This window comes from Wyeomyia smithii, chromosome 3 (assembly GCF_029784165.1).
Source record: "Wyeomyia smithii strain HCP4-BCI-WySm-NY-G18 chromosome 3, ASM2978416v1, whole genome shotgun sequence".
Taxonomy (NCBI): domain Eukaryota; kingdom Metazoa; phylum Arthropoda; class Insecta; order Diptera; family Culicidae; genus Wyeomyia; species Wyeomyia smithii.
In genome coordinates, this window is record NC_073696.1 from 252,870,290 (window position 1) to 252,986,528 (window position 116,239).

The 116,239-nt window shown below is 38.4% G+C and overlaps 4 protein-coding genes across 4 annotated transcripts; all 4 read left to right on the forward strand.

Moving 5' to 3' along the window:
- Positions 1–4,590: 4,590 nt before the first annotated feature.
- On the forward strand, positions 4,591–69,210 carry LOC129732940 (cryptochrome-1-like). The gene is made up of 8 exons (XM_055694413.1): positions 4,591–5,317; positions 5,469–6,036; positions 20,274–20,556; positions 21,761–22,012; positions 22,072–22,969; positions 31,132–32,484; positions 32,538–33,040; positions 69,073–69,210. Coding segments are annotated over exons 2-6 (2,634 nt in total). The 5' UTR covers positions 4,591–5,317; positions 5,469–6,035; the 3' UTR covers positions 32,332–32,484; positions 32,538–33,040; positions 69,073–69,210.
- LOC129729197 (protein takeout-like) lies at positions 59,323–69,857 on the forward strand. Its single transcript, XM_055687688.1, has 4 exons — positions 59,323–59,401; positions 69,073–69,304; positions 69,357–69,493; positions 69,556–69,857. Exons 1-4 carry the CDS (start codon positions 59,323–59,325, stop codon positions 69,855–69,857), a joined length of 750 nt encoding a protein of 249 aa, XP_055543663.1.
- A 453-nt stretch (positions 69,858–70,310) lies between these two features.
- LOC129731337 (protein cereblon-like) lies at positions 70,311–71,352 on the forward strand. The gene is made up of 4 exons (XM_055691237.1): positions 70,311–70,497; positions 70,711–70,913; positions 70,980–71,157; positions 71,211–71,352. The coding sequence occupies exons 1-4, from the start codon at positions 70,383–70,385 to the stop codon at positions 71,255–71,257; spliced, it is 543 nt and encodes a 180-aa protein (XP_055547212.1). The 5' UTR covers positions 70,311–70,382; the 3' UTR covers positions 71,258–71,352.
- On the forward strand, positions 71,285–71,871 carry LOC129731338 (RNA guanine-N7 methyltransferase activating subunit). The gene has a single exon (XM_055691238.1). The coding sequence runs from the start codon at positions 71,285–71,287 to the stop codon at positions 71,642–71,644; it is 360 nt and encodes a 119-aa protein (XP_055547213.1). The 3' UTR covers positions 71,645–71,871.
- The last annotated feature ends 44,368 nt before the right edge of the window (positions 71,872–116,239 follow it).

Here is a 116,239-nt window from a genome sequence, read left to right on the forward strand (position 1 = left end):
AGCTTTGCCTTGGTCAAAGCCCAAAAAGTTTTAATAGGGCGAATTTCAGGACAGTTTGGAGGATTCATCTCCTTTGGGACACATGTGACATTATTTGTTTTATACCACCCTAGTGCATCCTTAGAGTAATGGCAGGAAGCAAGATCGGGCCAAAAGATTGGAGGATTGTTATGCTGCTTAACCATGGGTAACAACCTTTTCTGCAAACACTCTTTCACGTAAATTTTACCATTCATTATGTTATTCGTAATGAATGGACGAGATATTTTCCCACATTCACAAATGGCCTGCCAAACCATTACCTTCTTGCCGAATTTTTCGGTGTAAATGGCTTTCACTGGTCCAGGGACATCCTTTCCCTTCGGTGATGTATAAAATTGCGGTCCTGGCAGAGTCTTATAGTCCAGTTTTATGTAGGTTTCGTCATCCATGATAACACACCCCATTTTTTTCGGTCAGAAGTTTGTCATAAAGCTTCCGAGCTCTCGGTTTCACAGATTCAGCTTGTTTTGGATTTCGTTTTGGTTGCTTCTGCTTCCGACGGGTCTGCAGACCCATTCTTCCCTTGCCACGCATAACGTTACAAGCTTTCTCGCCACATCTCGGACTCGGTTTGAACTGCTCCGACACTTATACCTTCTTCTCTGGCTAATTTTCTTATACAAAGACCACTCACGGTGCCCCATTTGTGCACAATTCGCTTTCTTTGCTCGGGAGAAAGGCCACGCATTTTCAAAATTTCGCACTAAATGTTAGAAAAAATGACAGCATCTGTTTCTTTTGGATGTAAACAACAGGACGCAGCCAACGTTTGGTTGAATACTGCACGTTATTTGAAATGACGGTTGATCGTAAGTGTATTTATAATTATCGGAACGGTCTATACTTGTATTATTGTCGGCGGTTACTAGAGATCCCAAGTAAACGAGTTCATCTATCACTTCGATTTCATCGCCGTCAATGATCACCGTCCGTGGGAGGCGAATGTTGGTTTCTATCGTGCTTCTCCCTTTCAAATACTTGGTTTTCGACGCATTAGTTCCTAGTCCAACTCCGCTAGCCTCCTGGCGTAGATTGCCTTCGTTGACGCAGAGTTTGTCGTAATAACGTTGAGGTCGTCTGCAAGTTGTCTAATGATTTGTCTACCATTGCTGAAAATCGTGCCTCTAGTATCGCTGCCCGCTCATCGGATTACACCTTCAAGAGCAATTTCGAACAACGTGCAGGATAGTCCTTCACCTTGTCTCAATCTCTGCACGCTTCGAAGGGATTCGAGAGTGTTTCCGATACGCACACGTAACACATCATCAATCGATCCAAGGTAGCTTTGATAAGTCGTGTCAGTTTATCTGGAAAAACGTAACAATAACAATATCGCACGGTAGCCTGGGAGGTTAATGCGGTCTGGATCAACTAGATTAGTTGAGAGAATTCGCTATCGATATTGTTTTTTTTTTTTTTTTTTATTCTGGCTTATTTTCCGTCGGTCTAGTTCCGCCACTGGCCAATCACCGACGCCCAGCGAGACGACTCCACACCCAGGACCCTAACTCACGACCCGTTTATTAACGGACCGGCGCCAACGGCTTTACTTCCTCATGCGATGGAAGGCGTGATTCCAGACATTTTTCGCCTCAGAAAATCTCCCGGTGTCGGCTAGGATTGAATCTAGACCAGTTGGGTTGGTTGTGAGTGGATCACGCCACCTCACAACCATCGACACCTATGTCGGCGGTGGGATTCGAACCCAGGCGTCGAGCGTGGTTGGCGGAGACGTTACCAACCACACTAGGCCCCCGCTCTTATCGATATTGTTTTCGGCACATTTTGCATGTTGTAGGATAAGTACAACGATACACCGTGCCCCAGTGCTGAGTCGAAAAAATTTCCAGCTCGAAAAGATCCTCGACCTGATCTGGAATCGAACCCGACATTAAAACCGTGTGGGAGAGCTAGCCGACCGACATCGCTAACCACAGAGTCACGGGGACCACGAACGGAAAAAACGTAGTTGTGCATTATTTTCCATAGCTGATCGACTGTATCATACGCCGCCTTGAAGTCCACGAAGACGTTATGTGTGGAGAAGGAAGATTGGTACTGCCCTGTGAATTCTTTTGGTACTGCCCTGTGAATTCTTTTGCTAGAGAGAAAGACGGCGGAGCAGAATTTCGGAGAGGACTTCGTAGGCGGCGTTGATCAACGTTACACCACAGACAAACAGACGTGCCTCTTGGAAGAAAAATCCTGAAAAATCTTCGTCCTCCTATTCGAAACTTTACACTCATGCGCCTCCATGTGAGCTTATTGCCTACTACTACTTATTTTCGGAAAATGGTTTTTGTCACTGTTCATGGGTGTGCGCGCTTGCTCAAATCAACACCAGCAGCATCACTGACGGTTTTTGTCTTTGATAAAGAATGTGCACGCTTGCTTATAGCGACACAAGCGGCATTATTGCCCACTAAGCAAAATTTCGAAATTATCGTTATTTTTCTGGTCGACGAAATCGTCATCGAGTGGCACGTCTGTTTGTCTGTGGTTACACCATGGTAGTTACTACATTGTTGCCGATCACACTTTCCATAGATGGGGCATACAACTCCTTCCATCCTCCTGTAGTCTGTTTTTCTCCTGAGAATCGATTACCAAGATATCGGAAACTTGGACCCCTTCCACCTACCTCCGTTGCTCCCCTATTGAGGTGTTCATCGAAAAACTGCTTCCATCTGTCGACCACCTAGCGTTCGTTTGTGTTTAGGTTTCCCTTCTCGTCCTTGAGTATAGCTTGACTCGGTCTGTAGCGCTTACAGGATTGGTTTACCTTCTCGTAAAACTAGCGCGTGTCATTAGTCCGAAACAGTTACTCCAGCTCTTCACGATCTCTGCCCTCCTGCTGGCGATTCTTTATCCTCAGAATCGTGGTCAACTCATTTCGACCTCGTCGATATTTGGCCGCGTTCTCTCTTGTGACGACGCTTGATAGCTGTTCCAAGCTAGTTTTTTCCTCGTCATCGCTTGCTGGCATTTCTCGTCAAACCAGTAATTTTATTTGCTCTTGAGGTGACCTAGTGCCGCGGTTGTGTCCTTGTTAATTTGTTTGTTTTCAAGGCTCAGGCACAGAGACCAGAAATTCATGATCATATAAAAAAATTTGAAAGTCGTGTGTAGAAATTTGAATCAAGTACGTTAAAACACTAACAACATATGTATTGTAGTGCCCCAGTTGCGCTGCATAAATGGTCCCGTATCGATATTTTATCGATATAAGTGCTAGGTTAATCAGTGACAAAATACATAGAATCAAACATATTGTCACCTATTTTTAAGACTGAACACCTTAATAAGCAAAAAAAAATATGCGTTTTTTTGGTTGGTGACCAATTTCTGTAAATTTGAGCAAAATTGAAGCTATAGAATTTTTTTTTGTCTAAAAATCGTTGTATGTATTCTACCATATCTCCGGAACGGCTTGATCGATATTCACCAAAATTGACAAACAGGTTACTTATACATTAGAGGCAATCAAAAGCGTGTGAGAAATGGAACACAGCCACTGAAAGGGAAGTAGGGGCTGAGTTCCGAACTAGTCCATGTATAATTTCAACTTTTCATACAAAAAATACACGCCTCTAAATGATCAAAAGCAACTTGTTTTGATCATAACAAGTAGAAAAAATACCGAAAGTGTAGAAAAAATGATGCAATGGTCCGTTTTTCGATGCCTTGGGCCGTGCTGAATGTCTCGAGTTGTATTTCCTTGATTGTTCGTGTTCGATTGTTGTTAGTGTCATTGTTCAGGTAGGTTACTAGGGCAACGCTACCGAGTCTCGTGGTGGGGCTGCCATTTTGGCAAAAGCGTTCGAGACAACACGTTTCTCAATTCAGCCATCCGCTCTGGGTCAGACGCTGTTGTGAGCCGCCCCCAAACTGGAAAACAAACGATCAGAAACACTGGGATTTCTTTCGAGGCGGTAAGCCTTTCTCCCCATTCCCTGTTAGCATACGATCGAGGTCCCACCACGGGTTAGTTACCACGATCTTCGCTTGGTTATTCGTATCCCGGCTGGTACCAAGAAGAGGTAGGAATAGGAGCTGCTGGACAGGATGCTACAGACCACAATTGGATCTAATTTATACCTGCAAGTACACGAAGTACTGATAGTACGCCCTGCCCAGCCATTTACCAACCGAAATAGCTATGTTGGGAGATATTGGGTCATATTAGGTTGTTTTTCCAGAACAGTTTCAAGCTAATCCAGATTCCGAAAATACAGTTACTGAAAAAAAAATGATACTCGGGAAATTTCGGCTTCCGAAAAAAATGTTTTGATTCCAGATGACTTAGAAATACCTGAAACGCCGAGATCAGGTGTCATCTGACTTTTTTTTTGAAAAAATCGGCTCTCTGGAACTTAGTTTTTTTTTCAATTGCGGAAGGCGGAATTCAGACTGATTTTTCGGATTTCAAAAGAGTCAAACTTTCATTGCTTTGCGCCACCCCATTTTTTCATTGAGCTGAAATTTTTCATAGGATGTTTTTGTTTTTGAAGGCTCTTGAAAGCATAGCTGATATTCCGGAAGGAAAACTGTTGAAAACTGAGCAAAGAGATAAAAATGACCAAAAACAATAAAAAAGATGAAAATGTAATAAGGTAACAGGAAAACAATACAAGAAAGAATCGAAAACTGTTTCTGAATTAACTAATTTATTTGCGAATCCTAAAGGATACTTTGGAATCTTTGAAAAAAGCTTCAACAAAATGGTGTTGAATCCTCGGTATGAAGTGATAACGCAAAACTAGTTCGATTACGAACCAGACCATCAACATCTTCATGTCCATATCCGGATGTTCTATCACACTGATCAACAAAGGTGCACTCCAAAACCTCAAACAGAAAAAAGGGCCTGTAAAAAAAAACAATACGACGACCAAACCGGCGAATTCTAATTAAACCTTAACTGCGGTGCAGATAATAGCATGCTCGCGTAATACCTAAACGTAGCTTTCCACTCGAATCTTACACACTGTGCAGAGTAGAATACTCTACGAGTACATACACACACACACTGCGAACGCCCTATGGGCGGCAACGTGTTGTGCCACGAGATCTCGAGCTCGACAGCGCCCTATCGGGAAGCCGTACCGAGTGCCCACTAATCTATTATACGTACGGGGGTGGTAGAAGCATGGCCAACCGACGCCGGGTTTCGAGCTGATCGATCCGAAGGGCTTCAGCATTCGTTGTTCATAGCTCGCAGAGGTAACAGGAATCGTTACCGATAGTGTAAAATCTTATCGTGACTATGTGTTATGTAAGTAACACTTTTGTGTTTGTCAAATTATTATAAGTCATTTAGTAACCAGAATTACTTTGATATTACTTGCTCATTATATTCTCGCGCTACGCATAGCACATTTCTAATCGATCTTTTTCTTCCACCAATCTCTCTTGTACCCGGAAAGGTAAACCCATCAACATTAGCAGTGACCTCCACTACAACTTGGATGGATTATAAACTACAGATTCTCGATCCGAAGAACTCACACGCAAACTGCAGTTTAATTTCATAGTGTCAAGCTTAAGTCAGTGAGTCAGTGAATAGTGCATCGGTACTAGACCATACCGGTTTGTTAAAGTGTAAGTGTAGTACTGTTCTAAGCTAACGTAACGAAGAAGAACTCTGACCGTCAAAAGTGCACTTGTAGCAGGAAAAAAGTGCAATTTATAAGCGTAAGCTTGTTTGATGTTTCGGTGTAAAACGTTCCCGGGTGTGCGTTGCTAGTTAGTGCCATAAATGCGCCGCAATAACACAATAGTGGTGATGATTATGAAACTGGCGTTATTTCAATAGTGGAAACAGATTGCGGCAGATAGGGGACGGATTTTATTGCCAGAAGTGAATTATTGAGCACGAATAACTAATGTGACGTGTTTTGGAGGATTATTCAACTAATTTAGTGCTCCCCAAAATGGATGTGTAACTTTGTGAAAAACGTTTAAAAAATTGATAAGCTGTAAAACCAAGCACAAGTAAGTCCCAAAACAAATGTAATTACTTTTTGCAGTTCAAATTAAGGAGTAGTTGTTTGTCATGAGATCAAAAGGAATAGTATTTGAGAGCTTTTAACTGGTTTACCTTACAATTGAATAATTCTTGTACTTGTATCCCAGAAATGCTTAGTTTATCCTTATTCTACGTAGATTCTGGTAAAAAGACCAAAAGTTCACTGTAATTATGAGCAGTAATTTGATGCAGTTTTTTTTGTATATTTTGCGTATCTTTCAATATTCTTTGCGGAATTGAGTTTATTTCTCTTACTCTGATAAGAAGTGAAGCAAATTGTGACGGTTTATCAGAAACAGAAAACCTGTATCTACAGGTATGAGTGGTACGACACGGTGTCCCTGGTGGAAGAATTAATTGGAAAAAAATCATGATTCGAAAGCTTGAGGTGCCCCCAATAAAATGTCACCAAAACTGAAATGTTCTATCAGCGGATCTGAACATTTTCTTTCAGACATTTTTTTTTGTGACTGAAAGGCTAGTAAAATGGGTATCAGTCATATTTTTCAGGATTATGAAGAGGTATCAAGGTTTGTTTTTACAATACTAGAACAATGTTTTGCATAATCTCGGATTTTTTGAAAACGGTTAAGTTGAGTAAACTCTTTTACTACCTACCGGTGCATTTTTAACACGCCAAATGGAAGCTCTTCAGCTGCTTTATAAAACGTATTCAGGACCAAGTTTAGTTGACAAGAGAAAAAAGCTTTAGAAATCACCATGTAATTAATGAATAAACAAACCCTCAATGTTTCTGTACGGTCGGAGAACCTTGATAACTATTCATAGTCAAATTTATTCACTTATGTTCGAGCGTCTTGATAGAAAAATTTTCACTACACTTTTCACTTTTTTTTCACTTTCACTATTTAATTCTATCACTTTTCACTTTTCACTTGCAAATACGTATTTCGGCACTGACATAGTGCCTTCGTCAGTGCTTATTTGGACTGTCCAAATAAGCACTGACGAAGGCACTATGTCAGTGCCGAAATACGTATTTGCAAGTGAAAAGTGATAGAATTAAATAGTAAAAGTGGAAAAAAAAGTGAAAAGTGTAGTATTCATAGTTCTAAAACATATCATTAATTCCCATTTCACTAGGTTTTCAATTACGAAAAAAATGTTTAAAAAAAAATCTAGGCACGCCGATAGAACATTTTAATTTTAGTGACATATTAATCTTAGGAATTTGTGATGATGAGTATTAATATTTTTTTTCGAATAAGTTTCTTGTACCAGAGACATCGTGACGGATGATGATGTTGTTCGTAGAATTCTCAACTAACGTTATAAGTACAGATTTGAATTACCAATGAGCATCTGCATAAACAATTGTTGAAGTGAATACCTATGTGCTTCTAGTCACATTAGAGCAGATTCAGAAAATTTAGAAGATAGTAACTTGGCTAAAGTTTTCGCATCCGCACAATTTTGTCACGCATTCTCTTGTTTTTTTTTTAAGAAAGTTGGAAATTAGGGAAAGAAGATGACGAAAAAATTATAAAATTTTTACAGAAATTTCAATTTCTATATGATTAGAATGTTTAATGTAAATAAATCATGTGTAGTAGAAAGATAAGTCTCATTTTTTTTCTGGCTTTCGATTTATTACAGTTTTACATTTGTTTATAATTATTTTTTGCTATTTTCCTCACCAATCCTCAATTGGAAGTTTTTTTGCTCTAAAAATAAATTCATAAATTATTTCCTGGATAAGGTAGAGATCAATAAGTCTTCCAATACCAATCCATTCCGCCGCACTAATATTTCAACCGCAACCTACCACTTTGACGCTTCATAGAATGTCATTATTTGTTTTATAAATTTTTGTTAACCAGTAAATAGGTAATAAATAATAGTGGCCTTAAATTACTGCTCCATCATTTGCTAACCTCACGATTGAATCACGAATGCTTCAAGCTTACTGAACTTAGAAAACTATATTCCATAAGCAACTTACCTCGCTTGTTGCAGAATGTATATGCTGCTGAGTTGAATTTTGAAAATAAAAAAAAATTTAGCGGGTATTTATACTTTTCGCACAACATTTGGCATCCATTAGTTATTTTGGTCTTCCAGATAAACTTTCAAATACAATTATAACATTCTGCGGTGCTCTGGGGTAATTTATGTTAGCAAAGATTTACTTTCGATCCAGTTAGGCGTGTTATTAAAACATTTAAAGAAAGTTAAAAAAATGAAAAATGTTCTGAAAAAGTGCGATTGAAATTTAAGTCCGAACTCTAACATAAGAATGGCTCAACATAAGAATCGAAAGGAAAATTCGGTTATCTTCAATTCGGTTGTTCAGCTATACCAGTATCTGAAAGAGCTGCGTTTTTTGAGCAAAACGTGATTTTTAAAAAATTTACATCATTGTCCTTCAGTTTTGAAATCAAGAATTAGGTCTCTAAAGTTATACACGGTTTTCTGATTTGTATATATCTTCTATACAGCTGCATAGGCGTAGCCAGGGGGAGGGGTCAGGGGGGGGGCCGTTGCCCCCCCCCTAAATGTTGACATTGGTGCAGAATTTTGTTTTCAATAATTCTAATAGCACAAAACGACATCTTTAGCCCATAGAAACATCTGTGTAAAGTAACAGCCAGATCATAAAAAATTGATTGAAATACTTGCCCTATGTTGCGTGGAATTGCACAGGTTTTTCAGTTGATCCACCAAGGATATTGCAGCGGCAAAAGTACCGGGCAAATCCGCCTGCATCAACTAGCTTGGAGTATTGGAACCGAGCTGTGACAATTCCTTACCTTGATTCTCTTGTAACCTCACTGAAAACACCGTTCGATGAAGATAGTGCACCTGCCTACGCGTTGTCCCTGCTGCATCCCGCTAACGTAATACACAGTAGAACTTGGAAGAGTTGGATCTTATAGACCTGCTAGCTAGCACTTTCTCTACCATGGAAACATGCACGATTGAACGCTCGTTCAGCACATTACGTCGGGTGAAAACCTGGCTGAGGTCAACAATATTTGAACAGCGGTTGAGTGCTCTCTGCTTGGTGAGTGTTCATCGGCAGATGGTCAACAACAATCGTGAAAAGACACATGAACCGCTTCCGGAACGTTTGATGTTTGATGTCCGAAGATTTTATTGAGAATCTTGTCTGTGTCTTCAATCTTCACGTCCTTGGGAAGCTTTGACAGGATGTAGTTGAGATAGTGGCTGTGCGAATGGGTGTCCAGCTTTCGGAGAAGTAAACGTACCTTCGCCGTATCATTCAGCTGGCCTGCATCGTTCTCGAAGAGGTCCTGGTAGCGGTTGAACAATAACGTCCGAACGTAACTCCGTTTTCTTCGTCGAAGACAAACTCGATGATGTTCGAAGAGAGGGACTCCAAAATCTGCTCCGGGGTTTGATACTGACGCTGCTGCTTCTGGACCGCTATCCGCTGAAAAATTTGGGCCATCTTGTGAATCATATCTTGAATTCCCGGTTGCGGCTGCTGATCAACTTTATCTTCTGCCATGTTCGTGGATTCTTGAGATCCTCGTCGCCAAAATAATATGTCCAAAGGTTTAAAACACACTAAAGTCGCTTTTTACGCGGGGGATACGTGCCGCGTAAAAAAACGCGTAAATTCCGGAATCCGCGTAAAAAACGCGTAAATTTCGAAATCCGTGTAAAAAAACCGCGTAAATTCCGGAATACATATACAAAAGCCGCTTTAAAAAAAAACCTGCGTTAAAAAAACGGCGTAAAAGCGACCTTAGTGTACCATTTTTTTACTTCTAAAATTTTGAAGAGCTTGCCCCCCCCTATTTGAAATTCTGGCTACGCCCATGTATAGCTGAAAGAGTGTAATTTTCTGAGCAAAACGAGATTTATAAAAAAAATATTTATCGTTGTCCTTCGATTTTTAAATGAAGAATGAAAAACTGCTCGGAATGTGTTAAATGACTATGTACCATGTATCATGGGTGAACTGTCATTTTACACATTCCGATCAGTTTTTCATTCTTCATTTAAAAATCGAAGGATAACGATAAACATTTTCTAAAAGTCACGTTTTGCTCAGAAAACGCATCTTTATTGAATAATATATGAGCCGTTGCGAACCAGAGTGGTCTATGTGCCATCGAGCAAATTGTTCAGGAGAAGCAATTTTCGAAAAATCTCTGAATAAAATTCTGTTCAACGGATTTTTTCTAACAAAATGTTTTAATATAAAGGTTATGAAGTGGTTTAACATTGGGATACATAAAATTAACAGTTTCTTTGCGAAATCGGTGATTTTATCTCACCGATGTACATAGACCACTCTGACTATATATTCACTGGAATCCTCGAATCGTTTCGGAACAGAGTGGTCTATGTACACAAACCTGGTAAATGACAAAGAAAATGACGGTAAATCGAAAAAAATGGCTAGTGTCACATGTTATATGATACATATTGCATGTCACATGTAAGATGTCACGTGTTACATTACATGTAACACAAGATATTACAAATTACATAATATTTTACATGTTAGATTTTTCGTGTTACATTACGTGTAACATGTTATATATAACGTGTGACATATACAAAACAAGTGGCATGTTCCTTATCACATGTAATATGCTACATGTTACGTGTTACATGATAGTATTACATCGATTTATGTACAAAGACCACTCTGTTCCGAAACAAAACGGCCATTCTGTTTCGGACGAATTTTCAACACGGAATAAATCAGCTTTAAAATTCGATTTTCCGAAATTTTCTTAATCTCCCAACTTCAGCTTCTTGAGTAGATGCGGTTTATGCAATAAACTTATTTTCGAAAAAAAATGGCCTTTAGACCACTCTGTTCCGCAACGGCTCATATAAAAACTGGTATAGGACCCAATTAAAACTGCTTGAGGTGTCTTGAATAACAGGTCACCCATATACCATCTCTAATTGAACAGATTCCGAGCGATTTTTATCTTTCATTTGAAAATCGAGGGACAATGTTGAATAATTTTGAAAAAATATCAGGTTTTGCTCACAAAACTACACTCTTTTAGCTGATATATACAAATCAGAAATCAGAAAAAGGCTTCTGGCATATTGACTTCATTCAACTTTAATGCCATATACGCTCGCACCCTACGCCAACTCCACTCATTAGGTTTTGTACAACACCTGGTTGCAGCTTTTTCTAGTCTAGTGTCTAGTCTAGTATACACTAACACAGCCAGTACTTGAAAGGATCCTGGAAAATGATATCCACCATTTTTTTAAAAAATGATTTCCATACATTTTTCTTGTCAACGGCCAGGCCTACTGTGTAGCGTAATATAATATATGTAATATAATCTAAGATCGGGGACAATCCGTACCAACCGATCCGTATGTAAGAAGTAGGGGAAAGTAGGTAAAGACGGACACCCTAAGGTTTGATCTAAATAATTACTTAGGTATTGCTATTTAGATCGCAGTAGCAGCGTTGTTAAACTCGCTCGCAAAAAGCATGCGATACTCCAAGTGGCGTTCTCGCCGCTACCAAAATCTCACACTAGAGATACTCCTGTCGTACTGTTTCTCGTTCTCTTTTACTTTTTTCTTTTCACACTACCGAGCGTTGATGCTTGCGAGTTTTCTCACACACACTCTCGCTCGTGTACTTTCCCACTCGCGAGTACCTCCCTTTCTCGCGAGCACAACCAGCGGAGGTGATTGTTAAGACCGTCAAGACGCATTATGACGATACGGAGTGACAAGGCACGACGAAGCGGGGTGGCAAAAAGAATATTTCGACGAGTAGGCAGGGATGCCACATATACAGATTTATCAGTACTTATACAGATTTTTTGTGTATTTTTCATACAGATATCTATATATACAAATTACAGATTTTCTAGAAATAGTACAGAACTATACAGTTTTTTTTGGTTTTCATGAAGTCGCGAAATAAATTTTTCGATATAGTTGAAAATCGAAAATGAACTCAAATGCTATTGAGCGTGTTGGAGTTCTCATTATATTTCTATGTTACGCGTAAACGTGTGCATAAATGAGTCAATGAACAAACTATGTTGCGTTTTTTTCTTCTAAGGGATATGTTGAGTAAATATGCAGATTTTTATACAGATTGAAATATCACCAAGGAGATTTCCTGAGATTCGAAATACAGATAAAAATGTGGCATTACTGCGAGTAGGTGTTCCGATACCCTACACGTTCAAGCATGCGATTCTATATAGATTCATCACCCCACTTTCGGCTGTCGGTGCACGATGCAAAACTGCTTGGCATCAGTTCAGCGATTGACAAACCGCATGCGTGAGTCGGTGAACGAAGCATTTTCGTTTTCGGGCACATTTTTTCAAGCACTCCTAGTCAAGTACTCTTATTCGAGTACTCGCGTACTCGGCGTGAGTAAAAAGATAGAAGAGAATTTGCGAGCGGTTGTATGCTGGCTGCTGCTCTGGCAAGTGCGTGAATAATAAAGAGTGTCTCGAAGGTGTGTGTGCGAACGACTGGAGAAGCGTAGCACACATCTGATTCTCAAGCAGAGAGGAGTGGATATGTTATGCTTCTCGCTCGTTTAGCAACGCTGCGCAGTAGTCATACAAATTGAAACTTAAGGTCATTTGTTTTCATAATCATTTTTGGTATTATAGAACTTCCTCCAAGTTTTATGTGTTTTGGGTCTTAAAAAAATAAGACTACAAATTGCTGTTTTTTTGACATGGTTGGGAAAGACGGACACTTGGGGTGGGTAAGATGGACACTACAAAGGTAAAGGTGGACACTCACAAAAAAGATGTAGTACGTTAAGTATTCTTTTGATTTATGTGTTAAGTGCTGGCCATACATTACTCTACGTTATTAGTGTCCATCTATACATCATGTGAACAGTTTGAGAGGATGGGTTTCGATGAAGGCGAAAATTCTCCGCCTATATGGCCTGTTCTAACTGCTCAGTGATTAATATCTGCTGGTTTCTCTCGCGGGTGTACTTTGTGAACATCTGTAGTACACAACAGATGCTACATGTGAAAATTTTTGGAAAATCCGTGTGTCCATCTTTCCCTACCTTAGTGTGTCCGTCTTGCCCGACCTGGTTGTAAATTTTTCAAACGATCGTAGCTCTTCATCGGAACATCGAAAATCTGCTGGATTTTCACTAGAAAATCGAGGAAAGACTAATTAATCACTATACTATTGTGAACAAATGAAAACACGTAAGTTTCACGAGTTTTTCACTGTTTTCCGTGAAATAAAAATCACATCAAATTGCGCGTTCACGAAAATATTCTTTGTTTTACTTACAAATTTGACAGTTTGCTTGCTAAAAACCGATAATGCAACTCAAAAGCATTAACACACTATAAAGAAGGTATTCGCATCACTCAACTATCATAATACATTCTAGTTTGTGAAATATTAAAAGTGTCCATCTTACCCGCAGTGTCCGTCTTTACCTACTTTCCCCTAATATACCTTATTCGTTGGGAGTGGTAAAGCTAAGAAAGTACACTCCTTTGTTGACCAATCTGCTGGGATGGAACATAGGTATTTCCTCCTTATGTTCGGGTTTCAAAACCAAGGATATAGCGCCTTTACTCGCTTCAACTGTTACGGTTAGAACCTGAGTAGGTACTAACTCTAGTCCTAGCATTTTAAGCTTATGGTTATAGTGCCATTACTCGCTCTCTGAAAGGAATATGGATTAGTAAATAATAATGAAGGTAATGTTTTGGCAGGAAAAGACTAAACATCTAAGATACAAACAAAGTTTGATCGATTAATTATAACCATTTTCCAGATCGAATAGTTATTTGTGTTTAAAAATAACTTACTTATTGTTTTTAGGAAAATGCAAATATGTATATGGAACAAAACAGAGCTCGAAGGTTATTTACAAAATGCCAAAATCAAGATTTAGTTGTCATGGACTTTCTCAAGCCGACCAACTAATAGAATAAAATGAAACTGTTTATGTGCAGGAACAAACGTCCAAAAGCCAGGAAAATCATAGAATAAGAGCCAAAAATCGAGTAAAATGTGCGTAAGAACTTTCAATAGATATTTGCTAATCTCACGCACCGAATGATGAATTCAAAACCATATTGAAAAACTATACTATTCAAAAGCTGAGCGGCATGTTAAGCTTTAAGGTTTCGGCCAATTTTGTCTTGTAAGTGTTAACGTGTTCAAAAATTTACGGTGCCCTATAGATTTTTTACAAAAAGCTGCAGATTTTTATACTGAAAATCTACCCTGCTCACAAGCGCAAAATAAATCGTCGAATGCTAGAGAGAATGAAGATGTTTTCTTCCGGTTTTTTTTTCTTCCTTTAAAATCAAAGAAAAAACTCACAAGAAAATGTCAAACAGTCACGCGCACGACAAACGAAAGTTACTCAAATTCTTTTGCCCAAGCAAACTCTAAAGCTGAGGTACACTAAAGTTTTCACACCTGGTTGCAGCTTTTTCTGTACGAAAACCTACTTTTTCTTCATGTCTTCCTTAGATTTGACCTCCTTGGGATGCTTTTGTAGTGCCTGTTTCATAGCCCAAGATTCTCGATAGGCCTTAGTTCCGGTACGTTGAGGGGGTTTATGTTCTAGGGTACGAAAGTGACCCTGTTGGCTCGTAACAATCCAGCACATTGTTTGAATAGTGGTACGAAGCTATAAGTAGGTAGCTACACTTCGCCTGCCACATGTGCAGATAGCTTGCCAAATCGAGTATTTTTTGGTATACTTTGAAAGTTTCTGCTTCATTACCTCTTCCGGAACATCAAACTTGTGCTGGGTAATGAAGAACAGTAGCCCCAAAAGCAGCCGGAAGTTCGCCTTGGCGTAAGTCCCATCATCCATGATGAGACAATAAGGCTCCGTCAGTATCTCGGTGTACAGTTTCCGGGTTCGTGACTTTCCCACCGTATTCGCCGTTCGTCACGATTTAGAGCTTCCTGCGCTTTGTACGTATGCAGTTCCGCTCGGTCCTTGGCTCTTTGAACGAAAGACTTAGACAGATTCTACACTTTAGCCACGTCCTTGCCGAAGCATTGGAATTCCGCGTAAACACCTTCACAACACGCTTGTGATTTTGATCACTAATAGAACATCCATTCTGTCCGCATTACTACTTCCGTTCGATGCTCAGAGATCTGAAGTAACGTTTAATCACACGACTCACCGTTGGCTGCTTGATTTCGAGTTGTTTCCCGGTGTTCCGATGAGAGTGTGAACCATTTTTCAACTGCTTGTGCAAAAAAAAATTCGTAAAACTAACAGCGATAAAAATACAGTGTAAACAATACACTCTAAGCTACTCATACCCAAATTTTCAAGACAAAATATCCAATGGTAATTTTTTTACAGCGTTTTTCCCGTGATGCAGTTTGATGTGTAACTTTTTTCATAAAATTTTTTGAAGAATTCAATATGTTTTATAATGTGTTGCCTGGTATTTTAAGTGGATGCTTCGCTGCATAGGTTGTAAAATGCTAAGGCTAAGGATTTTTTTATGATGAAAGAGAGGAAATATACAGGGGGTAGACAAAATGATGGAGACTCGTAAAATTTCGCCAATTTTTAAATGCCTAGGACTTCACGAAAAATGGATCAATTTTTAAGAAACAGGTTTCATTTTACTGCAAAACTATCCAAGTTTTCTAGTATAACTTAAGAACTTGACGTAACCAACGGTCTTTGGAAATGTTTCGGATTTTGGGAGTGTGTGTTGCAATGCGTGGAACTTTTTCTGAGATTTTGTTTATTTCAAATTTATATTTTGTCAATAAATTAGAATTCATTACGAATTCATTTGTACTACTTAAAAGTTGAAAATTCGGCAAGTAACCGTCGAGATATGAATTAAATAAGTATGCGTGTTGTTTTGACATTGTTTTTACCTGTTGCGTTCAATTTCTTTTGGCCTCGCAGCAACCTCGCAGGACTCAAAGAAATTTCGTGGGTGTATAGGCCTTACTAAACCAAACAACTTTACGATCTTTTTTATGAAAATTTATCACACCTAACATTTGAAAAGGTTTGAACTCTTCCTCATAAATTAATATATTTAAATAATGACGAGAGATAGAGCAAGGTTGTCAACGGATAACTTTCGGAAATTTTCGATCAATCAAAAATATTAAAAGAATTTAATTTAAGATCCTACACTAAAAAAATATAACTTCAAAATAAAAAGTAATTTTATAAACATCGGTTATCTCAGATTCTTTTCTAATGAAGTTTTTTAGGTTGACAATTTTGTCGCGTTCTTAACAGACCGCAGTGAGCACATAAAAGTTCTGATACTATGGTACTTTGTACCCAACAGCAAAAAAAAAAAAAACGTGAAAAAAACCCATACTTAAATAATTCATATCTCGATGTTTTCTTGATGGATTTTCGATCTTTTGGTACCAATGAACTCTGAATGAATCCTAGTTTATTGGCAACACTTAAATCTAAAAGTTATGGCTATTTAAAAATTGACAAAATTTTGCCTGTCTCAATCATTTTGTCTACCCCCTGTACATAAACATACACGAAATTTTTTTTTGTCACTATCCTTAAAAAAATATACAAAAATCGTTTACTTTCCGCGCCTACTTCGTTATCAAACAATTACAACATGTTCTATACATCATGATGTTGTGAGATCATTGATAGCGAGGAAACTGCAAATTTTTCTATACTGTATCATGTCTACATGAAACCAGTTCAAGTCAGTTCAAGTTCATATCAAGCCCGAAAGTTCAAGTTCATATCAAGCCCGAAACCTAAACCCATATTACACAGTCCGTAAGCCCAAATAAAAATCTAAATTCAGATCCTGCTTCAGATCCAGACCCATTTAAAATTTGAATCTAAGCTTCACTCAAAGTAAAGTTCCGAATGTAAATCCGCAGTTCAAAGTAAAGTTCCAAGTATAAATCCGCCGATTATGTAGACATAACAGTTTGTGGCACGATATCAAATCGTTCACAAGCTGCGCTCTGTTTGGAGCTCAGATTCAGTTTTCGGAAGAAGTTGTGAGAAGTTAAATAGTTACTTCGGACAAAAAAAAAACAATTTGGGTGATCCATCTAGACTAGGTTTTTACGAAGGGTACAATTGCCCTATGGGTTTGTAGTAAAGCTACGAGCAAACAAGGGGACTACGAAAAATTATGCATTGGATTGGATTTATTCGGCAATAGTTTGTACGAATCACATATACTGTAGCCTGTATCGTAGCCTGAATTTAGGCGGCCTTACCAGGATTTTTCAGGATACTTAAAGCTCAAGCTAAACTCAGATGTTACAGCAGCTAGGATGACAACGAAAGCAAACTATGATGTTTTCTTCAAAGTGGTTTAATCAAGCCGATATGTTTGTGTTTTACACCGAGGAATATAAAATATGTAAAAATACTGGAGCAGCGATGTTTGGCTCTGGAATCACTGAATGCGTAAAAATCTGTTTAGCAAAGAAATACAGATTTGCTAAAATCTGCATATTTTCTGATAATCAAGCTCTTAATATCTTTTACATGTAAATCGAAGCTACACACCAAAATTTCTCTTTATGGTTCAGCAAAGTACATTGCTGAAAGTGTATCAGCAAACCACTTGTTTACTGAATCACAGCATTTTTTTCAAAAGTTTACCGTAATTCAGTTATACAATTTACTGAATTTCGTTCCGTAATTTTATTTTTGCTGTAAGCCAGTATTTCATTGATAAATTTACTGAAAACCAGTAAACGATTAAGTGATTTGCGAAAATACAGCAAAGCTATTTGAGCCGTTGAGAGCAAAAGTGGTACATGTGCCATTAGGTAAATTTTTCAGGAGACGCGATAAACGAAAACACTCAAATAGTAAATTATTTTCAACAATTTTTTCCAACATAACTGCACTAAATCATTGCTGGAAAGGTTTCAAAAGACGGAACATGAAAACATAACGAGTTTTGGTTGAGAAACTTACACAAACTTCAATGGAAAAACATGTACCACTTTTGTTCTTTGGGAAAAATAATGACAACCAGAAAACGTTGAGAGTAAAAGTGGTACATGCCCAGTGTGAGCATGAATAATGCATTATAGCTCTCTAATCTGAAGACATAGAACATTCATGTCTTCAGCAGAGTTGTCCAAGTGATTGAGTACTATTGAATGATGATCTGTTTGTTAAGGAATTCTGTCTCTTCGTGGCGCTAGTGTTTATGTATTTGGTAACAGCATACGATTTGATACTGAAATAAATGAAACACTAGTGCCACGTAGTGAGAAATTTCCAAAGCAGACAGATCTTCATCTGAAAGTACTCAATCACTTGACCAACTTTGCTGAAGACATGATTGTTTTATATCCTAAGATCCTCGACAGACTGGACATGTACCACTTTTGCTCTCAACGAAATGGTGATTATGTTATTTACCAAAAATTGTTTTGGCTATAACTTTGGTTGAAGTTGTCAGATCTCGGTTTTTCTTGGACATTTTAGTACATTACTGCGTTCTGCATCAATTTATGCAAAAAACCCAAAAAGTGCAAAAATGGCACATGTACCACTTTTGCTCACAACGGCTCATTTGCTGAACAGAAAACAGTAAATGAATGTTTGCTGGAATCCAGCGAAAGAATTGATATGTCAAAAAATTTTACGTCAAGCTGTCTTTAGTAAAACGCGCCAAATCGCTGTGCAGCTAGTACGCGATCATCGCTAAGATCCTGATAGCGGATATGGGACCATAGCTAAGTCACTGTTGGTCTAGATGAACCTAAAAGTTGAAATGATAATCATACATCTCTAGTTCAACAGTAATTTGGCTATGATCCGATGGGCGGATGGAAGCTGGAGCCTGAGGGAAACATGGTTCTCTTGAACTAACTGGTTAACCAGCAAATTGATTTATGCTTTGCTGAATGTACAGCAAATTGTCATAGCTGGCAACCAGCAAATTGTATTTTGTTTTACTGAACCATGCAGCAAACGATTTGTCACTTTTATGCAATTGAGCATTACTGAATAATCAGCAGATTTTATATTACTGAACAGATTGATGGAATCACAGCACACCAAAAATCAGCAAAATTTTGCTGGTTTCCAGCAATGAAAACTTGGTGAGTAGTGTGGGAATGCATTCTTCTATTAGGACGATTGGTTAGTACAAAATAACTCTTCATTCTGGTATTGAAGGAAATAAAAAAAACCAGCAGTTCAGCAAGAGAAGGTTCGAATCATAATTTATTGATCCGGAACTATTTTGTGGAGTTCAGGAGTATGCTCTGAGGACTGAACTAAAAACTTGTGAAATTTCTATGGTAGAGTCAAACTAGAATGCCAAACAAGCCAAAAGATTTATTACACTGAGTGCAATAAAAGCCCAATTTGACAGGATATCCGACTAACACCAAATCAAATATGGGTCGCACAAGAATACTCCTAATTAATAGATGTAGTTGTGTTTTGGCTCACCAAATAGAGGAAAAAATTTAACAAGCAGCTAAAAGTTTTAAAAAAATTTTCAGGACATCTCTAAAGATAAAAATTACTTTAAGTTTTCTTCCCTAATCCTTTTCTATTGGGGTAGCATTTTGACGAATTTTCAAATATTTTGTTTTATATATAAGTTATTCATGTCGTTGCTATGCATCTTGTTTCTCCGTCAAAGTTATATTTAAAAATTATAGTCTGAACCAATCTTGCGTACATAGGAATTTAACCGAGATGGATGCAGGTGCTGTGCAGTCCAAATTCAGTTCGAATAGTAATTATTTTCATCCATTAATTATTTATAAATATATCCTCCATTGTTGATATGATAGTTACTGCAAAGAGTTACATTTTACATCAATAAGGATTTTTCACAAAAACTAGCGTACAAAAAAAAAAAAGATTTATTTGAAAAATTTTATTCACATTGTTGAGCAAATCATCTTAAAAAATAAAAATTCTATCGAAATAATCCTAAAAACTAAGCTAAAGGTTTCCTTAGGGATAACATTGAAAATATGAACTGAGAAATATTACATTGAATTCCCGAATTGCCTCATTATTTTTTGAAAAAAGGGGTTACATAAAAATACTACATTTTTCATGTAAGTGATTATAAATATACAAAAATCGTTATTAGTTCATATCCTTGCAAAAACTTTCCCTGTAGATCATATTAAACTCTTGATAGAAATATAACCTCATTATTATTTTTGTATATCATTATTATATTTTATCTTATGCTCCGTATTCCTTTCCTTTTTGCAGTGGGTATGACCCAACAGCAAAACCTGACCCATCAGCTCAAGTCGGGAAACGGTGTGTCAAACAGTAGTGGAATCAATGCGGCGACGACGGCTATGAAGCAGCAGCATAAACCACATCAGCAGCGCCAGCAGAAACATACTGTCCACTGGTTTCGGAAAGGACTCCGTTTGCACGATAATCCGGCCCTACGGGAGGGCCTGAAAGATGCCACTACCTTTCGGTGTGTTTTCGTTATCGATCCCTGGTTTGCCGGTAGCTCCAACGTCGGTATTAACAAGTGGAGGTAAGTTTTTGCAATGTTTCCAGCTAGTGTTGCGTAATAGTAGAAACTTTCTACTTGCTAAGCCGCGCTAATGTTAGTCAATAAAATAACTGCACTATCCGGCTAATTATTTTCTACAAGTGGATTACGTATACCTACGAAATCCGCATTACGCTGTTGTATCTATCTGATTGAATGCATCTGTATCGTGGCATTCTGGCGTTTAAATTGCTAAGTTGCTTAATGTACGACCCTCCCACGTTGCAGCAACTGCGTTTGCCTCCAGGTGGAAGCTCCTATTTCCATACAATTTTTTATTCCTATAGCATCACTCACTTCCTAACACTGTGGTTCCGATGAGTGAAAACATTTGTACATTAGTACCTACCCACACACTGTTAGCAGCACGATGTAGCAGAAGTTTGTCTACTGCATGCGCTCATTGAATTGCGCTCACGTGGCGGCCAATGTGCGCCGCCGATGAACGACACTGGCGCGGCAGCGAGATACGTTTTTCCTTTCCCCATTCCACTGCGGGAATTCCATGCTGTGTATCCCGGACCTACGACTACCTACGAATATTGTTTACCGTGCATGTGAATGCATTCTGTTGAGTATATAATGTACGTCAGTGAAGAGACACTTAATTAGACTTGAGCTTAGTAGATTTTTTATGTTACTTTGATACATAGATGTGCCCAGGATTTTCGGTTTAGGGGAGTTATCCAACAGAATTCTGAACCTCTTGTACCGATTAAAAAAAGTTATATTTTTTTTATTTGTTCCGATTTGTAATATTTATTCTAAACAGTATTGTCAACTTGGGTGATTTTTTATTGGTTTGGTAGATTTATCAAAGATAAATCAGTTTCTGATTGAAATTGGTTGACTATACAAAACGCAAATATGTCAAATCAAAGAATGTGCCAGTGAACAGTTGGTTGCGAAATTTGTGTCGAAAAAACAGAAAAGGTCAAATTCCGAAACGAAATGCAGCACCGAGACTTTGCTCTGCATTAATTTATTTTTTCAATTTTTTACTGTCAGCACCCATTGAATTTCTATGTTTTGTACCCAGTATAACTGGATTGGGTTTGATTCTTCTAATCCAATATGGTTATCTAATCTAATGATGTTTTAATCCTAAAACTCTCATCAACATAATTTTTTACCATCCTATCCAAGAACCAGGCTATGCGTCACTAACAACAAAATATCTCTTCAGATTCCTGCTCCAATGTTTGGAAGATCTGGATCGCAATCTGCGGAAGCTAAACTCCCGACTGTTTGTGATCCGTGGTCAGCCGGCCGATGCGCTTCCAAAGCTGTTCAAAGAATGGGGAACCACGTGCCTGACATTCGAGGAGGATCCGGAACCGTTCGGCAAGGTGCGAGATCACAACATCTCGGAAATGTGCAAGGAGCTTGGCATCGAAGTCATCTCAGCCGTCTCTCATACATTGTACAAATTGGAACGGTGAGTTTCACGTTTTTTCTTATGAATTTCATCCTAACGATTTTTTCCGGTCGTTTTAGAATAATCGAGAAAAACGGAGGCCGAGCCCCTCTTACCTATCACCAGTTTCAGGCAATATTTGCCTCAATGGATCCACCACCCCAGCCAGAGCAGGCCATTACGGTGGATACGATCGGAAATGGTTCGACGCCACAGTGCGATGACCATGACGATAAGTATGGAGTTCCAACGCTGGAAGAGTTGGGTTTCGAGACCGAAGGACTTAAGCCATCGATATGGGTTGGAGGTGAAACGGAAGCTCTCGCCCGACTGGAACGGCATCTGGAGCGTAAAGCTTGGGTGGCCTCATTTGGGCGGCCAAAAATGACACCCCAATCACTGCTGGCTAGTCAGACAGGGCTATCACCATACCTTCGGTTCGGCTGCCTAAGCACAAGGCTATTCTACTATCAGCTTACAGATCTGTATAAAAAGATAAAGAAAGCATGTCCGCCGCTTTCACTGCACGGTCAGCTGCTGTGGCGGGAGTTTTTCTACTGTGCCGCAACAAAGAATCCTAATTTCGACAAGATGGCAGGAAATCCGATTTGTGTGCAAATTCCGTGGGACCGCAATGCAGAAGCACTAGCGAAATGGGCCAGTGGGCAAACGGGTTTCCCCTGGATCGATGCTATTATGACACAGCTGCGTGAGGAGGGTTGGATCCATCACCTGGCACGGCACGCGGTTGCCTGCTTTCTGACACGTGGCGATTTGTGGATTTCCTGGGAAGAGGGAATGAAAGTGTTCGAGGAGTTGCTGCTCGATGCTGACTGGTCGGTGAACGCCGGCATGTGGATGTGGTTGTCCTGTTCGTCGTTCTTTCAGCAATTTTTCCACTGCTACTGTCCGGTGAAGTTCGGCCGGAAGGCGGATCCGAACGGCGACTACATACGGCGGTATCTGCCGGTTTTGAAGGTAAGCGATTTTGCTTGAGATTCTGGTTAATTATTGAAGTTTTTACATAAGCGCTCTTTTTACGTAGAAAACCTATAAATTATAGGTTATGATCTGTCATAATAATTTCAATTCATAACAGAGTAAACTGCAATAAAAAAATTGAGCAAAAAATTTTTGAATGTAAATAGATTTCACCAAGGATGTATAAATTAACTCTATACTAAATTTGTATCACCAATCTCCAATGTTGACGAAAACTTGAAACTTTCAAAAGTTTTTGTGCCGACTTCTAGGAAATATTTTTAATATTATATTTTTGCTCATTTTTTTACGATTCTATAAACATGGGGTGTGCATGGGCGTGCCAGGTCTTTTTTTTCTATAAATTTGCAGGAATTTGGCAATTTACTCTTCCGATGTTATGCCGGTCACGATTATTTGGTGAACGTCGAAGATAACATGAAATAAAAAAATCGTTTCAAAAATGTTTATCACTATCAACAACAGCATCGCATGTTTTCTTTGATTGCACACAGATAGAAATCGCAATCATAGACCAGCAGCGCTCTGCTCCATCTGTTCTATACGGTACTGTTGCCTTTACCAGCATGTTTTCTTTCAAGACGTCAGTTTTTATTACGTTCTAACAACAGGTTACCAAATTGTTTATGAAAGAGGGCTGCTTCAAACTTTTTGAAAAACGTTTACCTTCGAGACATCATATTAGTCTATGTTCATGGAAGCAAACATTAATTGACCTGTTGGGCCCCTATCAATTTTTTGATATTGATTGATTTTTGATTGTCTGATATAGAGAATATTATAGTATTTGGTTGGCAGAGCCGGATTTACTATTGTGGGTATATATGTATATTTCGAACCACCTGAAATGGCAAGATAAAAAAAACCACGCATCGCTACGGGGAGGAAAAGAGAAGCATTTCTTTCTGACACTAGCTTATGCAGTGAAAATTTATATAATATTCTGCCTGAGCAAGAAGCCGGCGAAATTGAAATGTTCGAAAGTAAAACTATTCAAAGTGAAATTTCTTTAAAAAAGGAGAAAGTTCCACCTATTGTGGTAACTATTGCTTCTGAATTTACAATTTTTAAAAGAGAACTTTCTACGTTTCTCTCCGACGTCAAAGTTACTTATCAAATTGGCCGAACAGGCGAATGCCGCTTACTGGCCCAAACATTGAAAGATTGGAATTGTCTTATCCAGTATTTAAATGAAAAGATGTATATTTTTTTTACATATGACACTAGAGGCGCCAAGCCGTTCAAGGTCGTATTGAAAGGTCTCACCAACGATCAAACCGTTGATGAGATCAAACTTACTTTAACAGAATTACTTGGCATAGCCACTACCCAAGTAATTCTAATGAAACAAAAATCACGAGGCGAAAACAGTCAGAGAGCTGGAATTTCCCTTGTTAATTAGTTAATTCATTTTAACCGCACTGAAGTTCACAATTTGAAAGTTTTTGACAAAGCACATGCTATTTATAATGTGCGAGTGAAACGGGAATTGTATCGAAAGTTTGGTGGAGGTGAAAAGCATATCACCCAATGCCGTATTTGCCAACGTTATAGCCATGGTTGAAAATTCTGTAACATAGACCAAAAAAGCCTTATTTGTGGAGACTCTTCTCACAAAAAGGACACATGTCCTGTGAAGGAGAGTAAAAATTTTCGCTGTGCGAATTGTAACGGCAACCATATGTCGAATTTTTATCAATGCCCAGTCCGTTTAGCAATTGTTAAGGCAGGCAAGGTAAACAAAATTCAATTTCCCAATCAAAACAAACTTCAAAGCAAAATTCTCCAAGCGTACCAGTACCGCCCACTTCTTCTACCCCTTTGCATACTCGTTTAACATATGCACAGGTTGCAGGTAGTGCTGGGACTTTTTACCGGATATATTCGTGATCCGGTAATCCGAAGGTCGGATCACGGATGCGTAAACAAATACTATTCGGATGTCCGGATATACGGATACGGATATTCGAATAGTCGGATATCCGGATATACTATCCGGATTTTTTTGAAAAATGGCTTTTTGCACAATCCCCCATCCCCTCGTCATTAATTATTTACATAAATCTCATTAAACTATGTTCGGATACAATATCCGTATATCCGGATATCCGACTATCCGAAAATCCGGATATCCTGTCGGATATTATCCGAATATCCGGTTGATCCGGATTTTGGATATTTGTCGGATATCCGGATGGTCCCAGCACTAGTTGCAGGTAGTTCGAACATTCTACCACCTAATGTTGGTAGTTCGAAAATGACCATTAATATGGCAGGTAAACAAAACACGGTAGATAAAAGTGATCCCCGTGGCTCTGTGGTTAGCGATGTCGGTCGGTTAGCTCTCCCACACGGTTGTGATATCGGGTTCGATTCCCGATCAGGTCAAGGAACTTTTCGAGCTGGAAATTTTCTCGACTCAGAAATGGGGCACGGTGTATCGTTGTACTTATCCTACAACATGCAAAATGTGCCGAAAACAATATCGATAACGAATTCTCTAAACAAATCTAGTTGATCGAGACCGCATTAGCCCCCAGGCTAGCGTGCGATATTGTTAAAAGTACACCTATTACCCCAGCTAATATTGTTATATTTATTTCCAAATATTGGCCTTTTTTGAAACGTAGTGACGTCTGTTTGCAGCCGAAAATCGGCTTTCGTGCAAATGTTTCTAGACAAGTGTTTGATCCGTTTTTGGAACGATTTCTTGACATATTTCTTGCATAATTTGATAACGGAGAGTCCAATCCAGCGTTTTGGATAAAGAATATGTTTGGAAAAGTTGCTAAAGGTCAACTAAAATCCAGCTATTTATTTAAAAAAAGTTTCGTATGTATGTTCCAGCATAACTCTCAAATCACTGTACCGATTTCAACCAAACTTGGCGTACATGTTCTTTGTACAGAGGAAGCGGTCATGTGGAAGAAGAATGAGCAACCCCCAAAGGAGGAGGGGGTCTTAATTGGTTAGAAAATCAAGTTTTTTCATGCATTATGGGAACTTTTTGAATGAATAAGATAGTTTTTAGACCTTTGGTCATGTCTGGAGACCGGAAATTGATTTCCAGAGACCGGAACATGATGTCAAAAAGAGAAAGGGGCAGCTATCAAAGAGGGAGGGGGTCTTAATTTATAAGAAAGTCAGATCTTTTAGTGCCCTATATGCATGCCCGGTGCAAATTTTTAAATCGTACATGGCGGATTACATTTTCTGGAAAGGTTACTAGAATAAAGAAGAAGGCTTGGACGTTATATTGAAACGTTGTTTTGAAATCAATTCCGCGATTTCTGCTTTCTGTCAAGCTGTGTAAAACTGAGTAAAATAGTTAAATAATGTCAATATTACTAGAAGGAGAACTATGTTCAGAAAATGACAACGGGCGTCCAACGCTATTTTTAAATTCAAGAAGAAAAATATTCAAATATTCCCTGATATTAGGTTCATAGGTCAGAGCTGACTCCCCAAAACCGAAAAGTGAAAGCTGTCTTTTTGCAATGGAAGTTTTTCAAAACTTGAGGAAAATGTGGAGATAGTCCCCGTATCTCCAAATTGTTAATTAATTCACGATTGTTTGATTGATATTGTTTACACAAAAAAGTGGAAGAGAAGACAGCAAGCAATAATTTCAACTATCAGAGATGAGCTTAGGCTATTGATTCTGTAATTTCAGTGTAATTTGAGTTTATTGTAAGTTAATCGATACCGTCGAAGATGCTGATAAGGTAACCCATTTTTCCACGGAATTTTTGAACTCACTCGACCCAGCTGGAATGCCTCCGCATCGATTGTCAATCAACGAAAAAGTTTATAGCAAGTTTATAACTAAAATAGAAATATTATTTGAAATGATTGGTTGGAAAAAATATATGGAAATATAGAGAATTATAGAAGAAGCAAAAATTTCCACACGAGCAAGGCCGGGTACATTCAGCTAGTAGTTCTAATAAAATAAGATGTTTTATATTAAATAAAATAAGATGATTTTTTTTCAAAATTTTACCTATATGTGATGAATAGTTCTAAAATAAATAAGATACCTAGTTTATGTTATGTTTATGTTCCAAATTTTACAGCAATTGAAGCTCCGTCATTATAAAAATGTGTGAAAAATTGCGAATAAATTTAAAAATTTAAAAATAACATAAAACTATACTAAAACTATTCATCACATATAGGTAAACTTTTTAGATATATTTTTATATTTCAAATGCTCTATTTTTCGCCTTTCCAAAACAGCCAAAATATAAAAAATCGGTTGAAAAATATTCGTTTTAAACATAAAAATGTGAGCTAATGTAAAAAACAGGCTTTTGAACATTACTTATAATCTTCGGGGTTTTTGCAAAACTTCAAGTAAACGGGCAAGTAACATTTGACTAAAGCTACAACCCACAACCCACCACACAAGTCACATAAAAAGTTCTTGCATTTTTTCATCATTTGTAGCACCGTGAAATAATTGTGCGACAGAAACCAAAAATTCGGGTTTTCTTAAAAAAATATATAACTTAGTCAAATATCAACCAATTTTCACAAAACTACTTGCATTTGATTCGGAATTGAATATACTTTTGAAATTATAGTATATCTGTGGTGTGTTTCTCGCAAAAGTAGACGGTAAATTTAAAATTAAATTGGAAATTTTCGTGAAAAAGTCTAAAGAAAAAGATTTAAACTCAAATAACTCAGCATGTTTCATTGATATTAGTAAAAACCTGTATATATTTTGAAAGCTCTATTTGTCTCTTTCTTAAACTGCTAAAATATTGAAAATCGGTTTATAAATGACTGAGTTAAAAAAAAATTATATGCGCTGAGGTTCAAAAAACCATATTTTGACCATAACTTTAGATTTCGGGGGTGTTTGGAAAATTTCTAGTATGAGCGAATGTTACACTCAACAAGCCCTACAACCTACACTAGGTCACTTCAGAAGTTCTTGATTTTTTTTTCATTTGTAAAATCTTCAACTTCTAATTCCTTTGAAAAATGTCCGCAGACGCCAATATCAACGTTCTCGTGACCCTGTTTTTAAAACTATTTATAAAGATTTACAGAAAGAGATTAAACATAGATTTACTCTTCTGAGAAATCAAAATTTTGAGACTAAAGTTGAAAAATTGAAACCAAAGGGGCTGTCGAAGCTTCTTAAAAAACCTTCGAAGCCTATTCCAGTTTTTAAAGATGGTGAACGTTTTCTTGTATCCAATGAACAAAAGGCTCAAAGACTTGCTCAGCGGTTTGAGAGTGTTCATAATTCAAATTTGAATTTTGCGAGTCCGATTGAAAATGAAGTCACATGTCAATTTTATTTAATTTCTTCCCAGAATTTTTTACCTACAGAAATAATTGAAACTAACTTGAATGAGATTAAATCAATTATTAAAAATTTCAAAAATATGAAAACACCTGGTGACGATGGAATCATCAACATATTAATCAAACATCTCCCTGAGAGCACAATGGAATTTTTAGTAAACTTTTTCAATAGTTGCTTCAAAATTGCATATTTTCCCAAATTATGGAAAAATGCAAAAATAACTCCAATTTTTAAGCCGGATAAGAATTCAGCTGAGGTTTCAAGTAATCGACCAATCAGTTTGCTTCCTTCAATAAGTAAACTGTTTGAGAGAATAATTCTTAACAGAATGATATCACACATCAACGCATTCCACTACTCATCAATTGCTCAGAGTTACTAATATGATACGAGCTAACAAATCTGAAGGTTCTTCTACTGGAGCTGCTCTTTTAGACATAGAAAAAGCATTCGACAGTGTTTGGCATAACGGTTTGATTGCGAAATTGCAAACTTTTAATTTTTCAATTTTCTTAATCTAAATTTTTTTTCTGTGTGGACTCATCACTGCGACCAGACCTTAGATCTATTGTGATATTGTCCAGGTTTTGTCTGTACTCCGCACTTCATATTATTAGCAGTAACACTATTGAAGTAAGAGATACGCTTATCATTCATATCAGTGCTTGTGTGTAATTACCTTTCCGTTTCAAGCTTACTGCTCTACTATACCGAGCCTCTGTCCATCCTAACAATATCGCCTGGTTACAACTCCCTGGAGAGAACTTTCATATGTTACTCACACCAGTTTTATTATAACAGGGACTTACTTTTGTTAGGAGGAGAGTCAACAGGGTTACTGTAGAATCCAGATGGAAGGGAGGGTATGTGGTGGGAGGCTGAGATTAAACTCATTCTTAAAAGTCCTTTGACAACCAAATGGCCTGATTCTACTAAGTTTCGAACCCACGACCACCCGCTTACCAAAACGGACTCTGTAACCTTGCGGCTACGGAGCTCCCCCAATCAAATCAAAATCTTAAAAAATTATCTTACTGATCGAACTCTGCAAGTTGTCTATCAGAATTCAAAATCTGATAGATTTCCTGTCAGAGCAGGTGTGCCTTAAGGTTCAGTCTTGGGTCTAGTCCTGTACAACATATTCTCTTCAGATCTTCCTGATTTGCCTCCAGGATACACAAAGTCATTGCTCTGCGATGACAAGCATTTCCGTAAAAAGAAAAGTCTTCGTGTCATATGCAGTCGATTGCAGAAAAGTTTACATATTTTTTCTTCGTACTTGTAAAAGTGGAAAATCTCTCCCAATGCTTCTAAAACTCAAATGATAATCTTTCCCCATAAGACTAGGGCTTCTTTCCTCAAGCCAAACAATAATCACGTTGTCAAGGGACCGTTCCTAAACCACGTGGTCATATTTTGATCACTTTTTATACCCCCCGTACCCCCCCGTGGTCTTCGTGGTCTTTTGGCCACCCCCCCCCCCCCTTGCGACTTTAACCACGTGGCCTTTTAATTAAAAAATTTTTACATTCTTATAATTGAACTTTCAGTCCATTCTATATTTCTTAAATGCAAAAGCTTCATTTTTGACTTGGTGGCAACAATAAATTATAAGCCAGGAAAAAAGACCACGTGGTCATTTCGTTAAGCCCCCCACCCCCGTGCGTGGGCTTTCGTGGTCTTTTGACAACCCCCCCCCCCCCCCGTCCCCCTCTTTATGACCACGTGGTTTAGGAACGGCCCCCAAGATGAATGGGGTTATTTTAAGTTGGTCTGACAAGGTTAAGTACTTGGGACTAATTTACGATAAAAAACTTATTTTCAAAGAGCTCATTGAAAGTATACAAGCAAAGTGTACCAAATATAAGAGATGTTTATATCCTCTCATTAATAGAAATTCCAAACTTTGTTCAAAGAATAAACTTTTGATTTACAAACAAATTTTTAGACCAGCAATGCTTTACGCTGTACCAATCTGGTCAAGTTCTTGTTTAACAAGGAAGAAAACGCTACAAAGGATTCAGAATAAAATTCTGAAAATGATTTTGAAGTGTCCTCCTTGGTTTGGTACACTTGAATTACATAGACTTACTGGTGTTGAAACATTAGAAGCTATGTCAAATAAAATTATTTACAATTTTCGACAAAAATCGTTGCAATCCTCAATTGCTATGATAAGCACTTTTTATAGCCAATAAGTTAGTAATTGAGTTAGTTGTAAGTTTACTTTCCTTTTTTGACAAGTAGGTTTAAATCCCTTCGAATAATGAGTCCTAATTGCGGAAACAAACAAATCCTAACAATTAAAATTACAATTTTTCTAACAGTGTTGAGAAATCACCATTTGTGATTGGATACACATACTCATTATTTACTAATATTTATCATAAATACCTAAACTACTAACAACCCCCCCTTCCCCCCTTAAAAAAATTCTTTTATTTTGATGAAACATTACCGGTGAAGAAACCCGTTGGGTTCGGGTTGGAGTCTGGTTCGGGTTGAAAATTTTTTAAAGGTGTCTGGTACGGGTCGGGTTCGGGTTTGGTGGAAAAAAAATTCAGCAAATTGGTTAAAAAAACGACCCCCAAAAAAAACTCAAGTGCGGGTCGGGTTCGGGTTTCACAAAAATTAAATTCACGGGTTCGGGTTTGATCGGAAAATAAAGTTTCGGGTTCGGGTTTCAACCGAAAAAAAATCGGGAACGGGTTTGAAAAAGTTCTACCCTCTTCGGTTTAAAATTAACTTAGCTGTAGTAAACCAACAAATTTTTATGCTCAATATATAATTCTAATCCTTCTGATTTATATTTCAGAACTTCCCAACACGCTACATTCATGAGCCATGGAATGCACCGGAAAGCGTGCAGCGTGCGGCCAAGTGCATAATCGGTAAAGATTACCCACTGCCCATGGTTAATCACGCGATCGCCAGCCGGGCTAACATGGAACGCATCAAGCAAGTTTATCAGCAGCTGGCCAAATATCGCATCCCGAGCAGTGGCTTTGATAACGAGTGCCCCGAAAAGGGTGGATCCGCAATAGCCGGTGTAATGACCGCTGCCAAGATGCAACATATGAACGTTAGTAGCCTGAACGATAGCCCCAGTCCGACCACTATAATGACCAATGTGAACAGCTCCGGAAACTACATGTGCCGCAGCAATCCTTCAGCACAAAGTGATTCCAATGCAAAAATCATCACCTATCACCAGAGCAGACCTTCAATCAGCGGAGAACCGCACCTTCAACAGCAATCGACAACGCATACCCAGCAGCGACAACAACAGCAGCACCCACATCAGCAGCAGCAACAACAACAACAGCAACAGCATCAACACTCCGCGGGTCAGCAAACTCAGTCCGATCAATACAGTAATCTGCTGTCAACACAACGAGGTTCCGCATACGTTACGATCAAACCGGAAAACTCTAACATGGGAGTCAGTAACGACGAGCTGATGAATGCGCATTTTAACACACTGCAAGATCAGCTTAACACGAGCATGATCCCGTTAGGCACTAGCGCTAAGCTCGAATCGAACAACAGCTTCGAGTATGAGCGCAATCAGGAAAATTTATACAGCAACCAGTTCAAAGTGGAATATACGGACAATTTCGATTCCGGCTACGGTATGCGCAATGCAAATTTCTACAACCGCGATCGCGATGACAGCGCAGTAGATCATCATTTTTTACAACAGCAGCAGCAGAACCGTCAAGACCGAGAACACGATCAATCGATTCAACTGATTAAAATCTCTCCCGACCACTATCAAAAACAGCAACCAGAAGATCAGCAGATTCTGGCGCCCAAAATGCAGCAATTTGGCGATAACCACTATGATTCATCAATGCCAGACGTGGAAATGCATCGGCTTCATCATTCCAGTCACCATCACCAGCAGCAGCGCAGTACGATGGCAGACAATCACCGCCGGCAGCACGCGGAACAACAACAGCCTATGCAGCAATCGCCTCCAATCAACGAGGAAAAACTAACGACCGCTGATTGAGATAACACTGACCGGTGCCGATAAGGGAAGGACGCCCTGCTGTGGTGGAGTGGAGAATGTATAAGTGCTTTTATTATCGTTCAATCCAGGTTGGCGGTTGCGGTAGCCGCCCCACTGTTGAATGAAAAACTTGACAGTGTAATTGATTCGACGGTGAGAAATATAGCAGTTTTTAGATCATTCGTTATAAAGAATCTCGCTTTCAGTTGGGCACAAAAAAACTTCCGAACCTCCATCTGAACAATAATATTCTATTGATGATTACATAACATGAGACGTCCTTCAAGAGATAAGCATTCGGAGTGAGGTTCGCAAAGCGCAGCCGTGCGCATGGGAGGGTAAACACATAGTAACAACTACCGATATGAAAAAATGTAATATTATTATATCCTAGATTAGACACACTTCCAGATTTCATTCATAGATTTTTAGTTTATTCTGTCGTTGGAAAAATCAATTCAACATAAATTTCTAGCAGGCAAAAGCCCCGCGCACGGCCATGCCTCCACTAGAATATGATAATCGATACCAAAAAAAAAACAACTGAAACTGGGGACATAGTATTAACGAACGACGCCTCATCACTGTTTGCCTAAACAATTATCCGATCATCGTGACACAGGTTTTCCCTATTTGCAGATTGTGTAATATCTCCAAAAGAATTGAACTTCGCTTGCTTCAAATAGTACCCGAAACGTATTAGCGACAGGTAAGCAAAAAAAACTAAATTAATCCACCTAGCGGTCAGACCCAGCCTTTCTCATTCAATTTTTTATTTGTAAAAATAGATTTACATGAACGCTTCAATCCAATAAATGTATATTCACTCTTTAGGTTCTAAAATATTGATGTTGTAATCTTTACATATAAAAATGCAGTCCGGTCTGTCTGTCTGTCTGATCCATATAGGCCCGAAAACTACCGAACCGATCGACGTGAAAATTTGTATGTAGGGGTTTTTGGTGCCGATAAAGGTTAATATGATAGTTTGAGACCGCTCCCTCTTCTGGAAGGGAGGGGTCCCATACAAATGAAACATAAATTTCTGCACAACTCAAGAACAAACCAAGCAAATGAAACCGAATTTGGCATGTGGATGTTTTAAGGGGTAACTAATATGTCCATAATAGTTGGATGAAACACAAATTTGTGCACATCTCGAGAACTAATCAACCAAATGGAACAAAATTTGGCAGGTAAATGTTTTTAGTGGTAACAAATATGTACATAATGGTTTGAAACCCGACTCCCTCTTTTATAAGGGAGGGATCCCATGAAAATGAAACACAAATTTCGCACAGCTCAAGAACCAATCAAGAAAATACAACCAAATTTGGTATGTGAATGTTTTTAGAGGTAACAAATATGTCCATAATGGTTTGACGCCCCTCCCTCTTCTGGAAGTACATGTTTCTTCACAAATTTCTGCACATCTCGCGAACTAATCAACTAAATGGAACCATATTGGCAGGTGAATGTTTTTAGTGGTAACAAATATGTTCCATAATCGACCTCAGACAACATTTTGGATTGTTAGATGGCAACTTCCGGTTTCTGGAAAACAGCCGAAAATGGTCGATTTCCACCCAATATAAAAATATTCGGATCTGGGATAATACACAGGAGCTAAAATCGACCACAGATAGAATTTTAAATTCTAAGATGACGACTTCCGGTTTCTGAAAACAGCCGAAAATGACCAAATACCACCCAATATGAGTTTTTCTTTAACCAGTATACCGTTCAAAATCCAGAAATTGTCTCCAAATGCCATTATGAAATCCAAAATGGCGACTTCCGGTGTCGGAAAAACAGCTGCAAATGACCAAATACCACCCAATATGGGTATTTCCGGAACCGTAATGATGCACTGGAGCCCCAAATCGACTTCAGACTAGGGGTGTGCGAAACTGGCTTTTCTGGTGTCGAAACGAAACGAAACGAAATTAACCCTTAATTTCGATTTCGCCAAATTAGTCGAAACGAAATCAAGGTGGATTTCGAGTTCTCGAGACGAAACGAAATTGGTCTCTAAATTTCGCGAAATTTCGAAAAATAAAATAAATGTTTCTGAAACATAGCATTACAATGATTTGTAACGTTGGAGCGTACGCTAACGAAGTACCCTTCAACAGCTGATCGCAAGGTGCTTACCTGGTCGACGAAGAGTAACGTAGGTATTCAGTCTACTATATAAAAATGGAATTCCGTAACGCTTGATCTCATTGATATTATTCCCTTTGTCTCTGAGGTGTACAGTAACTACGTAAAACATGCACAATTATGACTTTTTGTGCTGAACATTTGAGGAAAAATTATTAGTATCTGATCACTAAAACTTGAGATATTATTCACAAAACTACGTGAAACATGCAAAGTTATGACTTTTTGCGCTAAATTTGCCTCTAAATCAAAATTTAAAGCGATGAAATATGATTATTTTTTTATTAAAATGTTTATCATTGATCAGAAAAGACATTTGAAGAAAAATGATCAGTATCTGATCACTAAAGCTAGAGATATTATTCACAAAACTACGTAAAACATGCAAAATTATGACTTTTTGAGCCGAATTTGCCTCTAAACCAAAGTTCAAAGCGATGACATATGATTTTTTTTTATGAAAATGTTTGTCAATGTTCATTAAAGACATTTGAAGAAAAATTATTAGTATCTGATCACTAAAACTTGAGATTTTATTTACAAAACTACGAAAACATGCAAAATTATGACTTTTTGTACCGAATTTGCCTCTAAATAAAAATTTAAAGCGATGACATGTGTTTTTTTTTTATTGAAATGTTTGTCATTGTGCAGAAAAGACATTTGAGAAAAAATTATTAGTATCTGATCACTATAACTTGAGATATTATTCACAAAACTACGTAAAACATGCAAAATTATGAGTTTTTGTGCCGAGTTTGCCTCTAATTCAAAATTTAAAGCGATGACATATGATTCTTTTTTCATTAAAATGTTTGTCATTGTTCAGAAAAGACATTTGAAGAAAAATGATTAGTATCTTCTTCTGATCACTAAAACTTGAGATATTATTCTTAAAACTACGTAAAACATGCAAAATTATGACTTTTTGTACCGAATTTGCCTCTAAATCAAAATTTTAAGCGATGACATGTGTTTTTTTAATTGAAATGTTTATCATTGTGCAGAAAAGACATTTGAGGAAAAATTATTAGTATCTGATCACTAAAACTTGAGATATTATTCACAAAACTACGTAAAATATGCAAAATTATGACTTTTTGTGCCGAATTTGCCTCTAAATCAAAATTTAAAGCGATGACATATGATTCTTTTTTGTTAAAATGTTTGTCAATGTTCAGAAAAGACATTCGAAGAAAAATTATTAGTATCTGATCACTAAAACTTGAGATACTATTCACAAAACTACGTAAAATATGCAAAATTATGACTTTTTATGCTCAATTCGTCTCTAAATCAATTCACGGTGATATGTGATTCTTTTTTCATTGAAATGTTAGTTGATGTCCATGAAAGACATTTAAGGAAAAATATTAGATATCTGATTACTCCAATTTGAGATATTATTCACAAAACTACGTAAAACATGCATAATTATGACTTTTTATACTCAAATCGTCTCTAAATCAAAATTCAAAGCGATGACATATGACTCTTTACTCATCAAAGTTTTCGGTGATGTTCTGGAAAGACATTTGAGGAAAAATAATAGGTATCTGATTACTAAAACTTGAGTTATTATTCACAAAACTACGTGAAACTTGCAAACTCATGACTTGCCTCTAAATCAAAATTCAAAGCTATGATCTGTGATTTTTTCACAATGAAATGTTTGTTAAGGTTAGGGAAGTTATTTGAGGAAATCACGTGAAAAATGGAAAACCATGTTTTTTTAAATTTGTTTATGTCAGAATTCAAAGCGATATCATGTGATTTTTTTTAAATAAAATGTTCGTTGTTCCTACAACTTTTGCAAATATTTTCCTGCAAAAAAACTCATTTTTTGATTCAGTGCGAGTCGAGCATAATAATTTAATATGTCTGATATTTTCGTAGTTTTGTGGATAGTAACACAATACTGGATTCGATTAACTTTTTCACTTTCATTTTACTTTTATTCAAACTATATCTTGGGAGATTGATTGGAAGAAAGACTACATTTCATTAGTTTAAACATCGATTAAGGGGCGACTTTAGCATTAAAACTCATGCTTTTTTAAATTCTACATAGTTTTGTGAGTTAAAGCACAATTGTGAGTTTCCAGAAAACCTTCACTTCTTCTCAGACGTGTTCCTTGGACACTAATAAACTTTTTTCATTTTGAAAAAAAAAACACATGTCATCTCTTTAGATTTCATTGTAGAGGAAACCTAAGCATGGCTGGTCATGCTCATGTGCAATTCTTCTCACGTTAATTTCTTTCTTTCAAAAGAGACACGAAAAGAGGTTTTACTGTAAACGATTGTGGAGTTGCCCGAATTTCACCCAATATAGGTATAATCGGAACTGGGATGGACCCACTCATTTTCCAAAATGGCGACTTTCGGTTCCAGGAAAATAGTCTAAAGTGGTATTTGACCAACAATTTCAATACTTCCGAAAGTGGAACTCCATACGCCATTTCGAGATTCTGAATGATGACGTAAAGTTTACGTTCTGTGCGTTCTTAGAATATTGGCAGTCCCTCTACAATTATGGGTCAATACACATGTTGCCTAAATGTTGAAAAATGAATTTAAAATCGGAAAAATTATCAACAATGAATGTTTTATTTTCCCTTTCTGTATTCTGATGTATACTTTCGATCGACAATTAGTTTCACTGCAGCTGATGCGTGTAAATCGGTTAATAAGAAAAATAGTACTTGCATAGCAAAAGACACAATTATGGGTCACTTTTGCCTTTCAAGATCATTGAGTTTATAAAACCACCAAATCCATCACAAAAGTTATTTTATTGTTGTAAAAGCTGGATAATAAGTTATTTTATTAGATCGTGATGTATTTTCATGCAAAAGTGATAAAAATAGCCGAAATATGGACTGACCCACAATTGTGCACCGCAAAACGTAACATTACTACAATTACGGGTGATTCACTTATTGTAACCGAGCAAAATTATTGTTTTTAGTAACATTTTCAACATTAAATCATTTTAATCGTATGAATAGGGTTACAATTGAGTTATAAAAAACACCACTGCCAATGAAAATTGTTCAGTTTTATGAGAATAGACGTATTTGTGTAAAAAAAACCCATAATTGTAGCTGACCCATAATTGTGGAGGCACTGCATACGATGCGAAATATTTTTGAAGTATGTTGTGCTAATGCATCAATGAAATATAAAAAAATGATTCTCAATTTTTAAACTTTTGATCCCGAGCATCGCCGGGAACGTTCAACTAGTTATCGATAAACCGACAATGACGAGAAAATCAAAAATGTTAAAAACTAAAATCTTGATGCATTCATTTATACAGATTATATTGCAGGTAATAGTAGCGCGATAGATACAAATGATATAAAGGTCAAACTCGAAATGTCTTTGTAAATAATAATTTAATGAACTTCTGAACTGATTCTTTTGGTTTGAATGCAACTATGTTTAAAATAGTAATCCTTCTTTCATAGCACTTTCATCATTCAAAATCCAAGTTTTGTCCTAGAGCTCGAACTGGAAAAAATGAGAGATGGTAGGTAGGTTTTCAACCATTCCTGTGAGTTTTGGTGTCCCTAGCAAAGATAACTTTTCCAAAGAGTTGTTCCCTATGCAAACGTAAAAGCGACGAATCCGATAAGCAATTCCTCGGCGGCCTTCTGATGCATTTCTGCATTCTCTAAAAGCAGCAAAATTCACAGGAATGGTTGAAAAGCTGTAAAACCTTTGGAGGGCAACTTTTTTTTCGCTTTTGTCGACCAGTGTTATTGAATTTTTTTTAACACCGTTTAGTCAGACTAGACTAAGTGACATTTTTATCAAATCGAGGAAAATAAAATTTAAGTTAACTATTCTGTAAACTTTGAAGTTTTCAATATTTTTGCACATTTTTTAATATAACTTAAAATTACTTTTTAACTGAGCAGTTCCACAAAAAATGTCTCAGTTTCAATATTTTTTGTCATTTTAGATTTGGCCTAAACTTTGCATAAACGTTTCTATAGGCTGAGAAGCTAGTTAAAATGCTATTTTGGGAGGGTTATTGTGATTATAAATATTTTCAGAGCCAAAAGTTTTTTGATCAGTGTGACGTCTCTGGAAAAGTTTTAGACAGTAATTTTATCTTTCCGATAAAAAAAACTCTGAAAAATTGATTTTTTAATGTAAAAGAAACATTAAAATTAACATAAAAAAGCTTATTTTTCAAAAATCTTTTTTTGTGTAAAAATTACAAAAAAAAATACCGAAGCGATGAAGAAATCAAAGAAAAATTAAATTTAGGAAAAATTTACAACATGTTTATTTTTGGAAGGACAATATTATTATCTATAACTTTGCCAAAGGCACTATGCCAATCAAACCAACTGTTTCGATTATAAAAATATTTTAATTACCCACAGAGTGTCCAATTGGAGATTAAAATTATTTTTTCAGCTAAATCGGTTTGTTTGACTGGCATAACTAGTGTCTCTGGTAAGGTTGTAGAAAATAATTTTGTCCTAAAAAAATATGCCCTGTGAGTTTCTGCGACACCCAAAATAATAAAATGCATTCGGGACCATTCCTAAACTACGTGGTCATATTTTGATCCCTTTCATACCCCCCTTCTCCTCCGTGGTCTTTCGTGGTCTTTTGTTTTGTGATCTTATTCTGCAAATATATGTACAATAAAGTATGAAAAATTTATGAAAAAAATGAAGGTTCAAGAAAACTGATTATTAGATATTGCGCAAATTGTAAATAGAATTTTCAGTAATATCATTTTCTCAAAACCAAAATAACAAACAGATAATGGTTGTTTAATTATTGATAATATTTCATTGTCTTCAACAAATATAATAATTTCCTTACCTGAAAGTAATTTAAAATACGCTTTTCTGTTGAGTATATTCAAAATGATTTTTAATTTGTTGTTGAGTATCAAAATAAATAAAATTTGTTTAAGCAAATTGATCATCTACGATAAATTTTTCGCTTATAGTTATGGTAAATTGTATACTCATCTAGAAATCATCTAGAAAAATATTTAGTTGATAATAAGTGAAACCTTTTAATTTAATTTTAATTTAATTTATTTCCGATATATTTTTTACACTTGAATCGCTAGAACAAGTTTGCACTTCCAGTGAGCATCTGCTCTTTTAAGGAAGTGTGATACGATGTTGTTAACTATAAGTTGAAGCTGGTGATGATACTTGTCGACAATTGTGGGGTGGTGCTGGTGGTTCGCGCGTTGATGGCGTTGCTCTGGTTACGGCGTACGGCAGATGCATTGGTGAGTAGTGTTTTGTGGTATTCGGGTGTAATCCAGAATTGGGCTAGATACTGTGGTATTTTCGTTTTCATGATAGCTCGCAAACGACGCTTGAAGATATATGTTGTGGGGGCATTTTTACATGATGGGGGGAGGTCGTTAAACAGTTTGCTACCAGTGTACGACATTTTTCGCGACCGTATTCCGTGTTGAATCGTGGCAAATACAGGTGACCAGTTTGTCTGCTTGAGCGGTTTTCGTGCATTTTTCTTGTGACAAGGACGGTTGAAGTGATGTTATTTCGCAAGTGGATCAACATTTGATACTCCTGGGGTACACGGATTGGTAGGGTTGAGTCCCTGGGATCTTCGTATAGTAGATGAGTGGGATACAGATGAGGTTTCCGGAACACGGCTTTCAAGCTTCTGTTTTGTATCACCTGTAGCTCTCTCAAAGAAGATTTGCAAGCCAGTCCCCACGTTGCAACTAGGTACTGGAGCCGAGAATGGATTAGTGAGAAGTATAGTGTTTTCATAGTCGCCAAAGGCAAAAATGATGAAACCTTCCTTAATATACCACAGAGTGATGTTAGCTTTCGCTTGAGAGACTCAAGATGGGCCTTCCAGTTCATTCTATTGTCTAGCGTTAGGCCGAGAAATGGGTATTCAAATACTTCTTCGATGACACGATTGGCGATTTCAATTGGCTCGCGAGCCGGGAGTTCTCTGCGGGACGAGTGAATGAGCATATACTTGGTTTTCGATAGATTCATTGACATCAAATTAGTTTGAAGCTGGATAGCAGTGCATTCTGTTTCTTGATAGAAGACTGACGTGTCGTCAGCAAAGAGACGTAACTTTCCATGCAGCTCTAACTTGGCCAGGTCATTAATAAACAGCAGAAAAAGAATTGGCCCCAAGTTACTACCTTGGGGCACACCAGTCGACACGGCCCCATAGTGATCAACGGGTAATCATCTTTTAGGCACCTGACGATAGCATTACTTAAACCTGGGACGTAGGGGAGTGATGCGATAAAAAGCCCGAGAAAAAGAAATTGAATCCACCAACGCATCGTGCTTTGTGATGTGGTAAAAGTTTGTAGGTAATCTCTAAACTGCCGCTCATAGCAAGTCCGTCCCATTTGCGTTTTGGTGCTGACGAGAAAACAGCAATTGAAAATCGTAACGCTTTAGGTGAAATTTTGCACTCAAATGCTTTTTCAATCAATACCATCAACAGAATTTAGTACTGCAATGACAATCTAACACTTTTGCATCATAAAACTTGCATGAACACCGAAATTTGATTAAAATTTGTTGAAAATCATAAGCTGGGACTCACATGCGATTACTTTTACGGTACGTAGCCAGAATGATAGCAAGTCAGTCCCATAGCCAGCTACGACCGGTGATGAAAAACAAACTACTGCAAATCGATGGCGGTGCTATACCGTGCGTTTGGAATGAATCTATCGCTGGTCAATTCATAAATGACCTTCTTTCGTGCTTTATTAAAAAAGTTTTTTGTGAGAAGCATAACACAATATACCTACCAACTGCGCCGCTCAAAATTAAATTAGATTTTGTTTTTACATACTGATAAATTCAAAGTCAGTTTAGGTGTAGGAACTTGTTCTAAATTTTCCTGAGAGCGGACACACGTTCGTGACGGCGGACAGCTTTCACGTAGCAGTGGAAACAAATATGAAAGAATACCTATAGCTTAGGAAAATGTTTGCTCCGTTAAAAAACAGCTAAGTAGCGTACCGAAGTATTTAATATGACTGACAAATTCTTCAAAACGAAATTCACGACAATAATTGAACAATTCTTAAGCACGTCGTTACATGAAATACGGATAAAATACGAAAAGTAGTATTTACTCAAGAATGCTTCAACTAACAATACAGTGACACACCTAAAGCGTTCACTGTCAACAAACAACAGCTGAAAGAAGCTACTGGTGGAAACTTTGTCTTGAAGAAAACATTGTACTATCAGCTAGAGCCACACGATGTAGAACGCGTAAAATTTAATCAAACCTCCTATCGAATATCACTTGGTACATCCAATTCTAAACCTGAAGACCATTAGTTTTGGTAAATATCACATTTTTCATAATCATTTTGGCTGTGGGGTTAAATTGCGAAGATTTTTTCAATGGGACCGACTAGCGATCACTTTTGCTATGGGACAAACCAACTTGCTATTTTTTTCATAGTTCCTCAGAACAAAGTATTCAAAAATATTTGTTTTATCGAAAGTAGATATAAAAAGGAATTGATTCCATAAATAAACTCAAAATTGATAAAAATGCAATTGGGACGGACTTGCCATGAGCGGCAGTAAAGCTCAAACTAACTCTAACGTTTCAATATAGGTACTTTGAAAGAGATCCTATAGACAGCTATGACAACCTATCGTAAAGCTTTGTACGAAAAACGGTACAACTATATGTAAGTTTTTTGAAAAAAACAATGTCAGAGTTTTTGAAGAAAAAAAAATGTACTATTTTTATAAAATGTTTTTAATAAACTTGTAGATCCCCTTAGGAAGGCCAAGTTCAAAGGCCGAAACGTCGGACATAAAACCTAGTAGCGTTTTGATACACCCCTAAGACTGAAAAAGCCGTATTTCCCTTGAAATAAATTACAAAGTTTTTGAATGTCGAACAAAATATAAACATCTTTCTTTCTTCCTTCAGTTCACGAACATCCAGCTCTTATATATTGTTTTTAAGACCAAAACGTTGATTTTTTTACCGGTCGTTGAGTATTGAAATATACTTTCAGGAAAAATAACATAAATCCCGACGCATTGCAAAATAGAACTATTATTCTAAAGAAGTAAATGCCATATAAGGCAAAGCATGTTTAAAACAAAAAAAAAATTTTTTCGTTCGGATAAATTTGAAATATGTTTCAAAAATTTGATTACAGTTAATTGCTGACAACTCTCAAACTTTCCGTGACACTTATTAATTAGTCGTGTCAAATAAATATATTAATTAAAAAATTGCGAAAGCTTCGACTTGACTTAGTGGCAATAATAAATTATAAGTCAGAAAAAGACTACGTGGTTTATTCGTTAACCCGCACGCGGGGGGATTTTTCGTGGTCTTTTGATAAGCCACCCCCCGTCTCCCTATATATGACTACGTGTTTGGGAACGGCCCCTTTGAAACAAACCAAAAATTATTTTTCTTTCAACCAATCAACAGTTAGAATGGAATGTTGTAATGCAACAAACAAATAGTTTTCTCTTTACTCAATCAAGTTATTCGAAATCATCCTCGTTCTCTTATTTCTCGTTCTTTCTAACCTTTCTTTTCTTCTACCTTGTATATTCGTCAAGTGCAAAGTCAGAATCACTTCTATGCCATAATCTGAACTTGTTTTTGACATTGTAAAATTGTGTGTCCCCTAAACAAGAGTAACATTTCTCAATTATGTGTTCAACGATAGCGAACCATTTACTTTTTATTCATTCATTGATCAAGTATACTCTTTTGATAACACGTTTAAAATATTTTTGATAAGGTACCTGGCAATTTTGAAACTTATGCTGACTTTGAAGTCAGAGTGTTTTGAAACAATACTAAAAATTCAGGCAATTACAACTTTTTCTGCTTAACACATCGATCACTCTGTCTGCACACTATAAGGCATGATATCTGGTCAGCCTAGTGATAGCAATGAACTATCTGATAAAACACATTTAAATACACTACGGTGTGCGAAGAGGAGTCCTCTAACACAGAGAAATCCGAAAAAACGCTTGAAAATTTTTACAAGTCGAGTAGCATAGAACATTTGGCCTGTAAGATAGAGCTTCAGAGCTTTAGTTTTGACAGAAATTGCTATGCCCTCCTAAACGAAAGACAAAAAGTGACCTCTTTAATCTTGTGCGCTGCAAATATAACCACATTTTGATGTACGTAAAAGATGCGTAAAATTTATTCCTACAAACAAATTACTAGATACCTTGTAGCGCATTTGGACGGCTTCATATTCCTCGAATTTGACTTCAGTGATGACATGAATTTTATGCTCTGCGTGAATAAAAAATACCTCCCGCATGATGTTACGGTTTTGTCTTTAAAAACAAAAATTACCGGCTGAGAGTTTATTCTTCTATAACTGACTTAGTATACCAGATATCTGTTGAGATATATTCAATTTAATTTATAGTCGCAATGAGCACAAACCAAAATAATGTAATAATGTGCATCGGAAATTTGGTCCGAAATTTCGCGAAATTTCGTAATCGTCGAAATTGGAACTTTAATTTCGCGAAATTTTAGGCGGAATTTAGCGAAATTCAACGAGATTTTTCGGCAATTTCGCGAAACCGAAATTTCGCGAAATTTCGGGAAATTTCGAGTTTTGCGAAATTATACGAAATCATTCGAAATCTCGCACAGCCTTACTTCAGACAACATTTTGAATTGTAAGATGGCAACTTCCGGTTTCTGGAAAACAGCCTGAAATGGACGATCCCCATTAAATATTAGTATTACTGGAACCAGAAATACCATTCAATATGAATGTTTTCGGAACCAGAATTACGCCCAGATGACAGAAATTGATTTCACAGGCAATTTTAAAGTCCAAAATGACGACTTTCGGCTTCTGAAAACAGTCCAAAGTGACCAAATACCACCCAATATGAGTTTTTCTTTAACCAGTATCCTAAATACCATTTTGAAATCCAAGATGGCGACTACCGGTTTGTGAAAAACAGCCTAAAATAAACAAATACTATCCAATATGAGTATCTCTGGACCCAGAATGATGCAATGAGCTAACAATTGACCTCAGGCACCATTTTGAATTGCTAAATGGCAACTTACAGGCAACAGTCGGAAATGACCGAATAATACTCAATATGGATAATTCCGTAAACGTGATGATGCATAGAAACCAAACATTGACCCTGGACACTATTTTGAATTTGAAGACGACGACTTTTAGTTTCTGGAAAACAACAAAAAATACCTCCCAATATGGGTATTTCCGGTGTCAGATTGATGCCAGAAAGTCTGCTGATAATGACAGAATACCACCCAATATGAATATATTCAGAATTAAGGCGATGTACAGAAGCCAAAAGACGAGGATGTTGTCATTTCGATAAAACCAATCATTTCAAACGATTTGTTATTTGACTTTGATCATATCCTATGGCCGATTCGTCGTGCATTTAGAGACTTCAAACAAACCGCAAGGAATCAATGAACTTGGAACGTTCAAATAGTACGACACCACATTTAAATTATGTTGAGGCCACATTTATCGATCAAAGCAGGTATAGTTTTTGAATTTCTCTTCCTTTCATAACTTTTGAGCCACATATCAAATTGTTATGAAGTTTGTTATTTGTAAGTTTGAGAGATGACTCGTTCGTAGACACTAGTAATGTTCAAATAAGTCATGTAATCTTTGAGATAATAGACTTTCGTTGTTTTATTAACAATTTAATACATAACGGTTGCTTCAGTTCGATTATAATCAAATGAAATGGGAACGTGTAGGGCAGCCAAACTTTGAAACCACATGTTCAATCATAATTCATCAGTTAATCCTTAACTAGCCCGCTCATCTGATAATAATAATCAATTCGGTTGTGTAGTTTCTGAGATAATGAAGTTTCGTGATTTTCACAAGTCGGCACATTACAAATGAAGTTACAGTTCGATTACAGTAAAATTCAATAGGGCTTTCTGAGGCAGCTAGACTCATTAATTGACACTAATTTTGTGGAAATCGGGTCGGCCATCTCTGAGAAAAGTGAGTGAGTCCAAGTAGTCTTCGGCATATGTTCCTTTGCATAGCTGGATTTCACATTTTTAAACATAACAGGCAAAGTAATAGTCCGATTGCAAAACAAATCAATAGGGTCTTATGGGGCAATTAGACCTTCCATTTGACACTGATTTTATGAAAATCGGTACAGCCATCTCTGAGAAACATGAGTGAGATTAAACAGTCTTCAGAACACGTTTCTTTTCATAACTTCTGAACCACAAGTTCAATCTTTATGAAATTCAAAACTTAAGGGTTTTCTAGGTAGCCCGTTCTTTTGAGACTAATTTTGTTCTAATCGGTTGTGTAGTTTCTGAGATATTGATGTTTCATGATTTTCACATTTTTAAACATAACCTCTAAACTAAAACATCCATTAGCCATGTCACGAAAGTTTTTAACAAGTTTGAAACATTGATGGTCAGAAGAAGTACATCACGTCACGGTAAAAAGAAAATTATTCGATGAGTGTCCTAGTGCCTCAAAAACAAATTCAACAATTTAAAGAAAAAGTCTACCTCATTCATCTTCGATTCCCGAATTCTGAAGATGATCTCTGAATGCTATAATGGGATGTTTCAGTCTCAGGTGTGTCAAGTGATGCTTCTTTTATATCCGCGTCGTTTTCATCCATCCATCAGCGATTCGGGGAATTAGACTTCCTGCTGATGACTTGCAGGAACCCATTTCTAAAGAACTTTCTTAACTATTTTTGTTTATGTCCAATGAGTTTCAGATTGACTATCGAACAAGAGGTCGTAAATAAAACAAGGCACACTGAATAATTTTCCAGATCAATTTTTATATTTCAAAATGTTATTCACGTGCTGTCACACAGCTTTATACCCCCACTTTCCTACGTCACACATCTTCACGAAATGTGTGACGTACTTCATGGTTGCCTCCCAAGAGAATCAAACTTTAGTCTGAAGTGATGACACGTGCCGAAATAAGCCAGTTGGAGGTTATCCCGTATTTCGTTTAATTGTTTTTTTTTTTCTATCATTAAAACCCTTTCGTGCGTCACACGTTTAAGCGGGAAGAATGAGTGTGGTCAAGTTTAAGCACTTAATTGCCGAATCAGTTGGTAACAGCTTGAACCGGAGATGGTAGTATGAACTCGCACACGATTTTTTTTTATCTTGATATTAACGCTCAATGTGCCCAAGTGCCGTTGAACTTGAACGTCTCGCAGCTGTTCTGTCTAATCTACATTCAAAAATATGTTTGGAAGGTCTGGATGCGTCTGGGTGTAGTTTTGAACGTTCATTTACAACTGATTTGTTGAAATTAAAGTTTTCATTGAGCAGGCATTGAGTTATGTGTTTAATAAATAAAAGCATCATAAGCATTAGCATGATTACCTGCCTTTAGTTACAACTTGATTATTTCCAAGTTTATTCAAATATTGAAAAGATTTGAAGCATATAAAAATGATTCTTATGTTCCAAATGATAGAATTAAAAATTGAAAAAGCTCGTTTATATTTCTTCGTCGATTTGTGTGTTTAAGATTTTTATCTAGAATACATTTTTGCAAAACGTTCAAAATTTTCCAATTTGTTGTTGCTGACCGTTATCTGTATCCCTAAAATTGCCAATCAGATCGAACCGTCAAAGAAAAAGTTGTAGTCCACTGAATATATTCTGAGAAGAAAAAACACAGAAATTGCGAGAAGTTACGAGAAAATGTGAAAGGTGTTGTCTATTTTGCTATCATCATTCTTTAGGTAAAGTTAGGGAGCTTATACATAAGAGAGTAGCCATGACACTCACCATTAAAGCAACTGTCAACATCAAAACGGATAACGGTAATGCAAAATTATTGCATTGGAATTGCCTTAACGTTGAGGTATAATGTTTCTTAAGCTCAAGTTTCTTAAGCTAGTTACTCAAACGCCCATTACGCAAAGGCGAAGCAGGCGGTCACTTTGGCACTTAATGCATAAGCGAAAAAATTGAAAAAAAAAACAGAACTCGAATAATAATAATTAAAAATCGTTTGAAAATGAAAAAAACAATTCATTGAAAAACGATCCTAACGACGTAACGCGTCCGAAAATAAACGTCTTGATTGAAAATCTTCTCCGTGAGCGATTGTCAACTTCTCTACGCCTGCTTAACAGTGCCTAGTTCGCCATACCTATTTGATTGAGGAGCTCATCTGTTGGTCGTAGATCTTCGAACAAGGGCCGGCGTCACACTATTTTCCCGAGTGGGTAGTAAGAAATAGGGAAGGTTCATTGGTGGCTGGGTTGACTGGAACAATCGCCATGGCGGACGAAAACATGCGTGTAGGCACGTTTTGGGTTCTTGCTTCATTTAATTTATTAATTTTCGTGACAAAATTGTTGGAGTAGATCTTACGCTTCAGTTGTCCAAAAGATCTGGATGGGGTGCAGCTAAGGGACGCCCCATCTCCTCCAACGATCGCTTCGAGTAGTGTGCCGACAGCAGGTCCAGCCAGTACACCGCGTTTCATGGTATTTCTTGATGAACGACGCAACTTCCGGTCGGCACTTCGTACTATAAATTTACCCGTCTACCACCAGTCTGGAGCGAAAGGAGAGCGAAAAGAGCGGCTTTGACACCCCCTTCATTGTCCCCCTGATTGTCAGCCACAGCAGCACCTTTTTGGGGAACTTGGTGTGTCAAATGGACTTCACCGCGGAGCTCACTCTTTCGTGGAGAAATTAAAATACGAAGTGCCCTGCCAGTCGTTGCCATCCATGTTCAGAAGGTAATTTTCACAGTTTGGCCGGTTCGCTTAGAGTCAGGAGCCGTTCGAAACCGGGCTTTCTCTCGATGCTTTGATCGTTGTCCAAAAGTGACGAGATATTGTAAATTCCGAAACGGGCACGATATTCGTTTTTGACGCGGCGGGGTACCGTTCTTTGAACGCGCACACTTCTGAATTAAGTAGCTCCACTGTTTTCGCCATCACGTTTAGAGTTCGGGTTAAATTTTTTCTGCTGACTCATGGGTTACTATGATTACATGGGTAGTTTCGTTAGTGCGTGTAAAAGTAAACCCATGAAAAAGCGACAATTTTTGTGCATTTTTTTTGAAGCAAACGTTAAGGCTCAACAGTTTTGTCTCCTGTAGTTTCTGAGATATTGATGTTTCATGATTTTCACATTTTTAAACATAACCTCTAAACTAAAAATCCGATTACAATAAAATTCAATAGGGTCTTATGGGGCAACAAGACCTTTCATTTGCAATTAATTTCATGAAAATCGGTCCAGCCATCTCTGAGAAAAGTGAGTGAGAATGAAAATCTGCACATACACACACACACACATACACACACACACACACATACAGAAAATGCTCAGCTCGTCGAGCTGAGTCGAGTGACATATGCCATTCGGCCCTTTGGAGCACTTTTATATTTTCGGTTTTGCAAGTGATTGCTATACCTTTCTAGGAGAAAGGCAAAAAAACGTATTCAAATATTTAAATTACCACTAGTGATAATTCGGTGACTGAAGCGGGGCGAGAGCCGTTGTGAAGTTTTGAAAAACCAATAAGGTGACATCCATTAGCCATGTCACGAAAGTTTTTAACAAGTTTGAAACATTGATGGTCAGAAGAAGTACATCACGTCACGGTAAAAAGAAAATTATTCGATGAGTGTCCTAGTGCCTCAAAAACAAATTCAACAAAATAAAGAAAAAGTCTACCTCATTCATCTTCGATTCCCGAATTCTGAAGATGATCTCTGAATGCTATAATGGGATGTTTCAGTCTCAGGTGTGTCAAGTGATGCTTCTTTTATATCCGCGTCGTTTTCATCCATCCATCAGCGATTCGGGGAATTAGACTTCCTGCTGATGACTTGCAGGAACCCATTTCTAAAGAACTTTCTTAACTGTTTTTGTTTATGTCTTATGAGTTTCAGATTGACTATCGAACAAGAGGTCGTAAATAAAACAAGGCACACTGAATAATTTTCCAGATCAATTTTTATATTTCAAAATGTTATTCACGTGCTGTCACACAGCTTCATACCCCCACTTTCCTACGTCTCACATCTTCACGAAATGTGTGACGTACTTCATGGTTGCCTCCCAAGAGAATCAAACTTTAGTCTGAAGTGATGACACGTGCCGAAATAAGCCAGTTGGAGGTTATCCCGTATTTCGTTTAATTGTTTTTTTTTTCTATCATTAAAACCCTTCTTGCGTCACACGTTTAAGCGGGAAGAATGAGTGTGGTCAAGTTTAAGCACTTAATTGCCGAATCAGTTGGTAACAGCTTGAACCGGAGATGGTAGTATGAACTCGCACACGATTTTTTTATCTTGATATTAAAGCTCTCAATGTGCCCAAGTGCCGTTGAACTTGAACGTCTCGCAGCTGTTCTGTCTAATCTACATTCAAAAATATGTTTGGAAGGTCTGGATGCGTCTGGGTGTAGTTTTGAACGTTCATTTACAACTGATTTGTTGAAATTAAAGTTTTCATTGAGCAGGCATTGAGTTATGTGTTTAATAAATAAAAGCATCATAAGCATTAGCATGATTACCTGCCTTTAGTTACAACTTGATTATTTCCAAGTTTATTCAAATATTGAAAAGATTTGAAGCATATAAAAATGATTCTTATGTTCCAAATGATAGAATTAAAAATTGAAAAAGCTCGTTTATATTTCTTCGTCGATTTGTGTGTTTAAGATTTTTATCTAGAATACATTTTTGCAAAACGTTCAAAATTTTCCAATTTGTTGTTGCTGACCGTTATCTGTATCCCTAAAATTGCCAATCAGATCGAACCGTCAAAGAAAAAGTTGTAGTCCACTGAATATATTCTGAGAAGAAAAAACACAGAAATTGCGAGAAGTTACGAGAAAATGTGAAAGGTGTTGTCTATTTTGCTATCATCATTCTTTAGGTAAAGTTAGGGAGCTTATACATAAGAGAGTAGCCATGACACTCACCATTAAAGCAACTGTCAACATCAAAACGGATAACGGTAATGCAAAATTATTGCATTGGAATTGCCTTAACGTTGAGGTATAATGTTACTTAAGCTTAAGTTTCTTAAGCTAGTTACTCAAACGCCCATTACGCAAAGGCGAAGCAGGCGGTCACTTTGGCACTTAATGCATAAGCGAAAAAATTGAAAAAAAAAACAGAACTCGAATAATAATAATAATTAAAAATCGTTTGAAAATGAAAAAAACAATTCATTGAAAAACGATCCTAACGACCTAACGCGTCCGAAAATAAACGTCTTGATTGAAAATCTTCTCCGTGAGCGATTGTCAACTTCTCTACGCCTGCTTAACAGTGCCTAGTTCGCCATACCTATTTGATTGAGGAGCTCATCTGTTGGTCGTAGATCTTCGAACCAGGGCCGGCGTCACACTATTTTCCCGAGTGGGTAGTAAGGAAGAGGGAAGGTTCATGGGTGGCTGGGTTGACTGGAACAATCGCCATGGCGGACGAAAACATGCGTGTAGGCACGTTTTGAGTTCTTGCTTCATTTAATTTATTAATTTTCGTGACAAAATTGTTGGAGTAGATCTTACGCTTCAGTTGTCCAAAAGATCTGGATGGGGTGCAGCTAAGGGACGCACCATCTCCTCCAACGATCGCTTCGTGTAGTGTGCCGACAGCAGGTCCAGCCAGTACACCGCGTTTCATGGTATTTCTTGATGAACGACGCAACTTCCGGTCGGCACTTCGTACTATAAATTTACCCGTCTACCACCAGTCTGGAGCGAAAGGAGAGCGAAAAGAGCGGCTTTGACACCCCCTTCATTGTCCCCATGATTGTCAGCCACAGCAGCACCTTTTTGGGGAACTTGGTGTGTCAAATGGACTTCACCGCGGAGCTCACTCTTTCGTGGAGAAATTAAAATACGAAGTGCCCTGCCAGTCGTTGCCATCCATGTTCAGAAGGTAATTTTCACAGTTTGGCCGGTTCGCTCAGAGTCAGGAGCCGTTCGCAACCGGGCTTTCTCTCGATGCTTTGATCGTTGTCCAAAAGTGACGAGATATTGTAAATGCCGAAACGGGCACGATATTCGTTTTTGACGCGGCGGGGTACCGTTCTTTGAACGCGCACACTTCTGAATTAAGTAGTTCCACTGTTTTCGCCATCACGTTTAGAGTTCGGGTTAAATTTTTTCTGCTGACTCATGTAAAAGTGTAAAAGTAAACCCATGAAAAATCGACAATTTTTGTGCATTTTTTTTAAGCAAACGTTAAGGCTCAACAGTTTTGTCTCCTCGATAAAAGTCTCCATTCTGAATTTGAGCTTAATCGGACTTCTAGTAAGGCTTCACTTACAGCAGTTAGTCCTACTTTTTTGACCAATAAAAAAAAGGCTCAAGAGTAGCTCTTGAAGTTTTTGAAATCGAAATCGTTTAGAAATGCATGTAATCTGTAGCGTTATAAACTCTCGCTCAACGATATATAGCAAAAAGCAGTCGCTCGCACATGCACGCGGCAATTTTAAATTTCGGACATAGAAAACATCACATTTGTTTAGTTTTGTCCGATTATTCCGTATGGGTGAGTACCCACAGAGATATTTTCCGAGTGAGTACTAGTACCCACTCCGTCCTTTTTCTCTCTTCGTTTAACAGCCACTGTTCTACCACAGACTAACAGACGTAACACTGGAACCTAGCTTCATTGCCGTAAAAAACGATCATTTCAAATCTCTAATCGAAAAACAGTCATCGCGCGATAACGCTGTTTGAGGCGCTGTCATGCAATTTCATATACATATTTTATAGTTCCCAAATTGACACCTGCACGTACGCTGGCGCTGACGTCGAAAAACAAGTCGGAGCGAACACGGCAGCAGGTGGTGCTAGTGTTACTAGCGTAAAGTACTGCAATCATTCGAACGATGATTTTATTGAAAATTTGTTCAAAGTCTGTTAGTCTGTGGTTCAACCATCCTTCTCCTCTGGATACTCGAGTACCGTCACCAGGGGATCATAGCTGTCGCGTAAGCTTAAGAAGAGTTAAGCTACCGAGTCCAAGCTTAGGAAAAGGACTGGAGAGCGACACTATACTGACGACTTTTCTCTCTTTTCACTCTACAGCCTCATGCATGAGCTATTCATGAGAGCTCACATACAGCTACAGCTCACACAAGCAACGAAACTGTCTTGTGTTGCGCACGACAGCTCATTCTTGCGCATGTATTTTGTTCGTTCGGACATTACAGCCTAGTTTGCTCATTTTGAGGATGTTCTGTTGCTGTTGACAGCCTGCTGATCGGCTACGGCTGTCATCGACTCGCATTTTTCGTTTCTCCTTTTCCACAGGCCGGTGGCATATTGAATACTAAGCAAAACGTTTCCATTGTTGATATTATTCCCCATGTAAGAAAAAACGTGCTTCGCACCATCTCACTTTCATTCTTTCATCGGCCTCACTGTCGTGAATCATAATCACCTGACATCCCGCTCAGATTCGTGCTGAAGGATGTCGGAATATTATCGGCTGTCATTTGCAACAGCTTCGAAGATCCAGGAGATGAAAAATAACAGCCCGTTTGGAGTTAGGCGTCGTACACAAATTACGTAACGCTAAAAACTTAGATTTCAGACCCCCTCCCCCCTATGTAACGATAAGTAACGTTCGATATGACTCCCCCCCTAAAATTACGTAACGCTGGACATCCTGCCCCCCCCCCCCCATCCAAATTTGCAATTTTGAGCAAATTAACAGTTACTAACAGTCTCAACTACCCCCCCCCCCTCCCTCCTATGTAACAATATGTAACGCAGACTTGCCCCCCCTCCCCCCCCTTCATGCGTTACGTAATTTGTGTACGACGCCTTACATGTGTGCTGTCGTCAGTTGATGTCGCACTGTGGTCCAGAAATGAAAAAAGGGGGTCAAAAGTCATTTTCTCATAAACGTTACATTTTAGAGCAATACTGTCTTCGGAAAAGTTTTAGAAGAAAAAAAGATCCTTCTTTGGACATTAACAGATCCGTGATTATCCCCCTACAAGTTGAATAAACAGAATACTTTCTCTAAAAATCAATATTTTTTATCGCCGTCTTTGGCAAAGTTTTCCAAAATAACCTAACAAAAAACTTTGCTGAAGACACTAGGTAGCTATTTCTTAATAATACTGAGCTATCTGATTATGTTCAATGATGTTAAAAAAAAGTTTTTGTCGTTATAATTCATATTTTATACTACTATACCATCAACATCAGACCTTTATTTTTTATATGTTACAGCAGCCTTTTTTATGATAATAAGGTTTCTATCAATTTCTCCTATTCCTCCTGCTAAAAAATTTACTTTTGACAAGTAATTTTCGATTTTTGCTGTTTCCCAACACATTCCACGGCAAGATTACCACCAATTGGATTGTCCATGTGCTCTGCACACACGGCAGTTAAAATTCTTGCAGAAATTTGCAAAAACTCATAAAATCATGGAACAAAACAACTTTAATGTAAGATCATTTATGTCATTTTGATCAATAGCGAATCTTTGTTGCGGAAAACAGCTTTGCATTTTCTCGTTTTGATGCATCTTTTGAACACAGAAAAAGCTACCTAGTGTCTTCAGCAAAGTTTTTTGTTATGTTGTTTTGGAAAACTTTGCCAAATACGGCGATAAAAAATATTGATTTTTAGAGAAAATATTCTGTTTAGCTCACTTGTAGGGGGGTTAATCACGGATCTGTTATTGTCTAAAGTAGGATCTTTTTTTACTCTGAAACTTTCCCGCAGACAGTATTGCTCTAAAATGTAACGTTTACGAGAAAATGACTTTTGACCACCTTTTTTCATTTCTGGACCACAGTGATGTCGGATCGTTTACTGAACGTGTGGGGAGCGGAGAGAGCTGTGCAATACAATGAGAGCCGGATCAGTTGAAAATTTGCTGTCATTGTCTTACAGTCATTTTCATAATACTGACCGAGTCACCTTTTATTTTCACTTCTGCTGTCTTGAACTAACAAACAAAAGCAACAAAAGTTAGCTTGAATGGAGATTCCTTCCGTAGTCGTGTCAACTGCTTCCTTAGCATCGTTTCACTTGAAACGGATTTTCAAACAAAGGTTTCTTGTAGAGCAATCCACATTTCAGTTGCCGTTCGCTTCGACCGAATAAATGCAAGGATTTCATTCGTTGTAAATCCAATGAATGACTTGGCCATTCTGTCGGTTTGATTCCATTTCATGAGAGCATTGCCTGCCGCCGAGGCTGGTTCTGTCAGCAAAGATGAAACTTCAATTTCATTCAATTGAACCTTGATTTGGAAACACCAGTCGGTCCTGTCAACAGCTCATAATTTCTAGGATAACTGCAGACTTTCACTCAGACAAACGTCAACGTACAAGGAACAGTTTATTTAAAACGTCTTCTCGTCTTCTCCATGAGCGCTTATCAATTTCTTAAGAACCGATTGACAGCGCCTACTTCTTCGATAAAAACTTTAAATGCTTGATAAAAACTTTAAAATGATGAGCGAGGGACGCCAAACCAGTTTTCGCCTGCAACCTGATTACACTTGGTATTGCTTATATAAAATTTGTTCGTGTTGAAAAGAAACAAATTATTATGATTTCTCTAATAGTAGAAGGGTGATATCTAACATTGGACTTCGATAGGTTTAAATTTTATCAGAAAAAGCAGCAGACGGATTTAGAGCGATTTTCGAGCGCAGTCAATTTAGGAAACCTTTTACAACACTCACCCCAATTACAGAAGACCTGAAAGGAATAGCTATAGAATATGATGGTACTTGAACACGTTGATTTCATTCAAAATTCGAAAAATTGGCATGGATATTGTCTACACTAGTAGGAATACCCAACTCAAAACAGTATTGGTTTACATGATTGGTTCACAAAATTGCTTGTTGCCACTGCGATATGGTTTACATTAGGCAAACCAAAAGAAACCTGGGAACCCGTTTCAAAAATCATTTGGCAGAGGTTACTAAAGCAGGCAAAGTATCCAAAAATGATTCACCATACCTTTTCAAATCAAAAGTGGCTGAACATATCTCTCCAAAAATGATTCACCATACCTTTTCAAATCAAAAGTGGCTGAACATATCTAAAGGGACATCCACTAACTTCGGATAACATTAACCTACTTTGCCCTATTAATAATTTATGGATATTGGGCTAAGTGAAAGTTTGGAAATTTATGAACAGTATCCATCCAAGCTGCTTTATAAAGACGCTGGCCGGTAACAATTTTTCATGGCTTCTCAAACTCCAGTGACAGTGGCCAGAAAAATATTACCCACTTCAATTAAATGATTTTGGGGTGCTAAAAAGTGCGATTGCTGTGTCACATGGTATGCCCCAACCTTCATCACTATTTGGCGAGTTGATGTTCTTGCTACGTTGTACATTTATCCCAGTTAGACAACCCACTTCGTATGAAGTTTATCACCTCACCGGGACCTTCCCTCCAAATATCGGCAGGTTTTACTTGTCTTGCCGAAAATAAGCAATTCGCGTTGTATTAATACTCGGCATTCATAGAGTAGGTGTTCCGATGTTTCGCTTTAGATGCCACAAAGGCGATATTTATCATTATCAAGGTTGTCTACCTCCTTGAGATGAGACTTGCTCGGACAGTGTCCTGTGATTAGACCTGTGAATGTCCTCAAGTCTTTCTCATTGAGCCTAAGAAGAACGAAGCTCTTCTCGCTATTTGGCTCTATGCATTTTTTCGACTGTCGTAACATGCTTGCGATATCTCAGTTTGCTTTGATGGTTTGCTTTCTCCCATTCATCGAGTTCACCTTTCAAAGCGCTCGGCGCGACTCCATAAAAAGGTTCTGGGCCGACAAAGTTAGTGGTCTCAGGTTTTTTTTTCAATTTTCTCATTCCTTTCGATTCCACAGTGACCAGGAACCCAGTATAAATTGAACTGGTTTTTCTTGGCCAGCTGTCGGAGCGATATATTCCCACACTAGTTAGAAGGGCAAAAAGGAGAATTCAGGGTTATAAGTGTTGCCTGACTATCGCAAAAAATGCATGTTTGCGTGTCGTTGATTTCTTCCCATTCACGTATTCGCGCATTAACCAAGCAGCAAAATTTTTTTCGATTATGAATTTTATGCATTACAGCAACAAATTCTTACGCGAAATTAAGTTGCAGTTACATCTCAGTTTCTTATACAATGACAAAAAAAGCGCAGGAGGTGAAGCCAATTGCGACATTTTCGTTGTTTCAAAACAAGTTACAATAATGAAACCGCAATGTGTATGAACTAATGCATGGAATTTAATAACAACATGGTAAATGCTACATGGTAAAATTTCAGCTACGAAGATGCATCGTAGCAGCAACTAGGGCGCACTTCATGATGTTGTGGTAAGTTTGTAAAATGGCATATGGTCAGAATGGAAGAGATTGTCTGTATAGCGATTTATCTTTGATTATTTCCAGAAATTTGAGGATTCAACTCCAGTTATCAATTTCTATTCACTTTTCTCGTTTGTACTATTTACGTCATTTGCTGTAGAAACACTTGCAAGTTCATGACTCAGTTTTAAATATTGCTTCCCTTATCATGATAATGGTCATTACCAGTTTTAATTTTGCTTCTTCAATTCATCAGTACCTCAGCGTGATGATGAAATTCAAAGCAATTTATTACATTTTGTTTTAGAGACCCACACTTTTCGGACGACTTCTAGTCCAAGTACCCAAAAGTTACAACGCAGTAAATAACCTCATCTCAAAAACAAATATAAGGCGAACGACCGAGCAAAAGTTGCTGTTACATGGCTTCAGAACATGACAGCAACTTTTGGAAGTATTTTTATGTGTTTGTTTTTTGTATCTCGCAAGCATCACGTTGGCAACCTATATGCTTCACCCACTAGATCTATTCAGTGAAGGATAGGTTTTCCAATGCCGTTTACACGTTTTAACAACAAATCCAACATCGCGAATTACGTTGTTGGTGTGAAGATTTTTGAAGCAGCGATGCAACTTTAGTTGTTGCTTGTTTCTTTACAATTTCATCGTAGTAACAAAAAATGTTTCTTGAAACCTCGGAATTTCATTAGTGAAACAAATGATTACAACTTATTTTTTATTATGTTTCAATTGTTGCTTGGGTATATTATCGAGTATATTTCCGCCTGGAATACTGTTGGCCATCGGCCAATGAAGAAAAAAATATCAATTTCTTTCCCTGTGAAACCTACTCCCGCGCCATTGTTCATTTCAGAACTGTCTGTGTAGAGGCAAGGTGAGTCGTCAATTATGGGCCCACCTTTCTCGTTCTGTCTCTTGTATTCTGTAGAGAATTTCAAAGATTGATTTCTTTTCCTCCCAATTCTCGTTGCTTTTTATTAGATTAATTATTGCGATTACTCGAAAATGGAAGAGTGTTAAGGAAAAGTTTTTTGAGTGTTTAAGTTATTCCTACTTCAGGAATGACCTAAATACAGCCGAGTTAATAGCTTTGGTTATAAAGTCATATACGGTTCGTTTTTTTCAGTAGATGGCAATTTATCATTATAAGCGCTGACGTACGTTACTGTCAGTGCCTACGTGAGTATTCTGACCGGTCGATTGTCCCGGTTACCGTAATATTCCACACAAACCGCTTATTACAACCATGCAGTTTAATGATTTCTTAACGAAAATAAATCACGTGAGACCGACTTTCATCTCTTTTCGCTTTGAACATTTATATTTATTGTTTAATTTTAAAACGACTAAATATACCACTTTCGATGTCTGATGGCTTGTTTAGCTGCACTTCGTTAAATGATATGCAAACACTGGAACGCAATATCGTTCCCAACCATTCCGGATTCGTATTCCAGAATATGAATATGAATAACATACATATAAATACCGACTTCCCATGGGGAGCTAATCAGTGGGGTCATTTGACAGGTTTCGTTAATTTATTTCCACGCTGTGGATTCACAGCGTTTATGAACGAGTAACTAACTGGCTATTGGCCGCAGTTGACGCGCCGGTGCTTAGAACGCGTTGTTATGGCTTGGCGAGATATTAACCTCTTGCTTCCTATACGGAGAGGTGTGCAATTGCTGTGTCCACAGCAGTATAGAACACGTTAAAACAATAACGAGATTTATCATTAGATTGAACACCTTCGTCGAAGTGCTATTAATTTGTGGGAAACTTCAACTTATCACGATTTGTTTTTTTTTTCCACAAAATGTTCGCGCAGCTTCAGGTGACGAACCCTATCAACTGGTAAGGCGCACTATGCGTCTCCATCGACGTCAAACTTGGGAAAGAATAAAGTGTGGCTCACAAACGCGTTGATTCGTTGAATTGCGACGGGATTTTCCGCTAATGGTTCCGAGAACTCGTTGTCAGTTGGGAAGAGCAGCTGCTGCAATCTTGCAGCTCAACAAAACTGGCCTTACCTGCATATGATCTTAGATTAATTGCTGCCATTACGATTGCTGCTACTGGTTCAGTCGAGAGGTTCTCCTTGGGTCGTTGGCGCGCGGAGAAGGAGGAAGAAGGTGAGAATGTCGGTTATAGTTTTGCGCACTTCCTCGCGAGAGAGCGAACACGCTGTTTTGCTTGTTTATTTATGTTTATTTTTTGCCGCCGACTGATGTTTATATATAAATTCAAACAGATTAGCACAAAGCTTCATTCTTCGGTCGACAAGCCGTCGGTGTTTACCGTAAACGGTGTAGAAAAGTTCTGTATCCGTCCCGTGTCTTTGTGCTTTGTTCGTGCGGCGTATTCGCAACGTCGTCACTCGTACGTCGTGTTTCTCGTTTCTGGGTTTATTTTACGGATTTCAAAATGACAGCCACCTCTGTCTTCGCTGGAGTGATACTGGTTACGCTGATGGTGGCGTCCACCAGCAATGGCGCCGAATTTCGTACGTATCGTGACTACTGTAACAGGGCAATAGTAAAGGCTTTTCAATCAAAGTAGGCTCAACACAGAAAGCAGGATAGTGATATATTATAGGGGAAAAAAGGTGAAATTTATTAAAGTGAAAAAACTGAGCATATTGAGTCGAACTTAAAGTGACGAAAAGAATTTCTGCCAGCGATTGGGATGAGCTTATGTGTGAGTTCAATGCATCAACGATGAACTCCATTAAATGCGTTTTCAGTGCGAATATCAAATTCGGTTTATTCGTTTGTTCAGTGGAGTTTTTATACCTAACGCTTCCTGCAAAAATCTGCACACATTTTAAAAATCCTGCGCAAATACGAGGAGACTTGAGCAGAAAAGGCTTGAGTAGATAAATTTTCGCTATACTACATTACATTACAAAACTGTAGAAGTGGATTTTGGGACTCAGTTTGAGCTGTCCAAATATTACAGTTTAAGCATTGTGATCGTATAGTGATGAGTGATGCATGTTAGCGTTGACCACAGTAGAAGTAAAATATTCACCAAAGACATAAATAACACCTGTAAAACATGGGTGTACATTCTTCTGTTCTATACTATGATTCTCAGTATTTAGTGCGAAACTGAGCAAACTGAGCTCTAGTGAAAATAGTCATAGGATGTAAACTTAATCTTACTTCATCTGAATAAAAAAGTAAAACGAATGTTAGCAGTTTGCAGAGTACCGGGATTGTTTATTTTTGATAATTTAATTTAATGCTTCTACAATATTGAATAATCATGAAAAATCTTACGACGCTGTATTATGTGAGGAGAGAGAGTCGACAATTAAAAAAAAAATCTTACGTAATTTGTGGATGACGCCTCAGGAGAAATCTGAGACTTTTATCACATAATAACTCAGTTAATCGATTTGGGAAAAATAATACAAAAGAAACAGTGAATGCTTTCGTTGTATTACACGAGAAATACGCACATTTGTTTAAAATTTCAAGTAATTAGATGTGGTTTCCGAGTGGTTGCAGACAATTTTACGAAGCAAAAACGTTGAAAATGTGTGGAAGGTTATGTATTTTCATTAGAATGTTATACGAAAATGATGCGCACTTACTGAACGTGTCGCTACCCACCTTCTGATATGTTATTGAGGTATGGAAAAAATTAAAAAAATATTCATTTCGAATGTGCCTTTTTTATACAACAGTATTAGTAGCAGTGTGAGTCGAGTAATCTGGTGACTACAGTCGTTTTAGAATATATAACAAACTAGAGGCTTGTTTTTAAGCCATTGAAGTGCAAATCGTATTCGCAAATGCTCCTGATCGCAACTCATTAAAGCAACGCACACGGTAATTAGCAGTGATGATTTAAAGAAACAATCATCAGAACAACATTTTTTTTTTGTTTGCTTGCATTGGGCAGAATAGTAATTAGAACAACAATTACTTCTCAACTACACGAATCGATTTGCTTGATTGGTTGAGTTTTTAAATTATTATTTGAAGTTTAGATTTATTGCAATGGCTTGTTAAGCTATTTACGGAGTGTAATTTTTTGAGCAAAACGTGATTTTTGTTTAACTTTTATATCAAAGTCCTTCGATTTTTAAATAAAGAATAAAAATCGCTCTAAATGGCTTGAATGACAGTTGGTACATGGGCGAACTTAGAGACTGTGTTATAAAGAGATACGCGAAGAGAATTTCCTATTTCCTGAACAAAACGCAATTTAAAAAAAATTTAAATCATTGTCCTTCGATTATCGAGTAAAGAAATAAATCGCTCTTAATCACTTGAATGACAGTTGGTACACGGCGAACTGTCATTGTAGCAATTTCGAGCAGAACTCGAGCAGTTTTAATTCGTAATTGAAAAACCGAAGAATAACGATATATTTTTTTTTGAAAATCACGTTTTGCTTAGAAAATGCAGCTCTTCCCGATGATATAAAAAACTGGAATAGCTAAGCAGCAGACAACAGACGTACCATTCCATACAAAATTTTAAGAAAACTGTGGTTCCGACTAACCTGTGCGACACCTACTGGACATATTCCGCAAAAGATAAACATTCAGCTAGGGATACCATCCGTCCTGATTTAGCAGGACATGTCCTGATTTTGTGATCCGTTTGGAGCGTCCTGATTTATTTTTAACTAGCTGACCAGGCAAACTTCGTCCCGCCTATTTTAGTGTTTAATTTAATAATTTTAAACATTTCAAATTCATTGATTGAAATGGTTGGTTTTATCGGAATGACAACATCCTCGACTTTTGGCTTTTGTACATCACCTATCTTCCGGTAATATATTGAATGCATTTCAGTTATTTTCGTTGTTTTCCAAAAACTGAAAGTGGTAATCTTCGAATTCAAAATAGTGTCCAGGGTCAATGCTTGGCTTCTATACATCATTTCGATTACGGAAATATCCATATGTAGTAGTATTCGGTTATTTTCGACTGTTTCCGAGAAGTTGCCATTTTACCATTCAAAATGGTGTCTTAGGTCAATTTTTAGCTCCTTGCATTATTCTGGATCCGGTAATACACATATTGGGTGGTATTTGGTCACTTCACTTCTTGGATTTTAAATGGCATTTGGGAACAATTTCTGGCCTCTGAGCGTCAATCTGGTTAAAGAAACACTCAAATTGGGTGGTATTTGGTCATTAGCCGCTGTTTTTCAGAAACGGGAAGTCGCCATCTTGAATTTCAAAATGGCATTAGGAGACAATTTTTGGCCTCTGAGCGTCAATCTGGTTGAAGAAACACTCATATTGGGTGTTATTTGGTCATTTTCGGCTGTTTTCCAGACATGGACATGTTTGTTACACCTAAAAACATTCACTTGCCAAATTTGGTTATATTTGCTTGATTGGTCCTCGAGCTGTGCGAAATTCGTGTTTCATTTGTATGGGACCCCTCCCTTGTAGAAGAGGGAGGGGTGTCAAACCATTATGGATATATTTGTTACCCCTAAAAACAAACCACCTACCAAATTTGGTTCTATTTACTTGGTTAGTTCTCGAGATGTGCAGAAATTTGTGTTTCATTTGTATGAAACCTCTCCCTTCCAGAAGAGGGAAGGGTATCCAACCAATATGGACATATTTGTTACTCCTTAAAACATCCACATGCCAAATTTGGTTCCATTTTCTTGATTAGTTTTTGAGATGTGCAGAAATTAGTGTTTCGTTTGTATGGGACCCCTCCCTTCCTGAAGAGGGGGGGGGGTCTCAAACCATCATAGGAACCTTTATCGGCCCCTAAAACCCCCACATATAATTTTTCACGTCGCTCGGGTCGGTAGTTGCCGAGCCTTATGGATCAGACAGACAGACAAACAGACCGGACTGCATTTGTATATATATTTTTCATATTTTAGCATTTGTCCTGATTTTGCTGGATAATGCCGGATGTTTAGAAATGTTGAAGATTGTTCAGTACGGAACGGAACGGACTCATTTTGAACGATTTTTTTTTGGTTGAATTTTGTCGAGAGAAATTGTCTAGTTCGTGCAACCCTCAACTATCTGACTTTTGGGTCCTAAAGCTATCCAGCTTTTTTCGCACCATAATGGTGGTCGCTATGATGCGTGTTCGTAATATGCGAACCTCTCTGCTTACGTCAGTTTTGGGGATTTCTGAGGAATTGGCAACACAAATCTTACCAGATTTATTTCTCTTTTGATGAAATACGTGAAGACTTCAAATTGACATGAGCAGAGTTGTCAAAAGGATGGATGATTTAATACGAACTTTGCATTTTAGCGTCCGCCATTATGGCGCGTAAAAAGCTGGATATCAGTTTTTAAATTCAGTGATGATTCGCTCGTTGGATGTTCGCTAGTTGGGCTGTCACCCAACTTAAAAGCACTTTTATGTCAGAATTCAACGTCATTCAAATGCATTTCAGGGGTCCGAAAAGTGAAAATAATATTACTAAAATAAAATTATATTATTTATTGTTGTAAATTTTTTTTAAACATGTTAAGTTATTACGCTTAATCCATTAAGCACTAATAAGTTTGTTTCTCAGCGCTGTTAACTAGACACTTTATGCAAATCATCTCTGGCATAATCAATCGCGTAATTGTAATAGTACATGTTATAAATTTACAACACTTTGTGTGTCATTAAGAGTTTTACTATTCGTTTGAAGCAGAGTGATGTGCTTGCGCTTTATCATTTTGCTTCTCGTTGGAATTTTTGTATGAAAAAGTATTGACCAAATACATAGAATATTTACTACCGCAGCAAAACAGATGAGCAAAGTTCATTTTCTTTGACATAAGTTTACCGCGAAGAAATTAGGAAATTTTCTAAAGCTGGAAGAAAACAAACAATCGGCGCTCCCCGAACACGATTCGCTAGTTGGGTGGCGATAAAATCAAAAAACCGTGTAAAACTTTGGGACCCAGTTTTGAACAGTTTACGTTACTGCATTTTTCAGGTATCTACTAACGCCTAATAAATCAATGTTGCAAAATTATATCGTCCGAGAAATACTTTAAATAAATAAATGAGTGGCGTATTTTGAAGTGTAAATCTCAAATTTCGTGTTTTGTTCAATGATACCGTAAACTGGGGTGACTTTGATCACCGGGGTTGACTTTGATCACTGTACCCCTTTTTTGAAAATGTGATAAAAAAGCGCTCGTAGTGCTTTGGACTTGTCGTAATCTTCACTGAATGCGTGGATATCTGTTGGCAATGCTGCTACTCATGCATTTCCTGCTACTTAAAGAGTGTTTTTCATGCTAAAATATCAATTGAAAATAAAGTGTATTTTTGGTGATTCTTGTTGCATACAAACAATCGGTTCAAGCAGATTCAAAATAACAAGTTGCAATACGTGAAGTTTTTTTATTTTGTTCCCAGATTAGTTCTTAAGATGAACAAATATTATAACAATACATTTTATTGTTATTTTTGCAAGTTTTTCCTCAAAGGCAATGTTGAGTCCCAATATTCTCCACAGCGTATTACATATTTCTTCTTAACAAAAACCCAAGACGTGAAGTAACATGCAAATTTGGCCAGTTTCATAAGTCATATTCCTCGTGGACTAGTTTTTGATGATTTTAGACCACCTTCTCTCTCAGTGGATAACAATTCATATATATTCTAAAAATTCTGTATGAATCTTGTACATTCGCCATTATAAACTGTTCACGTAGAATGTGAATGGCCCCCGAATTGCTTTCCATATTTATAAACTCGTTTAAGCCGTTTATTTAGTACTTGCATAGCAAAAGACACAATTATGGGTCACTTTTGCCTTTCAAGATCATTGAGTTTATAAAACCACCAAATCCATCACAAAAGTTATTTTATTGTTGTAAAAGCTGGATAATAAGTTATTTTATTAGATCGTGATGTATTTTCATGCAAAAGTGATAAAAATAGCCGAAATATGGACTGACCCACAATTGTGCACCGCAAAACGTAACATTACTACAATTACGGGTGATTCACTTATTGTAACCGAGCAAAATTATTGTTTTTAGTAACATTTTCAACATTAAATCATTTTAATCGTATGAATAGGGTTACAATTGAGTTATAAAAAACACCACTGCCAATGAAAATTGTTCAGTTTTATGAGAATAGACGTATTTGTGTAAAAAAAACCCATAATTGTAGCTGACCCATAATTGTGTAGGCACTGCATACGATGCGAAATATTTTTGAAGTATGTTGTGCTAATGCATCAATGAAATATAAAAAAATGATTCTCAATTTTTAAACTTTTGATCCCGAGCATCGCCGGGAACGTTCAACTAGTTATCGATAAACCGACAATGACGAGAAAATCAAAAATGTTAAAAACTAAAATCTTGATGCATTCATTTATACAGATTATATTGCAGGTAATAGTAGCGCGATAGATACAAATGATATAAAGGTCAAACTCGAAATGTCTTTGTAAATAATAATTTAATGAACTTCTGAACTGATTCTTTTGGTTTGAATGCAACTATGTTTAAAATAGTAATCCTTCTTTCATAGCACTTTCATCATTCAAAATCCAAGTTTTGTCCTAGAGCTCGAACTGGAAAAAATGAGAGATGGTAGGTAGGTTTTCAACCATTCCTGTGAGTTTTGGTGTCCCTAGCAAAGATAACTTTTCCAAAGAGTTGTTCCCTATGCAAACGTAAAAGCGACGAATCCGATAAGCAATTCCTCGGCGGCCTTCTGATGCATTTCTGCATTCTCTAAAAGCAGCAAAATTCACAGGAATGGTTGAAAAGCTGTAAAACCTTTGGAGGGCAACTTTTTTTTCGCTTTTGTCGACCAGTGTTATTGAATTTTTTTTAACACCGTTTAGTCAGACTAGACTAAGTGACATTTTTATCAAATCGAGGAAAATAAAATTTAAGTTAACTATTCTGTAAACTTTGAAGTTTTCAATATTTTTGCACATTTTTTAATATAACTTAAAATTACTTTTTAACTGAGCAGTTCCACAAAAAATGTCTCAGTTTCAATATTTTTTGTCATTTTAGATTTGGCCTAAACTTTGCATAAACGTTTCTATAGGCTGAGAAGCTAGTTAAAATGCTATTTTGGGAGGGTTATTGTGATTATAAATATTTTCAGAGCCAAAAGTTTTTTGATCAGTGTGACGTCTCTGGAAAAGTTTTAGACAGTAATTTTATCTTTCCGATAAAAAAAACTCTGAAAAATTGATTTTTTAATGTAAAAGAAACATTAAAATTAACATAAAAAAGCTTATTTTTCAAAAATCTTTTTTTGTGTAAAAATTACAAAAAAAAATACCGAAGCGATGAAGAAATCAAAGAAAAATTAAATTTAGGAAAAATTTACAACATGTTTATTTTTGGAAGGACAATATTATTATCTATAACTTTGCCAAAGGCACTATGCCAATCAAACCAACTGTTTCGATTATAAAAATATTTTAATTACCCACAGAGTGTCCAATTGGAGATTAAAATTATTTTTTCAGCTAAATCGGTTTGTTTGACTGGCATAACTAGTGTCTCTGGTAAGGTTGTAGAAAATAATTTTGTCCTAAAAAAATATGCCCTGTGAGTTTCTGCGACACCCAAAATAATAAAATGCATTCGGGACCATTCCTAAACTACGTGGTCATATTTTGATCCCTTTCATACCCCCCTTCTCCTCCGTGGTCTTTCGTGGTCTTTTGTTTTGTGATCTTATTCTGCAAATATATGTACAATAAAGTATGAAAAATTTATGAAAAAAATGAAGGTTCAAGAAAACTGATTATTAGATATTGCGCAAATTGTAAATAGAATTTTCAGTAATATCATTTTCTCAAAACCAAAATAACAAACAGATAATGGTTGTTTAATTATTGATAATATTTCATTGTCTTCAACAAATATAATAATTTCCTTACCTGAAAGTAATTTAAAATACGCTTTTCTGTTGAGTATATTCAAAATGATTTTTAATTTGTTGTTGAGTATCAAAATAAATAAAATTTGTTTAAGCAAATTGATCATCTACGATAAATTTTTCGCTTATAGTTATGGTAAATTGTATACTCATCTAGAAATCATCTAGAAAAATATTTAGTTGATAATAAGTGAAACCTTTTAATTTAATTTTAATTTAATTTATTTCCGATATATTTTTTACACTTGAATCGCTAGAACAAGTTTGCACTTCCAGTGAGCATCTGCTCTTTTAAGGAAGTGTGATACGATGTTGTTAACTATAAGTTGAAGCTGGTGATGATACTTGTCGACAATTGTGGGGTGGTGCTGGTGGTTCGCGCGTTGATGGCGTTGCTCTGGTTACGGCGTACGGCAGATGCATTGGTGAGTAGTGTTTTGTGGTATTCGGGTGTAATCCAGAATTGGGCTAGATACTGTGGTATTTTCGTTTTCATGATAGCTCGCAAACGACGCTTGAAGATATATGTTGTGGGGGCATTTTTACATGATGGGGGGAGGTCGTTAAACAGTTTGCTACCAGTGTACGACATTTTTTGCGACCGTATTCCGTGTTGAATCGTGGCAAATACAGGTGACCAGTTTGTCTGCTTGAGCGGTTTTCGTGCATTTTTCTTGTGACAAGGACGGTTGAAGTGATGTTATTTCGCAAGTGGATCAACATTTGATACTCCTGGGGTACACGGATTGGTAGGGTTGAGTCCCTGGGATCTATTTTCTTATATTTTCTGCCATTATAAACTGTTCACGTAGAATGTGAATGGCCCCCGAATTGCTTTCCATATTTATAAACTCGTTTAAGCCGTTTAAGGCTGTTTAATTTAGTGAAAGTAGCAAAGTGTTACACCAAATTCATCAAAACAATGAAGTGATCAAAGTCACCCCGGAATGATGATTGGTGTAAAATTTTTAGAGTATATTTAAAAACAGCAATAATGTTGCTAAACTTTTGAAGTAGTGACTGAACCTTTTTCGATGCATGCCAGTACTTATTTTAAAAATATCGAATAATATTGTTTTCAGTATATTCTGAAAATATTTGAGATACAATCAAAAAAGTGATCAAAGTCACCCCAGTTTACGGTACCTCAAAAAAAAAGAAAACATCTTATTGCAAATTTCCGCTGAAACGCGAATTACAGACAACTTGCAAGCAAAATGCAAACAACTTGTACGTCAGATTTATCGTATACCAGCATACGAGAGTGAACGCGATAGACTGTATAAATACGATTAACGAAGGCATTCTGTCGCGTTCGCTCTAGTTGACTGGTATACGATCAATCTGGCGTGCGCGTTATCTGCATTTTGCTTGCAAGTTGTCTGTAATTCGCGTTTCAGATGCAATCAGCAATATATCAAATTTGTACCGGAAAAAGTTGTCCTGATTTTTAACCCTGGCCAGATGGTAACCCTACATTCAGCCTATCTGCTGTGGCAGCACGGCGTGCGACAACTGTCAATTGATTTCAAATGGAAAAGCACATCAGCGCCACCACCGGTGCGGTGGGAATATTCCGCAAAACTAAAACTCATTTGAATTGAATGTTATTTGAATCCACGAAAATAAATTGGTACGTGGTACATCTGGTAAAAACGCCGTCAGACAAGTTTATATATTTGGCAGCGCTGATAATTGTAATGCAAAGGGTAAGCGCTGTAAACTTGGACCAACACTATTAGAGTATGATGGTGGTTAATGTAGAGGCTAAAATGCAATATTTTGAATTTCCAATAATTACGGGTAGTTATATGATTTTATTATGCTCAAACGGGAAAATGTGATTGAAGTTCGGTCGATCGCTTGTTGATTTCAAGTAATAAGAAAAACAACCAACTCAAAATAGACCCTACTGTATTCAAAATTTAGAATAACGACACATTTTGTTGTCTATTGTAGAAGTAAATTAAAGCAGGAATTTAGCTCATGCTTTCGAGAAAATGAGATCAGAGCACAGTGAACAGACTAACAAGCGACGAACAAGCAGTTTGAAACAAGGTTGTAAAATTGTGCATGTGCGTCATCAAACATCACACACACCATTCAGCTTGACGAGGGGTTAAATTCGGAGCGTATATTTTTTAGCACACAAACTTTTTTACGCACTTTTTATCGTTTACTTGTTAGTCTGTTCTCTGTGATCAAAGATATTTCTCAACCCTGGCGTTTCTACGCTTTTCAGCAAAAAAAGTTCCATATTACATATTAAAAAAATACAACATTACAAATATTCTCTCCAGCGTCTGGATACACTCTTTGCAAACAGGACGACGAAAAATGTTTGTTCGAAAGGATTGCCACCACATTCGCCAAGCACAGCAAAGGCATCCCGGAGGTGAATCTGGTCGCGCTGGATCCGCTCATAATCGAAAAGATGGACATCGTGCAAGGCGAAGGTCCGATCAACATCGTGCTCAACTTTAAGAACGTAGAACTTACGGGTTTGTCGCAGAGTGCGATAAAGAAGGCTAAGTAGGTCGGATGAAATTGTCGTAAATACGTATACTTATATTTGATTTGTTAGTGGTTTCACTGCCGATCCGACCAGGATGGAGCTCGGAATCTTGGTCCCGGCTGCTTCACTGGTAGGCGGCTACAAAATCAATGGCAAGGTGCTGATTTTACCCATTCAGGGCGAAGGACACAGCAATATGACTATGGGTATAAATTTTTCTTTGAAATGAACCTTACAGTTTTAATATTTCTAAGTTTTCTATCAACAGAAAACTGCCATATCCAACTGAAGTGGACAGGAAAGCTAGTGGACCATGCCAACGGTAAAAAATACTACCAGATGGACAAACTGAAAGCGACATTCGACACAACTCGGTTCTATATGAGCTTTTCCAACCTGTTCAATGGCGATAAGGCGCTAGGGGATAATATGAATCAGTTCCTGAACGACAACTGGCAGGACATCTTAAAGGAACTGAAACCGGCGATCGTGAATGCCTTCGTGCAAATATTCCAGTCGGTCATATCGAATGTCTTTAACAAAGTACCGTACACTGAAATGTTCCAGTGAGTGTGACTGTGATCTGATAAGATCTAATAGATCTAGTAGTTTAATATAATAAACAGTTTTTTGTACAAAAAATATTCTTCAACTCTAATTGCCGAAACTCTTAACCATCTAGTTCTCAGGCTTCTCTGGAATATGTTCGAAAAACTAACATTAATGTTCACTAAACAGATATTCATACGCAATTTATTTTCGAAACATATAAAAGTTCAAAAAAATCAATGAAAAGTTAACAGTTAGACACGCGTTAACAATTCATCAATCAAAAAAAGAATAGTAAATTGATTAAATTCTCTTAAATAATTCATGCGTCAAAATACTCAAATTGTATCCACTGTCATTAAGCATAATGTCCCAACAAAGACTTTTACCCTATATGTTTGTACGCCACATCAGCCCATGCGCGATGCTTCTCTCGGCGGCTGTAAAATATTTTCAGCTCAGTTGACAGCTGTCAAGTGAGCGGCCGGTTAGAGGCGAACGTCGTTCCATCAATCGCACATTCGGATCCCGCAGAGTGCGAAAGCTATGAAGTGCAATGAAAGTCGGCTTTTGATGCATATTTTGTTGGTGATTTTCTTCGTTTTTCAACTGTTTACCACGTCGATATTGGAGCCCTCGGTAGAGGAAACTGTGCTAGAAGGTAAGTGTGATAAATTGAACGATGAAATCCTGTGCTGGAGTGAAAATTTAGCAACAGTGATAAAATCGGTTTCACCCCCCCTCTGGAAGTGGGGAAAATTTTCGGGTAAATATTTTCTAGCTATGATTACCCACATATTAATTTAATTAGACCGATACCTTTTTTTTCGCTTGTGCTTTAGACAGGCAGTAACGATTATCTCTTTCATTTTAGATTTCTTCATTTGTCGTTCTTGCGGTCACGACGTCAGTTTGTCAAATTTCCTAATAGACAAGCACAGTCCACTGGCTATAAGTTCTAATAATCAGACATTGCAGGCAGGTAAACAGATTGTAGTACAAGAAGTTCAGAACACCCTTGGCATTAGATTTAAAATTGTCGTCGTTCATCAAGCTTACTGCGCAAAGGTAGATTCGGTAAGAGCTACATATATAGAATATTCAATCCTGGAACACTACAAATGTTTTTTATTTTAAACGCAGTGGAGTACACTGCATTCTTGGTTTCCTGGTTACTCGTGGAAATTGTGTGTATGTCCAAAGTGCCGAACTCATCTAGGGTGGATGTTTGAACCTACCGAAACGGCAACTTCGGATCGCTACTTTCCCACTGAGAACGGATTCTACGCGTTGATCTACAACAACATCATATCGGAACGATGTAAGTGCGGTATGTTTTAAACGTTCAAAGTTTTTAAATAGAATCAATTTTAGACGTAAACTCTCTGCTAATGCGAGAAAAAGTCCTGCGTGACGACTAGTAACCACTGACTCACTAGTTTATCGAAATGGTTGATCCCAAGCGCCACATCAACGTGCTGTCCGAGGAAGACCAGATGTTCCTCAACGAGTGTGAAGAGGAGTTCAAGGATCGATTTTCCGAAAACGATGCGGAATTTCAAGCGTACTGCGAACAAGCACCGAAACCTCCACCGGTGCTGCATCCCTGGCAAAACCGAAATCCTCACAGCGGGGGACAGTATGGTGGGCGTGGGCAGCGTCGTGGTGGTCATTATAATAACCGGGGCGGCCGGTCCTATCGTGATCATCGCGATCGTCCTTACGATTCTTCGTACCGTAATCAAAACTACAGACACCGTTCCGATGGCAACGGCAGAGATAATCGCCACCACTACAATCGTAGATAGGCACTATTGGTGTGGGGTTGTAATCGATTATCTTTCCCTGCCAAAAAGAACAAGAATTGAAGAGATGTTTGTGAATTGAACACTGTTTAGGTGTGACTAGACTAGAGTCATTTGATTCCAAGCATTATGAACAAATCAATGCATTCTTTGGATTTTGTTCTGAAGATTGTAAATAAAGACTGTAAATAAAAATGGCGTTTTAATGTGTCGTGTTCGATAAATTTGAATTTGTTGGTATAATTTGTATATTCAAATTGATCCTAGCTTAGTTTGGGTAGTCTGCTTCATGCAAGATCCAAAGGCCAACTGTTTTTTTTCTTAATTTTACTTATGCTTTTGTAACTTTCATTCGAGGCTCTTTATTACTGGTATGAAAAGTAACTGTTTCTATTGCCAGCCAAAAAAAAAACTTTGGGAAAAGCAAAATTGGAGTTTTCCATTCATCTTATCATTGCCTAGAGGAAAACCTCTTATGAAAATCATCATCAAAAAGGTTTCTTTTAGAAAAAAGCCAGGATTGATTATGTTGCCCTGTGTGAGGTCTTCTTCTTTTCAGGAAAATCTGATGTCCTCCCTAATCTCCAACGTGGTGTTGTATTATAATTCTAATAAGTTATAGTATCTTGCGTAAACTTGTTTGCCTACCTTTTTTCATGACCAGCAACACCAGGAATGGGTATTCACGCAAGTGACTGAATGACATTAACAACTTTACCGCTGTACTGCAAGTTTTTAGCCTGTGGTATTTTAAAAGACAACTAGTTCTATTGAACTCTATAATAAGAATGAATCTTTATTAATCATTTATTTAACTACGTTTGCTACCATTCAGTCAGCTCAAATCAACGCCATGCTTCAACGCCACGCTCTTTACGATATTCTTTGACGCTACGCTTCACTGTGCAGGAATGCAATATGCCACAGAGCCTCCTTTACTTCAAAATCAACAGAAACTTTTTTTTCAAAAAACTTATCCTCATAATTAATTTTTCTGTCAAATAAAAACTTTATGTGACACATAGCTGGCGCTGTTACAATTTTTATTTCACCGACCGATATCGACAAAAACACTGTGTTGAACACTCTTGTAAAAAACAACTCAAAAATGAGTACTATTGTATACATTTCCAGAAAAGTGAACGAACGTTGGAGATAAAGCAGTTCGTTCGACGGTAGCGAAAATATCGATACTAGTCTATCGATATTTAATATCGTTACATGCGAAAGTATCGTGATTTTGAGGTATCTGCCGGTGCACATAATTTTCTGTTTTAGGTTGTTGATATTTTCTGTATAACAAACCAGCAAAGATAGGTGGGATGAACACCTCAAAATTTCCGATTATTCAGTGAAATGAATTTCGAGTTATCAAGTTCAGGCATTTTTTTTAAATATGTTTTAAAGATAATCGAGTTTACAGTTCACAGCGCTAAAGATTTTTGCAAGATGCTGGAAACAGTTTTAATCTCAAGTTTAGTCCAAAATTTCAAGGATATACTGATATTTCCAATTTGCACTCGAGTAAATAAAAATTTATTTTTATATATGTTTTTCTCAATCATCCATCGATAGAATCAATAATTACTGCACTTACTATAAAAACAGAAATGTTATGCTACCTCTGGCGGGTAGTCTGTTCCCATGCTAGATCAAATGGTTTAATCCACCTGTACGGATATATTGGCATGCTCTTAATGATTGATGGCACTGTGACTAAAACCGCAGTTTTTGACTATTGATCTGTGAGCTGATTTACCACCAATCATGTGGGAAGAGAAAAAGTCCCACTAAATATCATCACTGGTATGACATCATACTCACTGTCATTACCAGCTTATCACTGATTTTACGCCACTATGCGGTGGTAGTAAATAGTTGTGTTATACAGCCAAACACGGGAAAATCCCTGAAGGAGCAGAGTACTAATGGACGCAGCAATCATAGAAAGCTGTTTGGACTTAAATTATCAAATGATAATGCGTGCAGACAATTCTAGTAATATCAGAGTTTATGATATGGTTTCCCCACGGAATAAACACGAATGAATCAGCATGGAAAATTCAATCGACTACCTTTTTTGGATTATCATACAGAGCGAAAAAATACAGTAAAAAAGGTAGTCGAAAGTTCCAGACACAACACACACCGGTTCTTTTATATTCAAGCCGTTTTTTTGTTTTGCTGAAAGTGATTTTTAAACATCTGAGCATTTATTTCTCCCAGCACGGAAAACTTTTAATACTTGTTTAGCGCGCATAGGAAGAGAACTGCAGCTCAGGCTGTTTATAACTATTTTGCATCGAGCGATCCCTTCACCACACTGCTTTCGAAACTTTTCAGAGGGACCAAGGGTGACTCGATCCTCTCTGAAAGGAAAAGCTTGGCATTGAAAAGGCTGGCAAAGACCAATCGTTATCTGTCGTACCAGTTATGGGGAGGTTGATTTTGGTTGGGCGCCATTTACGAGAAAAACACACCTTTTGTAGGAGGTGCGTCCCTTTTTGGTGCTATTTAAATCCCGTACTGGAGGGTTGAACCATTTGACCAGGTGTGGTAACAGACTACCCTACCGAAAGACGAAGGACTAAGGTCACTTTATAATAATGAATTTTATTTTGATTCTATCGATGGTTAAAATTTGCGACTACACACTGACAGGTAGATAATGCAGGTAGTCGATAATGCTGATTCCAGTTGGAAGTTATTTTTAGTTTCTTCATCCTTAGCAATGCTTAACTCGTCCTGAGCCTCCAGAGTTAAACGTTATAATTCTACCAAAACTTCCAAATATGTTTTTATTTTTATGGAAAAACTATACATCGATACAACTAAATGGTATAGAAACACGTATAAATATAATTTTATTTTGCGGCATTCGTTGGGTAGTCTGTTTTCATACATAGTCTAATGGCTTAAATCACCAGTACGGCTATCAATCGACTTTTTCTCGCAGCTGAAAATTCGCAAAACTGGTATGATATGAAACGATATTCGTTTCCAGCTTATCAAATTCTCGACCCCCGGAGAACGCGCTCATTCGAGTAATAGTGAGAGGGAGGGAGAAGGCAAGGCAAAAAATACACAACAATGAAGGCTACGCAGTTTTTACCATGTGTAAGAGGGTAATATCTTCTAACAGAAGAAATACGTTTTTCATATGCACATTACACACGATTCCGCCATTGTTTTAATTGGATCCCAGTAGAACTCAATGTATGAATCTTCTCGACTACCTTTTTCAACAAAACGATCTAAAGAGGAGCTACTTAAAACACCGTCATTCTTCCAGCTCAGCGATGGATAGTCTGTAAGAAAAGCCTGAAAAAGAAAATTACCGGGCGTTTCCTGAAACCAAAAGGTAGTCGACAGATTTCCACGCAGATTACTTCATAGATTTCGCGCGAACCGAAATCAGCTATTTATAAGCACCCAAAAGCCATTCCTCGTACGGTGGTTGTGTGTATTTTATCCCGACGAGTTCCGGTTTGGATGACTTATAGCAAAATTTGCTTGGAGCGATTCCACACATTCTGCCTCTCTTGCACAGCGCTTCATATAGAGAAGAAACAGCTGTAAAGTCAGATACGGGGGTTATTAGTGGCAATGGACATTGTTTAGTGTCATACCAGCAATGGGAGAGATTGATTCCGGACGAAACCATTCATTTGAAGAAAAACTCACGAATAATTTGATTCTTACCTCTGTTAGAAGGTACTTTCTCGGTATTCGCTCTATATATTCCCGAACTGGGGGGCTATACCACTGTATCATGCGTGAAGACAGACTACCCGAACGCCACCATATCGAATGAAATGCTTTTATGCTTTTGCACCATATTTTGCTTCTAGCGATGCATTTGATCGAGCAGAGTTTTACTACTTTCATAACAGAGCCGAACAGCTGTTTTCAGCTGACAGTTACAATCCTCTACCTGCGATGAATACATATAATGCCCAAAATGTTCTCATTAGAAGTCACAGCAAACTGCGTTGCAGTTACTCCAAACTAGTTTCGTGTCCTTTATGTAACGATAGAACTATTTTTCTACTTGACAAATATAAAAGAAGAATTTTCTTAAGCGTGTCTCTGGGTAGTCTGTTTTCGTACAAAATCAAGCGGAATAACCCACCAGTACGGGTTGAATAAGAAACTGTGTGTTTCGTCATTACTGGTATGACAGTAGTCTCTGTTTATTTCCAGCCGATTTTCAAACGCCACGACAGCAACAACAACAACAACAACAGCAGCAAGCAACAACAATATAAAGCATTTTAGGCTGGTCAAGGGACTTTACTTTCTAATAAAAAGTGAGAAAAACATTGCATATAAAATTTATACATATGTTCGAAACCCCGGTCTAAAATATTCAAAAAGCACACACGAAAAATTAAGAAAATTGCATGTGTGTGCGAGCAAAGAATTTGTACGAGGAAATACCTTAGACTACCTTTTTGCAAAAAAGTCAATTTAAAGTTTAGCATAAAAGACCTCATGTCATTCTGCGATTTGAATACCAATACAAAAACTCAAGCAAAGTATTCGAAACCTCAAATCGCGCAGCAGTCACGGACCACAAAAGGTAGTCGAATATATTCCATACACTAATTCCTTCAATTACAAAGCTCTACATCCGATAAGGATTCTTTTCCTCATAATTATTCAATTTCAAATGACCGAGCTATACATTCGCAGCAATGTTTACATGATTTTGCGTACACGAAAATTAACAGCTCGATTCAACTATTTTGTACCCGAAGCGATTGGTGGAACCGTCACCGATCTTCATTCTTCCTCGGAGAGATTTGAAAGAAGAAGCTCGAAGTATTACACAGCTGGCAGAGAGAAACACAGTGAATACTGTCTCGCCAGTAATGGAAAACTGATGACCTGTTATGTCAACTATTGTTTTTAGTTTCGTTATAAAACACTACCGGACTACTATCTCATGTTAGAGAGATGTGTACTTTTTGAGTGTCAACACCCGAACTGGAGGGCTAAACCATTTAATCAGATATGGAAACAGACTACCCAGTGGCGCGAACTATTTACATCGAATTTATACCTCAAGTGATTTGTTTTAGTTCTATCGATGTATGACGCAGATTTCTGCAAAAAAAATATTAAAGAATTTAATGTAAACAAATATTAAATACAAACACTCGTCAATGTTTCGAACTAAAAATTAAATCGTCGTTGGTTTTTTGTTGTGCTGCTCAGTAAGTTGTCTAACGTCGTTTAACATTCTACATCAGTCTCTCTTTTACGTTTTTGGAAGGCACCTAGTGGATTTGTTAAATCTGGAATATAAAAATAGAACAATTTTTTTTTGCAAACACGAATGAAATTTGTAAATCATCATGATGTTGTTTTAGCCCATATGTCGTTTATCATCAAAAGCAAGCACCAAAAAGTACCATCCAAATGAATTAAGATCTAAATTAGTACACAAGTTACCACTCATGTGCCGTCAACCACGTTGAACTCAAACCGGCCGGCAAAATTCGCTGCAAAGTAAACAAACATATTTGTAAAAAAAAACATCTCTATCAAACCAATGCTTACCTGCTTCCAAAATTTGCATTAAACAGCCTTTAATGTGTCTTTTTCGTCTTTTTGAACTACAATAACCTTATAAATGCGAAGTTTTTCATTTTCAGTTGCGGTAATGTTTTCAGTTTCACTCGAACATTGCACTAGTATTTGGCGATACCGATTCGATGCAGTAGCAGCCCGCGGTTCACAAGAAACATCGCGATATTTTTATTGGCCAACGGAATCTCCGTTCGACACATAGTTGGCGCTACAAAAAAAAATTATGTTTCGACAACGTTCGATAGCCGTTTTTTCTCCTAAGTAACGCTAAAGAGATCTTAATTTTGCAATGTATAAAATATAACCTCGTATGAAGATTTAAAGCTAATGTTATGCCATACAATGTGGCATGTAGTTAACTATACACTGGATTTTTTTTACGCGATTGTCTTTTACGTTATTTTATTTCACACGATTTTTTTACACGTAGCGGATAATTTTATCAAAACGACGTGATCTTTTTTCAAACGAATTGTTGAAAATTACGCGACTTTTTTACGGGATTCTTTTCAAATCAATCGCGTAAAAAAAGAATCCAGTGTATACACACCGCTTAGCATGGCGAAATTTGATCCAAACAAAAACCAAATTTAAATTCTTCTATACTTATTTTGTTAGTGGGCAAGAAAACAACTTGATATTTTACCGCAATCAAGAGTTGTTTTACTTAAACCTTTCAAAATATTTTCCACACATGATTTTGATAAGATAGTAGGGGTCTTCACATCGAGCTCGTATACGAATACCCAGCCGTAAACTGTGTATCTTCCATTACTCGTCAATGGAGGTGAGTATTTTTACGGCTGGGTATTTGTTTACGAGCTCGACATGAATACCCATAGTATAACAGTTTGATTCAAGAATACCCAAGAATATTCATCGTTTATGTTAGAATAAATTTTGTTCACCAAAAACTGTCAAAATGGTAAAAGTAGGTTGAATTTTCGACGGAAATTCGGAACTTGAAAATTCACGTCAACTTAACAGCACAGACTAACAGACGTAACACTGGAACCTAGCTCCATCGCCACAAAAAACGTTCATTTCAAATTTTCAATCGAATAACAGTCGTCGCGCATTGCTTATTCGGCAGCCGAACAGATAAGTCGAGATTTCTGTTTGCTCTGCTTTTTACTGTAATAAATTCCCGCTTTATTTTAGCGTTCGCGACGCAGTGCAGTGTTGTGGTGGTGATACGCTGTAGGTGCTAACGAGTGCGCTACGATCAGCGTTTGTGGTAATTTCCCCCCTCTAGCAGCTGAGGAGTGTTGTAGTGGTGTTGCGCGTGTGCTGATACGTGTCGTGCCGGTCCGAGTGTGGATATCCCGTCTCGCAGCAGTGAAGGTCAACTCGATTGGTGGTGGATCCCCACAGGGGAAAAAGCAAGCGGTTTCGCTGCTTTGCTGTTGGAGCGACAGCGTAACCGGTGCTGGTTCACATCTACATATAAAAGATAAGTGTCAACCATTCTTTTCTCTGTTCCTTTCCTATATATATATACATACATATTTCGGTTTTGGATTCGCTTAGTCATTTTTTTCTTCTTATATATAGTCGCTTTCTTTACATTTAAGAATATAAGTATTCAACTGCATATATCTAATAGCTCTTAACGACAGATAGTTCACAGCCGCTCCATGGCGGCGGGTGGATTGTCTATCCCTCCGGACCTTTTAGCCAGTTCAGGGGGTGAAGAATCCGAAATGGATTTCTCTGACATCCCGAAAAACGATGTAGATGGCTTCTTTGACGTTATAAAAAAACGAAAAAGAGCGCGCAAAACTGTCTCGCCTGTGCCACCCACTAATGATGTAACAGTTCGGGTGAAGAAATATAAGGAAGACCAACCTGGACTTCGTTGGGTAGTTTTCTTCCGGCCCAGAAACAAACCCCTAAAGGTCGTTCAGATCTGTAAACTCCTGCGAAAAAGATATACCAGCTTGGTAGAGGTTTATAAAGTTAAAGCCGATAAACTGAAGGCCACATTTTCTGATCTTCAACATGCAAATGCAGTTGTTGAAGATCAAAATTTTACGATCGAGTACCGGGTGTATATTCCGGCTCGAGCAACTGAGATCGAGGGCGTCATAACGGAACCCGATCTCACAGAGAAAGAAGTTATGGAAGGAGCGGGTCGTTTCAAAAACCCAAACCTCCCAGAAATTAAAGTCTTAGAGTGCCGGAGAATGTACTCTAAGGACAACACGGGTAGCTACTCTCCGAACGATTCGTTTCGAGTCACCTTCGAAGGGAAAGTGCTCCCAGATTTCTTCGAGCTGTACAAGCTCAGACTACCGGTACGACTTTTTATCCCAAAAGTCATGTCGTGTACAAATTGTCTGCAGCTAGGGCACACGAAAACCTACTGCAGCAATAAAACCAAATGCTGCAAGTGTGGGGAAATCATGGAGAGTAACCATGCTTGTAGTGAACAGGAAGCAAAATGCTCCCTATGTGGTGGTAGCCCACACAAAGTCGAGACGTGCGAAAAATATAAGCTACGGTTTGACGCACTGAAAAAATCGACAAAACAACGTAGTAAGCAGTCTTTCGCACAGATGCTAAAGACTGCCCTACAGCAGGAAGAAAATCGTTACTCCAGTTTGGAGAACGATGATTCGAATGATGACGAGGAGGATTATCAACCACTCCCGTCAACCGGAGCTGTGCGAAAACGGCCAAGTGCATCTTCTCCTAAACTCCCCAGAAAGGAGCAGAAGAAGACGCCAACTGATACTCCGCAAGGTTCCGCTCCAAAGCAAAATGCTAAAGCGACTCCTCCTGGTTTCAGAGTTAACTACGATCAGGAGTTTCCTAAACTTCCAGGGAAACAATCTGTTACCACCCCTAAACTGTCAACGGAGTCTGAAATACCGTCTACTGATGGGCGTATTTCATTCAAAATGATCGTTGAATGGATATTCACCACTTTTGGTTCATCCGATGCTCTTAAAAGTATGATTTCGGCTTGGCTTCCAACAATTTGCATGTTGGGTAAGCAACTAAGCACCAAATGGCCCCTCCTCGCGTTCGTATCCTTCGATGTCTAAATCAGACAGCCGAAGTGACGAATCGACAACAAGGATCATACAATGGAACTGTAGAAGCCTGATCCCCAAATTAGATAAATTTAAACTCCTGCTTCACGATAGCAAATGCGATATTTTCGCGCTATCTGAAACATGGTTATCAACTGATACGACACTAGCCGTTCAAGACTTCAATATCATCCGTTTAGACCGAGGAAACTCTTATGGCGGAGTGCTCCTTGGTATAAAAAAATGCTACCCATTCTTCCGAATTCCTCTCCCAGCAATTGATGGCATAGAAATTGTTGCTTGCCATATAACAGTTGCTGGTGAGAGCCTTACGGTCGCATCAGTCTACATTCCACCTAGAGCTATTATAAACCGGTTGCAGCTAACACAAATAACGGAACTGCTGCCGACTCCACGCCTTATCCTGGGAGATTTCAATTCTCACGGTATAGCGTGGGGAGCACCTGGAGATGATAACCGGGCTATTCTTATTGAAAGCTTACTAGACGAGTTCGATATGACCCTATTGAACATACCTGGGTTAGCTACAAGAATAGCAAGGCCTCCAGTACGAGAGAGCACTTTAGATTTATCTATGTGTTCCTCCTCAATAGCTTTGGATTGTAAATGGGAGATTATTCAAGATCCCCATGGTAGTGATCATTTGCCAATAAGTATTTCGATTATGAGCAGACTCCAGTCTGTTACCACAGTCGAAGTAGAGTATGATCTCACCCGGAATATTGATTGGGAAAAATTCTCGAACATGATATCCCAGGAGCTCGAAACAACCGACGAGCTTTCTCCATCAGACGAATACAACTTCCTTGCGACATTAGTTTTAGATAGCGCGTTGCAATCTCAGACGAGGCCCGCCCCTGAGAACAAGTTGAAAATTCGTCCTAACAAACAATGGTGGGACAAAGAATGCACCGAGATGAAAAAAACTCTGAAAAGAGCATACCTAGCATTCAGGAATGATCATTCCATTCAACTTTTTGATCAGTTTAGAGAGCTGGAACTAGAACAGGCTAAACTGCACAAACTAAAAAAAAGATCATACTGGCAAAGTTTCATAAGCACGTTACCCAGAGATGCTTCTATGAGCTATCTCTGGAATACGGCTCGAAAAATGCGCAATAGGTCCGACAGTAATGAGGCAAATGAATACTCTGAACGTTGGATCTATGATTTCGCAAAAAAGGTATGCCCAGACGCTGTCCCATCACAGCAAAAATTCAGCGATACAACGGCTTTTGAAGAACCAGAATTTACCATGTTGGAGTTTTCAATTGCCCTCGCGTCTTGCAAGAACAAGGCTCCAGGACCGGACAGGATCAAATTTAATTTGATGAAAAACCTGCCGGACTCGGCCAAGATACGATTTCTTAAACTGTTTAATAAGCTTATCAGGAACAATATGATCCCGAAAGCTTGGAGACAGGTTAAGATTATCGCAATCAAAAAGCCAGATAAACCTGCCGCAGATCACCGCTCGTATAGGCCGATTGCGATGCTCTCATGCATACGCAAATTGCTTGAAAAAATGATCCTTCGTAGACTTGACAACTGGGCAGAGTCAACTAACCAACTATCAGAGACCCAGTTCGGCTTTCGTAGGGGCAAGGGCCCTAACGATTGCCTGGCATTGCTAGCCACAGAAGCGGAAATGGCTCTTGGTAGCAAACAACAAATGACCTCGGTTTTCCTGGATATCACAGGCGCATTTGATTCAGTTTCAATCGAAATTCTCTCCGAGAAACTGCATCAAAGAGGATTCTCCCCTATATTGACAAATTTTTTGGTCAACCTGCTGTCTGAAAAGCATTTACTTTTCAACCACGGTTCTTCAATAATAACACGAACAAGCTACATGGGTCTCCCCCAAGGCTCTTGTCTGAGTCCGCTGTTGTACAACTTCTACATCAGTGACATCGACACATGCTTGACGGACGGCTGCACGATGCGCCAGTTAGCTGACGACTGTGTAGTTTCAGCCACGGCGTCTCTAGCCGCAGACATGAAGAACAGCCTGCAAAACACGCTCGACAATCTGACCGGTTGGGCCAGTTGTCTTGGAATCGAGTTCTCGCTTGAAAAAACGGAGATGGTAGTCTTTTCAAAAAAGCGACCACCACCTCGTTTTGAGCTAGTTTTGTCCGGAAGACCCATCACTCAGTCACCTAGCTTCAAATATCTCGGAGTATGGTATGACTCTAAGTGCACATGGGAAAAACATGTCAATTACCTGAAGCAAAGATGCCAACCAAGGATCAATTTCCTTCGAATGGTAACAGGAACATCATGGGGAGCCCATCCAGAGGATTTGATACGACTCTATCAAACCACGATTCTGCCCGTAATAGAATACGGCAGCATATGCTTCAGAGGTGTCGCAGCTTCACACATGCTGAAACTCGAGAGGATACAATACCGTTGTTTGCGTATCGCTCTAGGCTGCATGCAGTCGACACATACCATGTCCCTAGAGGTCATAGCTGGAATACTACCTCTCAAAGAGAGGCTGTTTGAGTTGGCTTTTCGTTTCCTCATTAGATCGGAAGTAGCAAATCCAATGCTTATTGCGAACTATGAGAAATGTTTGGAAGTTGTTCAGAAACCCTGTATGTCAGTATACCAGCGGTTCATGACCATGGAGATAAACCCTTCGGTTGTTGCTCCATCACGTGAGATTTCAACATCGCTCAACAATTCTTCTGTTGTATTTGATTTGACGATGAAACAAGAAATCCATGGAATTCCCGATCACCTCAAACCAACAGTTGTGCCATCAATATTTTCGGCAAAATTTGGCCACCTCCCAAAACAGAATTCCTTTTTCACGGACGGATCTGTGATGGATGGACAATCCGGATATGGCGTTTTCAACACAGATCATCGCATATCTCGCAAACTGGCACAGCCCTGCTCCATATACGTAGCTGAATTAGCTGCCATACACAATTCACTGCGAATTATCGAGCTCAAGACACCAGACAATTACTTCATCTTCTCGGACAGCCTCAGTTCTATCGAAGCTCTCCGATCGATTAAACCGGTCAAGCACCCGTCCTATTTCCTTCCGGAAATTAGACGGATATTAGAAGTGCTGGTTGATCGGTCTTTCATTATCTGCTTTGTGTGGGTCCCCTCTCATTGCTCAATCCCAGGCAATGAAGAAGCTGATTTATTAGCAAAAAGGGGTGCCATAGAAGGAGATATATTTGATAGACCGATCACCTATACCGAGTATTTTCATCTGCCCCGACAACTGGCTCTGGAAAACTGGCAGGAAAAGTGGGATAAAGACGACCTTGGGCGATGGATGCACTCGATCTCGCCCAAAGTGTCTACAAAAGCTTGGTTCAAAGGGTTAGATTTAACTCGTGATTTCATTCGAGTTATTTCGCGCCTAATGTCCAATCACTATGTTGCAAACGCACACCTCTATCGAATAAACTTAGTCGATAGTAATCTGTGCGAATGTGGAGGGTACGAAGATATTGACCACATAGTCTTCGTATGCCCTAAGTACCACAGAGCAAGGGCCAAGCTTATAGATTCTCTCCGGAAACAGAAAGAGACGTTTACAATGCAAGTACGGGATGTGCTTGCTAGCCGCAACCCCGCGCTTGTAATACCCATTTACGACTTTTTAAGAGATATCAAGTATCGAATTTGATTATCTCTATGCTTTCTCTCCTAATTTCTCCCAACACAACAATCATAAAAAGTTTCACACTAATTCTGTTTTTTTTTTCTTCTTTCTTTCGTTCATTTTTTTATAGAAACATGAATCATCGCTTCTTTTTGAGAGACAGGATCCACCGATCTTAGATATAAGTTTTGATTTCAAAGAGATAAGGAACCATCACCCTCAACGAATAGTAGTAAGGATTAGTATTTAGTTATAAAGAGAAAAACTTTGATGTTAATGTTAGTCGTAGGCTTAAATGACATGTATTTTTAAATTGTATTTTTTAAAGAGAAAAGATGAGAGGGTTTTTATGCCTGTTTGAGGAGGAGCAGTCGGGATACAGGCTCTACTCAAGCTGGCTTTTCCCTACTCCAAAAGATATTCGGCCCCGTTATGCTTCGCGGTTGGGCCTAAATAAATATTAGAGTTTAAAAAAAAAAAAACAGTCGTCGCGCGAAAACGTCGTCTGGGGCGCTGTCATGCAATCTCATACAAATTTTGTAGTTCCCCATTTGATGCAGTAACGTTGGCGCTGATGTCGAAATAAATGACGCAGCTCGAACACGACAGCAGATGGTGCTACACTCAGAATATTTTTCACGTTATAATTACCGGAAAAGTTATGTGAATATTTTCCACTGTCATTTTCACGTAGATTTTACGTGATTGTCATTTGAGTTCATCATGATCTGGTGAGATGATTTATCCTGTGAATATTATTCAGTAGACATATGCGTTTCATGTGATTTTCACGTAGAATTTAACTACCGGCAAAGTGAAAAGCATTTGATTAACGGATAGCTACTACGTTTTATAAAACGTATTAATTTCGATTGTGGTTTCCCAAATTCTTAAAAGAGAAATTAGATTTCAAAATTTTTTGAAATATGTTGCTAGATAAATTGCACGGGCATGCAAAATTTCCAGTTCGAAAATGGATTGAACGATATAAAAACTGACAAATATTAAGAGATTCACCGTCGATAATAACTGTTAGCTGCTACTGTTTATGTTCAGGTAACTCCTGGATCTTTGAACTAAATCTGTACAAAATCTGTAAGCTAAAGATTCCATGTCGAATTATGGTTTTTCTAAATCTCACTCATTGGCAAGCCATCGATGAAATCAATTTTATGTTCAGAGACCGAATTACACAACAGCTTCGCCATTTTGATTCATGTATATTTTCGCACGGAGAGTTCATTCTGTTTGACGTTGCCAAGTTCACGTAGATACTACGTGATAAAACATAGTATGCATGTGATTTTCACGTAGATGTTATGTTTGTCACATAAATCATGAAAACTGACAGAAAATGAATAAGTACAGGAAATTTCACGTAACAATAACGTGAAAAATATTTTGAGTGTAGTGTTACTAACGTAAAGTACTGGAATCATCCAAACGATGATTTTATTGAAAATTTATTCGACATGTTATGTCTGTTAGTCTGTGTTAACAGCATTCCTTATTTTGAAAGTAGCGTCAGCAGTTTTGCATGTGTGAACCTTCTTCGGAATTCGAGAGAAATTTGGATTTTTAAGTTGAGCGAGTCCTTAGTCAAACTTCCTGTGTTGAATTTTTTGTTGAAAAGTAAAGTGGGGAAAATATACGAGCTTTATATATTTCAGCTAATATATGAAAGCTCATATATATGCCTGATGTCGATGGAATTCTCCAAAGTTCTTACATTATTTTTCCGAAGTAAGACCAAATTGAAAAAAAAAATGTTTGTTGAGAAACACCATTCCTCTGTTCTACCAAATACAGGCGTTCAAGCAAGAACAACATTGATCGAAAATTCCGTGAAAACTGTCAAAGGGAAAAACGTTATAATTCACATGTACATTAGCACCGCATGGTGACTTTATTGCCACAATAATTATTTCGTAGGTATACGAGACTGGCGTCACTGGTAGCGCTATCTGGTTAAGTATTGCTAGGACTAAAAACCTTAGGGGCCATCCACATACCACGTGGACAACTTTGGGGGGCAGAGGGGAATTAACTAAAGTCCACGGTCCATACAATTTTTCTAGAATTTATATGGGCAGTTGTCCACGGAAGGGGAGGGGGGGGGTCTAAATCGTTAAAAATCTGTCCACGTGGTATGTGGATGGCCCCTTACACAAGTTTGGAACTCAGCTTGGATGTCTGTCTGCGTTTACCTTGTATGTGTTTGTTTGCACAAAAATATGACTTCTAAGGTGATTTCCATTTGAAAAGAACGATTTTTTGAATCGACTAGAATATAGAGCATAGGCGTATACTGTAAAAAAACTGGTATTTTATTGATTACCATGAATCTGTTACCGCATGGATATAGGCTAACCAAACTGTTATGTAACAAAATTATTAGTTGGATAAGCTAGTTGGGGTTTTCTTTTTTTTTAAATAAAAATGCGTATCTACTTTAAAAAGCTTATAAATGGCTTTGCGGGTAGCTTCCAATACCGAAGCAAGATGTTCCTGCGTTCGGTATGAATTCCCAAAGAGCAATTCCTCCAATTCTCCAAATCAGCGTCTTCGAAAGTTTTTGGTCTTCTTTCGCGCAGACCAACTAAAGCGATGGAACCAATCACGGCACGTTGTTTTACTTAGAGCAGCAATTTCGTGTACTATTTTTTAACTCTCGATGTGCTTCAACTGACGTTTTCTTCGATTGAAATGAGAAAACTAACATCCTGCAAATGACAATTATTAGGCACAAAATCAGTCATTTATACAACTGACTGATTTATACAACAAAGACCCAAAGATGATTTCTCGAGCTTGCTAGTTACTACTAGAGATACTCAGAGAGAGATAAGCGATGAAAAAACCGCCAAGTCAGAGGTGCCAGATCTCTTCCCAAAGCGCAATGCTGACTAAATTTTTAATTCGATTCGTATTGCCTTGTTTAGACTACGTCGCATATCACCTGATATCGCCAGATGATATCGGATATCACCTCGGGTGTTCACACAACAGCAAGCTGATATGATTTGACAATTGCTTTGGCAATTGAAAAGAGAAGAAAACAAAAACAGGTCAAAGCAAAAAACAAGACAACAAGAGCAATGCAATTAGAGTAGAGATGTCAGCTAGTTGGTTCGCACCAACGCGAACTCTCATAGGCAATTGTGAAAATGTGCGGTATGACGAGAGCAAAAATATTTCCTTCCTTGTTTTTCGCATGCAACGCGAATTCCGAAATTTGTAGGGTTGCGTCAAATGTCTTTGTGCCGTGTTGCCAACTGCTACAAATCTGGTTTTCATTGGTTTTTGAACATGATATCCGCGATAGTATGTAGCCGAGGTGATGTCCGATGACAGCTCGATTGTATGGGATAGCAGGTGATATGGCCTCGATAGCACGAATCGCCTGATACCAGGTGATATGCGGTGTAGTGTGAACGGGGTATTACGCTAAACGGTTCTGTACAACATCTAGGTAGCTGCAATTTTGCTGCAGAAAAATTAACTCTTTCTTCATGTCTGCTTTTTAATAGCCAAGTATTTTTCGATAGGCCTTAGTTCCGGTGCGTTGGAGGGGTCATGTCCTTGGGGGGTCATGTCGGCTTATAAAGTGGTACGAAGTCAGATCCGGCCAGAAGATCACAGAGCTTCAAATCGTGTTGCTCCAACAAAGGAAGCAGACGCTTCTGTAGACATTCCTTGAAAATATTTCCCCGTTAACAGACGTTCGTCTTATTTTCGAAGAATGTGTGTTATTTCCTTCGGAATATCAAACTTGTGCAGGGTTGTAAAGAACAGTAGCCTCGAAAGCTACTGGAACTCCTCCTTGACTCAAGTCTCCATGATGAGGTAATGAAGCTTCGTCTGCATATCGGTGTGCAGTTTCCGGGCTCTGACTTTACCACAGTATTTTGCCGTACGTCGCGGTTTAGAGTCTTCTTCTCCCTTCCGGTCCTTGCCCTCTGAACGAAAGATTTGGACAGATTCAACTTTTGGCCACATGCTAGACTGAATCATTTTCACGACACGCTCGTGATCATGATCACTAATAGGACATTCATTTTGACCGCATTTCTCCTTTAGTTCGACGCACAGAGTTTCCAAGTAACGTTTAATCACACGAGTCACCGTTGACTGCCCGATTCCGAGTTGGTTTCCCGATGAGAGAGTTGAAGATTTTCAAGTGACACCAGTTTTCCAATTCTAGGAGAACTATAGATCATTGCACGATGACGTCAAAAAACAAGAAGAAGAAAGAGATTTGACAGTTGTCGCGGGTTTACATAGTAAAATTTTCGGCTCGAATAAAAATGCGGAAGTGTCTTGTTAAAAATTGCGTCTGCAAGAATAAACCAAAAGATCACAGTAATGAATTCGCATAGGCGGAGAGTTTTTTTCATTTTTTTCGTACGCGTTTTATTCATTTTCACTCCTATCACATAAAAAGTGGATGGAACACCTTGTAAACAAACCCGTGGGAAATGTCAGGAAAGTGATGTTATTTTTCGTGTGCAATGATCTATAGCGATTAAAATGCGGTGTAAATAATACACTCTAATCTATTTCTACCTAAATTTTTAAGAAAAAATACCCGATGGATAATTTTTACAGCGTTTTTTCTTGAATGTAATTCAATGCGAGACACCCTTTACATGGACTTGCAAAATTTCGGGTTGGATTTTATAAATATAGCGCTTGCTACTGACCGATGCTAAGGAATTCTTTCATATTCATTATTTTTCATATTCATAATAATTGTTTTCTCCTCCAACAGCACAAGCTCACTAAACGATGAATTTGAAAAACCTCCCTGAACTGTCGATAAAGGGGGGTTATGTTTTGTGTGCAAAAATTACGGTATTGAACGTCTGTGGCAGTGGTGTTCTTCGGCAGGTTTTTGCATAAGACTACTATAGAGGACCTGCCGAAGACGTTCGCTACTCTATATGATATTGTGAAATTTTCCTATATAGAAAAATGGACTCTCTACGCTCGAAGCACTAACATTCATTGAAGAATGAGCGTTACGATGAATATTCACAGAAGATGTATACTTCAGCTCTCGGTGGTTGCCCTGAGTAATACTTGAATATCGTATTTATTTAGTTCCAAACAGATGAGGCTGTGACCAGAACAATCGACCTCTGTTTAGTAAGATTGAGCCAAATAATTTATGTCGCGGTTAAAAAAACGAGCGTATTTACCTCTCGTTAGCAGCTGTTGGTTCGTGCAATTTTCTGAAAACTGTAAAAGAACATCTGAACTATTGTAATTGCAGTTTAATAGAGATCTTCTCCAAAAACAACGTAAGCCCGCATTACACGTGATTGAGATGTGTACCAATCAGTCATTATTTGGTTTCATTATGGGATTCCATTCACTATTCATTCGAGAAGCTAATCCATCACCGGCATCGGGATGTTTCAGGACCATTCAAAAACAAACAACAAGCAAACCCCCATAACATCTCCTGTATGGTTTTGAACGCTGGATGCAGCTAAATATTCCGCTCCTGCCAGGTCTAGATGGGATTAGCATCCTTTTGAGTAAAGCGTCGCACATACAAAAGCATCACCGCTGCGTACTGCTAGCAGAATAGGCAATTCCCGAAAATGCTATACAATTTCGACCCTCGCTGCTATCTCTTACTACAAGGCAACGACGAACGACGGAGACAACAGTAGAATATTGGCCATGTTCCTACCGACTGTGGTGGTCCTTCTGTTCTGTGTTTGTTCGTTCATTAGATCCTCTCTTGGAAGTGCCTTCGGCAGAAAAGAACTTGTTTATTACGATGGTTGATTTCGGCAAAAATTCTTTGCATTCGATCCCGATAGAGTCACAGTAGGGGTGTATTTTCGGGATAGGTGCGATAATAGATGACCATTCTGGTTGTTTCACCGGATCGGTGGGAGTTTTTCAGGTGAAAAAAGCATTAGACTGACTCGAAAGTAAGCCTGAAAAATGTTTTGTGAGAGATATTTTCCAAAAAAATAAACTGTATTCAAACAATCAGGTAATATTGAACAAGAAAGTACAAACTGTTCTTTTGTGGTAAAAACTGTATAAAATTCCATTTATTAGCTGTACTGGATTTCATAGCTTTTCAACTAAATTTTCAACTCGGCGGCTTTACTTTTGTACATTATTTTTAAATCAGGTTAATTGCATTTTGAAGAGAAAAATTTCTCACTCACTATTCTTCATTCTATGTTTTTATTGTTAATTTGAGAGTACTCACTTCATCATATAGGTATACACCCGAACCCAAAATTGCACTCCAGGGCTGGTAGACGGTACCGTTTCAGCTACTCTAATCGGACGCCAAAATGAAGGACCAAACAGCAAACTTTCAGCTCAAGAGGGAAACCTATTAGTCCGACCGGGGCGTGTAGGTAAGGACAAAGCGTGCCGAAATAATCTCCCAACAAACAACCGCACACGTTTTCATCCTCGCTTAGGGACAAACGGAGCGCTTCGACACGGGTGGTAGGTGGCTTATCCTGGCTTCTAATGCTTGTGTCAGGTAAGTATATAATAAGTCTGACTCGCTTCGGTGAACTCAAAACAGAGAAACACACGGTCGACGGCCCGAGTGTGGATTGCAATGACTACTGCAGAAATAAACTATGAGCTGCTGGCGACGTATGTTTGACTTACAGCGCAGAGTTCCGCTTGATATCCAGTTAGAACCCATCATCACCAAAGGAACGGAGTGGATTGCATAACCGTGCCTAGACGAAACCGGTAAATGTTCAATCCTACGTTGCAGATTCAGCTAATGAGTTAAAAAAATCACAGGAGGGTTGTGTGCAAAGCCACGACCGCAAGGTTGAAGTAGAATACTTTTACACAGCTCTACTTACGGCTGTACATTAACCTACGGTCGGGCGAATCGATTCGCGCCGCTTTTCGCGTTTAGCCTGGCAGAGGTCTAATGCGCACGGCCAACACAATAGAATGGTGTTTTCACATTGAAAATTAGACACAGCTTTACTGGAGTGAGTGTTGGCAAATACATCTACCGAAAGCACGTCGTTTCATGTGGGGAATATCAACAACGAAAAATGACGCGCGTCTAAGCACACCTGAACTGTTTCGCCGTGCCGCTTCCATTTACTTCCTTATAACATCGACCTTAGGTAAGTACCGGCTGCACCTACCGCTGAGGCTGTTACCATACTGCTACTGGTACCCAAAGCTATTACCTCTTCAAATTAAGTGTTTTATTTGTCCTCAAAAGAACAATTGTTCAATTCCATATCGGATATAATGCAATCGCATCTCTGTAATATTACCGACAGTAATATTCTTCTGAACAAAATGATCCAACTTTTCCATTAGAGGAAGTGCCGGTTGATGTACGGCAAAAATCTCGCCCGAATGCTCGCGTTGGCGTTCAGCCTGGCAGAGGCCTGAAACGTGGTGACCAACCACAGGGCAAGTGATTTGTTTAATTTGAAGGCAGCCACAGGCGCAACCCGCTGCTATTCAGGGTTGCCACATTTATATCTGTATTTTTCTTTGAAAATATCTGTATATCTGTATCTCGGGCCAAAAAATCTGTATTAAAAATCTGTATTGAGCAAACTCAGAATCTTGGATGAAAAAAAATTACTTGCAGAACATATTTAAACAAATTCATTCTTCTCTACATGATGTTCATACAGGTTTTTGTTAAATTTATTTTTTAAAGTTTTCGTTAATTTAATATTAGAATCTCCTTCTTGTTCTGCAACGTAGCTTTCAGCTTTTAAAATTGAGATCATTAGCTTAGGGGCCATGCAATTTCTGGTTTCAATTATATATTAAAAGTATGCGTTCTAAACAAACCGAAGAGTGTAGATTTATATAAAAAAATTCTCACAAATGATCAGTTATAGAAACTTGAAATTACCATCCCGCCTAATGGTGTTCAACAGCTCAGACCAAGTTAAGTCATTTGTTTCAATGAATCTTCCGGTAAAAAGTTTTTTTTTCAAGCGTGCGAAATTCGTTAGACAGCCCTTGTCAGTCAGTTATTGTTACGAATTTGGGGAATTATCGCATCATTTAAATTTTCCAATTTCACGAACGATTTAAGATTACCCAAAGCTGCCATTTTTATAACAGGATCGGTGAAATCGCACCTCTTTGCAATTTGTTTTACGAATTTTGAATAGAAATCCTGACAAATATTTCGAAACGTTCGTTTTCGGGCTTCGTTCAAGTCACATTCCATTTCTTCTTTATCGATACCTACATAATCCTGATGTTGTTTTTTTTACAAAACTTTGAAAATCGAATCGAATTCTACCTTTAAAATTGATTTCAGTTCGTTGGTATAACAATAAAATCTGTAAAATCTATCGCGTGCGTCGTACGCAGAGGATCGCGATGTTTGGCAAGAAATATACTCATGGTTAGTTTTCGTAATAAGCGCGCAACATTGTTATATTCTGTTTTTCAGGTGTGTTTTTCGCGGGATCGTATCGTTTTTATTAGAGCAGACAAAGTGTGTACGAGAAACGTCGTTGGTTGATCTGTTGTCTGGTTGACTGAACCCCTAGTGACTCCGCGTCGATACCTTCATGAGGTCGAATTATCTGCAGATAGATCAACAACGCGCAATAGATTTCGGTGTAAAGAGGATCACCTTACGAGGAGATATCATATCATTTCAAGTTGTGCCAATTTGATCAAAGGTCCAGTATCCTTGCGTACGGTTTATTGTTACGGTGTTACATTGTAAAACCGAATAAGTTCGAATCGCATTATGAATATCGTGGCGGATATAATGAACTTGTTCGCGCGATACTTGTTCTAAAGAACCCGACACTCGAAACCAGCGCATCGTTTACCAAAACGAACCCTGCTGTGTACCTTGCCCTTTCTCCAACATCCCAGTGATTTCTCGTGAAAGTGCAGAGGTGTTCTCGGCTTCCAATATCACGTATCACATTCCAGTATCACGTCAACATTTTCCTATACAAATTCCTTCTTTGACCTGCATTATATAGGATGCGGCCGGCGCTGGTATTGCCTAATATAAAGATAAAGGTCACCAGATTTTACACATTGAGGATGCATGTTGGTCCCAAGCATCATCTGTTGGTTCTCTGTGTAATTACAGCTGATCTGGCAATAACGGAGTAGCAACCGCGGGCGGTCAATCATACTCATGCTCATAACAAAATATCTGTAAAATCTGTATTTTTGGCAATATTCTGTAGTTCTGTAATACAGATTCTGTATTGCTTTTTCAGTTCAAAAATCTGTAAAATACAGAAAAATCTGTATATGTGGCATCCCTGCTGCTATTGTCTGTTACTGCTGAGTGCTGATATCTGCTGCTACTGCTGTCAACGTTGTGGACGGTCCAGCCAGCTTACCTTCCGACTAATTAATGTAGCTGATTTTACCAAAAACACTCGTTTATAGCCGAAGGGTGCTACGTAATAAGCCACGCCTTTCAGTTCAGGTTTACCATTTCCTTATGTTCTTTAGACGAATTATTCCACAATTCGCATTTGATTTTTGTATCCAGCGAATAAACACCGATGGTGCTCTCATACACGCAACGGTTTTAACCCGTATCTTATTGCGGTTTGTCACATCAAGCGATGTCGTTTGCTCGCTGTTGCGTGTTGCATCATGTTGCAACTTGGCAGCTGGGAGACGACGAAATTCTGTTACTGCTGATTGATTGAATCGACTTCATATTAGCTCTGCATAGTCGAACTAACTGTTTTTGTGAATGCGTTCTAACAGGGCAGTTTATTTTTCAAAGTCGGTTATGCTGATCGCAGACTTTGCGCTACCCCTACAGTGGGGGGTTTACTAAATAAAGTGAAAATTAGACAACTACAACAGAATTTGATTGCATCCCGCACAGAATGTCTGCTTGGGTTGATGCCAGAAAATTATCAACTTTCAATTATTTTTTTATTTGCCTTGAAAAAAGCATTTTGCGGTTCAAAATCGGTTGCTAATTACAGCCTTTGAGATGCCCTTACATTGGGGGAATTAAGATACACGGACAACATGCACTGTGGAAGCTATTTCACATTCAGTAAATTAGACATCCCTATGTAGCCTGCCTAGATGCTGTGGAATAAAACAAACACAAAGTAAGCTACCTAACGGTCTGAGCTGGGCTCTCTCATTGGAATTTTATTATGAAATAACATGAGGGTTGTGTGCAAAGGCACGACCGCAAGGTTGAAGAAGAATACTTTTACAAGCAAGATAACCCGGCTTCTTGCGTGTCAGTCATTTTTTTTCTAGTAAATAAACGTTGACTAACCAAACCAATCGAATTTTACGCTTCAACAAGGATTGATGTAAGCTGCTTGTCATGGTTGGGGCTTGACAATTTTTAAATTTTGAGATGAAATTTTTTCGGATGTCGTGCTCATGACTGAAGGAAAAGATAATTCAGTACGTGCTGAGACACGAAAATAAAGTAAAATTTATAACTTTTACAAATTTAAAAATGTAAATTAACTCAAGAGAAAACATTAACGCTTTAATCATCAGGTTTTTATTTCATCCTGAAAAGGACAATTTGTTGTTTAATTTAGTATCGGATAAGATGCCGATTATATCTTTGCGTTATCACTGACATTGCGAACAAAGTATTCGTTGTGATAAATTAAACAGAGAAATGCTGATATAACACTCAAAACTAGACGGCTCACGTCTTGTCAAAATGAGTCAACTTTTCATTAAATGCATTTACTAGTGCCCTTTATCGCACAGAGACTGCATTTCACTAAAATGCCTCACTGCATCAGCCGGGTCTATGTTTCTGTCGACTGTGCTTGGGAAGCAATCATGTTAACGATCAATCAGATCAATCGACTTTTGCGCTTCAACAAGGATTGACCATTTTCAATAATATAGTAAGTTGCTTGACACGATTGGGGCTTGTTTTTAAATTTTGATTATGCGAAAACTGATTTTTATGCAGATAATGAAAGTTCCGGCTGTCGTGTTCATGACTGAACGAAAAGATAATTCAGTACGTTCTGAGACACGGAGATAAAGTAAAATTAATAACTTTTTCAAATTTAAAAATGAGCATGAGCATGAGCATGAGCATGATTGACCGCCCGCGGTTGCTACTCCGTTATTGCCAGATCAGCTGTAATTGCACAGAGAACCAACAGATGATGCTTGGGACTAACATTCATCTTCAATGTGTAAAAACTGGTGACCTTAATCTTTATATTAGGCAATACCAGCGCCGGCCGCATCCGAATGCAGGTCAAAGAAGGAGTGTGTATAGGAATATGTTGACGTGATACTCGCTTTATTGGAAGCCGAGAGCACCTCTGCACTTCCACGAGAAATCACTGGGATGTTGGAGAAAAGGTTAAGGTTTGCAGCAGGTTTCGTTTTGGTAAACAATGCGCTGAGTTCGAGTACCGGGTTCATAATAATAAATATCGCACGTACGAGTTCACTATACCTTCCACGGAAGTCATAACGCGATCAATATGTTAGATGAAGTAACACCGCAAAAATAAAGCGCACGCGAGGATACCGGACCTATGACTCAATCAAGACCGACTCAAATATTTGAACATCTGTTTATGTAGTTATTATGCAACTACCGAAACGTATCTCCCATTGATTGATCTCAGCTGACTACACAATGTTACGAAAGCTACAAGAGTTGAGTCCACGTTAACGCCTCGCGACTCCCATCACTTCTTCGTGAAGTGACCCTATTTATATCGAAAATTATAACACGGTTATAACCAATCTGTAGAAAATACGACCTCATGAAAGGTATCGACGCGAAGTCTCTAGATATTTGGTCACCCGGGCATCTGGCTTTGAGCCTAACAGGTCGACTAACGACGTTTCTTTTATACTGTTCGTCTGTTCTATAAAAGCGATTTTTTGATTTGAGACCGATTTAAAGCAGTGATAAACTAAAGAGTGTTGTAGGGTCACGCACAGGTAAGTGTGGTACATCCTAGTGAAACGCAAAATGGTATACCACACTAAGTGGACGATTCGAACTAAGATATCATAAAACTCTCCCGGGCCGGAGACGCGTTTTACCAAAGCATTATGCACGACCGCTCAATCCCCGACTACCGACGGAGACGCTCGGGAGCACGATATTTCACGCCGATTCTCTATTAGCTGTCGATGCGAGTGTTGCCTATCAAATTGAAAAATTGGCAAAGTTTCATGCATCCAAAGCCCCAATAATTTGAAAAATGCAGATACGCAGATTGACCAAAATATATATCTTAAGTTTGTTGACAAAATGCCGAACTAGTCATTATTGGGACATAGTATACAAAAACCTCTGTTAAAAAACTAGACAAATCGAAAAAATTTAATTATAAGATTTCGACTTCGACTAGCAACAATGCACCATACTCTGAATTCCACAAACCACACCAGTACTCTCTGGGTGACGAGTTCAAGTAATGTTACGCGTTATGTTGGCTCATTATTAAGCTGAGCAATAGGGACCTTTTTGTCAAACGACATGCGTAAAAGCATAAGTAATGTCGAACTCGTCTCCGCGGCACGTTCACACCCGGACTACAGTTTTGTCCTGTACTTTTTTTTCACTTTCCGGACTATACTTTTTCTGTATCCGACTACACACTTTATCCTGGACTACACCCGAAAGAAACAGGGTGCAGTCTCAAAACACTAATAACAAAAACAAATGCTCTCAAATGCCGTACGAAAAATATGACAACTGAGTGTAGCGTCGCTTGCGTGTTCGTTTTCGTGCTGTAAAGTGTAGTCCAGAACGGTGTAGCACAACTGCGGAAACGAGCTTGACACACATTACAGTATTCCTGAACCCTTTACAAAATGCCAGAACAATTATTATTCATTTCACCGTTTTGAATCTGCGCCTATAAAAATTTTGCATATTTAACAAAACTTAGCTATGGCGTAAAAATAATTATTCAAAAGCTAGTGAAGTCATAAATAGAAAAGGAATGACAATGGATATTAAAACATAGTCATCAGATATATTTCAGTTCGGAAATTCAAGACAATTTTAACATTATGAAATATCGCAAAATAGATAAACAGCAATCGTCTGGTACACCTTTTCATGCGGTGCATAAATGAATGACAGAACAGTACGAAAATGCTACGCTGTGGTAGCTACACATGAAAGATGAATTCGCCATTAAATGACGCACAAATTCATCGCTAAAAAATCATACTGTACTGCACACACTACAACACGAAATATATATATAAAAAAAAACAATTTGATTCTTGTCGGTGAAAACTACTACCTTCGAGTCATTTATAAATAAACAAACATGTCTGTAAATGTATGCACTTATCTTAGCCATTGAATCAGCTTTCAGCAAACCAAACATGCCTCCGCTCGCACGCAAACAAGTATAGGCAACTTGTTTCTATGGTTACAACTGCCGCTCTCTCAGTTTCTGCCTCTCAGCAGATCGTGCCGTCGGCGGAGAATAAGCTTGCACACTTCCGTATCAAAGGAAAGTCACCAACACAACACTGCGCTTTAAAAGCAGCCATTTGCTAGGCGACAAATTGTGAAAAAAACGGCAATAAAACTTTAAATTTCCAGATCGTTTTACTTCCAAATCACTTTTAAAACACTGTTATAACACTCGAAACACTTTTACCCACAATTACCACACGAAATTCACAATTTATCGTGCTATATACCACAATAAAACGCGATTACCACGGACACAATAAATAAAGCGTCTACACACGTCGCCAACGATGCCAGCTCCTTCAATAACTTTTTCAAATTTAAAAATGTGGATTAACTCATTAGAAAACATTAACTCTTCAATCAAGTTTTTATTTCATCCTGAAAAGGACAATTTTTTGTTCATTTTAGTATCGGATAAGATGCCGATTACATCTTTGCGTTATCACTGACAGTGCGAATAAAGTATTCCTTGTGATAAAATAAACAATGAAATGCTGATATAACACTCAAAACTAGACGGCTCACGTGTTGTCAAAATGAGTCAACTTTTCATTGAATGCATTTACTAGTGCCCTTTATCACACAGAGACTGCATTTCACTAAAGTGCCTCACTGCATCAGCCGCTATCGATGCTGAGATCCGCTGCAACTAGTTCGCTATCCATAGCCATGCCACGGTTGTGGCCGCTATACGCTGCCATTGGTATCCACTGTCCCTGCATCAGCTGGCCCTGCTGCTATCGTTGCTTGAATCCGCTGCAACTAGAGCGCTATCCATTGCTACGTCACAGCTGTGGCCGCTTTCCGCCATCGCTGGTATCCACTGCACTGCTAGTGCTGCTGCTAAGGGAGGACGACTGCTGTTGTCGCTGTCTAGAACTATTATGAGTGGCTTCGGCTGAAACTGGCTCTTATATAGGCCAAATAGCATGTTATAAATTGCAAGGTATATGATTCTGTCGACCGTGCTTGGGAAGCAATCATATAACGACCAATCAGAGGTCGAATTTTTCGTTTTGACAAGGCTTGACTATTTTCAATAGTACAATAGTGTGAATAATAAAATTACTATTATCTTCTTTTAGGAAGAATCTTAGAAGATTTTCCAATCTATTTCTGCCAGAAAGAAGGAAATCTATCGAATACTAACCGATTTGTTAGCATTTGAAATTGGACATATTTTTCACTTTGTTCGGTTTTAGATTTTCATTTCACATCCTTATGTAGCCGAACTTCCTGAGAGAAGTATTCTACTTCAAAACTATGTGGTTCTCTCACATATCATCACATGGAAAAACCTTTCATGCTTTTGAACATGTTTAGAATTGCAGTAAAATTGATCATACTAGTACTTCTCGAACGATAGTAGATGTTATACTGTCACCTTTCAATGAATTTATATATTCTAAAATTTATTGTTAACAATTATGTTTAGATACATTTGTTTGAAATCGGTTGAAAATTCTCAATGATTACTATACCTTTCTAGCAGAAAGGCAAACATCACTAGAAATAAACTGTTACGTCTTCCGATGCTCACGTGCGAGGCCGGAAATTCGGTGACAAAGCAACATACATTACGGGCAGGCAAGGTACACGAACGAACCTCAGCAAGCGGCGTGGAAACATTTTTCGCTTTAACCGGTCTACCAAACGAGCAAGCCGTCAGTCGATCTGATTGCGGTTTGTATTGTGCGAACAGGCTCTGTCAAGCCAATGATCCGCAACGTGTGCCATGCCAGCCATGTTCGCAAGGGCATTTTCCAAGCGCTGATCCTGAAAAACTGATTCGGAAGCACGCTCCGTTTCGGTAGGTTTCGTCTGTGTGATGATTGTAATCGCAATGTTACGAGTAGGAATTGAGTGGAATTAGGCAGAAAACGAATGCCACAGATAAATTTTATATTGCGAGCAGGCTGAACAGCGGTAGAGGATTATAAAAAAAAATGATTCAACATGTAGGGCAAATATTCCGCAATACGGTAAATATAGTAACAAAGGTAAGTAGCTTCTACCGGAAGAGAGAAGAGGTTTTTAGTCTACCTTTTCAACGTAGTACTGCGGAGGGGAAAATGAAAATAAACAATGCAGCCATCGCAAAAGTGGTCAGATTTCGAGGGAATAAAACTGAATGATTTCACATTAGATTTATGAGTTTCTGATTTATACTATAAGATTCCGAAGCGAAAATAACAAGCATTGTCCAGATCAATGAAATAACCTGTCGTTGTTTTATCCTCAAATAACACAGCTTTTAAATACAGGTCGGACTCGATTATATACAGTCTCCGAAAATTTTTCACTATATATAATCGAATCCTGTATATAATCGAATCAGAAAAAAAATTTTTTTTTGTTTATTTTGCATGAATATTTTGTCGTTTTTGAATAAATAAGTAGGATTTTTTGACTAACCCCCTAAAGTCGCAAAAAACCTTTCTTACAAAAATTTATGTATATATAATCGAATCAGAAAAAACTATTTTAAATTTTTGCTCACCAGTATTGATTTCAACTTCATAAAAATAAGTATTTGAAAAGAGTCAATCTCTATCACCTCCAATTATATTAGGGTCCATTCGAATTTAACGTGACATAAATATTGGACTTCCGGAAAGCCCTCACCACTTTGTCTAGCATGTTTCCAATACTCAGCACACCAGACAAAATTTTCTCAGCCCTGCTTGCGTTATGCGGACTTTTATGAATTAATAAGGAAGCGCTTGTTTATAACGTAACGCAAGTATAATTATTGTTGATCTCCTTTCCCCCTTTGCCATGCTTTTTGTTTAAATTTTCCGTATGGGTTGCAACACTTTGCCAACCCAACACTCTTTCCCGTTTCCTGAGCGTTACATAATTTGTAAACGTTCCCTCGCGATATTTCTGTTTAAGATCAGCTTTACTTTACTTGAAACATTATGGCTAAAAAATCAACGTTTTGGGTCAAAAAATGTTGCGTTACGTTATATTGGACTGAAGGGAACGTCCATTAATTACGTACCGTAAATAAAAACTATTTTCGACCCCCTCTTTCCTCTAGGTAACGCTCTTTGTATAGATCTTCAAAATTTTTAGTATTGATTGCGACGTTTTGTCAGATCTTTACCTCCCCCTAAGTGTTACGTATTTTTGGACGATCCCTATACGACATTGCTGCTTTATGTAAGTTATATTTGAAATTGAAAAAAAATTTTTTTTATGATTCGATTATATACAATTTTATATATAATCGAATCATATATAATCGAGTCAATATATAATCGAGTCTGTATATAATCGACTCCGACCTGTATGTACATATAATGTAAAGTTTTAATGGCTTCTCGCTTGGTTTCGCTCTTTTGCTCATTAGGATGTATTTTGTCAAGGAAACAGAATTCGGACAAAGTCATGTATGAAGCATTTGGAGAGATACTCTATCTCTACAATTTGTCCAAACATTGTATTGTTGAGATTGCCATAGGTACAGCGTAAAAATCAGGCCGAGATTGTAAAACCGGAAGAGCTGCTCTTGTTTTACCTACGAAAATAAAATAACTCTGGCTATGGAACTATTGCAATTTCATCATTACAATGTTCTGATAAATTGTGAAGATAGAGTTCCTCTACTCTACTCGCTTCATACATGACTTATTCGAATTCTGCCTCCTTGACAAAATATAGCTTAATGAGCATTCAAAGAGGAAAAGAGCGAAACCAAGCATGAACGGCTTAATCATTTACTATTATTTATTCAGAATTTACGGTGACATATTAACACTATAACATATATTTCAAATTTTATTATATATTTATCATTAATTGCATTCGCAGTTGAGTGAATGTAATTGTTGGAAAAAAGGTATAAAAATGAATGGGTATAAAACTTAGACTTAAAACTATCTTACTGACTATTAAGTGAGCTTATCGTTGTAATTGAGAATTGCAAAGATTTCAATCGGAAATTGTTGATCATTCGATTTGACATATTTTCACATTAGTAAGCCTATGTAGAAAGAATAGGAACATCATGTGCACCCTAACCTGATTGTTGATTTGAACATCCAGAAATGTTGAAGCGTCATAAGCGGAAAACATGCAAATTATACTATCGATAACGTTCAACAATGAAGTCAACACAGGTACACTCCAAAAACCCAAATCGAAAAAAAGAATAAATATAGCTATTCAACCATTCCTGTGAATTTTGCTGTCCCTAGCATTACCGTTTTTTTCAGAGACTTAAATGAGTTTCGTAAACATATCGTTTAAGCTATGGAACGCAGAAATTCATAGGAATAGTTAAATAGCTACAATATTTCATTTTCTCCGGTTTGAGCCTCTGGAATGCACTTTTTTATTTTGTCGACCAGTGTATTTAGAGGCACACTTCTTACAAATTGAAAAAAAAGTTCAATTATGGTATTAAAATAACCAAATTATAATTATGACATATTTTATTAAAGTTGCGATTGTAAACTCGCGATTACACCCGACAATAGAAAATATAGCTTAATTTAATAACGCAGGTTTGGCCCTCGAGCTCAAACTGCAAAAAATGAAAGATTATAGCTTTTTAACCATTACTGTGAATTTTAGTGCCCCTAGAGCAGATATCTTCTTCAGAGACTTAAATGAGTTTTCTCAAAAAACAGTGGCGTCGGGTCCAACTGTGCAACATGAGAACTACACAGGAACTTTATTCCCAAATATCCGGGTATATGCAATTATTGAAATATGAAAACCTATAAAAACAAGTTCAATTTAAAGCATCGGCTCTTTCCAAAAAAAATACGGTGAAGCGACGAACCCGGCGAGCAATTACTATGCGACACGCTGACGCACTTCTGCATGCACTAGGTTCAACTGAGGTTCAACTGTTTTTGCTTGTAGACCTCTTGCTTGAAGTGATCTGCTTGTCTTGTGAAATGCAGTTGGCGTTCTGAGCAGATCGAGCGAAGTCCGTATTGCTTTACCAAGCATTTTCTCGGCAGGCGATTTTCCTTCGGAAGCGCTTCTTGAGAGTTCGTTTGAACGTGTCAACGAACCTGTCCATTGGATTATGGCAGGTGAGGTGGCGTCTTCAGGTGAAGTATACCACACAAGTATTTCGCAGAAACCTTCGAACTTCCCGCTAGTAAGCTGGCGTCCATCCTCGCTAACCAGTGTCTCCGAGTTTTCGAAGCGAGCGGAGATGCCTTCCAGAATTTCTTTCGGACGACCTCCGGCCATCTCGAGTATGCATCGACCAGTACGAGGGTGTACCATTCGACAACAGGACTAGCGTAATCAACATGTAGCCTCTGCGAGGGCTTTTCGAGTCCGGGCCAGGACTTCAAGTTAGTTCTAGTGTTGGTTCCGGTAGCCCGAACGCACTCGGCACAGAAAAAATCAAGTTTAGCAATGCACTTGTCGATTCCAGGCCAATATGAGTGGCTTTGTGCAACCGCTCTCAATCGCTCGACACCTGGATGACCCTTGTGTGAGGACTTTTTTCTGGTACTTCGACGGAATGACCAGCCGTTCACCGTAGTCGAGGCAACCGGAAATGACTGAAAGTCTGTTTTACGAAGGTATAACTGGAGTCGGCGACTTAGCCGAATGTGAGTGTTTATCAGCCTCGACAGATCGTCTCTTGCTTCTACGGTGCCGTCGGAAAACCGGTGTACAATTCTAGGCCGATTACACAGGGTTGGCAAATGGTTGGACACGTGTAACTTGAGACCCCATCCCATGGTCATTCACCTCTGTCCAGCAACTCCTATCCCAACCTCCACGAGGTGCCGACCGGGATATGAGTAACCTTAGCGGAGATCGGATAACCAACCCCCGGTGGAAACTATGGTCGTATGCTGACTGGGAAGGGGATCGTACGCGGCTGTATCCCTATATTAGAAGCGGCGTACACCAGCGTTTGACCCGGAGCGGGCGGCTGAATTATGGAATGCTGTATCCCGCCAGCTACACCTGAGATGACAGCCCCATCAGCAGGATGTAGGTATCGCGACCCTGGTAAGGTAGCATACCGAAACCTTTCTTCAACCACGAACAACGAAATTAGAAATACGGAACGGATCAAACGTCAAAGACCTAGGCTACGAACACGGAAAAAGATTAAGGTAAACGTTTTGAAAATTGGGTACTTGGAACGCCCGATCTCTCAATGAACCTGCGCGGGCTGGCTTGCTTGCTCGAGAACTACTGCGACAAATCCGATGAAGTCAAAGATGAGTTCTATGACAAGCTTGAGCGAATCTATGACGAATGCCCAAAACACGACGTAAAAGTCGTCATCGGAGACGCCAAGGCACAGGTTGAGAGGGAGGAATTCTTCCGTCCGGCCATTAAAAGGCATAGCCTGCCCTCCACTCGTCAACCAATGAAACCGGCCTAAGGCTGATAAACTTTGCCGCGGCCAGAGGAATGGCCATATGTAGCTTCTATTTTCCACGTTTGAAAATTCGGAAACACACCTGGAGGCATCCAAATGGAGAAGCCTGCTCCCAGATCGATCACGTACTGATTGACGGTCGACACTTTTTGGATTTTACTGATGTTAGGTTTTTTCGGGGACCAAACATTGACTCTGACCATTATCTCGTCGTTTGTAAGATCCGTGTCGGTTGTCGAACGTGGCGAAATCTCGCACAGAGAGGACGACGCGTTTCAACATTCAGCGGTTGAAAGGATCAACGGAGAAAGGAGTGGAAGGCATAAATGGGTTGTGGAGCAGTATCCACGGCGCCATCGAAACGACTGCGAGAGAGGTGGTAGGTACGACGAGTGGAAGACAGCCTAATGGCTGGTTCGATGCCGACTGCCAGAGAGCGACAGATGGGAAGAACCGTGCCAGGAGCCGCATGCTCACTGCGGCTACGCGTCAGAACAGAGAGAGGTACAAGGAGGCAAGAGCTGCCAGAAATAGAACCCATCGTCGGAAGAAGCGCGAGTACAAGGAGCAGGTGCTCGCCAGCGCAGAGGAGAGCTATGCTCAAAACGACTACGGAGATTCTATAGAACTGTCAACAAAGTCAAAAGCAGGAATTTTCCTGTGCCGGTCATGTGTAATGACAAGGACGGCAACCTGCTTACTGATAAACCGACGGTTGCAGCCAGGTGGAATAAGCATTTTCAGGCGCTATTGAACGGTGAGGAGCCGGATGAGCAGAACAGGAATAGGATGACGATTATGAGTGACGAACAAGCTGTGGAGCCACCAACACAGGATGAGGTGAAAAAGGCGATTATTGAGCAGAAAAACGGCAAAGCCACTGGGAAGGACGGTATCCCGGCCGAACTTCTAAAAGCAGGAAGCGAGCGGCTGTACTATGCGATCCATCAGATAATACTAAGGATCTGGGCGGATGAACAAATGCCGAACGATTGGTTGGAAGGCCTCATATGCCCTATCTATAAGAAGGGTCATCGACTGGATTGCTGCAACTATCGAGGCATTTCGTTGCACAACTTCGCATATAAAGTGCTCTCCCGTATCCTGTTCTTCAGATTGAGACCGTTAACGGAATCCTTCGTTGGCGACTACCAGGCTGGTTTTCGACAGGGGCGTTCCACGACGGATCAAGTCTTTGTGGATTTCAAGACGGCATGCGACTCAGTGAAAAGAAACGAGCTGTGGCAGATCATGCTGGAACACGGTTTCCCGACGAAACTAATTAAGCTGAGTCGTATGACGCTGGAGGGATCGCAATCATGCGTGCGGATAGCTGGCAAGATATTAGCCGCGTTCGTAACGTTGGATGGACTGAAGCAAGGAGATGCGCTCTCTAACTTACTATTCAACATCGCTCTTGAAGGGGCAGTACGAAGAGCAAACATGGGAAGAAACGGTACGATCATCACGAAATCTCACATGCTTCTTGGTTTTGCGGACGACGTCGATATCATCGGTATCAACCGTAAGGCCGTGGAGGAGGCCTTCGTACCGTTTGAGAGGGAGGCAGCGAGATTGGGACTTGTCATTAACTCTGCTAAAACGAAGTACATGGTAGCTGGCAAGGAGCGCGGGAGTTCCCATGGTGTTGGTGCTGAGGTGGAGATAGATGGGGCACGATTTGAAGTGGTTGACGAATTCGTTTATCTTGGTACGCTTGTGACATGTGACAACGATTTGAGCCGTGAAATGAAACGACGAGTTGCAGCTGCAAACAGGGCTTTCTACGGACTACGTTACCAGCATAGGTCCTGTAGTTTGCAAACTCGCACAAAACTAGTGCTGTATAGGACGCTGATACTCCCGGTGGCCCTTTACGGACATGAAGCATGAACGCTGAAGGAAGCTGATCGACGAGTGCTCGGAGTTTTTGAGCGTAAAAGTCTGTGATCGATACTTGGCGGTAAACTGGAAGATGGAGTGTGGCGCAGACGCATGAATCACAGGTTATACCAGGTATACAAACATGCTGTATATCAGCATGTAGGTAATACAGCGGGGCAGGCTTCAGTGGGCTGGACATGTAGCCAGAATGCCTGTCGAGAGAGCTGCCAAAACTATCTTCAGTAGAGAACCAGGAAGAGGCCGTCGACTCCGTGATAGGCCTCGGACGCGGTGGAAGAAGATGCACGCTCTGCTGGTATACGAGGAGACTGGAGAACGACTGCCCAAGACAGAAGAAACTGGACAGCTCTAATTCGTTTGGCCCTAGACCGGTGAACGGTTCGTTAGCCAACAAAGTAAAGGAAGTAAGTACCAATTTTTTTTTTTTTGCTGTTGGGTACATTTTCCACTGCGACCAGTTATTTGATCTATTGTGGCGGACCCCGTTTGTTGTAAGCCTCATCAGGGTGTCCTACCACTTTCAAATTGAGTGGTTTCCACTTGCTGATTATAGGCATCGTCCCAATAAGGTATTATTGAACGAATAAAGTTCGCTGTCTTATTGGGAGTGCTTCGCAATCACATAGTAAATGTTCCGAGGTTTATCTATCAAGGTTACAGAAGCGACAGGTATCATCTTGCAATTTACTTATCTGCTTTATTTAATATTTGCTTAAGCAATGACCCGTCACAAGGCCACTGAAGGTACAAAGATCTTTTTTTGAGATATTGAGTAGTTTTTGAGTAGCTGTTTTGTTGGGTGATACAAATCTCCTCGATTGTCGAGCTGTTTCATTGTTTTTCTAAACGTTATCTATTTTCCCACTTCTTGAGTTCCATTTTGAGGGCACATTCTGAGATCCCACAAAATGGTTCTGGTCCTATGAATGGTTGTGTTGATCCATTTCCCGATTACCGATTACACAGTGCAACAATTTTTTTGCCTAGGCTTCCATGCTTGTTATTCTCCTCAGTATGTGAAAGGAGAGGAGAAAAAATTCACCGCGCACTTCCCTTCCAGTTTGTGCCTGCGTGTACAAACGCTTTAACCACACTGCTTCTTTCTCCACTCTAAAGTGTCTCAACCAACTTACAGAGAAACAAACACACTTGCAGCTCACCCCACATCTGATAGAAACAAGGGGGATGAATCACTCTACAGAGAAAAACGCAGAAGTACACAACAGTGTCCACTGGCGCGTAGTCAGGAAGGTGAAAAAAACCTACAGGGCAAAAGTGTAGTTCTCGTGTAGCTACACTGCGAAAACGAATTCCACCAGAGTAAATTCGACCGGCACGAGAGGCACGAGCAACGCAGTCTATTTTTTTTTCTCCCAATCTCTTTTCCTCTTCTGCCATGCTCAAGAAACCAACTGTGAAAGGCACCACAGATAGCTCTGCAGTGTAATTATTGTGCGTGATGTTCACACGTGTGAGAAAGTACACCATAGTTCATTGTCTCGCAAGAGAGAGATTTCAGATTTCACCGCAGTGCTTTCAGGAAGCTCAGCAGATAAAAATCGTTTGTCGCTCTTCTCTAGCATGAGCGTTGGTTCTCTTTAATGTGAGAGCAATTGTTTTCGCAGTGCAAGATGTTCTTCTGCACTTTAGAGGTTTTCTGAGAATAAAAGACAAGTATGTCGGCTTCTATGTATGATTTTTTTATGTATTTTGACACAAACACAAATTTCCCCGAGTTTGAACACATTTCACCTTAAGGGACAACAGTGGCGCCATTTTGAATTTTTGAGAAATCGGAAATTTTCGCTCTTTTTGGGATGCCATTTTGTTTAAAGCCAAATATCAAAATTCTAAGAGTTTGTTCACATATTAACATTTTCTTACCCATCTTCAGAAAAATAAACCGATCTTAAATCGGACAAAACCGAGCCTAAAACGGTGATCCTACAAAAACGGTTTTGGCATGGTTTTAGTATATTTCACAAAGCGAAATAATATCGAGTATGCACGACCGGACTCCGGATTATTGCGGATATAAATCTTATATTGGGATAGTTATTTTTTTTTAAAACGTTTAAACCCGTAAACTCCAGACGTTTTTCTTAGCACTGAAAAAGAATTATCACAAAAAATTCCACGCTTGACATTTTGATCACCCGTTGAGTAACCCTTGCATTGAAATCCACCAACGTTATCGTGATAATCTCTATCCAGAAACAAAGGGCACTAATGCACCCTCAACATTAGCTCTCTGCCCTGATAGAAGGCAACAAGACAAAACAATTTCGACCGAAATGCTATCAGGTTGATGCTGTAATACAACGGAGTGGGTGACATCATAACAGGCTAGCCCCAGACTAATCTTCTATGTTCGAAAGGTTAATCTGTAAATACAAGGTTTTGAGTCTTTGCTGTTCCTTTTTAGTTGTCTAGCAGATCCTTCGTGGGGGCTCTAAACGCCGGCAGACAGCACGTGCTGATAATGCCATTGCTGTTGCTTTCGCTGTCTGTTTCGTCTTATCGTCAGAATGATTTAAACCGGTCTCTGTGCTCGCGCTTGATACGTTTTCGTTGTTCTTTTCTGGTTTTCTGGGTTCCGAGGGTGTTTTATGTTATGATAGGAAAATTTTATTACACCTTCTAGCGCTTCAGTAAAATTTGTCGTAATCATTTTTCCTAACGCCTTTTCACGCTGGCTAGAAGCCAGCCAGTATCTCGTTGTTGGTCTCAGCTGTAAAATTAAAGAAGAATGGGTGTTTTATTCGCTTTTATTGTTTCGCTTCCAAATAACGCTTGAGTGCAATGTCTCGTATTGTGGGGTGGCTCGTATCTAATGCTGTTATATATTTGAGCCTATGATTACCCATGAATGTGTTATCATTGATTTATTTGATATGCTTTGATGTGGCAGTGACATAGCCATGTTCACGGAGGAAAACTTTGGCTATACCTTTAAGAATTTAGAATTCTGAGCAGTTTGAGTAACAATTGGAGTTACGAAGAAATTTACGAAGGCGTTAAAGTCATGAGAACCTTCAACTTTGTGATAAGTAGAGCGCTCACGGTCAAAAATTTGGAGAACCTAGCAACACTTAAATAAAATAAATAGAAAAAATAGTTCATAATAATTACTGCTAAAAAAACATTTAACTAATAATAGAATTGCGTTGTCAGTAAGCAATGAAACAAATCTCTTTGTGTTTTAGCTTAATGTTATTGTTTGGAACCAAAATTTAATGTTGGTTCTGAAATTCGAGTTCACCCTATGGTGTCTTCCCATACAATGCTATCCTGAATTGTTTTTCTTCTAAATTACATTCAAACTATACACAGCTGACGCATAACAAATTTATTCATCGAGAATGTGAAACAACATTTAGGCTGAAAGGAATCTTACCTAGTGTGCCAACCACCTTTAGATGCAAGCGTACGTTCCCTCGCCGCCCCCGGTGCGGTGCTGATAAACTCATCATCACTCAATAAATCTCCTATCTCCCTAGTAAAAGTGTAAAACTTACACACCCTATCCATGTACAAATCGGTAAATAATGTACCGAACCAAAAGCCAAACACAGCGAAAGTAAATCGCCTCCACTGCGCGGCGCCTAATCCAGTCGGGCTCCGGAGGAAAACCCGAGCGCTCTCCCTCGACAATCGTTACGCCAAGCCAAGCGAAAAGAACCAACAACTAATTTCAAATTAGGATCGTAATGAATACCTTATGGGATTCCAACTCGAAATGAATTCATTTTTCTTGTCCCTAGCCTGTCCTGTTCCGTTGGTTGGCCTACGGGTTCATGTCGAAGGGATTTTCCCTCGCCTCATAGGCAGCAATCGCGTACACCAGTAGCAAAGTACCGCACGTACATCGATCTTTTCACTTTCATTTGCCCCATCAGAGCATCGTAAAGCGCATTGAAGGCACGTAGGGGAAAGTTTTTCATGTATTTCCATCATGTTTCACACCACACGCCTGACAGGCTGCAACCAAAGGGGATCCCAGGTCTTATTTTAACCTTTTCTGCTGACTGCCTGCTAACTCTGCTATTAGTTAGGATCCACTAAGTTAAATTTTGTTATAACAGACCTTCTTGTTTTCCACCTCGCTTGCTAAAAAAAAGAAGCGTACGGATATGTACAAATCTGCTGCTTTGAGTGAAACCAGGCACCGTAGAGTAATGAGGGGCAGAGGTTCGGACCTAACTGATTTTGTAACATAACTGTTAAAAAAAAGTTAGGATGAAACATGGACATTGAACGAAGCAAAAGTTTCCACTGGTTTCAAAAAGACCAATGTGAACGTTTGCCCCGCACTTCCCTATAGTTTGATATCTGAACACCGTTGTGGAACGTATACAATTCTGTCGGGAAACACATTTATTGTTGCGCATTTTCACAACCCCTTTGCATGCTTATTGGTCGAACGAACATCGGAGCAGAGCATAACAAGAAGGAAAATAAAGAAAACAACAACAGCAGAAACTTTTACAACGCATAGAAACATTAACCCCCTAGTTTTTGCCGCCCACCGACCTAATCATACACTGACAGGTGCTTCGGTGATGTGTAGGTACTTTCCGTGTGCGGTTGGTTTTTAAGGTCCGGTGAGCCACCGTAATAATGGTGAAGCCTGCAAAGTGCCCAAATCCTAACACAGCATAACATTACCGAAGGCGTTTTGCTATCGGTGCCATCGGCCACTTTTCGCAAGTTCGATTCTTCGCACTGACTTGTTAGCCGCAATTGAGCATAGCCCGTGTCTGGCCTTTCACTGCAATGCAACCAGTGCACTCGATGAGCTTTATATTGTTACCTTGATTGGCGATTTGGTGGTTAGACTTACATCGTCATTCCATTGCAGTTAAAATAAGTATCGTGTATGATTTTGCTGTTTGTTGAGCTAAGGATCAATTAATGTTTATTCGTTTCTTCGCACAAGCTGCCTTTGAATTTTTGAGCGGTAATAAAACAAGTATACTACTTCTACTTAAAACAATCAACCTTCTTAAAAAAAAATCTATTTCCCTCAAAACAAAAAATCGAATCGAATTGAATCGAATATCTGTTAAATCCTTTTCTTTTTGATTTCATGTTTATTTTCAAAATGTTAAACACTTGCAACATTTTTGACAATTGGACATTTTTAAACTCTCCGGAAATTTCTGACAACTTTTGATATATTCGAAAACTTTTGTTGATATTTTTGTCAACTTTCGACATTCTTAACACTTTTGACATTTATGTTCATTTTACATTTTCGGCATTTTCGATTCTATATGATCATATTTTACACTCAAAATATTTTTCACGTTATAATTACCGGAAAAGTTATGTGAGTATTTTCCACTGTCATTTTCACGTAGATTTTACGTGATTGTTATTTGAGTTCATTATGATCTGGTGAGATGATTTATCCTGTGGATCTCAGTCAGTAGACATATGCATTTCATGTGAGTTTCACGTAGAATTCAACTACCGGTAAAGTGAAAAGCATTTGATAATTTTCAATTGTGGTTTCCCAAATTCTTAAGAGACTGGGAATAGTTTTCAGAAATTATTGAAATATGTTACTTGATAAGTCGCACGGGTATGCAAAATCGCCAATTCGTAAATGAATTTAATGACATGACATAGTTTTAGCTGCAACTGTTTCTGTTCAGGTAATCCCTCACCATTTGAACTGAATCTGTGTGAAACCTGTAAAGTCAAGTTTCAATGTCGAATTCTTATGGTTCTCCTAAAGCTCACTAATTGGCAAGTCATCTAAAAATTCCAGTTTATATTCAGAGACTGAATCAGACAACAGCTTCGCCATTTTGATTTCTGTGTATTTTCGCACAGAGAGTTCGCGTGATACACTAAGGTAGATTTTCACGCGGTTTGTTTACGCGGCTTTTTTACGCGCATTCTGGAATTCACGCGGTTTTTTTAACCGGATTCCGGAATTTACGCGCTATTTTTTTTGCGCGGATTCCGGTTCCCTTTCACTCGGAATGCAGAATTGACGCTGGTTATTTTACGCGAATTCCGGAATTCACGCGGTTTTTTTACGCGGATTCCGGAATTTACGCGGTTTTTTTTACGCGGCACGTATCCCCCGTGTATAAAGCAACTTTAGTGTACTTCATTCTGTTTGGCGTCGTCAAGTTAACGTGGATGCTACGTGATAAAACATAGTATGCATGTGATTTTCACGTAGATGTTATGTTTGTCACATAAATCATGCAAAATGACAGCGAATGAAAAAGTACAGGAAATTTCACGTAACAATAATGTGAAAAATATTTCTAGTGTAACGTCGATGATATACGAAGAGATAATAAATCACTAATTGGCTGTAATCCCGTCCTATAAGATAAAAAAAAGTGTGTAATTCCATAAAAAGCGGGCATCCATTCTAATTGACCATTTTTGATCTGACTTAAACATTATACTGATGTAAAAATATTGTCAGAGCCAGAACAGCTTGTTCGATCGGTGTGACGTCTTCGGCAAATTTGTAGATATCAATTTTGTTTTTTCCATGACAGAATATACGAAATAAATAAAAATAATTATCTCATGCAGCTATTTTTTTTAAATCTTATTTTTAAATGAAAACCTCAAAGGGTTAGCTTAACATTTATCGTCTTTTTGATCATGGAGAAATGAGAAAAAAATATTTTGATACTTTGTTCATGAGCAACCATAACCAAACACGAACTAATTTATTAATCAAAGTATCGAATCAAAATCAATCGAAATATCAATTTTTACTACCCGCAACGGTGCAACGAAGAAAATATGTTCAATTTCTATTCAATTTTTCTGGCTTGTCAAAACACATTTCTTCATAATTTAATTCTGTAATATCATCGAGGCTCTTACAATCAGAAATTTTAGGAACGGCGATGAGAATGCTTTTCTGTAGAAAAAAGCTTTTTTTTTGTTCATACAACATTTATTTGACACGGGCTAAGCCGCAAAAATGACGAAAACAGTGGCTAACTGTTTCTAGCAGAATCCCAAACTTTCAATCCGAGATGTCGTAAGCAAAACAAGTCGTCCAGACAACGATCGCGAAAGCTGTAGATTTAATTCTCACTAACAAAAATAACTAATTTCAGTGTTCAAGCCCAAGCCTAATTTGCTAGCGTAAACTAGCTCACGTCTAACCCAATGCTACAAAAAATGATCGAAAAAGATAAGACATAGGTACACATAAAGATACTATACTGTTCTCGACATCTATCCAGTTGCAGTTATTGGTCAGTTCAATTATTTTTAAACAAAATTCAAACCGATATGACGGCATTAAAAAAAGTTAGAAAAAGAAGTAAGTATAAGGAGTAATTTCATTTAAAAATCACGGTCTTGCAGTTCAACATATATAATTGTGAACTAAAATGAAAGATAAATCTGGTTTTTATGAATACAAATCAAAAGTTGAGCAATTTTTCTATTATTTTCTTCCTTGAATTTGAAAAAAACAATACCTTCCCGATCAGAAGAGCCTAACTAAAAAAGTTACAAAATTTATTCAACACGAGATACAAATAACATTTTTTTTTTGTAAGATTTGGACCACTGCGACCATTATTTTGATCTTTTGTGGTATACAAATATACAAATAACATACTCTGATGCGATTTTGTAATTTCCCATATGCTTTTGATAACAAAATTGAATCTGAATGAGTTATAATAAAAATCCTGAAATAAGGTTGTTCTGAACAAATCTAACAAATTCTTCGTCTAACAAATTCTTCGTCTAGTTTAACACCTAACAGAATCAAATTGAAAACACAACCTGAAAGGTTTTTGGCATAACAAACTAACAGCTTCTTTTACATTTTTGTTTTGTCTTTCTGATCGGGTTGTTGGCAATGGTTTTCGCCACAAGGGTTCAAACTCTGAAATTATTTGACAGTGGGTACATAGCAACATGAAACAATGACGATGTTTTTTTCATTATCAGCGTTGTCCTGGTTGTGCATTTGAACAACACTACAAATCATCGTGCAATATTGCTAACAATTTTGAAATAGTGCTTGAAAACATACAATTAACGATATCTCATGTATTTATAAACCATGTTTTATCAATTAATATCAAATCATGATATGACTTTAGTACCCTATTGTTAGGCTCTAATATTATATATAATAGGGTGGAGCGAAGTGATCGATTTTCCAGAACCAAGTTTATGTTGGTTCCGTTTGGGGCCCTAAGCAATCCTAAACCTACCGGAAATCGAAAACCGCTTGGTGCCTTGCATTTCAGATTTGTATGAAAATTTGTATAGGAAAACCTGCTTTCAGCCTTGGTATTCTCCTCCATAACATATTATGTGAGAAGAGCAGAGTGAAAAGTCACCGTTTACTTCTTGTCCAGCATGAGCGCTGCGTGTAGCATTTTTTTGCACCGCTCTTTATTTTCTCTCTTTTGTGATGTGTTTCTGCTGCTCGCAGAAAAATTAACACATTTGCTGTTTACACCACAGTTGAGCGAAACAAGGGCGGTGAATCATTTGGCAGAATACACAGAAGTACACCGCGGTGTGTACTGGTGAGATAAATTCGATAGCATGCGAAGAGCAAACAGGCGTGACAGGCGCTTGGATTTTTTTTTTTAATTTTGAGATGCAAAGCAAACAACGCAATTTGCCTTTCCAGCTGGATGCTCTCCTCATTTAATATATGCCTCTGAGACACACAGTAAAAGCACTGCAGTGAACTCTGTTGTGTAGTAATTGAGAATAACGACCTTTTGTGTGAGAAAGCTAACATATTTCTGTTTTTATGCATGCTCCCCAGATATACACGATTCGCTGATCTCTTCAAACAAGTGCGTCGCTTTGCTCACCAGTGTGAGAGCAGTTGTGTTCACAGTTTACCAGCAAAAGCATGGCCATTTTTCGTTCTAAGGTAACAGTTACTATGGCGGTGAGCTCCATGTCGCCTTTCTTGTATACAAGCTCATTAAATAAACACGACATAAAAAATTGACACTAAGGAAATCATTGAACCATCACAAACATCATTTGTAATAAACCGTGCATCATAGTTAGCGAATTTGGGTGATGCATCATTTTAGCAATATATCAGTCAATATCATACGGCTTTTCGCTGCTATCACAAAAAAAAATAACTATTTCAAGTGTTCAAGAATTGCCCACATCCCACGATCATAACAAACGAAATTTAACCTTCGAATTTTCTTGTGCAAAATTTCAGCTCAATCAGACTTCGGGATGTGGAGACTCAAAGCGGACAAAGTTTAACATTCTTGACGGACGAAAAATGCACGGAGGTTCATGAAATTGTCGAAATCGAAAATTAAGTTTTAAACCTAGAAGGCTTCATACACTTCAATAAAACATCTCCGATATCGAAGATTTCATGCTCTTTCCGTCGATTGAAAATATGAACCATTGACCGCTTCGCGGCTCGACTTTCAGAAATCAGATTGCAAAGTCCACGTCAAACTTTCAAGTCTTTGCCATAAATTTGTAATACATAAGCACCCGTATGTGCGAGAAAATAGAGAGAGACCACCCGGAATTAAGTCTGTTGCTGGATTGATTATATTAAACCAATACTACCTAAACCTAATCTACTGAAAACCCGAAGAGAAACATTTCTTTTTCCGGTTTTTCTTCGGTTTTCCTTTCCTAACTTTTCAATACTCGGCTTCGCGTTATTTTTTTGTTGTTGCTGGCCTATATTGCTGCCATGCCGCCCTCGTTATCTCTCATGGGAAACAAGGTGTCTAGTATCAGCACTACATTCCGGCGAAACTATGTTGGATAAATGTACTTCTTCAGACTAGGCGGCAGGTTGCATCGAATATCTGTCTGTATGTGGGAATTTTGAGACCTGCGGATCGGTTACGATTGGCACGATTACCATAGTTTATATCTCGAATCGAATGTTTTTCTCGAATTGACTGTTGACTGAACTACGCAATAGTTTATTTGAGCAGCACGTGCGTTGTACGGTAAGCGGTATCGTTAATGATAACAGGAAAACATTTAATCTCCTACGTTGTTCATTTTTGTTCTATTTCTTCAATATTCTCCCATCCTTATATCACATCTACAACGCAAATCGTATTGAGAGTGAGTGGCGTTATCAATGAGCTCCTATTTTTAGATTTTCCTTTGTACTTAGTTCGCCTTTAATGGCGGATATGGAGGTACTCAGAAACGGTTCCGGTCTAACGAATTCCTGAGCAGATCCTTGTCTTGCTAGGCTGTCGGTATGTTCATTTCCCTTGATTCCAAAATGTCCGGGTACCCAAAGCAGCGTAACTTTGTTCCCTGAATGTTGCAATGCACTCCCAGACTAGTCTGGAAACACATGTGGTAGACTTTAACGCCAGAAGTGCAGCCTGTCTGAAAAAGATTCCGATTTTCGCATGTCTATAGTTGTGCTTCAGACATCGTAGCACAGATATGTATATATTTCGTACACCCCTGCTTGGAAATGGTTGGTCACTTTCCCAATGAGATAGTGGACTTTATACCTGGTCCTTAGATCTCTGCTCCAGTCTAGGAACCGATTTTTGAGCCATCGATGTAGAATCGGATGATGTCCGAT

Coding starts and splice junctions, on each gene's coding strand:
- LOC129732940 (XM_055694413.1), top strand. Junction 20,557..21,760: donor GTCGGTATTAACAAGTGGAG/GTAAGTTTTTGC, acceptor ATATCTCTTCAG/ATTCCTGCTCCAATGTTTGG. Junction 22,970..31,131: donor GGTATCTGCCGGTTTTGAAG/GTAAGCGATTTT, acceptor TTTATATTTCAG/AACTTCCCAACACGCTACAT.
- LOC129729197 (XM_055687688.1), top strand. CDS start 59,323: ATGACAGCCACCTCTGTCTTCGCTGGAGTGATACTGGTTACGCTGATG. Junction 69,305..69,356: donor AGTGCGATAAAGAAGGCTAA/GTAGGTCGGATG, acceptor TTGATTTGTTAG/TGGTTTCACTGCCGATCCGA. Junction 69,494..69,555: donor ACACAGCAATATGACTATGG/GTATAAATTTTT, acceptor TTCTATCAACAG/AAAACTGCCATATCCAACTG.
- LOC129731337 (XM_055691237.1), top strand. CDS start 70,383: ATGAAGTGCAATGAAAGTCGGCTTTTGATGCATATTTTGTTGGTGATT. Junction 70,498..70,710: donor AGAGGAAACTGTGCTAGAAG/GTAAGTGTGATA, acceptor CTTTCATTTTAG/ATTTCTTCATTTGTCGTTCT. Junction 70,914..70,979: donor ACTGCGCAAAGGTAGATTCG/GTAAGAGCTACA, acceptor TTTTAAACGCAG/TGGAGTACACTGCATTCTTG.
- LOC129731338 (XM_055691238.1), top strand. CDS start 71,285: ATGGTTGATCCCAAGCGCCACATCAACGTGCTGTCCGAGGAAGACCAG.